At 42.7% G+C, this 130,138-nt stretch overlaps 3 protein-coding genes across 10 annotated transcripts; all 3 read left to right on the forward strand.

Moving 5' to 3' along the window:
• Window positions 1–12,719: 12,719 nt before the first annotated feature.
• LOC308516729 (guanylate-binding protein 7-like) lies at window positions 12,720–46,709 on the forward strand. 4 transcript variants are annotated; one of them, XR_013995776.1, is made up of 13 exons: window positions 12,720–12,786; window positions 26,099–26,294; window positions 29,623–29,750; window positions 32,078–32,116; window positions 32,334–32,530; window positions 33,983–34,228; window positions 35,531–35,811; window positions 37,271–37,483; window positions 38,845–38,947; window positions 39,278–39,475; window positions 40,309–40,369; window positions 43,479–43,553; window positions 44,273–46,709. XR_013995776.1 is itself a non-coding variant. In XM_081087799.1 (12 exons), the coding sequence occupies exons 2-12, from the start codon at window positions 26,292–26,294 to the stop codon at window positions 44,284–44,286; spliced, it is 1,473 nt and encodes a 490-aa protein (XP_080943925.1). In that variant the 5' UTR covers window positions 12,720–12,786; window positions 26,099–26,291; the 3' UTR covers window positions 44,287–44,569. The 4 variants fall into 4 exon arrangements, 2 of the variants coding, with proteins under 2 accessions (XP_080943925.1, XP_080943926.1); XM_081087799.1 differs by lacking the exon at window positions 43,479–43,553 and having other exon boundaries at window positions 39,278–39,465; window positions 44,273–44,569; XR_013995777.1 differs by lacking the exon at window positions 32,334–32,530 and having other exon boundaries at window positions 12,738–12,786; window positions 32,078–32,165.
• An 8,163-nt stretch (window positions 46,710–54,872) lies between these two features.
• On the forward strand, window positions 54,873–79,717 carry LOC308516723 (guanylate-binding protein 1-like). Of its 3 annotated transcripts, XM_081087783.1 has the most exons (12): window positions 54,873–55,530; window positions 57,689–57,804; window positions 61,818–62,026; window positions 63,626–63,753; window positions 64,906–65,015; window positions 65,264–65,460; window positions 66,547–66,789; window positions 68,301–68,581; window positions 76,474–76,686; window positions 77,068–77,170; window positions 77,411–77,604; window positions 78,680–79,717. In XM_081087783.1, exons 3-12 carry the CDS (start codon window positions 61,837–61,839, stop codon window positions 78,794–78,796), a joined length of 1,776 nt encoding a protein of 591 aa, XP_080943909.1. In that variant the 5' UTR covers window positions 54,873–55,530; window positions 57,689–57,804; window positions 61,818–61,836; the 3' UTR covers window positions 78,797–79,717. The 3 variants fall into 3 exon arrangements, with proteins under 3 accessions (XP_080943909.1, XP_080943908.1, XP_080943910.1); XM_081087782.1 differs by lacking the exon at window positions 54,873–55,530 and having other exon boundaries at window positions 56,453–57,804; XM_081087784.1 differs by lacking the exons at window positions 54,873–55,530; window positions 63,626–63,753 and having other exon boundaries at window positions 57,246–57,804.
• Window positions 79,718–104,581: 24,864 nt separating this feature from the next.
• On the forward strand, window positions 104,582–126,121 carry LOC308516724 (guanylate-binding protein 1-like). 3 transcript variants are annotated; one of them, XM_081087785.1, is made up of 11 exons: window positions 104,582–104,631; window positions 108,609–108,817; window positions 110,417–110,544; window positions 111,697–111,806; window positions 112,055–112,251; window positions 113,338–113,580; window positions 115,092–115,372; window positions 123,263–123,475; window positions 123,857–123,959; window positions 124,200–124,393; window positions 125,469–126,121. In XM_081087785.1, the coding sequence occupies exons 2-11, from the start codon at window positions 108,628–108,630 to the stop codon at window positions 125,583–125,585; spliced, it is 1,776 nt and encodes a 591-aa protein (XP_080943911.1). In that variant the 5' UTR covers window positions 104,582–104,631; window positions 108,609–108,627; the 3' UTR covers window positions 125,586–126,121. The 3 variants fall into 3 exon arrangements, with proteins under 3 accessions (XP_080943911.1, XP_080943912.1, XP_080943913.1); XM_081087786.1 differs by lacking the exon at window positions 110,417–110,544; XM_081087787.1 differs by lacking the exons at window positions 104,582–104,631; window positions 110,417–110,544 and having other exon boundaries at window positions 108,320–108,817.
• The last annotated feature ends 4,017 nt before the right edge of the window (window positions 126,122–130,138 follow it).

Here is a 130,138-nt window from a genome sequence, read left to right on the forward strand (position 1 = left end):
AGAATTGACATTGGGTGGTAAACATACAATATATGGATGATGTGCTAGAGAACTGTACACTTGAAAACCATATAACTTTATTAATCGATGTCATTCCAATATATTCAATAAAATTAAAAAGAAAAAGAATATACCTCAAATTTATGCTAAATTAATCCCAGTGAAACACAGAACAGTTACTCCTATAACTCTATTCCTTCTTACCTCCATTTAATGTTATTATTTTTACACTAGAGGCCCAATGCACAACATTCATGCTTCCCTCTGGCACCTGGGACCCAGACCCCCCTAGCAGCCACGGCTTCCTCTGGAAAGATGTCTGGTCTAATTAACATATTACCTTTTATTATTATAGATATATGTTACAAATTACATCTATACATGTACCAATCATAACAAAACATTTTGATAGTTATTAATTTATATGATTTTATGTCTTTTAAATTGAATGAAGGAGAAAGAATAAATGTATAGGGCTTGGTATGGTAACCTTCTTTCTTATAATTTCTGCTTCTCTATATTGCTATGAGTTCATGTGAACACCATGTGTTATATCTTTATTTCAATAGGCGGTGAAACCGCTGACCTCCTTTATTCTGCTTTGCTAAATATATTACTTTTAAGTATCAAATAGGCCCTGCAATACAATTATATACATATTGTTGTATACAATTGCTTCTTAAACCAGTTAAGAGGAGAAAGGAGAGGAAGGCTGTATTTATACTGTCTTTTATAATTACACAATTCCCTTAATGCTACTCTTTGGTTTTCTATGTGAATTCCATTACCACCTGAGGTCACTTGCTTCCTGCTTGAACACCTCCTTCTGTGTTTTTTGTAAAGTCAATTTGCTAGCAATAAAGTTTCCTCAAGTCTCCACCCTGTTTCAAATAAAATCAGTTCTTTGGGGGAGAACTTCAGAGATCTCTGTGATGATGCACTGCCTCTCTCCCTGAACAAAAATCTATTAGTCACGGCTCCTCCCTGGGCAGGGGTGGTAGCCTCTGGTCTTCCCATGTGCCTCTCCCAGCTTGGAAACTCCTTCCTACAAGTGAACCAGAGGGAGGGTGATCAGGGCAGGCAATCTCAGCCCCATCCTTCCTCCCACCTATGCATCAGCTAGAGCCTTCACTCTGAGTGGGACTGGGTGGAGGTTGATAGCCCCAGCCTCCAGGAATTTAGTCTCTGCAACTCAGTGTTGCCATGAGAAATACTGGTGGGCTTCCTCTCCCAGTGACATTCCTTACCCTGCTTGAAGAGGGAAGAGGGAGCCACATCTGTTGACCACACCCACCAGGAGCCAGCAATGGAGCTTTTGTCAAACTGAACTAGTTAAAAAATTCAGTGAAATCCAAGAACCCTCCCTGTTAGGTTGGAGAGAGCCCAGGATCAGATGCATGCAGACCTGTGATGAGATAATGGACTCTCCCTGGCATTTCTAACAGATCAGCCTGCCAGACACAGATACTGACTCCTTCCAGAATACCTTGCTGACCCCCTGCAGCTGAAACTTCCTCAGCTGAATACCTCAGCTCATGTACCCGCCCCTCACCCAACTGCAGTATAAAAAAAGCGCCCCCCTCCCTGTTGGCGTGAATCCACATGCCCTGTCTTTGGGGTAAGTGGGTCTCTCGGGGACGGGGACGCAGAAATAAACCTTTTCCTTTTCTTTCTTTTTCTGATTCACTGGACTGTCTTTATTTCCTATGCCGCCTCCTGAGCCACCTAACCTAACACTCCCCTTTGCCTAGCTTTCAGAAATTCCTTTTTGTTTGTTTGTTTGTTTTTGAGTCAGTGCTTTGTACTCAGTGCTTTCCATTTCACATTAAACCCTTCACTTCTAATTAATGGGTCTTTAGGACTTCCAGAAAGTCACATGACATTAGATAAGTAAATAAAAGCTCAACCATCCAGTCAAAGACAGAGAAGTGACAGAAACCACTCCAACCTATGCTGAGGAGAAAAAAGAGGTAAGAACTTTACTGCGAAAACTCTATACATTTTGGTCACACATCTGAGCTTTGTTTCATAGAGTGGATGACTTTGTTTAGAAGTAACCCAGGTTCTGGTTGCCAGGTGGAGGAAGGATGAGGCTGGGTGAAAATGGGGAAGGGATTACAGAGTACAAATTGGCAGTTATAAAACTGTCACAGGGATGTAAAGTACAGCCTAGGGAATGTAGTCAATAATATTGTGATAATTATGTAGGCTGCCAGGTGGGTACAAGACCTATTGAGGACTGCACTTCTTAAGTTATACAAATGTCCAATCCCTGTGTAGTATACTGAAACTCATACATATTGAATGCCAACTATAATTGAAAATAAACATTAAATAAATAACATAAAACATAGCCCAGGTTCACTAGATCCAACTTCTTAGTGCCAACTTTTTTCTTAATGGCTTACAAAGAGAATTTGGCCTCACTACTTTACTAAAAATTTTCTCCTTAAAAACCAACTGTGGTACATCACTAAATCTCTCTGTGCTCTCAAGCAGTTTTGTTCTTGCTTTCTGGAAACTCTGCCTCTCAATTCCTTGGCTTGGCATGAACTTCACTCCTCACCTACTTCTCTAACAGCAAGAAAGCAGTTGCCCTTTCAGTTATGATTTGGGTTCTAATCAACCTGACCTTCATTGCTTGGCAGTAATATCTGGCATGCTTTTCAACTTCTAAAGTGCTCACTATCTGGAGTAGCCAGAAAAGGAGGAGAGAGGGAGGGAAGAGCTAGGACAGCTGAGAACTTGTCCCCTGTCTGCAGCACCAAAGACATGGAAGTTCCCTCCTAGACTTGCTTTTCCAGGCCCATGTTTCTTAACATCAACCATAACGGATACCTAAATGCACACCCCACACTGGAAGCACAGGCTTGGCACTGGAGGGTAAGGGGGCAGCTGGAGGCTAGTACTGGGCCTGGCTACCAGCAGCTCAGGCCTTCCCTTTGGATGAGAGGCCTCTGTGAGGAAACCAGTGCTCATCCACATTGTCAACAGGATCCACTGCCCCTCTGGCACCCTCCCAGGGCTACACAATCACCACTGCATGGGGGGAGGAGGAATACATCCTTCCTCAAATGTCAAAAGGGGCTAAAGCTAAACCCTTCCTGGGATTGATGGAGTAAACCCCATCCACTTGCAGAGGCTCCTGGTCCCTCCTCATTGCTCTGTCCCTCCTCAGGACAGGGAAGAGCTAGGACAGCTGAGATATTGTCCCCTGTCAGGAGCACCAGGACCACCAGCTCCTCCCTACCTGCTCCTCTAGGCAATGGAGAAACTGAGAGAAAAGGTAGTCCTCAATCTACAGACAATTTAAATCCTGAAAGATTGACTCTGATTATTTTTGTATTTAACAATACTTAATATTCCAAAGACAATATAAAGCTGTGTGATATAGAAAAATTCAATTCATCAACAACTATTAGGAATAACTATAAAGTCTAATAGTGTTTGTTTTCCAGGCATTGTTTCTCATGTGTGGTCCATACAAGAACCATCTCAGCACACCCTGTCATCCTTGCTGAGAAGTGAAGGCTTGGGGTAGTTTTCACTATCACTTCAGATGACCAGATGATGGACTCTCCTGAGGCGTGAACTTTGGAAACCATCTAATACCATATAGGAGAACACTTTCATTTTACTTGTTTATTTTAACTTAAGAGCTCTTGAATTGGATATTTCAGTTTACTTGCATTTAAAAAAAAATTTGTCATCTACTGTTTGAAAAGCCATGGCCAGCCTGGCTTTCGGATTCAAAGGCTTGGAGAAAGAGCTAAAGCACAAATTGATATGCAAGAAATTAATTTTGAAATTATGGGGAGAGGCCAGGGCAAACTCAATTGTAGCAGTCAAGTTCCACTGAGTCTCTTTCCCCAGCTGCTTTTATTTACTAGAAGACACAATTGCCTTTTAGGAATGCAAACAGACATATCAATGGTAGTGTTTAGTCAACAGTAAGATTATCAGGTTTGGGGGAGTTTGCTTTGGCCATTGAGTCAGCAGGAGATAATAAAATGTAAATATTCACCCTGCAAATATCAAAGTAGTCCAAACTCAGCTTTCTGGTGGAGTCCTCGAATTTATATTAATTACTGTTGATCTTGGTTTTCAGCACTACTTCTACCAAATTTTAGATATTCAGTTCAAGAAAAAAACTGTAATTCCTTCTGCTTAAAACACAGCAGTAGCAGACTAATATTTACTCCCCACCTCTGCTCCCTATAACCTTTAGAAAAGAAAACATGCACACACACACACAACAGCAGCAACAGCAGCTAAACAAAACAAAGAAATTGAAATGGTACAGAGAAGATGTGTTTAAAAAGTTTATGTTACTTTCTGAGAAAAAATATTCTTAGCAATTTGAAGCTTACTGAACAGATTAACACATTTCAACACATTGCCTCTCTTGTTCATTGTTAAACACTAAATTAATCCTTGAAACGTCTGTTAATTATTGAGATCCTGTGTGTTACCACTCTGTACAGTAATGAGTCAGGCAGGAATTCTTGCTTTATCTATCACACTGATAAGAAAATGGAGGCTCACAGATGTAAGTTCTTTTTCAAGGTCTCACTAACAGGAAGTGATTTGACCCCTGGGGTTTGAACCCGGGTAGCCAATCCAGAATCTGTGTTCAGACATCCCAGGGAAGCTCTGGGTTTATTCCAACAGGATTCACACCCCCTCTGTGTCCTCCATCCCCCTCAGTGTCCTCCCTTCCAGCTGTTACAGCTGCTCCTGTTCTGCCTGAATCCTGATCAGGGATGTGTCCTCCGCGTGCTCACAACTGGATCAAGAGATGTCACTGTTCAGTCCAAAGCCAAATCTTCACTTTCATTTAGAACTTTACCTCGCTGCCCCCTAAGACACTCAATTTTTAATCAATACTAGCATAGGATTCAGTATGCAACACATGATTTTAAGAGCCTTTTAGTTAAAAAAATTTTAAATTCAGATCATCCTTTATAGTTACTTTAGGTCTCTGAGTTTGCAAGGGAGTCATGCAAGGCCTTCCCTGAGCTAGTCATGTTAGCACATAGCCCCTTTCTTCCACACATAGTTCAATACAATGGATTGCATTTTTTAGAAGTGAATTAAAATTTCCCTGATATACAACTAAAATATATATGCCAGCATTCTGGCACACACTTAAATTCAAATATGATAGAGTAGCTTAACAGAAGAAGGACACAAACTGATGAGAGAAAATGTTTGCAGTATTTGTTAGCTTTTTAAAAATATGGTTATGTGTTTTGGCTCATTTTAAGTATGCATTCTTTACTTCATATTTTTCAATTATTTGACTTGAAAGATACCATCAAGTTCTATTTGATACTCTCTACCCCCACCAAATCGGGGTACCCTAGTAGAAACAAAGACAAAAAACAAACAAAAAACCCCCTGCAAGTTTAAGCAACAAAATAATTGTAAATATGAGTGGACTATAAAATTAGGCATTTTACACACACATACACAAACACACATACATACACGCTAGAATTTATATTGATAATGAAAAAAATCACTGTTGAAGGCAAATCTATATTTGAAAAAGAGAAAAGAACAAGTTAAAAAAATAAAATAAAAATAAGCAAACCACTTTTCCTTCTGAAAAGGGGGAGGGGAGAAGGGCTGTAGGGATTGAGCAAAACAGAAAAAGAATGAAAGAGAACTCATGGACATGGACAAGAGTGTGATGATTGGGAGGGTGGGGGTGAGGGGTTAGGAGGTGTGGAGAGGGATGGGTGGAGGTGGAAGAGGTCATAGAGGTGATAAATGGTGATGGAAAAGAAAAGAGCAAAAAGGAAAAGGAAAGGGAAAAGAAAAAAGTGTCCCTGAGAGGCAGGCTGTAGACCTCAGCCAGCCTGCTGTTACTGGTTCACATTGGACCTGGGGCTCTGTGTTCACTGTGGGGTCAGGGGAAGGAGCACAAAGGAGTGAGGAGGAAGGATCAACTTGGGAATCCCAACCCCCTGTAGAACAACCCACACTTTCCTCCCACCAGGACCAGTTCCTTGCCTTGTCAGTGGGAGTGGGGGTGGCATGAAAACCTAACAGTGGAATTACCAGAAAGAAGTGTGTCCTTTCTGGGAAGAGGTCAATGGGGGGAAGGGAGACATCTGTGATACTTGGAACAATAAAGAATTTAAATTTTAAAACAAAACAAACTAAAAAATAAAAGAAAGAAAGAAAAGAAAAAAAGAAATGGTGTCCTTTCAATTTTGCTTCCCCACATCTGCACCACAAGCCTTTTGACTATAATATCTCTCTTGATGTTTTGCTTCTAAAGAGAACAGTCAGGGGAGAAACCAAGATGGCGGCATAGGTAAACACCGGAAATTGCTGCCTCCCACAACAAATTCAAAAATACAACTAAAAGACAAAATGGACATCATCCAGAACCACAGGAAGGCTGGCTGAATGGAAATTCTACAACTAGAAGGAAAGAGAAAAGCACACTGAGACTCAGAGAATGTGCGCAAGTGCAGAGGTACAGAGGCGCATGTGGCAAGGGCTGGCAACTGAGGAAGCAGCTGTCTTTTTGAATCCGGAGGGAATCACAAGCCCCCAACTGCTCTTAACTCCAGTTCTGGGTGAGTCTCTGGGGATCCAGACTCATATGGGGAGAAACTGGACTGTCTGGCATCGGGAAGAACTCGGAACTTGAGGGCAGCTTTCTCTCAAAGGTGCTTGCAGCGATTACCAGACACTGAGAAGCAGGAACATTTAGGGCAGGGCTGAGGATCAGCCATAGCTGCTTGCTCCGCCCTGTTATCCACCTGAGACCCGACCCCACCAAAGCTGCAGCAGAGGCTTTTGCATATGAATGCTCTGGCCCTTTGCAATCTGAAAATTACCTAACAAACTGCAGCTGGGCCAGACAGACCCAGAACTTCCAAGAGAAGGCCCAAGGCCCCCACAGAAGCTTGCATTGCTTCACAGATGGGCCTCATTTGGGCACCTCCAAACCCCAAACAAGGAAGGGGAATCTGCAGATCTTCTCATAGCTCCTGCTGAGTAGCCTCAGGCAGAGGCTAAATTAGCACCTCCTCAGATCCATGAGCCATTGTACCCAGTGGTCAGAGTGGGACCATCCAATTACAACTCCTCAGATCCATAAGGGACACACTCAGGGGACAGATTCAGTGAGCACCAAAGCTCCACTGAAGCAAGTCTTGCCTCATAAGGGTGTCTTCAGCACAGAAGTTCTCCCACCATAGACACAGCTGATTCTTACAGCCAGGTGGCCTGGAGGTCAATTCCTCCCAGAGATACTTATAACAATCAAGGCTTAACTACAACAAAAATGTGCACAAAGCCCACAAAGGGGTGTACCAAGAGTGTCCACCTCAGGTAATTGGGAAAGCTGAGCCACTGGACCCTATAGGACACCTAGCACACAAAGCCACTCTACCAACACAGGAAAGCATAAAAAATGCTGAGACAAAGAAACAGGTCACAAATGACAGAAATGGAGGAAAGCAAACGACTGGATATACAGTTCAAACCAACACTTTTAAGCTTTTTCAACTTTCTAGAAACCGCTGATAAATTTAGTAAGACCCTCAAAAAGACTGGTGAGACCGCCGATAAATGTAGTGAGACCCTCAAGATATCTAGTGAGACCCTTGAGGTTATGAAAAAGTACCAACTAGAAATTAAGCATACACTGACTGAAATAAAGGATATTATGCAGAGTTCCAACAGCCAACTAGAGGATCACAAGAATCAAGTCAAGGATTTGAAATACGAAGAAGCAAAAAACACCCAACCAGAAAAGCAAAATGAAAAAAGAATCCAAAAATACGAAGATAGTGTAAGGAGCCTCTGGGACAGCTTCAAGCGTACCAACATCAGAATTATAGGAGTGCCATAAGAAGAGAGAGAGCAAGATATTGAAAACCTATTTGAAGAAATCATGACAGAAAACTTCCCCTACCTGGTGAAAGAAATAGACTTACAAGTCCAGGAAGTGCAGAGAACCCCAATCAAAAGGGAATCCAAAGAGGACCACACCAAGACACATCATAATTAAAATGCCAAGAGCAAAAGACAAAGAGAGAATCCTAAAGCAGCAAGAGAAAGACAGTCAGTTACCTACAAGGGAGTACCCATAGGACTGTCAGCTGATTTCTCAACAGAAACTATGCAGGCCAGAAGAGAGTGGCAAGAAATATTCAAAGTGATGAATAGCAAGAACCTACAACCAAGATTACTTTACCCAGCAAAGCTATCATTCAGAATTGAAGGTCAGATAAAGAGCTTCACAGATAAGGAAAAGCTAAAGGAGTTCATCACCACTAAACCAGTATTATATGAAATGCTGTAAGGTATCCTTTAAGAAGAGGAAGAAGAAGAAAAAGGTAAAGATACAAATTATGAACAACAAATACACTTCTATGAACAAGTGAATCTAAAAATCAAGTGAATAAATAATCTGATGAACAGAATAAACTGGTGAATATAATAGAATCAGGGGCATAGAAAAGGAGTGGACTGACTATTCTTGCGGGGGAAAGGGGTTTGGGGGGTGCGGGAAGAGACTGGACAAAAATTGTACAACTATGGATGAGGACAGTGTGGGGGGGTGAGGGCGGAGGGTGGGGGGGAACTGGGTGGAGGGGAGCTATGGGGGGAAAAAGAGGAATAACTGTAATAATCTGAACAATAAAGATTTAATTTAAAAAAAAAAAAGAGAGAGAGCAGTCAGTATCCAGAGGAGCCAGTCAGGACCACAGGGCAGCTGAGAACTGGTGTGCAGAAGCAGGAAGCAACCACATGCTGTGAGTTGCCTGTAATTTGTCTTCTGGCCACATGTTTTTTAACAGCAACAAATGTGGAAGCCAAGGCGGGGCACTGGCAGGGGAAAGGCAGATGGCACAGGGCCAGGTGGCTTGAGGCCCACAGGGGTTTTGCTGTGGGCAGCTCAGCGACTCCATTTGGATCTAAGTGGCTGCCAGACAGGAAAAGTCAGGTGCGCACAGTGTGCCCTGGGTGCACGCTCCCCTGGCACCCACCCAGGGCTGCAGGGAGGTCCCTACACGGGAGGGGGAGCGCATCCAGCCTCAACTGCAGTGAGGGGCTAAAGTCCTCCTGGGACCAAATCCTGATCCCCTCATGGAGCCAAAGCTACTGATACCTAAGAACTGAATCAGAATAACCTGTGATGATTGCTTAGAAGACAGGTATTACAGGATGGTTAATACCTTTTAACCATCCTTTCAGATCTCTCCTGAACAGAAAACTTTGGAAACCTGGGATCACCTGACTCCATCTAATAGAACTTTTTCATTCTACTCTCACAATCCAGTAATGGTGGCTCCCAACCGCTCGCCTGCCTGCCTGCCTGATTGCCCTTAACCGTTTTTGCCTGCCAGTCTGATCACCCCTAACCACTCCCCTGCCAGGCTGATCAAAGCCTAACTGCTCCCTGATGGCCCAATAACCCCCAACTGCCCTCCCCTGCCTGCCCAATAGCCACCTAATGCTTTCCAATGCTGGCCTGGTTGCCCCCTACTGCCCTCCCTTGCTGTCCTGGTTTCCCCTAACTGCCCTCCTGCTGGACTGGTCCCCCCAACTTCCCTCCCTCCCCTGCCAGCCTGGTTGCCACCAACTGCCCTCCCCTGCAGGCCTCGATCACCCCTAACTGCCCCCCACCCCCGCTGGCCCGATCGACCCCAACTGCTCTTCTTACCGGCTCGGTTTCCCCCAAATGCCCTCCTTTGCTGCCTGGTCACCCCCAATTGCCCTCCCCTGCAGGCTTGATCCCCCCCAACTGACCTTCTCTGCCGGCAATCTAGTGGCAGCCATCTTGTGCCCACTTGGGGACGGCCATCTTTTGCGAGGGCATGACGGTCAATTTGCAGGTTACCTCTTTATTATATAGGATATATATTACAAATTACATCCATATATGTAACAACCACAGAAATAAATTTTGATAGTTATTAATTTATATGATTTTATGTCTTTTAAGAGAATAAAGGAGAAAAAATTAATGTATAGGGCTTGTTATAGTAACTTCCTTTCTTATAATTTACTAGAGGCCCGGTGCACAAAAATTTGTGCACTTGGGGGGAAGGGGGCTCCCTCAGCCCGGCCTGTGCCCTCTCGCAGTCTGGGACCCCTTGGGAGATAACGACCTGCTGGCTTAGGTCTGCTCCCAGGTGGCAGAGGACAGGCCCAATCCCTAGGTGCAGCCCCTGGTCAGGCTCAGAGCAGGGCTGATTGGGGAGTTGGGGTGCCGCACGTCATGCATAGAGCAGGGTGGATCGGGAAGTTGCGATGTCATTTTCAGTCACTCTCAGGGTAGGGCTGATTGGGGGTTTGGGGCACCGCCCCCTGTCACACTCAAGGCAGGGTCGATGGGCAGGTTGTGGTGCCACCCCCTGTCGCACACAGAGCAGGGCCAATCGGGGTTGGGGCACTGCCCCCTGTCACTCTCAGAGCAGGGCCCATCAGGTGGGTTGGGGCTCTCTACCCTGTCACGCACAGAGCAGGGCCCATCAGGGGGTTGGGGAGCTCCCCCCTGTCATGCACAGAGCAGGGCTGATCAGGGGGTTGGGGAGCTCCCTCCTGTCACTCACAGAGTAGGGCCGATAGGGGAGTTGGGGCACTGACCCCTGTCACACACAGAGCAGGGCAGATCAGGGGGTTGGGGCGCCGTACCCTGTCACACTCAGGGCAGGGCCGATGGGGAGGTTATGGCTCTACCCTGTCACACACAGAGCAGGGCCCATGGGGTGGGGGGTGTTGGGGCGCCGCACCCTGTCACAAACAGAGCAGGGCCGATCAGGGAGTTGGGGCATCGCAGCCTGTCACACACAGAGCCGCAGGGCAATCAGGGGGTTGGGGCACTACCCCTATCAGGCACAGAGCAGGGCTGATCAGGGGGTTGGGGCGCCTTCCCCTGTCACACACAGAGCCACAGCGCAATCAGGGGGTTTGGGCGCTGCCCCCTGTCATGCTGATCCCGGTGCTGGGAGGCATATTACCCTTTTACTATATAGAATAGAGGTCTTCTGTTGCGCAATGGATAGCACATTGGACTTCTAGAATAGAGGCCTGGTGCACGGGTGGGGGCTGGCTGGTTTGCCCTGAAGGGTGTCCTGGATCAGGGTGGGGGTCCCCACTGGGGTGCCTGGCTATCCTGGATGAGGGGATGATGGCTGTTTGCAGCTGGTCACACACCCTTTAGGGTGGGGGTCCCCACTGAGGTGCCTAGCCAGTCTGGGTGAGGGGCTGAGGGCTGTTTTCAGGCTGGCGGGTGACTGAAGCTCCCAACCGCTCCTTTTTTTCTTTTTTTTTTTTTTTTTATTCTGGGCCAGCTTTAGCTCTGAGGCTCCAGCTCTTAGGCCTCTGCTGCTGAAAGCAGGTTTCTGGCCATTGTTTACCTTCTGTATTTGAAACAATGTTGCAATCCTGCTGGCTGAAGCCTGGCGACTAAAGCAAATTTCTGGGGTTTTGTTTAGCTTCTATATTTGTAACATAGTTGCTTAGAGTTGCAGCTCAGAGTCCTGCAGCGGCAGGCGGGGAACGTTGGAGTCCTCCATCACTGAAGCAAGCAAGCCTCATGTTCGCTTTAAGCTGCCTGGTTGCTGGCCACCATCTTGTCTGGCAGTTAATTTGCGTATTGCCCTGATTAGCCAATGGGAAGGGTAGTGGTCATACACTAATTACCATGTTTCTCTTTTATTAGATAGGATGGTTCTATGTATTCCTATGAGTTCATGTTAACATCACATGTCATATCTTTATTTCAATAGGCTGTGTAACCACTGACCTCTTTTATTTTTCTTTGCTAAATATATTACTTTTAAGTATGAAATAGTCCCTGCAATACAATTGTATACATATTATTGTATAAATTGCTTCTTAAACCACTTAAGAGGAGAAAGGAGAGGAAGGCTGTATTTATAATGTTTTTTATAATTACACAATTCCCTTACTGCTGCTCTTTGTTTTTCTACGTGGATTTGTATTAACATCTGGGGTCACTTGCTTCCTGCCTGAAAATCTCCTTTTGTGTTTTTTCTACAGTTGATTCGCTATAAAGTTTCTTTAAGTCCCCACACTCTGTTTCAAATTAAATCAGTTCTTTTGGGGAGAAATTCAGAGATCTCTGTGATGATGCACTGCCTCTCTCCCTGAACAAATATCTCTGAGCCACTGCTCTTCCCCTGGGCAGGGGTGGTAGCCTCTGGTCTTCCCCACTTGCCTCTCCCCACTTGGAAACTCCTTCCTACAAGTCAGCCAGAGGGAGGGTGATCAGGCCAGGCAATCTCAGCCCCCATCCTTCCTCCCACCTATGCATCAGCTAGAGCCTTCACTCTGAGTGGGGCTGGATGCAGGTTGGGAACCCCAGCCTCCAGGAATTTAGTCTCTGCAACTCAGTGCTGGAGGCCATGAGAAATACTGGTAACCTGCCTCTCCAAGTGACATACCTTATCCTGCTTGAAAGAGGGAAGAGGGAGCCACATCTTGTTGACCACACCCACCAGGAACCAGGAATGGAACTTTTGTTAAACTGAACTAGTTAAGAAATTCAGTGAAATCCAAAAACCCTCCCCTTTGCTTAACTTTCAGAAATTCCTTTTTTGGTTTGTGAGTCATTGCTTTGTTCTCTCAGTTTCACATTACTCTAAATGTTTCACTTCTAGTTAATGGGTCTTTAGAAATTCCAGGAAGTCACATGTCAGAAGACTAATGAATAAAGGTCCAACCATCCAGTAAAAAATAGAGAAGTGACAGAAACCCCTCCAATCTACACTGAGGAGAAAAAAACAGGTAAGAACTTTATTTTTAAAACACCATACATTTTAGTCGCACATATAAGCTTTGTTTCAGAGAGGATTACTTGGTTTAGAAGTAACCCAGGTTCAGGTTACCAGGTGGAGGAAGGATAGGGGCTGGGTGAAAATGGGGAAGGGATTAAGGATACAAATTGGCAGTTACAAAACTGTCACAGGGATGTAAAGTACAGCCTGGGGAATGTGCTCAATAATATTGTGATAATTATGCAGGCTGCCAGGTGGGTACTAGACCTATTGGGGGTTTCACTTCTTAAGTTATAGAAATCTCTAACAGCTATGTAGTATGCTGAAACTCATACAATGTTGAATGCCAACTGTAATTTAAAATAAACTCTTAAAAATAAAACATAGCCTAGGTTCACTAGATCCAATTTCTTAGTGCCAACAGCTTTCTTAGCCCTTATAAGTAGAATTTGCCCGCACCACTTTACTAAAAATTTTCTCTTTAAAGAACACACTGTGGTGCGTCGCTAAAGCCAATATTTTGTTTATCTGACTTCTCTGTGCTCTCAAGCAGTTTTGTTCTTGCTTTCCAGAAACTCTGACTCTGAACTCCTTGGCTTGGCAATTGAATTTCACTCCTCACCTACTTTTCTTTCTAACAGCAAAAAAAAACCCCCAAAAAACAAAAAAAAAAAAACGGTGTCCTTTCAAGTTTCATTTGGTTCTAATTAACCTGACCCTTACCTGCTTAGCTGTAATACCTGTAATGTCCAGGTGGATATGGGGCGCCAAGGGAACCGCAAATACAAACTGAAAGTTGGCAAGGGACTTTCCAGCTCAATCAAACATCCTGTTTCCAGCCCAACCGCAAACTGCTACAAACATTCTGGTAGGGACAGGCAAGGGACAACAAACCTGCCTATATGATCTTCCCACTCCCCCTGTTGTGTGTGACTCCCCCGGCCTGTGCTTGCAGACCACAGGACATCTGACTTTCTAAAATAAACAGTGCATTCTGCTTTTAATTTGGACTCTGGTGCCTTCCTTTGGTCAAACGTTACAATATCTGGCAGGAATTTCAACTTTTCAAGAGAACAGCCATTATCTGGAGTAGCCAGACAAGGAGGAGTGAGGGAGGGTAGAGCTAGGACAGCTGAGAACTTGTCCCCTTTCTGCAGCATCAAAGACATGTAGGTTCCCTCCTAGACTTGCTCTTCCAGGCCCATGTTCCTTAACATCAACCACAACAGGTGCCTAAAGGCATCCCTCACCCTGGAAGCACAGGCTTGGCACTGGAGGGTAAGGGGGCAGCAGGAGGCTAGTACTGGGCCTGACTACCAGCAACTCAGGCCTTCCCTTTAGATGAGAGGCCTCTGTGAGGCAACCAGTCCTCATCCACATTTTCACAGGGATAAACTGCCCCTTTGGCACCCTCCCAGGGCTACACGAACAGCCCTGCTTTGGGAGGAGGAGGAATACATCCTCCCTCAAATGCCAAAAGGGGATAAACCCTTCCTGGGATTGATGGAGTAAACCCCACCCACTTGCAGAGGCTCCTGGTCCCTCCTCCATCGCTCTGTCCCTCCTCAGAGACAGGGACGAGCTTGGACAGTTGAGATCTTGTCCCCTGTCAGCAGCACCAAAACACCACCACCTCCTCCCAAGCCCTCCTCCAGGCAATGGAGAAGCTGAGAGAAAAGGTGGTTCTTAATTTACAGACAATTTAATTCCTGAAAGATTGACTCATTATTTTTGTACTTAACAATACTTAATATTCCAAAGACAGTACAAAGCTGTGTGATATAGAAAAATTCAATTCATCAACAACTGTTAGAAATGACTATAAGGCCTAATAGTGTTTGTTTACAAGGCGTTGTTTCTCGTGTGTGGTCCATACAAGAACTGTATAGAATACCCTGTCATCCTTGCTGAGAAGTCAAGGCTTGGGGCAGTTTTCACCATCACTTCAGATGACAGACTGTCCTGAGGAGGAACTTTGAAAACTATCTAACTCCATGCAGGAGAACTATTTCATTGTACTTTTTTATTTGAAATTAACAGCTTTTGGTTTTGGTATTTCGGTTTACTTGCATTTTTTAAAAATTTTGTTGTAATTTATTCCTACCAAAATTTTAAATGTTCTGTCCAAGAAGAAAAATCTGCAATTCCTCCTGCTTAAAACACAGCTTAGAAGACAAATATTTATTCCCCATCTCTGCTCCCAATAACCTTTAGAAAAGAAAACCCGCGCGCGCAAACACACACACACACACACACACACACACACACACACACAAAGAGAAATGGAATGGAGAATGTAGTTCAAAATTTTTATGTTACTTTCTGAGAAAAGATTCTAGACACCTTATATCTTGGCAGTTTACAGCTTACTGAACAGATTAACACATTTCAACACATTGCCTAACTTGCTCATTGTTAAACACTACATTAATCCTGGAAAAGTCTGTTAATTATGGAGACCCTGTGCGTTACCAGTCTGTACAGTAATGAGTCAGGCAGGAATTCTTGCTTTATTTGTCACACGGATAAGAAAATGGAGGCTCACAAGGTAAGATCCTTTTTCAAGGTCTCACTAACAGCAAGTGATTTGAACCCTGGGTTTTGAACCCTGGTAACCACTCCAGAATCTGTGCTCAGACATCCCAGGGCTGCTCTTGGTTCCTCCCATAGGATTCACCCCACCCCTCTCAGTGTCCTTCCTCCCAGCTGTTACTGCTGCTCTTGTCCTGCCGGAGTCCTCCTCATAGGATGTGTCCTCCACATGCTCACAACTGGATTAAGGGATATCACTGTTCAGTTCAAAGCCAAATCTTCACTTTCATTTAGAATTTAACTTCCCTGTCCTCTTAGACCCTCAATTTTTAATCAATACAAACATAGGATTCAGTATGCAACACATGATTTGAAGAGCATTATAAATGTCATCATATATTTCATCTTCCTAATCATCTATTTTTTTTTTAGGGCAAAACATTTTTATTTTTATTTTTTTATTTTATTTTTTCATTTTATTGTTTTATTGCTTAAAGTATTAAAAAGAGTATTACATATGCCTCCTTTTCTTTCCCGCCGTTGGCAACCCCCTGGCCTCCCCGACCCCCCAGTGTCTTATGTCCATTGGTTATGCTTATATGCATGCATACAAGTCCTTTGGTTGATCTCTTACCCCCCACCCTCCTGCCCCCCAACCCTCCCGGCCTTCCCGCTGCAGTTAGACAATCTGTTTGAGGCAGCTCTGCCTCTGTCTCTATTATTGTTCATAACTTTATAATGGTCTTTATTATCCATGAATGAGTGATAGCATGTGGTATTTTTCCTTCATTGACTGGCTTATTTCACTTAGCATAATGCTCTCCAGTTCCATCCATGCCATTGCAAATGGTAAGAGTTCCTTCTTTTTTACAGCAGCATAGTATTCCATCATGTAATTGTACCACAGTTTTCTAATCCATTCATCGACTGATGGGCACTTAGGCTGTTTCCAGATCTTAGCTATGGTGAATTGTGCTGCGATGAACATATGGGTGCATATATCCTTTCTGATTGGTGTTTCTGGGTTGTTGGGATATATTCCTAGAAGTGGGATCAAAGGGTCAAATGGGAGTTCCATTTTTAGTTTTTTGAGGAAACTCCATACTGTCTTCCATAGTGGCTGCACCAGTCTGCATTCCCAACAGCAGTGCACAAGTGTTCCTTTTTCTCCACATCCTCTCCAGCACTTGTCGTTTGTTGATTAGTTGATGATAGCCATCCTGACAGGTGTGAGATGGTACCTCATTGTTGTTTTGATTTGCATCTCTCGGATGATTAGTGACTTTGAGCATGTTTTCATATGTCTCTTGGCTTTCTGAATATCCTCTTTTGAAAGGTGTCTATTTAGATCCTTTGCCCAGTTTTTGATTGGATGGTTTATCTTCCTTTTGTTGAGTTGTATGAGTTCCCTATAAATTTTGGAGATTAGGCCCTTATCAGATATGACATTGGCAAATATGTTTTCCCACACAGTGGGCTTTCTTGTTGTTTTGTTGATGGTTTCTTTTGCTGCTCAGAAGCTTTTCATTTTGATGTAGTCCCATTTGTTCATTTTCTCTTTAGTTTCAAGTGCCCTAGGATCTGTATCAGTGAAGAAATTGCTTCGGCATATGTCTGAGGTTTTGTTGCCTTTGGATTCCTCTAGAATGTTTATGGTTTCCTGTCGTACATATAAGTCCTTTATCCATTTTGAGTTTATTTTTGTGTATGGTGTAAGTTGGTGGTCTAGTTTCATTTTCTTACATATATCTGTCCAATTTTCCCAACACCATTTATTGAAGAGACTGTCTTGACTTCATTGTATGCTCTTGCTTCCTTTGTCAAATATTAATTGAGCATATTGGTCTGGGCCAATTTCTGGGCTCTCTATTCTATTCCATTGATCTATATGTCTGTTCTTGTGCCAGTACCAGGCAGTTTTGAGAACAGTGGCTTTGTAATACAGCTTGATATATGGTATTGCGATCCCACCTTTTGTTCTTTCTCAGGATCGCTGAAGCTATTCGGGGTCGTTTTTTATTCCAGATGAATTTTTGGAGTGTTCGTTCTAAATCTGTGAAGTATGCCTTTGGTATTTTAATGGGAAGTGCGTTGAATTTATAGATTGCTTTGGGTAGTATGGACATTTTACTGATGTTGATTCTACCAATCCATGTACACGGTATGTTCTTCCATCTGTTTGTGTCTTCCTCTATCTCTTTTTTCAACGTCCTGTAGTTTTCTGAGTAGAGGTCTTTTACCTCTTTAGTTAAGTTTATTCCTAGGTAGCTTAATTTTTTTGGTGCGATGGTAAACGGGATTGTTTTTATAATCTCTCTTTCTGAAAGTTCACTATTGGTGTATAGAAATGCCTCAGATTTCTTGGGGTTAATTTTGTATCCTGCTACATTGCCAAATTCATGTATTAAGTCTAGTAGTTTTTTGATGGAGTCTTTAGGGTTTTGTATGTATAATATCATGTCGTCTGCAAATAAGGACAGTTTTACTTCCTCTTTTCCTATTTGGATGCCTTTTATTTCTCTTCTTGTCTAATTTCAATGGTGAATACTTCCAGTACTATGTTGAACAGCAGTGGTGAGAGTGGGCATCCCTGTCTTGTTCCTGTTCTTAGGGGAAATGGTGTTAGTCTTTGTCCATTGAGTATGATGTTGGCTGTGGGTTTGTCATATATGGCTTTTATTATGTTGAGGTATGATCCTTCTATTCCCACCTTGCTGAGAGTTTTTATCAAAAATGGGTGTTGGATTTTGTCAAATGCTTTTTCTACATCAACTGATATGACTATGTGGTTTTTTTCTTTCAATTTGTTTATGTGACGTATCACGTTTATTGATTTTCGGATATTGTACCATCCTTGCATCCCTGGGATAAATCCTCCTTGGTCATGGTGTATGATATTTCTGATGTACTGCTGGATCTGATTTGCTAAGATTTATTTGAGGATTTTGGCATCTATGTTCATGAGGGATATTGGCCTGTAATTCTCTTTCATTATGTTGCCTTTACCTGGTTTTGGTATTCGGGTGACGCTGGCTTCATAGAATGAGCTTGGAAGTGTTCCTTCATCTTGAATTTTTTGTAGTAGTCTGAGGAGGATAAGTTTAGTTCTTCCTTGAATGTTTGGTAAAACTCCCCTGTGAAGCCGTCTGGTCCTGGGCATTTCTTGCTGGAATCTTTTTGATGACTGCTCCAATTTCTTCCATAGTTATTGGCCTGTTGAGATTTTTAGATTCTTCCAGATTGAGTTTTGGAATGTTGTATTTTTCTAGGAATTTGTCCATTTCCTCCAGGTTGTCTAGTTTGTTGGAGCAGAGTTGTCCATAGTATTTTTTATCAATCATTTGTATTTCTGTGGGGTCTGTTGTTATTTCGCCTCTATCATTTCTGATTTTTTTTATTTGCATCCTCTCTCTTTGCTTCTTGGTGAGCCTGGCTAGAGGTTTGTCAATTTTCTTTATCCTTTCAAAGAACCATCTGTTGGTTTCATTGATTTTCTGTATTTATTTTTTGGTCTCTATGTCATTTATTTCTGCTCTAATCTTCATTATCTCCTTCCTTTTGCTTACTCTGGTGTTTTCTTGTTGTTCTCTTTCTAATTCTTTGAGTTGTAGAGTTAGATGATTTACTACCATTTTTTTCTTGTTTTTTTGAGGTAGGCCTGTAGAGCTATAAACTCCCCTCTCAGGACTGCTTTCATTGTGTCCCATAGGTTTTGGATTGTTGTGTTTTCATTGTCATTATTTTCCAGGATGTTTTTATTTTCTTCTTTGATCTCATTGGTAACCCAATGAATATTTAATAACATGCTATTCAGCTTCCAAGTGTTTGAGTATTTTGGGTTGTTTTTATTGTAGTTTATTTCTAATACTATGGCTTTGTGGTCTGAGAAGATGCTTGGTATGATCTCAATCTTCTTGAATTTGGGGAGAATTTGTTTGTGACCCAACATGAGGTCTCTTTTTGAATGTGTCATATGAGCACTTGAGTAGAATGTATATTCCGTGGCTTTGGGGTGAAGTGTTCTGTAGATATCAATTAAGTCCATCTGATCTAGTGAGTCATTTAGGATTTCTGTTTCTTTGCTGATTGTTTGTCTAGAGGATTTATCTAGTGATGTCTGTGGTGTATTAAAGTCCCCTACTATGATTGTATTGTTGTCGATCTCTCCTTTGATATCTTCCAGGAGTTTATTTTTTTTATGAATTTGGGTGCTACTGCATTAGGTGCATATATGTTTATCAGGGTTATATCTTCTTGTTGTATTGATCCCTTTAGTATTATGAAGTGGCCTTCCTTATCTCTTGTTATGGCCTTCACTTTGAGGTCTATTTTGTCCGATATAAGTATTGCTACCCCAGCTATCTTTTCCTTTCCATTTGCCTGAAAGATATTTTTCCATCCCTTCACTTTCAGTCTGTGTGTCTCCCTTCTAATGAGGTGGGTCTCTTGTAGACAGCAAATGTATGGGTCACGATTTTTTATCCATTCAGCCACTCAATGTCTTTTGGTTGGAGCATTTAGTCTGTTTACATTTAAAGTTATTATTGAAAGGTACTTATTTGCAGGCATTTCTTTTTTGTGTGTGGCTGCTTTACCTGTGAGCTCTTTATTTTTCTTTTTACACCAGTCCCTTTAGCATTTCTTGCATTGCTGGCTTGGTGGTGATAAACTCCCTTAGCCTTTTTTTGTCTGTGAAGCTTCTTATTTCCCCTTCTATTTTGAAAGATTGCCTTGCTGGATAGAGTATTCTTGGATTCAGTCCTTTGCTTTGCATCACTTTGTAAATTTCCATTCATTTCGGCCTGATGTGTTTCTGTTGAGAAATCATTTGATAATCTAATGGGAGATCCTTTGTATGTAACTTTCCATCTCTCTCTTGTAGCCTGTAAGATTCTCTCTTTGTCCTGAACATTTGACATGGTAATTATGATGTGTCTTGGTGTAGTTCTTTTCGGGTTCACCTTGTTTGGGACTCTCTGGGCTTGTGTGACTTTTTTCTTCCCCACCTCAGGAAAGTTTTCTGATATTATTTCTTCAAATAGGTTTTCTAATCCTTGTTCCTCTTTCTGTTTTTCTGGCACCCCTATTATTCGTATGTTGTTTCATTTCATGTTGTCCCAAAGCTCCCTTAGACTCTCCTCCTGTCTTTTAATTTTTTTCTCCAATTGCAGTACAGTTTGGGTGTGTTTTGCTTCCTTGTCTTCTAATTCACTAATTCGGTCCTCTGCTTCTCCTAGTCTACTGTTGATACTTTCAGTGGTGCTTTTTTATTGCAGCGACATCACTCTTCATTTCTTATTGGGTCTTTTCTTGCAAAAGTTGTTGATTTTTCCTTCATCCAGTTTATGCACTCTAGGACCCTTATTCTGAATTCTTTTTCTGTCATGTTGCATGCCTCTGTATCGTTTAGCTGCTTTTCTGGTGAGTCCTCCTTTTCTTTCCTTTGGGGGTTTCTTTGTCTACCCATGTTTGATCTCACAGATATATCTAGATGTTGAGTCATTCAGTAGCTGCTCCCTGGGTGGCAGTGTCTCCTCGGTCTTTGGTTGCTCCTCGGGCAGTTGTGGTAGCAGCTGCTCCTCAGTTGGCAGCAGCTCCTCTGGTGGGTGCTGTTCACAGCTGTGGTGTCTCTTCTGGCTGCTGGGGGGAGGCTTCACATACTTCTGCTGTTCCTCAGACAGAGGGTTTTGTGATTAGGAGGCTGCTGTTGCTTGGATCTGCTGAGTTGATTTAAAGGCACAAAATACAACACAACAAGGCACAACGTACCAGGCACTGAACACAAATGTATTCACGATATTATTAACCCCAAATAAAGGTGACCACCTGAGTTAAGAGAGTTAGGGGATAAGAAAGAAAGAAGTGAAAAAGTTAAACGAGGAAAATGAAAAGAAAAAAAAGAAAGAAAAGGAGTGCAAAAATGAATCTGGGGAAAAAGGAGTGGGGAAAAAAGAGTGAAAAGAGAGAATGAAGTAGAAGAGGGGAAGAGATTATTTATATGAGAAGCAAACTCCGATAGAACCACCACTAATACCAACAAATTCCAGCAACAGATCCCTGGAGATGAACGCAAACTACAAACAACCTATAATATCTGGGGCTATACGGCCTCTCTGTCCAGTAGCTAAGGTTTATTTTCTCTATTGCAATTAAAACTGGTTTGGGGAAGTCCACTGCCCAGAGCTGGTTCCTTATTTGTTACCCCGCTCTGTCCCTAATCATCTTAATGATAAAGAGGTTTTTATTTTTAGGGGAGCCATTTTATGGAAGAACAAGCTGAGACAGAAAAATTACTCTTTCTAATGCACACAGCTAGGAGAGCAGGGAACATATGAATGTTGGTTAGGATTGTCTTTGAGAAAGTGAAGGGACAGTCAAAGCACTTTAACTGCTTTCTGTCCCTTGATTGCATGAAATGCCCACTGTGATGAAAACAGTAAAGTAGGACCTCTCCCAGCTATGGGACTCTGGCAGCTCTCGGCACACCCTAAAACACCCTGGCTACACCCTCTCTTCACTGTCAGCCCAGAAACAAAAAAATGTCTTTTTATTGTGTTTTAAATAAATGAATTCCTGCATTCACAGTGGCACCTGGGTCCTATAAAGATCTGTATCATGGTGTTTTGAGAGCAAGCCTCATTTCTTGTCTTCTTTTTCCTCTGGAAGTCTCCCCTCCTCCAACTGCTACAGCTCCCAGGATTCACTACATTTCTCCTCCTCAAGGTCACAGAGCACATTTCTTTTTCTTTTTCTGAGAGGCCTATTCTGACCACCCTGTATTTAAACTCAGCCCCTGTGCTCTCTATCTCAGTTCCTGCTTTTTTTTTTCTGAACCCTTGCCATCATCTAAAATACACATACCATGCATGTTGCTTATTTGCTTTCTGTATTGTCTGTCTCCTCCCATGAGAATAAATCTCCTTGAGGCAGGAATTGGTATCTATTTTGTTCACTACTTGATACTGAGCACTTAGAACAGTGCCCAGAACATGGTAGGTGCTCAGAAAATATATGCAGTTAATGAGAAACCAAATCATTCTGGAACTCCAGTTATCTTCTATGGTCACTCCTGTCTCCTGCATGTCCCATTCTGCCTCTACCTATCCGCAATATGTTAATGTCCTCAAGGCTCCATCATCCGAGTTTTGTTTTGCTCATTCTATTCCTTTTATGCATCACACTAGTGGCCTGGTGCATGAAATGCATGCACATTAAAAGGGAATTAATTAGAGCTCCCCCCTCTGCCTGCCCTGGGGCCTCATTCTGAGAGAGGCTCTGAGAGCAAGCTGGGAGGGAGGAAAAGAAAGGGAGAAAAGTCTGTGAGCTGGTGGGCGCTGTGTGTGTCTGTGCGTGAGTGAGTGTGAGTGCTGGGCACTGCCTCTCCTGGTGCCTCAGCAGAGAGGCCTGGGCCATGGGTGCTGTGGTGACCTGGGACTCACTGTTGCCACGGCATGGAGCAGAAGAGGGACTTGGGACACTTTTGGGAGGCAGTTTGAAGATACTGGGAGTCTCCAGAGGAGAGGGCACTCTTCTCCATCCCTGCTCACCTTGGGGATAGGGCCTAAGCCGCAGTCTGACCTCCCTTTGTGGGAGGTGACCGGGATGATCAGGGGAAGGAACCAGCCCCATAACCCCGCTGCTGCAGCTACTGCCAGTCACCACAGCCAGCAAGGTTTTTTCATCAACACGGACTCGAGTCCCGCCACCATGAAAAAAATGACAACTTTTTTTAGGCATTTTCAAGATGTGTCTTTCATATAATAATAATTTCTTTATTATTTTTTTATCCTCACCTGAGGATATGTTTCCATTGATTTTTAGAGAATGTGAAAGAGAAAGGGAAAGACAGAGAGAAACATCAAAATGAGAGGAACACTTTGATTGGTTGCCACCTGCATGAGCCCTTACCTGGGCCCCGGCCAGGGAGGAGCCTGCAACCTAGGTACATGCCCTTGGTCAGAATTGAACTCAGACCCTGCCATCGGCAGGCCAAGGCATTATCCACTGATCCAAACCAGCTAGGACAGGATATGACATTTCTTAGCACTCCAGCAGGGGACCTTTGTTTTTTTCACCAGGAGTGTGGTAAAAAACCCTAGATCACCGTTTTGGATTCTTATTACCCAAGTTACTAAGAATATTACCAGTGGCATACAGGGAGCTTAACCAATGAGTGGTCAGAAAAGGTGCTTCCTCTGTAGTTCACACCAATCTGCGGCTTGGCACCCCACCCACCCCCACCCCAGGCTTGACATCTCTGGCTTCAGGCCTGGGCAGGGGAATCCCATCTCCCCCGATCACGGGCTCCACCCTTGCCCAGGCCTGACCCCTTGGCCAGAGGCGTCAACTCCCATCACCCTCTGATTGCCAGATTGGCCCCTTGCCCAGGCCTGATGCCTCCGCCAGAGGTGTAAGACCTGGGCAGGGGACCCCCATCACCCTCCCATAGCTGGCTCCACTCCCTGCCCAGGCCTGATGCCTCTGGCCCAGGTATCAGGCCTGAGCAGGGGACCCGCGCACCCCTCCGATTGACAGCTCCACCCCCCGCCCAGGCCTGACCCCCATCGCCCTCCAATCGCAGGATCGGCCCCTTGCCCAGGCCTGACACCTCTGCCAGAGGTGTCAGGCCTGGGCAGGGGACCCTCATTTCCCCCTGATCACTGGCTCTGCCCCCCTCCGATTGCCGGCTCCACCCCTGGCCCAGGCCTGATGCCTCTGGCCCAGGATTCAGGCCTGGGCAGGGAACCCCCCTCTCACCCCGATCACCGGCTCTGCCCTCGCCCAGGCCTGATGCCTTGGCCAGAGGTGTCGATCCCCATCACACTCCCATCGCCTGATCGGCCCCTTGCCCAGGCCTGACGCCTCCGCCAGAGGTGTCAGGCTTGGACAGGGGACCCCCATCTCCCCCCATCACTGGCTCTGACCCCCGCCCAGGCCTGATGCCTCTGGCCCAGGCATCAGGCCTGGGCAGGGGACCCCCATCTCCCTCTGATCACTTGCTCCACCCCCCGCCCAAGTCTGATGCCTCTGACCCAGGCTTCAGGCTTGGGCAGGGGACCCTCATATTCCCCCAATCCACGGCTCCGCCCCCCACCCAGGCCTGATGCCTCTGGCCCAGGCATCAGGCCTGGGCAGGGGACTCCCAGCCCCCTCCGATTGCTGGCTCCACCCCCCGCCCAGGCCTGATGCCTCGGCCAGAGGAGTTGACCCTCATCACCTTCCAATCGCCGGATCGGCCCCTTGCCCAAGCCTGAGGCCTCCGGCACAGGTGTCAGGCCTGGGCAGGGGACCCCCAGCTCTCACCATCCCCAGCTCCGTCCCTGCTACCCAGGATCTCTGGCACCGCCCCTGCCAAGACCTAAGGCCTCTGGTGGAGGCATTAGTCCTGGGCAGGAGACCCCCAGCTCCCCACGATCTCCTGCTCTGCCCCTGCCTACACCTAATGCCTTTGACCAAGGGTTAGGCCTGGGCAGGGGACCCCCAGCTCCCTGAGATTGCAGGCTCCGCCCCTGCCCAGGCCTAATGTCTCTGGCCAAGGCATTAGGCCTGAGCAGGGGACCCCCAGCTTCCCGCAGTTGCAGGCTCCGCCCCTTCCTAGGCCTAATGCCTCTGGCCAAGGCATTAGGCCTGGGCAGGGGACCCCCAGCTTCCCACGGTTGCAGGCTCCGCCCCTTCCCAGGCCTAATGCCTCTAGCCAAGGCATTAGGCCTGGGCAGGGGACCCCCAGCTGCTAACGATTGCTGACTCCACCCCTGCCCAGGCCTAATGCCTCTGGCCAAGGCTTTAGGCCTGGGCAAGGGACCCCTAGCTCCCCGGACTGCTGGCTCCGCTCCTGCCCAGCTCCCATTGCCGGGTCAACCCCTGCTTCCCGCTATCACTGGCAGGTGGCAAAGGCGCCGGGGTTCTCTGATCATGGCTCAGGGGCAGGGCCAGCTTTGCCCTGCCCCCGGCTCTTAGCTCCCCCCTGGGTTTCCGATCACCTCAGAGGCAGGGGGCTTCTTCCGTCCTTTCCCTTTCGCCTCCCAGCATTGTGCCTACATATGCAAATTAACCGCCATCTTTGTTGGCGGTTAACCGCCATCTTAGTTGGCAGTTAATTTGCATATCACCCTGATTAGCCAATGGGAAGGGTAGCAGATGTATGGCTAATTACCATGTTTCTCTTTTATTAGATAGGAGATATATATATATATATATATATATATATATATATATATATCCCATTCTGCCTAAACTTATCCCCAATATGTTACCTGGTGCATGTGGATTATAGAGAACAACATAGACTGATAAACAGGGACAGATCCAAAGAAAGAGAAACAGCGATCAGACTATCAATCCCCAGAGGGAATGTAGGGGAGGGAGGGGGTAAGGGGAAGAGATCAAACAAAGGACTTGTATGCATGCATATAAGCCAAACCAATGGACATGGACAACAGGGGGATGAGAACATGAGTGGGGGTGAGGGGTGGGGGTTAATGGGGGGGATAAGGACACATTTGTAATACCTTAACTAATAAAGAATTTTTTAAAAAAGGGAATTAATTAGAGTTCCACCCTCTGCCTGTCCTGGGGCCTCATTCTGAGAGAGGCTCTGAGAGTGAGCTGGGATAGAGGAAAAGAAAGGGAGAAGAGGCTGTGAGCTGGTGAGCACTGTGTGTGTCTGTGCGTGTGCAGTTGTGAGTGAGTGTGAGTGCGGGCCCCACCTCCTCCATTCCTGTCCCTGCTGCCAAGGATTAGAGATGACTTTGGGATCTTGTGTTGTACTGACTTGTTCCTCTGGGTTACAGTTCACCATGGCCTCTGGATACACCATGATGGACCCCATCTGTCTGGTGGAAAATCAGAATAATCAGCTGACAGTAAACCCAACAGCACTGGAGATTCTAGACAAGATGTCTCAGCCTGTGGTGGTGGTGGCCATCGCAGGTCTGTATCGGACAGGAAAATCCTACCTGATGAACCGCCTGGCAGGACAGAACCATGGTGAGTGTTGTTCTGGGGCAGCGCTATTTGCTTAAAGACAGTGGTAACACAGGCTGATCACACCTCCTTCAGGGTCACCTTACAAAAAGAGCGCAACTTCTTCCACTGAAAAAAGTTCTGTCACCATCAAATAGATATCTTCAATCTCGTTGTTTCACAAAGCCTCTCTCTTTGAGCATGTAACAAGGGTTTCCTCACTCTACCCAAAGATCCACCCATTAATATTGCACCCATTCACTCTTTCTGCTGAGGAGCTTGACTCCAGCAATTACTCCCTTCCTTTCTCTCCCATCACTTTTGCCTTAAACTTCAGGGCCTTTGCAACTAGTACACAAATATTGCTCAACATGTCCTGTTTTTAAAAAGGGATGGAAAGAAAAATGGACAACAGAATATTCTATATATCCCATAGCTCAATGGGTCTACCAACCAATTTTTTGCTTCATTTCTGAGTAAAACTTTACTAAATTATACCCTCTTTTCTTTATTGAGTCTTTCAATATGTGAACTATACCACAGCATAGTGCACAAAACATGCACATATACAAAGTTAATAAACATAAAGTGATCCTCTGTGTAATCACTGTCCATATCAAAAAACAAAACATCACCAGCACCCAAAAGCCCTAGATATGCCCTCTGACACCTCACTAGAGCTCACCAATGTTTTGATTTTTATGCTGCATGCTTTCACTCTTCCTTTTTAAAAATGGTTTTACAAGCTGTGTATGCATTTGTAAGAATAGCTTAAATATTATGAAATGGGTAATCCATTCAGGTATTCTTTGGAGTCTTGCTTCTTTTGTTCAACAAAAAGTTTAAGTTTTAGCTAGTTTGTGATATGTATCTATAATTTATTTATTTTCACTACTTTATAGTATTCTATTGTGAGAAGATACCATCATTTATTTATCCATTTGTTATTGATGAACAATGGTTTTGTTTCTAGTTTTTTACTTTTATGAATGATGCTGATATGAATCTTCTTGTTTATATATCCTGGTGATCATGTACTACCTTGTGTGACAAACCCAGAAATAAAATTGCTGGGTTATAGAGTATATATGTTGTCAGCCTTTCTAGATACTCTCAAACAGCTTTTTAAACATTATATGCAATGTATACATTTATTAGCAGTAATTGATAATTCTCCACATCCTCATAAAACTTTGGTAAAAGACTTTAAAATTTGATGATCTGATGACTTTATATGTGCATATATTTGCTTCATTACAAATAAGTTTGAGGATCTTTTCACATATTCATTTTCTCTTTTTCTATTTCCTATTTCCTCAGGTCATTTTTCTTTTCTATTGGGTTGCCTTTTTTTGTTCTTACTGATTTTTAGAGCAATCTGCCTATGTCCTGTAACTCATTTCTCTCTATGAAGACCACACACCATTTTTTAAAAAATGTCTTTCTTTGTGTCTCATTAGTTCAGCACCATTAGGGGTTAAACCTCAATACACTGCACTGCAATGATTAATAGCAATATCTCTAATTGTCTTCTCACTGAGTCTCTTTCTGTCTCTCTCCTTCTCTCCTTTTCCTACCTTTCTCCCTTTCTCCTTTTTGCTTCATAATCTTTCCCATTTGCTTCCAACAAAACATTTTTTCTTCGTCTTTCCTGTAGAGAAATTCTAGACCACCTATCAGGGGAGAATACTTTGCTTTGTCTGTCTTAAATTAATTAAAAGTTTTTTTTTGAGACCCCCAAGGGAGAAATATCAGTTAAAGTGTACTCAAAATAACATCAGATGGTAACAAGGTTATGTCTCATGGCTGAGAAAGTTCCACACCTTGAAATACTTTAACACACCTAGGTATAGTCAAAAATATTTTAAGAACTATGTACTGTGCCAGCTGGGTCTTTGAAATATCAGTACGAATACTTTGCAAAGTATGTGATTGCCTAACCACTACGCTGTGCAACTAAAACTATCAAAAAATAATGTTGAAAGTAAACTATAATCTAATAAACAACAATACCTAAATTGTGATTCTACCACCCAACAGAAAAAAAAAAACAAAAAAAAAGGTTCATGCCCAATCAAGGTCCTGGAGGAATACCAGGTCACTACACTTTCCCCTTGTTGATAACTTTCTTTGAGGGTTTTTAACTCATAACTGAGAATGATGATCTCCAATTACACCTACCATTTCTCCCTGGAGGCACTGGGAGTTCAGATTATTCTGTATTAATTAGCAAACAACCAAATACTATCACAATGTAGAAGAATGCAGACCATCTCAGGCTTTATACACTCACTGTAGAGACCTCAGTGGATTGCTGAGAAAGTCCCAAGCCTCAAAATTGAGTGGCTTCAACCAAGCTGAACTAACCTCTCCTACACATCCCAACATTTCCATTTCTAGTACCCATTGAAGAAAACATTGGCCTATGGTGGGTGTTAAAAATGTTAAACTGCTGGACAAGATATATCACACGGGTTGTTGGGTATGCCCCTCACAAGCTTCCCAGGTGTAGTTTTAAGACTTTTGAAAGAGTAGCAACCACAATTCATAGGTGTTTTCTGCCTTCCCTTCCATTATATCCCCACCTGAGGCAGGGGGAAAAGAAACAAGCACCTCATCATTTCATTGCAGAAGAGAGAAGAAATGAGAAAAATTCAGGAAGAAAAAGGAAGAATAAATCGAACAAAGCTGATTATCAGTCCAGTTCCTGGAAGGACACAGAAGAGCCTCTCAAAGGCTAACTAATGAGTGTTTATTAGAGGGACACATACAAGGACATATTCAGGTCACAGGGAATTAATAGGAAATGAGGAAGTACCGAGAGGGTGGCAATAATAATGGCCAGGTTACTACAGTCACTCCTATAGACTGAACAGCCAAGCAAAAACGGAAACCAGAATGTGGCAAAGACCAGCACTTTTGGATGGAGTGAAATGAAAGGGCTGTGACCCACTACTAATATACAGTAACAGAGGCACTGGGACAGGGTGGCTCACTAATCTCATGCTGGGACCTCCCACTGGTAGAACGCTACTAGAATGTGAATGAGAAGGGAGCTCTTCAGTGTCAAAAAAAAAAAAAAAAGACTTTAATGTCAAGAGAGGTTACATTAATTTTGTAATGTGACATAGCTTGAGCCATTGATTGATAGTATGGAGTGAATAGGAAACACAGCGTGTTTCTTGAGTAGGTCATTAATATGAATAATGATTGGATAGGCTGTCCTTGCTGAAACTGAAGCAACCTTCCTCCCAGCCTGGCACTCACATTCTGATAACTTTAACCAATGTAACCTATGGGCAGCCTGGACTATCTGCTGTTACTCTATATGCTTTCTCCTCTAACTTTGCAGGTTTCCGTCTGGGCTCCACAGTGCGGTCTGAAACCAAGGGCATCTGGATGTGGTGTGTACCTCACCCCTCCAAGCCCAACCACACTCTGGTCCTTCTGGACACTGAGGGCCTGGGCGATGTGGAAAAGGTAAGGCAAAGAGTCTTCTTTGTTCTTGATGATCCACTTACATTTTAATTTGCCACCTTAATTCAACCTCTATGATCTATTTCTATAAACTGCAAATCCAATTAAGAATAAGGAGCTTAAATTTTGTTTCCTTCAATTTACTTTCCTGGAAACTCAGTACTTTCCTTATTAGATATATATCTTCTTATTTCTACTCTTGGTTGAAAGTTACAAGCTAACAAATACTTATTGGGCATCTAAATTCTAAGCTATTGTCTTAAGTACTACAGATATGCATGACTGAGGAAAAGGCTCAGAGACTACTTGGGAGATATGAAATAAGCAATGTTATCAGCACAGGGTATAATGGATACAAGGAGTGACATATTTAACTGGTCTTCAGGATAAGAAAAATATTCTGGAGGAAGCTATAATTATGGGATCAGTGCACTCTATATAGTAGTCAAGGTGCCTAAGATTGATGGTCTTAAAGGTAGGAAACATAAAAATGGGGTTTTATTCAAATAAAATATTTAAATAATCTCCCCAAACACTTCAGCTACACCATCCATGTTAATTAAGGTGTTAGTCCAAGTCTCTGGGCTTTAAAGATGAATTCCTTCCTGACATCTATACATTTATGACCTAGACCCACCAGAGCATTGTAAATGCAATAATTTTAGGTATTCTGTCTTTGCTGTGTTAGCTGCAGTCAATCTTGTGTTCTTATTTGTATTAGCCAGAGTTTGAAGTGAAGGTAAGAGTTGTGGATTTTTGGCTTCCATTACCCAAAAAGGAGTAGGGGCAGAAATTTAGATACTCTGAATTTTCATATTAATTTTTAATTGAATTTATTGGAGTGTCACTGGTTAAAAAATATATACAGGTTTCAGGTGCACAATTCTACAGCATGGTATCTGTACACTATATTGTATTTACCACCAAAGTCAAGTCTCTATCCATCACCATTTATCCCCCCTATTCCCTCTCCCAACTTCTCCCACCCCTCCCTAGCAGTCACCACACTGTTGCTCTGTATATAAAATCTTTCTTTTTTTGTCTTTTTTCTCAATACCTACAACTGCATCCCCCATGCTCTCACCCACCTCCAACAGTTGTCATCCTGCTCTCTATCTATGAGTCTCCCTCTAAGTTGCTTATTGGTTCATTAGATTTCACATATGAGTGATATCATAGGATAGTTTTCTTTCTCTAAATGGCTTATTTCAGTGAGCATAATTCAGGTTTAAAGTACTCAATAATCACCTCAGTATAAGCCCAAGATGGTTTACTCATTGCTAACAACTTGTAGTTTACTAAACCTTCTTCTTTTTAGCTGATTACATTTGTAAAGGAGCCAAAACAGAACTATCAACTGATAGCAGGAGAAGTACTTGCTGTCCTTACAACTCTAGTGTCTTTAGCAGTACCCAATTCTATTGCAAAGTCACTCATTATTTACCCTGAGTGTGTTATGTTCAGCCTCATCATCTATTCCTACCACACACATAACCACTACTTCAATAAAATAAAGTAACATGTAGTACCTTTGTATTAACACACTCTCTGACAATTCTGATTGGCTTCTGTAGATTCTTCCCCAAGCCTGGTCCTTTTTGCTCCAGAATTGCACATTCTGTCCGTTCTTTAAAGCAAAGCTCAACTACTTTCAACTAATGGGATTGTATCTCATTCTGACATGATCCCTTCTTGCCCTGAAATCACAAAGTAATTTTTCTGGGTTTTGTATTCCCATTTGCCTTTTATGTTATTACATTGGCTTGCACTCCTGGCAGAGCTGATCGCCTTGGATGCATTTACATGTTACCATGTATACTGGCTCCTCCAGCAAGTCATCTTTGAAAGTGAGAGATTTCCCTATGAAACTTTATATCCCCAAACTAAATGTGGTATCTGGCATTTCTTAAATGCACAATGAGAAGTTAGTGAATGTAATTGAATAGCATTTGTGTCACTAATAAGCTCATGGTCAAGAGAAAGTTGCAAAAAATGATTACCCACTTATCATTGCATACTTCTATGTTCTTGTGACTCTTTTAAATGTTTGACACACATTTACATTGTCATTCACTTCTCTTAATTGCTAAAGAACACGAGCCATGAGAGGCGACAATGTGAATACCCAAAATGAGGTTTGAATTTACTACCATCTTCACAGTGTATGTTATTTGCCCTACTGTTCATTGTTAGTAGAGCTGACAAAGTGTATGAATAACTGAACAGTAGGATGAACTGTAGACACCTAAGTCCCCTTTTGTGCACTCAAAAAATGACTCATGGATCTTTGCCCTGGCCGTGCTTCTGAGCAGCATGTTTGTCTACAACAGCATGAACACCATCAACCACCAGGCCCTGGAGCAGCTGCAGTATCCTTCCAGGAAATGAACCACCATGTGACATGGAGTCTATGGGAATGTAACTGAGACTATTTTGTTATTGTTTATTCTTTTTTCCTCATGTCAATAATTGTGGTTGAGGAGAAAGGGACACTGGGTGAATGGGACTGTTCATAAAAATTATTCCTGGGTAAGATCTGGAAATTTTGCCAGGGAAACATTCCTCATTCCTTAGCTAAGATCTCAGCTATGTGACTGAACTAACAAAGCTAATCAGAGCAAAATCCTCTCCCAGCTCTGGTGAAGCAGGTGACTCAGACGAGTTTGTGAGTTTCTTTCCAGACTTTGTTTGGGTTGTACGGGATTTCATGCTAGAGCTGAAGTTAGAAGGTCACACCATCACTGAAGATGAATACCTGGAGAATGCCTTGAAGTTGGTTCCAGGTATCAGATAATGGTCTGGGTGGTGGAGGTATAACATTTGACTCTTTGTTTCGAATTCACATTATATTTCTGACCAGAGGACTGTAATATAAAGTTCTATACGGTGGTCTCTGACCTTCAGAGATGACTCGCTGGGGTGTAAATACACATGGCAACATGTAAATGCCTCCAAGTTGATCAACTCTGCCAGTAGTGAAACCCAATGTAGGATGTGATCAGTGAACCCTATGATACAATTCTTAAGGTCAATTTTTATTTTTTATTGCATTGAGGCCTGTGCTAATGGTGATATGAATATGACAGTGTGGGTATGGTTTCAATTATTATCAATACTGAAAAAACTCAAGTGACTAAAATTAAAGCTGGCTGAGGAAACGAACTATACAACATTGTACCTGAGATTTTAGGAAAATTGACACCATGAAACATTTGAGGATAGAAACCAGGGCTAAGATATCCAAGGGATCAAATACTTGTGTTCTGATTAAATTTGGAGCTCCTTTGCTTGTATTTGGAGAAAAATGCTCATCATCACCGAAGACGGGGTCACAAAGGTACAGATATCAAATGACTCATTTTTAAAATATATTTCATGTTGTCTATTTTAGTGGCCTCCAAAATTAACATATTCTTCTAGTAAGACGGTAAAATCATTCATCTCTCTCTCTTATAACATCACTCTCTTTAGTCTATAGCCTGTTATTATGTTAATAGAATAAATTCATTATATAGAATAGATTTAGCAGAGAGAAAAATGGGTGATACCTGCAAGCATGTCCAATTCTTCTTATTTAATATTTTATTTATTTATTGAAGAATCATTTGTTGAACAACTGATACATGCCCAGAATTACTCAATGTGACATTATCAAGTCCAATATAATCTGATATAGAGAATAGGTGAGGTATTTAAGTGGCATTATATTAAGCTCATATATTTATATTGTCTCTATTTGTTACTTTAATTTTTAGAAATTTTTCTTTCTGCTCTGAGTATTGTCTGTCCTGGCAATATCATAAAGTGCCATATATCTATCAGGAAATATTTGACTCTGACTTTAGAACCCACATTATATTTTTGACTTGAGGACTATAATATCAAAAGTATTTTGACAATTTTGGGTTAATGTATCATTCAAAAATATCTAGTTAATAGTCAAAACTTTGGACACCATAGAAGGTCTAAAGGAAACAATCACAACTTTCTTCAGATGCTATGAATGCCTCCATGCCTCCTCTTCTTCCTCAGAATTATTTTTTTTATTCCTGGCTTTGCACAAAAATAAAAATAAATCGGTTTGGGGGAGATTAGCATTGCATTCATTTTCATGATTTAATAGAAGGATATATGATAGCAGAGAAACAATGATGCAAAAACCCCTAGAAATGTATGCCCTTTCCTGAAGACTGTCTCACCAATCACTGCTCTTTTTAATTTTTTTTCCTCTACAGGCGAGAATCCCAAAATCCAGAATTCCAACATGCCTAGAGAGTATATCAGGAAGTTCTTTCCCAAGAGAAAGTGCTTTATTTTTGAACGCCCTACAAATAACATAAACTTATTACAACATATGGAAGAGGTGTCAGAAAACCAACTGGAGCGCAGTTTCCAGGTTCAAACCAAAAATTTCTGTAACTACATCTTCACAGCTGCAAAAACCAAGACCCTCAGAGAGGGAATCATTGTCACTGGAAATCGTGAGTCTCCTTTGTTACAGCATGTCCTGCATTTTTCTTCATGTGATGAAGCTGTGACTGTGCTCAGGATTTGTCAGTAGTTCTGTTTCCTCCTCGATGGGATATGGAAAAGCAGAGATTCAGGCCACACATAGACATGCATGTTTTTCATTAAAGTTTCCTTATCTGAGGGATTATTGAAGCCTAATGTATCTCATGAAACTAATACACGAATGACATAAGCACAAGTTGCTCTTAAGGAGAGGAATCTGCATGATGATGACATGAACAATGAGATGAGTGTATCCTGGTGAGGATATAGAAGATATTTTGTGAATTTAAACCAGTTAGAAAAAATATATAGCAGAACATAAGCCACTGAACGTTCATTAGAGCTTGAGAAGAAAATATAACTATAGCCTTATGTACAGGACAAGATTCATAGATCTAAACCACTAGAGCATACCTATAGTGTCCTGGGCTGAGATGTACCCAAGCTTGGTTTAATATTTTAGTCACCATCCTGAAATGTTTCATTATTTTTTTTATATGGGCCCACACTTTCATTGGAAAATTTGTTCACAAAATTATATACTTTACCTATCTGTAAAATAAACTCTATTAAAATTTATTTCTATTGGAAAATAGTTCTAGGAAACTCTTGGATATATTGGTGGAAATAATTAAGTTTAAATTATCATTGGATGAATTTGAGAACCATAAAAGAGAGAGTGTATAGGAGATACAATGATGTTATTACAAGGAAGTGAATTTATCTTATATAATAAAAGATTAATATGTAAATCAACCAAACTGCAGAACGACTGGTCGCTATGACATGCACTGACCACCAGGGAGGAAATACTCAGTGCAGGAGATGCCCCTTGGTGGTCAGTGCGCTCCCACAGGAGGATAACTGCTCAGCCATAAACCGGGCTCATGGCTGGAGAGCACAGCAGTGGTGGCAGGAGCCTCTCCAGCCTCCAAGGCAGCACTAAGGAGCAGGGAGCTGAGCAGTAAGGAGTTGCAAGCAGGTGGGCAGTAAGGAGTGAGGGGTCCCAGACTGCAAGAGGGTACATGCCAGGCTGAGGGACCCCCCGCCCCCGCAGTGCACGAATCTCAGGCACCAGGCCTCTAGTATAGTATATAAAGGAGGAGGAGACAAGAATGAGGACAAGTGGAAGATGGGAAGTAAAGAAAAAAAAGAGAAAACTGAAATCTTCATTTCAATAAAATTGTTATTTTTAGAATGCTGATCTCTAAAGCTTGTGAAACAGGAAGTAAGAACTTCCTGCCATTCCTTAAATATCATGTCTCATTCAGGGCTGGGGACCTTGGCAAAGGCCTATGTGGATACCATCAACAATGGAGCAGTGCCTTGTTTGGAAAATGCAGTGATAACTCTGGCTGAGCATGAGAACTCAGTGGCCATGCAGAAGGCAGCTGACCACTACAGGCAGCAGATGGCCCAGAGAGTGAGCTTCCCCACAGACACGCTGCAGGAGCTGCTGGGCCTGCATGCAGATTGTGAGAAGGAAGCCATTGCAATCTTCATGGAGAACTCCTTCAAAGATGACAACCAGACATTCCAGAAGAAGCTTGAGGTAATAGGTCTTTGCATATATCCTTCCAAATTCCTGTTCTTTTAGATTGATGCCTACACATCCCCTTTTTTACCCATAGTCCATATGTTTCTCATTTTAAAAAGTTTGGATTCATATGAGTGAATGGGCTCTATAGATTACTATTATTCATCCTTTTTCTGAATGATTGGTTCTTTATTTTCATTATGGCAAAGCTAACTAACATGTGCTTATTAACAGTTACAGAAACACTCAAGTTTTTACATCAAAATTCTTCAGGAGAGTTCCTAGCACAATATATATGGGTGCTCTGCTCTGTTTACCAAGAGCTGAAAACAAGATTTAGATGTTGTACACCTGAAACTAATATAATATCATTAGGAGGGTCATGGGGACGCCTCCCCATCTTCAAGGCAGCAATGCTGAATTGTATCCTTGTCTTGTTTCTAATATCTTTGACTACCTCTCTGCTACCAACTAGAGAAAACTGCTTTTAAAGGCTCATGTGTTTAGATGTGCCCACTTGAGTAATCTCCATTTCTTAAAGTTAGCCAGTGACATATAAAAAATCTAATCCGATGATCAATATCTAGCATATGTACAGACCTAGAGACTGTCATGTATGGATGCCAGGAGAGAGAACTCTTGAGGACAATATAATTCTGCCTAATAAAAACACCTTCACCTGTTTTTGAGCCTGTCATTGACCATCCTATGAGTTACAAAACTCTCACTTCAATACAGAAGAAAATCAATAAAATTATAATTTTTCAAGTATAGCAAAACATTTCTTTCCCTATATTTCTGTACAATCTAGCCCTCATTAATATAATTCATGAGGACTTCAAAACTCTGTTTGGTGAACACTTACCTCATTAGTGAACAATTGGTCTACTTTGTACATATTTTTATCCATAGTAATCCAAGTTTGCAGAGGAAAGTCTACTTCCAGTCATATTGAACTTTCCATTGCTCATTGCTGGGCCACTGTTAATCTTATAACTGATAAAGGAATCTTGATAATACTGGGTTGCATATTTGATATTTGCTAACAGAGTTGAATATAAAGGTTCCCATCAAAGAAAAAACAATGTTTATGACTATGTAAGGTGACTACAATAATTACACATTGTGTTGACCATTTTGCAATGTATACAAATATCAAACCATTCATTGGACACCTGAAGCCAATATAATGTAATATCTCAATTGAAAAAATAAAGAAACCCTGGACTTCATGTCTACCAAAACCATCATTTCACAAATGTTGAGCCTGAACCCAAGAGAACTGAGGAACTTTCCACAGGTCACAAAATGAATTGGTCTAAACTGTGACTAAAATGAGCTTCTTAACCATGGTCTATGGTTCCATGCTCCAGTCCAACTTGATGCCATCAAACTGCTTCTTCCAAGAGGATCACACTTGGCTCTTCCTTCTAACAGCCTCTTTCCTTTGTATTTCTCCACAATTCTGTGGCAGGGCATCATAAAGAAAAAGAAGGAAAATTTCTTGCTGAAGAATGAAGAGGAATCTCTCAAATATTGCCAGGCTCAGCTTACACAGCTTTCAGAGCCACTGACGGAAGGCATTTCTAAAGGAACTTTCTTTATACCTGGAGGATACATTCTCTACTCAGAGGAAATGAACAAGGTTGAACAGTCCTATAAATTGTTGCCCAGGAAAGGAGTGAAGGTGAGGAATAAAATGAGGCGGCAGTCTAGCCAATAGGGTCAGAGAGTTCGTGTGGGTTCGTTTGAAAATTTAAGACAATAGAACCATTTGGAAAGACATAGCAAAGCATAGCGATATATGTACATTTTTACCTTTTACATCTACAATTAGTTAAATACTCTTAAATAAGCCAGAATTTTCCCCCTAAATATAGAATTTATTATCAGGAATGTAGATGAAAGAGAACATGTCTTTCATTTAGGCAACAATGCAATAGTTTATCACTCTGTATAAGGGATACATAATTAAAGAAACAATGTTCTCAACAAGCTTATTATTTTACCTAAAAAGGAAATATAAATAGTCAAGTGGATTGGTAGGATAATGATTATTATGTAAGTATAAACTACTAGTGATGATGATAATGATGGAATGATGGTGATGGTTGATCTATATTGAGCACACACTTCCTAAATCAAGTATATTTTTCGGTTGCTCATTTAAATTGATTATCACTTTAATCTTTAGAATAATATGACTTTAGGTACCAATGTCATCCGCATAATACAGTTGAGAAATGAGATGCACAGAGAAGCTCATAAGTTACCTAAGAGCATACAGCCAGCAAGTGGTATAGCTAGTGGGCAGGTCTGTGTACCTGCCATGCAGTCAAATCTCAGAAGGAAGTTTAGCACAGCTTCTTAGAAGAGGAGGTAGAAGCTATAAATTGAAGTATTGATAAGTAGTATCTGAGTAAAAGTAAGGGTAGATGAACATCCACTCAGCAGAAAAAGAATGTGCAGAGATTTCATACAATTGAGGTGGAGTGTTTGTAGAACTGCCATAAGTGGCATCATTAAGAAGAAGCTAGAGTTTCCAAATAAGGTGTTTTTTTTTGTCCCAACTAAAGATGTTGGATTTTTAATTGTGGCCCTGGAAAGAAGGGAACCAATGTTGGATAAGAAGGATGAAGCATTTACAGAGTCAAATTTGTTGTTTTATTGGACAACTAGAGTCCTGCTGCCTGAAATTCATGCACTTGGGAGTGGAGGGGGAGCCCCTCAGCCTGGCCTGCACCCTCTCGCAGTCCAGGACCCCTCTCTCCTTACCTCCCATCTACAGCAGAGGTGGAAGAGGCTCCTGCCACCACCACTGTGCTAGCCAGCACTCCTGGCTTCTGGCTGAGTGATGTTCCCCCTGTGGGGGCACACTGACCACCAGGGAGCAGCTCCTGCATTGAGCATCTGCCCCCTGGTGGTCAGTGTGAATTATAACAACCGGCCGTTCTGTGGGTCATTCTGCTTGGTCGATTTGCATATTAGGGTTCTATTATAGAGGATGACTTTCCCAGCAAGAAGAGTCTTTGCTCCTTGTTTCCTCAGGCAATGGAGGTCCTCCAGAACTTCAAGCAGTCACAGGCTGCAATAAAGGAATGCATCCTGCAGGCTGACAAGGCCCTCATTGCTTGGGAGAAGGATCTAAAAGGTACAGGGCAGGGATGTGATCATGGAGGGCAGGAGAGGGTCCTGCAGTGCCCCTCAGTGTGTGAGAACAAGTCCTCCTTGAAACAAGGTTTTTCCACAAAATGATTAGAACAACTTGGTTAAATCAAAATATAGTTTTAATTGCTGCTTCAGGCAACCAGTGCCTTTCCATCATGTTCTGAAACATGTTTTGCTGGTATTGTTAGTAAAAATATTCAGAGATTCCTCTCTGCCATTATAAAAGCATTTTAGACTCTTACCTTTGAAGGGTACAGCTATTTGAAGGGTATAACTATTATTTTCTTGACTCTGTAAAACCACTGTGAAACAGCTGAAAAAGCCAAGACAGAGGCATCTGAAAGAGAACAGGAGCTGCTAAGAAAGAAACTGAATGACAAACAGCAACAAATGGAGGCTCAAGAGACAAGCTTTCGGGAAACAATTGCCCAGATGAACAAGAAGATGAGACAGACAAGAAAACGACTGAGAGAGCAGGAAGAAGATCTAAAGGAGAAACGGGTACATCTTGGTGAGAAAAACCTGAAGGACAGTCACCTAGTTTCTCATGAAGGGAAGACCAAAAACTAAAGTCAATCCCTGAGCAAATTCCAAAGGCATATGATTCAGTGAAATGTCATTCCAAAGCCCTATGTCTTTAAAACTCAGCAACTTCTATGGTATTAGAATTAGGGAGGTTTCAAATTGCGTGATCCAGAATCATGAGTTGCTGTTTGTGGTGATTATAGGGTCCTATTGTGTCCCCAAATGAATAGGACTTCAGTTCTTAGGATGTTTGGTATAACCATAAAAGAGACCTGACATAGAGCCATCTGGTCTCAAAGTATCAGATTGTATGTGATATGAAATATGGGATAATGAAAGCTCTAAAATGTGCTACATTGGTTTGCACATCTGCCTGCTTCATTCTACACATCCAGAGTAAATGCAGTTTTTGTCCCTACCTGGAGTTTGATAGCTCGTGTTGTCTAGACAGTCAACAGTTCCCATTATGTGTAATGGCTGTCGTCATCCTACTTCAGTGGAATCAAGAACTAAACCTCTATAATTCCCAGGAACATCCTTAGGACTGAAACACATAGCTGGTCTAGGTGTCAGACCTGAGCCAGCCCCAAGTCTTCCTATCACCAGTGAGATCCTACTAAGGGAACTTAGGAAGGTATAAACCAAGGGTACTCCTGCTACCAGATCTAGAGGTTTGGAAATATTAGACAAAGAGCTATTTTAATTCTATAATGGTTGTTATAAGGTCATAAAATTAAATTGAATTAATGCATGTATTGCTGTCTTTTGCTTAAACCCATAGTCTTTATTTCTTAATTATAACTTCCTCTGCATCTCTAGGAAGAAGAGATAAAGAAGAAATACAGAAAGGAAGAGAAAAACATGGAAAAAGAGGTGGAAGGTGAGAACAGCTAAATACATTCCAGATATCAAAATAATAAATTGTACTTCAAAATTAGGAACTCCGCTATTTGAAAAAGCACACTTTTCATTCTTTTAGTAGAATGAAAAGACCAGTCACAGATTGGAAGTAACTATTTGCAAACGACACATTGGATTTAGGACTTGAATATTTCAAGAACTCTTAAACTCAACAAATATTTTACTACTTGGAAAAGCAAACATCCCAATTAAAAGGAAGAATATAATTTAAACAGACACTTCATCAAAAAATATATTTAGGTGGCAATACGCGCAGTATACATCATTAGTTATTAACAACATCATTACTTATTAGAAAAGTGGAAATTCAAGCCACAATGAGATATCACTGTGCATCTATTAGAATGGCTAAAATTAAAAGGACTGAACATCTCAAATATTGGCAGGGATGTGGAGCAACTGGAACCCTGATACTAGTATACCGCTGGTGGGAATGTAAAATGATAAATCACTGGAAAAAAGTTTCTCAGTTTTTTAAAAAGTTAAACAAATACCTACCATGCAGAGTAATAATTTTTCTTCTATATCTATCCCCAAGAAAAATGGAAGTTTGTGTGCATATGATATCTTTGTTGCTAATAGCCATTAACTGAAAACAATGTCCATCTGTTGTATTGTCCATCAGTAAGCTAGACAAGATGCCTTAATGAGCCAATTAGTTAGGACTCGTTTTTATTGCGTGCAGGTTCAGAGCAGAATACCTCTGTCAAATTCTGAACACCCAAAGGAGGAAGCATTCTTTTTAAATATCTTTTCAGGTCTTTGTGTAAGTTATTTTTACAGATAATTTGTAACCTTGAGTACATATCATACCTAAGAAACACCTGTCATATCTATACAGACAACTTGTAACCTTGAGTACATATCATATTTATATAGATACCTGTAACCTTGGATGAAAAAACACTTGGCATGAGAATATAGAAATATTATCAGTATCAGCTTATTAGCTTCTTAAGTTAGATGTCTAGCTTGCAAGGTCAGAGAGTTAAGTTTATCTTTTCTATTATTTAAGCCAAAAAGCAAAGTTATTTTCTAAAAATAACAGAGTTGACTTATGGAACAAGGGACTAGCAAAAACAGCAGAGAATTTCAAACAGCAGTTTTACCAAATAGAGATTACTATGCTTCACACCCATAAGTGAATGATGAATGAATTTTAACATCCTATCTAATAAAAGACAAAAAGGGTAATTGACCGTACCTTTGCTATGCTTCCCATTGGCTAATCAGGGTGATATGCAAATTAACTGCCAAGAAAGATGGCAGTTAACCGCCAATAAAGATGGCGGTTAATTTGCATACATAGGCACCAAGCAACGGAGCGAAGCCGGCTGGCCCCGGGCAGGAGCAGCGAGTGAAGGCCGGCGTGGCAAGCGAAGAGCAAAGAGGGAAGCCTGCCACACTGGCCTCCGCCATGCCCCTGGGGCCCGTACGCGGTGAGCAGCCTGGGGCTTAATTCCTCGCCTGCCGCGCCGGCCCCTCCCGGCGAAGAGCGAAGGCCTGGGTTCCAAGCACTGGAGGAAAACTGGTGCCAGCAGCCAGGGGAAGGGGCCTCTCAGGGGCCCCAGACTGCGAGAGGGCACAGGCCGGGCTGAGGGACCCACCCGAGTGCACAGATTTTTGTGCACTGGCCTCTAGTATTCATACAAGAGAATACTACTGAACAATAAAAAGGAATACACTATCAATCCATACAAGAATGTTATGAATCTGAGAAAATAATATGTTGAGTGAAAGTAGGCAAACAAAAATGTCTATATACTGTATGATCCTTTTATGTAAAATGATAGAAAGTGCAAGCTATTCTATAGTGACAGAGAGCTGGGCAGTGGTTTTGCCTAGGGATGAGGGTTTATGTTCAGGAGGGAGGAATGTCCTAAGGGCATGTGAAGATGAAGATATTTCTGAATGATGGGCATGCTCCTAACTTAATTGTGTTGGTGATATAACAGGTGTATACTTGTATCATAGGTAGATAAAAACTAAATGTGACAGCATATTGTATTACTACTATACTGCAATAAAGCTTTTCCAAAAAAAAACCAACAACACAACAAAAACACTCCAGGTAATGGGAAGCCCTAGAATTGTTAATGTTAACCATATCAGTGCACCTAAAATTAAAGAATACTAAGTATAGTTCACAGTTCTAGGGGATTTTTTAAACTGTTATTGTGGGAACCATGCCAGGTCCTGGATAATCAAGGCCGTTGGGAGCACAAAGGCCTTTTTATCAATATACCAGAATAACCTAAGGCCGCTCTGGGCATGTGCCTGAATGGAATGTTCAAGGACTCTGAGCCTGGGAATCCTAAGCAGGACACCATACCATGAGTGGGTGCGAGGACACAAGGCACACTGTGCCCTTCTTAGCAAATATGATTGATGTCACTGTTGGCACAAAGCCTTCATTGTCTAAATAGTGTAAAAGTAGGTTACTGACCAGCTAGCTAGTTAGCTGGAGTAGGCTGAGGTGGGAGTGAGAAGAAGTCTGCTGGAGTATGGAGAGAGAGAACCTAGGATGGAGTGTGTGAAGAAGTCTGCTAAAGAGAGAAGATGAGCAGGAGAGACAGGAGAAGCTGCTGAGCCAGAGGGCTCAGATACTGCTATGATGTGAGGCGGTGAGTCTAGGAGGCAGCATGTGACTGCTCAGATAATAGGTGTTGGTACAGAGACTGATGCTGCTTTCTGGGAAATATATATGTTCACCAGCCAGTGTCTGGCTGCCTGCCTGTATGGCCTTTGCTGTGAGGACTATTCTTATCTGATGGTTATATGATCACTGGATTATTCAATAAAGATGTATTCTTATACACCCACTTCTCCATCTTCCAAGACCCTCTGCCAAGCTCTGCCCAGAGCCAGTCAGACCATCAGAGCTGTGAGCTGCTCTTGCTACCGGCTCTAAGAGTTATTTATAGTCATCTTTTGCTTACTTGGTGCAAAAATTACCACAAGAAGTTTTTTCTATGAAATAAGAATAAAACAAAAAGGATGGCTTGAAAGGTCACCTAAAGCTATAACAATTTAATCCTCATGTTTCTCTGCTTCTTTTGCTTTCTCAGAAGTTATAAGAAAAATGTTGGCTGAAATGGAAAGAGAACTCAGCAGATCATTGAAAGAATTAGAAGAGTTATCAGGTACAGATGAAACAGTTGATTGAGAAGATGGAGATGGAGAGGGACCAGACAATGGCAGAGCAAGACAGGATTCTAAATATTAAATTTCTGGCATTCAACTGTATCATCACCATTTTATCATCCACTGCACTGAATCAAAAACATGCTTAGAAGTTAGAGCATTATGTCAGATTAAGGATTTTTCTGACCCAAACACTAGTAGACATTTCATGATCATATACACAATTAATCATGTAATTACATACCCAGACTTTCTGCATTGTCCTGTTCTTCAGGCTCAACTATGAGTCATTGTTGACTCCAGATATTCACCCAGAAATACAGTGTGGACTGGCACAGGCCCTGATCTCCTCAACCTATTACTGTTATCTTGCTTCCAAGTTTCAGAAAGTTGTACTAAGTTCACTGATGAGACATCTGCCATGACTCTGAATCATATAGTAACCTTCCCTATAGAATTCATTCATCATCCTCACATTCGTAGACAGATATTTGAGAGGCCACACTACATAGATCAGAGATGAAGGAAAAAATGATATAGTTTCCAGGAAGACTGTGGTGCATATGGGTGAAGAGGAAGTAAGTTTTTAAAATTTATTCACAAATAAGTTTCAAAAACTCATGAAGGATTAACATAGGTATTGAAAAGGGAAGTAATCTGGCAAATGTGGGAAATGTTTTACATTGTGTAATTTCAATCTTCATTTTTTTCCTCTCAGAATTATTTATGTAAGAAATATCAAGGAGAAATACCAGAAAGAGATCAAGAGAACTTAAAATGAGTTAAAGATTTTACACCAGAAAATAAAAGATGAAAAATGTACCATACTCTGAAAATCCCAGGAACATAACTTCTTAAACAGATCTTTCCCTTCCACAGGGAACACCTTGACTGAGCAACTTCTGAATGTCACACAGTTGCCACTAAACTAAAATTAGAATCATGATGTTTGCACTTTTGTTGAACCAAAAAGTTTGCAAAGACGAAATAAACTGCAAAGACAGTGTTTCCCTACAGAGTGATTCAATTCCTGCTGAATGTAGTAATAATGATGAGTATGATTCTTACATGGATTCTTTATTTGAAAGCATGGTTACTGAGTCTAGAGACACATTAAATTATATAATGAGATGGATTTTACAATGAGGAGATATCAGGTGGGTTCTGTTCAGGGTAGATCTGCTCTCCCTCACATCCATCACCCTTCTAGACATCCCAAGCTCCATGGTATTGCTCAAGGGTTTGCTTTGGTTTTGGGATAGGGTTGGAGTGTTGTGGATTTAAGGCAAAGCTGATGGAAGTGAACAAAGCCATGGGACACATTGATCATCATTCCTGCCAAGTAGTCTATGGCTCATGGGCTGGCTGCAAATCAGGGAAACCTGGGACAATTGACTTCAAGGTGCAGACAGAGCACAGTTCTTGGTTGGGTGGTGGCTACATGGTCTGTGGGCACAGATGGGACTCTGGGATACTGGTAGAAGAAGACCTTGCCTCTGTGCAAAATGGGTTTATGTGTGGATGCTTCACCCTCCCTGACTACAAAATTCTTCTGGGTAATTACTGTCCATCCACAGGCCACCCGCCTCTCTGTCTTTTTTTCTCTTTAGTCTGTTTCTTCCCACAATTCAGAAAGTGAATTCTACAGTCTAGAAAGGGAATTTTTAACTCAAATTTGAAAAAAAAAATTTCATTCCTCTGTGAACTATCAGTATAATCCTGCAAAACTTAAACTAGACTTTATTGTTCTCTCTGCCTTTCTGCTTTTGTGTAGGAACAATATTTTGAAGAAACAAGTGATAGTTGACCCTAAAATCATACCATATGCAAAAATAAATTTGAGATGAATCACAATCTTAAATATTAAAGTGAATATTTAAAAGAAAGCTTTTATAAAAGATAATGTGGAAGAAATTTTTATAATCTTGGTGTGAAAGGGAATTCTTGTGCACTGATGATGAGACTGAAATTGATGTCACCACCATGAAAAAGGTTATGGAGATTGCTCAAAAATAAAAATAAAATTACCATATGATTCAGCAATTCTACTTCTAGGTATTTATCTGGAAAAAAAAGACAACACTTAATTGAGAAGGATATGTGTAGTCCTATAATCATTGCAGCTCTATTTATAATAACCAGGATATAAAAACACTCTCAGGATTCATCAACAATGGAATGGATCAAGAAAATGTGACATACATAATGGAATATTACTCAGCCATAACAAAAACGGAAACCTTGCCATTTTCAACAACATGAATAGACCTTGAGATCATATACTAAGTGAAATAAATCAGAACAGAGAAAGTCGAATACCATATGATCTCATATGTGGACTCAAAAAAACAAGCCCATTTATAAACCTCGTTACAATTGCCATAGCATCCTGATATCGCTGCTGCATATTTCTGGTACTACCCTCAGAAGATGATGGAAGTATTTTCATTTTACCAATCAGCACATTGTCATTTTCAGATCTACATTTGAGATAATCCATCAAACCACTATATTTTTCAACTCTCAACTTAGATTGGTTTGCTTTGATGAAATTGGGGTTTGAAAAAGGCAGGGGATAGGAAGTAGCAGAAATGGGTAAAGGAAATGAAAAGGTACAGCCTTACAGGTATAAAATAAATAAATCACTAGGATGTAACGTACAGCATTGCAACTGTAGCTAAGTATGCTGTATTGCATATTTTAAAGTTGCTAAGACAGTAAATCTTAAAAGTTCTGATCACAAGAAAAATATTCCATAACCATGTATGGTGATGAATGTTAACTAGATTTACTATGGTGATCATTTTGCAATATATACAAACTAGTATTCCTGGTGCATGAAATTTGCGCACATTGAAAGGGAATTAATTAGAAGAAAGTAATTTGGACTCACTATCTAATATCAATAATATGTGAGCGTGAGGCAGTCCGCATTTCTGAAATTCAATGACGTGAATTTTAGCTATTACTTTGCCAAATAAATGGAATTTACAGATATCATTTAAAAGAGCATTCAGCTTAATATTAAAAACTCTGGCTACCAAGTCAGGTCTGTTTTCAACTTTTTGCCCGTGTTGTAAGTTGTTTGCAATATCTGCCCATTGGGGGTTGCATGTCATGCTTATGAATAAATAGGCCTTGCCATATCTTGTTACAATTGCCATAGCATCCTGATATCACTGCTGCATATTTCTGGGACTACCCTCAGAAGACGATGGAAGTATTATCATTTTACCAATCAGCACATTGTCATTTTCAGATCTATATTTGAGATAATCCATCAAACCACTATATTTTTCAACTCTCAACTTAGATTGGTTTGCTTTGATGAAATTTATCCGATTGGCCTCCATTTTTGAATAAAAATCCATGACAAACTGTTGAGTTAATTTTCCTGCATTTAAAATAGGATTGAACGTGTCCCTCACAGAGAGATGAAATCCATAATACTGCATTTGGGTGACTCATGTCCTTAAATTTTGTCTAGCATTATTGTCGATTACACTGTTGTCTCTGAGTCTCAATACAATATCTGTTCCCCAGCCTTGTTCACCATGTGGAAAAGAATAGGATATGTCATTGCATCTAATGTAGGAAACAGGATATTGATTTGTTTCATTTTAGTGGCATTTGGATTATTGGGATCTGGTTTACAATGAATGAGCAAGTCTCTTTCAAAAGGAGGTTTTGTTACCTCTGTGGGAGCAATACCTTTTGCTGCTGCTTCAGACTGGGCTTCCTTTTCTACCTCATGTAGAATCTTGTACAATTTTGTTAATTTATTTATTTCATCCATGAGGTTGTTGATGCTGATCATGAGTCTTTCTGAGCAGCCCTGGCATTGCTAATCTTTTACTTGTAGCTTCGGCTGTATCCAAAATATAGAGTTGAGCAAACTTCCGAGAAACACCATCCGAAGGATGTAAAGTTCCAGTACGGTGATAAACTTGTTCGTGTATTTTAAAACAGTTTGGCCCATATCTTGATGGCGATGCAATATTATCACCTATGGAAGCAAAAGCAAAAGAACTATGGAACGAATATTTTCCATGAAATCTTTACTGTCAGAATATCTGTTTGTCATTAATCTTTTTAAATATGCCGGGTAATCTGGAAAATGTATATCATTTGGACAGACTTTCCCTTTGCTACAACATTGAGTAAATTTCCCATTGGATTGTTTTCATCCGAGAAATTTAGTGATAGGCAAAATTCACATCAAACAGTCATTCCACCACAACTATGTTCAAGGATTGCATCCTCATGTACTCCATTTTCGCTGAGAAGGCAGTTCCTACCGGTATTGGTAGTACTTGTTGATGACTGTTCTCTCGACATGTTCTGTCGTCGCCACCACCTTCTTTCAACTTCAAAGGCATGTTGGTCTTTAGACATTTTCTGTCAATAACACCGGTGTTTTTTGGCATCAGAGCGACATTTTCCCAGTAGCTGGTGTTCAGATACATCTTGTCTCAGGCGCTGCCTTCTTTCAAGATCAGACACACGTTGCTCTGCAGACACTTTCTGTTGACACTTTCTGTTGATAACGCCGGCATCTTTTGGCTTCAGAGCTACGTTGTATCAACAACTGTTCTTTAGACATGTCCCACCTCTCTACTGTCATGGTCTGAGATGCAGGTGAATAAGAGTCCTAGCTATCAGGCTGCTGAGAGCTGTCTGACCAATGGCTGATTCTGTGGGGGTGGGACTTCCTCCGCCCTTCTGTCAGTTTCCATAGCTGTGATGAGGAAGCTGGGGTGACAGAGGAAGCCGCGCCCTCCAAGCTGCCCTCTCTCTCGCTCTGCTCTATGTCCAGCGGCCTCCTGCTCTTCCATGTCCTCCAAACCTCCTGCTCTCTGCCGGCAAGGTCCCAGGAGTCCGCAGGCGTGGGTAGGTGCAGGCGGATGCACCTCTCCAGCTGGCGAAAGTCCCGGGAGCCTGTGGGCACAGCTGCCATTGCCTCCTGGGGTGCTTGACACCTGTGTATGCAAATTAACAGCCATCTTTGTCAGATAATTTGCATAGTCACTCAGATTGGCTGGTGGGTGTGGCTGGTGGGCGTGGCTTCAGCATAGCAGAGGGATGGCTAATTTGCATGTTTCTCTTTTATTATATAGAATATCAAATCACTATGTTGTACACCTAAAACTAGCATGTTATATGGTAACTAGAGGCCTGGTGCACAAATTTGTGCACAGGTGGGGACCCTCGGCCTGGCTGGTGATCAGGGCCTATTGGGGATGGGCGGGCAAGGGAAGGGACCACAAGAGGTTGGCTGTGGGAGTGCACTGACCACCAGGGGGCAGCCCCTGTGTTCAGCATCTGCTTCCTAGTGGTCAGTGGACATTGTAGCAACCAGTTGACTGGTTGTTTGGTAGACCAGTCTTAATGGTAGCATAGGCTTTGATATATATAGATTATAGCAATAAAAAGGAATTAAAATATTTCACTTATTAAAATGTCATAATAAAAGTGATTTAAAAAAACTTTTTGGTGAGCATGGTGCAAGAGTGATTCCTTTCCTGGGTTCTTGTCCAGATGGATTTGAAGAATGAAGCCATGGGCAAAAGTGGTAGGTGAGAAGTACAAAAACTTTAGTGCAAACAGACACTATCTCTAAAGCTCCTAATTCTAAGTTTCTATTCCTAAGACTCTGTCTCTCCTGGTTAAGATAAGAGAGATAGAAGGGTCACCTAAAGAGGGTGGCCACTGCTCTCTTTGTCTTGAGGTATTATATATTCCAGAGAACCTTCCCTTAATCTAGGACCCCAGTACTTTCCTCTTTGGACATTTAAGCTACATTGTATTTGTTTCAAAGCTCAAAGCCCAGGTGGTTGCCCCCTCTTTCTTTTCCTTTATTTTGCACCATTCCTCTATCTTCCTTGGAAATATGTTTCCTTTCCCCTCCCCTTCATATCCTGCAACTTTTCTTTATCCTCTGTGAATGTATGTCTTTCTCCTCCCTTATCCTGTGGCATTTCTCTGTCCTTCACATATCCATCTTGTCTGTTCAGGTTGGAGTTGCTTTTGCTCTACCTAGTGGTTGCTTTAACACCTAGCAACCATATCTTGCCAAGCCTTGAGAATAAAACCGTTGGCTTCTCTGCTCAAAGAGTAAAACAGCATCTTTTTTCCTGGCCAGGGGTGTTTTATTAGCCCTATGGCTATTGTAGCTGCACAGGCCAGGGCTGCTTTTGATCTAAATTATGGCTGCTTTAATTGTTCAGGCCAAGATGTCTCTATTCTCTCTGGACCTCTTCCCTTCCTGTCTGCCTAATTAAGCTAGCTAGCTACCTAGTTTATCAAGAGCAAAAATCAAGAAACCAACTAGGATAAAATAATTACAATGCAAATATCAATCAAAGAACTCTTATGCAGATTATATAAATAACCCCCTTGCCTGGCTGCTGTGGATCAGTGGTTGAGCATCAACCAATGAACCCAGAGGTTGTAGTTTGATACCAGTGAGGGCACATGCCCAGGTTCCAGGCTTGATCCTAGGTGAGTGGCATTCAGGAGACAGCCAATCAATGATTTTCTCTCATCATTGATGTTATTTTTCTCTTTCTGCCTTCCACTCTGAAATCAATAAAAATATTTTTTAAGATTAAAAAAAATTCCCTTAATTCATCAATTTTCAACCTTCTTTTCTCAAGGCACACATAAAGTAATTACTAAGGCTGCTCTTTAAGAATTAGTTTATGTGTACCATGAAATAAAAAAAAAAGGTTGAAAATCACTGCCTTAAGTCAATCTCACATGCTGAAAAGTTATACCCTTAAAAAATACCTCCTTGTCAATAAGCATATACATATACACTAATGAATTTTAATGTAATGATACTAACATGCAAATTAATTTTATTTGAAGCTATCTTTTATTTTATTTTTTTATTTAATTGTTTTATTGCTTTAAGTATTACAAAGAATATTATATATGTCTCCTTTTTTTTCTCCCCTTGACCTTCCCCTATCCTCTCCTACCCCGCCAGTGTCTTGTGTCCATTGGTTATGTTTATATGCATGCATACAAGTCCTTCAGTTGATCTCTTACCCACCCCTCCAACTCACCCCAGCCTTCACGCTGTAGTTTAACAGTCTGTTCGATGTTGCTCTGCCTCTGTATCTATTTTTGCTCATCAGTTTATAATGGTCTTAATTATCCATAAATGAGTGGTATCATGTGGTATCTTTCTTTCATTGACTGGCTTATTTCACTTAGCATAATGTTCTCCAGTTTCATCCATGCTGTTGCAAATGGTAAGAATTCCTTCTTCTTTACAGCAGCATAGTATTCCATTGTGTAGATGTACCACAGTTTTCTAATCCATTCATCTGTTGATGAGCACTTAGGCTGTTTCCAGATCTTAACTATGGTAAATTGTGCCGCTATGAACATAGGGGTACATATATCCTTTCTGATTGGTGTTTCTGTTTTCTTGGGATATATTCCTAGAAGTGGGAACACTGGTCAAATGGGAGTTCCATTTTTAACTTCTTGAGGAAACTCCGTACTGTCTTCCATAGTGGCTGCACCAGTCTGCATTCCCACTAGCAGTGCATGAGTGTTCCTTTTTCTCCACATCCTCTCCAGCACTTGTCGTTTGTTGATTTGTTGATGATAGCCATTCTGACAGGTGTGAGATGGTACCTCATTGTTGTTTATGCTATCTTTTAGAATAATACAAGTATTCTAGAGACTGCAACTCCAAGTACACTGGGAAGAGAGGAAATACACCTTTCTCCTATCCAGCATTTCAAAGAAAATGTCCCTAGAAAGTTTTTCAAACAGCCTCACGTGAAACCAAAAAGCAGAGAAACCGCACAGAATTCATAATACTAGACAGAAAGGAGCTGTTTTCTCAATATCTAATCTATTCCTGAGGAACTAAGAGCTTGTTCCTGTTTCCACTTACAAAGAACATGTGTTCAATACAAATACTTTCCATTTGTCCTTAATTGACACAGGAAATTCCTCACTCGTGAGAAAAACATGAGCCAAAGACTTTGAATTGATAAAAGGGCTGATCATAATGTCCTAGCCAGTGAGGAAAAAGGCAGACTGCAACCACCAGTATTTCAGTCCTCATTTGCAAACACAGAGCCATGGATGAACCTAATTTGATCTTCCTCTTAACACACTGACTCATCATTGGAGGAAATCCCACATCAATCACCAGAGCCTTGTGACTCAATTAACTGCTATTAACAAACCATTAGCCCTGACCACTGTTGTTTAGTTGGTCAGGTATTGTTCCCTGTAGCCAAAGGTTGCAGGTTTAATTCCAGGTCAGGACTTTTGCTCAGAATTTGTGCTTGATCCCTGCGGGACATGTGAAGGGCTGTTTTGCTCTCATGTTGGTGTTTCTTTCATTCTTCCCCTCCCTTCCTCTCTTTCTAAAAATCAAAAGAAAGTAAACAAACAAAAACATAAAATATCTTTAAACTGTATTTACTGGTGTGTGAAATGCAAATCATAAAAGCTACATTATATGCATGTGCTGAAGAATAAATTGAATTTAGTTAATAACACCTGTAAGGCATTTAGAACCACAACAGTGGTTGCATTTACTACCTGTTTGGTGATTGTGACACTAGGGACCCAGCACATATGTGATTGGGAGCCACACGATGCACAGCAGAAGGAGGTGCTAACCATTGCTGAATTTTCCTATTCTTTTTATCCCTCTCTTCCTTTTTCATTTTACAGAGCCGAATAAAATGAAATTAATGATTTTATGCAAGTATTCAAGAAGAAACTGACCACGCATCAAAACACGACATGCTGATAACAATCAGTGACTAGAATGCACAAGTAGGAAATAAAGCAGAATCAAATGTCACTGGAAATTTTGGACTGGGGATCAGAAACAAAGCAGGAAAATAGCTCATGAAGTTCTGTGAGACAAACAACTTGTCCATCACAAACACCTGCTTGACACAGATAAACAGATAACTGTCTACATAGACATCAGTGGAGGCCTAATATAGAAGTAAATGGGCTATGTAATTGGAAGCAGAAGATATATTTCCTTAAAAAATTATACTTCCAGGTAATTTTTTAAAGAAATATACAATGGATTATTGAGGCATTCTGTCTGTAACTAACTCTCAAGTAGTTCAGAGAGAGAAAGAATGTATGTGGTAAAATAACATTAAGGGAATTTTGTACTTTTGGCCAAGTTTGTGACGAATGGATATCAATTCTTCTTTGAAAGTTTGGTAGAAATCACCAGTGAAGCCATTTGGGCCTGAGCTTTTCATGGTGGTAGTTTTCAACCTCTTTACTTGTTACAAGTCTATTCAGATGAGTGATTCCTTCTTGAGAGAGTTTCTGTAGTTTGCTTCTTTCTAGGAATTTGTCCATTTTTAATCTAATTTGCTGCCATACAGTTGTTCATAGTATTGCCCTATAATCTTTCTTTTGCTGTCAATAGTAATGTCCTCTTTTTCATTCCTGATTTTAGTAATTTGAGTCTCCTTTCTTTTCTTCTTGGCCAATTTAGCTATAAGTTTGTCAAAATTGATGATCTTTTCAAAGAACCAGCTTTTGCTGTCACTGATTTTTTTCTATATTTTCCATTATCAATTTCATTAATATCCTACATAATAAAGAAGTATTATGCAAATTGACCATCACTCCAACACATAAGATGGCCTACCCCATGTGGTAAAAGATGGCCGGCCCCATGTGGCCACAAAATGGCCTGCTGGGGAGGACAGTTGTGGGCGATCAGGCCTGCAGGAGAGGGCAGTTGGGAGGGGCCAGGCCTGCAGGGGAGGCGAGGCAATTGGGGGCGACCAGGCCTGCAGTGGAGGGTAGTTGAGAGGGACCAGGCCTCCAGGGGAGGGCAGTCAGGAACAACCGGGCCAGCAGGGAGGGCAGTTGTGGGTGACCGGGCCGGCAGAGGAGGGCATTTGGTGGCGTTCAGACCAGCAGGGGAGCCTTTAGACATCGATCAGGCTGGCAGGGAGTGGTTAGGGGGTGATCAGGTTGGCAGGCAGAAGCAGTTAGGAGCAATCAGGCAGGCAGGCAGGTGAGTAGTTGGGAGCCAGCAGTCCTGGATTGTGAGATGGATGTCCGACTGCCCATTTAGGCCACAGGGATCAGGCCCATAGGGATCAGTCTTAAATGGGCAATCGGACAAGGTTCCTAGATTGGAGAGTGAGCAGGCTGGACTGAAGAACACCTCTCCCTCAGTGCACAAATTTTGTGCACTGGGCCTCTAGTCATTTACATAAGTCTTTATTTTTTGCTTCTGCTTGCTTTGGGTTTAGTTTGCCTTTATTTTACAGTGTCCTAAGGTGAAAGGATATTGATTAAGATATGCTGTTTTGTTAGTAATTCTCCAGGGCGCATATAAATATATATATTTCTCAAAATGTACTTCAGTCTGTTCTCTGCATCTCTGAGTATTTCTATTTTATTGGTTAGTTTATTTTGTTCATTAGATTCCACATATAAGTAAAATCATATGGTATTTGTCTTCCTCTGACTGGCTTACTTACTTAGCATAATACTCTCCAGAACCTCAGAGGAGAAGGGGGATTGAGAGATTGGGTGAAAAATGTGAAGAGTTTAAGAAAAAAAAAACCCTCACATATATAGACAACAGTATGATGATTCCTAGAGGCAAAAGGTGGTGGAAAGGTAGAAGGGAAAAAAGGGGGGATAAATGGTGATGGAAGAACATTTGACTCTGTGTGGTAAACATACAATATACTGATGATGTATTATAGAATTTTATACTTGTAACCCATATTACTTTACTAATCAATATCACTCCAATAAATTCAATAAAATTAAAAAGAATATACCTCAAATTTGTGCTAAATTAGTTCCAGTGAAATATAGAACAGTTACTCCTATAACTCTATTCCCCCTTTCATTCATTTAGTGCTATTATTTTTACATCTATAGTACAAATTACATCTATATATGTAACAACCCCAACAATACATTTTGATAATTATTAACTCATGATTTTATGTCTTTTAAAAAGACTGAAACAGAAAGAATAAATGTATAGTGCTTGTTATAGTAACTTTCTTTCTTATAATCTCTGATTCTCTGTATTCCTATGAGTTCACATTAATATCACCGGTCATATCTTTATTTCAATAGGCTGTGCAACCACTTACCTTCTTTTTTTCTGCTTTGCTAAATAGATTACTTTTAAGTATGAAATAGACCCTACAATACAATTATATTCATACTAGAGGCCTGGTACACGAAATTATTGCACTGGGGGGTGGGGGTCCCTCAGCCCAGCCTGCCCCCTCTCACAGTCTGGGAGCCCTCAGGGGATGTCCTACTGATGCCGTGGAGGCTTGGAGCAGGCGCCCCGTGTCTGTGTGTGTATGTCTGTGTGTGTATGTCTGTGTGTGTGTCCACTGGGGGCATCGGAGGCTCAGAGCAGGTGCCGTGTGTGTGTGTGTGTGTGTGTGTGTGTGTGTGTGTGTGTCCACTGGGCAGGGCGGCAGTGTGGCCAGGCTGGGCCCTGAGTAGTACCACTGCTGCTGCCACTGTCATTTGCGTCTGGGATGCAGGCATGGGTTGAAAAGACTGAACCATACCCCAGGCCTCTCTGACCCTGAGTTTGTTCATCTGGAAGTTGAAGCAGGAGGGGCCAGGCCCTGCACTCTAGTCCCTTCACAGAGTCATCGTTTTTGCTCTCAGTCATCTTCCCCTTTCCAGGCCTGAACACAGCAGAGTTCTTCTTGTGTTTTTTTTTTGTGTGTGTGTGTGTTTGTTTGTTTGTTTGTTTTACCTTTTTTTCTTTTTCTTTTTAAAAGAAGGTGGAGATTTCTAGAAAAGACAAAATTCCAGAGACAGAAAGCAGACCTGTGGTTTCCTGGGGCTGGAGTGAGGTTGACTGCAGATGGGCAAACAGCGTGATGGAAGTTTGTTACAAGGTCTGTGTCAGTGGCTGAGCTGCTGTGGAAATTCACACATCAAACAGTGTACCAGCAGTGGGTGAGTTGTATGGCATGTAAGTGCCTCTTTGAGAAAGCTGTGTAAAGCTGTGTACACATCTAAAAGGGAACCCTCTTAAAACCACAGTTGGTGAGGGATTACCACCTCCTAGGAACTTGATAGAAAGTGTTCAGTCAATGGTTGTGAACTTGAAGAAGAGTGGAGAAGGTGCTGAATTGGACGCCTTTATGTGACCTGGGCCGGTCTAAACTCTGTCTGGGTCTGCTTCCCCGTCTGTGACCTCCAGAGTCGATGCCCTTGGAGGGGTGAGAGGTGCCTGGGACAGCCCCTGAGGTGGCTGCCCTGCCCGGTGCTCTGTGCTGCAGACCCTCAGGCTGTCCCAGGGCTGCTGTGCCTTCCCCTTTGCCACAGAGCACCTCTACATTCCTGCTGTTTGTGCGGAGAACTTCCTCCCACCAGCCCCTGGAGCAAACACACAGCTGGGAACAATTGGAAACCAAGAACAATTGGAAAATCCGGATTGGCCTGGCCTCATTTCACCCCACCCCTGGCTCCTTGTCTTGACGGGGACCAGAAAAGCAACCAGGAGACTGACCCGGAGAAAACCCCTCAGACCAAGGGGCCCAAGCACCTCATGGGCACTGGTACAGGTGGCAGGCTAGCCTTCCCTCTTCCCTTGCAGCCCTGACAGGTGACCTCAGCTGCATAGGCTCGGAGCAGGCACCGTGTGTGTGTGTGTGTGTGTGTGTGTGTGTGTGTGTGTGTGTGTGTGTGTCTGCTGGGGGCCTGCCCCCGGCCACATCTGAGGCTCTGAGCAGGCGTCCCTCTGTGTTGATCTCTAAGGCTCTGGGCTTTGCCTGCATGTTGTTCTCTCAGAGCCCAGCGCCCTCCTCCTGAACTGGTTGTGACCATTATGGAGTCTCAACCTCATTTGCATTTTACTGCTAGATAGATAGATGATAGATAAATAGATAGATAGATAGATAGATTGTTGTATACAATTGTTTCTTAAATCAGTTAAGAGAAGAAAGAAGAGGGAATCTGCATTTATACTGTCTTTTATAATTACAAAATTCCCTTACTGGTTCTCTTTGTTTTTCTATATGGATTTGTATTACCACCTGGGGTCACCTGCTTCCTTCCTGAAAATCTCCTGTTGTGTTTTTTCTAAAGACAATTTGCTAGCAATATAGTTTCTCCATGTCCCCAAACTGTTTTAAACAATATCAGTTCTTTTGGGGAGAACTTCAGAGATGCACTGCCTCTCTCCCTGGACAAATATCTCTGAGCCACTGCTCCTCCCTGAGCAGGGGTGGTAGCCTGTGGTCTTCCCCACTTGCCTCTCCCAGCTTGGAAACTCCTTCATACAAGTGAGCCAGAGGGAGGGTGATCAGGCCAGGCAATCTCAGCCTGCTGTGCATCAGCTGGAGCCTTCACTCTGTGAGTGGGGCTGGGTGCTGTTTAGGAACCCCAGCCTCCAGTGTCTGCAACTCAATGTTGGAGGGGATGAGAAATACTGGTGCCTGCCTCTCCCAGAGACATACCTAACCCTGCTTGAAAGAGGGAAGAGGGAGCCACATCTTGTCAACTACACGCACCAGGAACCAGCTATGGAGCTTTTGTCAAACTGAACTGTAAGATTAGAGTCACTCAAGGAATTAGGCTGACACAGCAAGCAAGGAGGAGGCAAGTTTATCAGAGGGAAATGGGGGGATGGAGCCACAACCAGGGAAGGTTAGCACGCAGTCTCCACTGTCCTCAGGGTTGAATTTTATGTGCAAAACTGCAAAGGCGGAGGCTGGGGGATATGTGTTCTAGTCTGATTACATGGAGTCCATTGTCCTTCAACCCGATTAGTGCTGGTCCTTGAGGCTGTGGGCTGTAAGATGCCTTCATTATTTTTTGGCCTGCTGTCTCGCCCTCGGTGGGACTCCCTCCTGTTGAGCCAGATAGGGTGACTGCACGTAGTTCCATGAAATGAGGCTGCGGCCACTTTCTCCTTTGGGATTTCTAGTTAGTCGGCCTGAGCCAAATGTCCTCTGCTGGCCTGTCATGAACTAGTTACGAAATCCTGTAAAATCCATGTACCCTCCCGTTTGCATAGCTTGCAGAGGTTCCTATCATGGTTGTTGAGTCACTGCTTTTTACTCAATGCTTTCAGTTACACATTCCTATAAATCATTCATTTCTAACAAAGTACTTTAGGAGGTCAGGACAGCCACGTCACATCGGAGTTTAAATAAAAGCCCAACCATCCAGTGAAAGGCAGAGAAGTAACAATCCACTCCAACCTACACTGAGGGGAAAAAACAGGTAAGAACTTTATTTTCTCATCAAAGCAGCTTTCTCTCTACCTCTAAAGGACTGTACTCTGAGGAATGGAGTCCAGGGTAAGGTTGGGGCAGGTGCGAGGGGTTTATAAGGATCAGTTCATTTTCCAAAGAACAATGAGCATGAGGATAGGTTGCAGCAGAGACCACGTGGGACAGGCAGTGAGGTGCATCCCGGTGATATCAGGTGGCAGCACATTCCTAACTGTCACTACTGTGCTTGGAGTAATTAGGCAGCAGCAGACAGGGGGCTAAGCTCAGAGTTCGAAATGCATTTCAATTGTCTTTTTCTTTGCCAACACTGTGTTGGCTGTAGACACAGTTAAATTACCATTGTCTTGATGGAACTTGGACAATTCTGATCTGACTGCAGCTGACATACTGAAAGGGCTACAGATATGCTATTTTCATGAGAAAGAAGCATAGAAAATGAGATGCAGCATAAACAGCCACCTGACAATGTTAAAAAAGAAGAAAAAAATACCTGAAACTCAGAGTGAAAAATGAAGATTCACAAAAACACCATACATTTTAGTCATATAGATGAGCTTGGTTTCAAAATGGATTACTCACTTAAAAGTAACTCATTTTCTGGTTGCCGGATGTGAGGAAGGATGGGGGGCTGGTGAAAATGGGGAAGGGATTAAGAAATACAAATTGGCAGTTATAACAGTCACAGGGATGTAAAGTAACACCTAGGGAATATAGTCAATAATCGTATATAATAAAGAGGGAATATGCAAATTGATCATCATGCCATCACAAAGATAGGGGGTGCCCACAGCGAAGGCAGGGTTTCTGTAACACAAGATGACTGTACCCACAGTGGAGGCTGCATTCCCGTAACGGATCTGAGGCTGCGCCCCCCGCCCGGCAGGACTTGACAGGGGGACCTGAGGCTGTGCCCCCACCCAGCAGGGCTTTGATGGGGGACCTGAGGTTGTGCCCCCTCCCACGGCAGGGCTTGACAGGGGAACCTGAGGCTGTGCCCCCCGCCCGGCAGGGCTTTGACAGGAGGACCTGAGGCTGTGCCCCCCGCCTGGCAGAGCTTGACAGGGGACATCAGGCCGTGGCTCCCACCCCATGGGGCTTGACAGGGGACCTCAAGGTGTGCCCTCCGCCCCGGCACCAAGCCTGGGGACCTAAGGTCGTGTCCCCACCCTGGTGCTAGGCCAGGGACCTCAGGCCATGCCCCCCCACCCCAAGGGGCTTCACGGGCGACCTCAGGCTGTGCCTTCCTCCCTGGCAACAGGCCAAGGGATCTCATGCTACCCTCCCCACCCCAGCACCACGCCGGGGGAACTGAGGGTGTGCTGGAGGACCTGAGGCTGCTCCACCTGCCCAGCAGGGCTTGATGGGGGACTTGAGGATGTATTTCCTGCCCCCAGGGGACCTGAGGCTGCATCCCCCGCCCAGCTTTGACAAGGGTGGGGCCAGCCGTGTCTGGATCTTGCCCAATGGATGTGGGGCTGGCTGGGCCTTTTTCTTACACCATTTTAAGGTGCTGCTGATTGGTGGAGACTTGGCTCTGGGTCTGGTGGTGTGCCCCAGACTCTGATAGAGGGAAGATTTTCATATACATTTTACTAATTTTCTTTCATCTCTGACAATTCTATTATAGAGAAAGGGAAAATAGCAATATTAAAATATTTCCTCTAATTAAACCCCTTTTTTTATGTGCACTAACTTCATGCACCTGGCCAGTAGTCCACATAATAAAAGCCTAAGCAACCATTACAGCAGAACAAGTAAAACAACTGGTTGCTATGACATGCTATGACCACCAGGGGGCAGAGGCAAAATTCAGGAGCTGCCCCCTGGTGGTCAGTGTGCTTCCCCAGCCAACCTCCTGCAGCTTACCAACCTCCTGTTCACCCTCCCCTGGCTGGGTGGCCAACCCCTTACAGCCCTGCCCCCCACAACCAGCCAACCTCCCATGACCCATCCCCTAACCAGCCAACCTCCTGCAGCTCCTCCACCCCAATCCAGCCAACCTCCTAGGCCCCTACCTGGACGAGCTGGCCACAATTGGCCCCAATTGGGACTGGGCGATACTCTCCGATTGGTCCCTATTGCCTGCAAGGCTGAGGGACCCCACCCATGCACAAATTGGTGCACCGGGCTTCAGATATTGTTATAATTATGTATGCTGACATGTAGACCCATAGAAGAGATCCTTTTAAGGTATACAAATGTCTAACAACTATGTAGTACACTGAAATTCATATAATATCAATTATCAACTATAATTTTAAAATGACAATTTTTTAAAAATAAAATAAAATAAAAAATAGTTCCAATCAACCAGATCCAATTTCTTAGGGCCAACTTCTTTCTTACCCCTTACAAGTAGAATTTGGCCCCACTACTGTACTAAAAAGCTTTCTCTTTAAGAAACCTGCATTGCTGAAGCCGACATTTTGTATACCTGACCTGTCTATGCTCTCAAGCAAGTTTGTTCTTGCTTTCTGGAAACTGCTTCTGAATTCCTTGGCTTGGCATGAACTTTACTCATCACCTGCTTCTCAGACAACCCTCCCTCTCTCTCCTTACAGCTCTTCCTCTCCCTCTCTCTCCCTAGTTTCCTCCCCTCCTGTCTTCTTCCTGCTTCTCCTTCTACTCAACCTAATGAAAAACAGAACAAAACAGAATGCCTACAAGTGTATGATGGGAAATATATTTTCACCGAACAACCTAGGCTCCCCTGATCTGCCTCCTGATCTTTTAATCCATATTTCATAGTCTTTTGTTCCTTACAACACACACATGTATACACAAACATGGTTTTTGGCAATATTCAGTATTTGTAGTTGTGCACTCTTACCCCCTTTTAGTTGGAGGCTAATTTTTTGTGAAGCTAATGAAGTTGAAGTATAGGGCCCCTTGCTTGCACAAGCCCATATCAAGGCTGTGGGCAGGTCTCTAGTCCTGTTTTTCCTATAGTCATACATTTTTATAAAATTTGCAAATGTCAGTTATATTGGTTCCGCTTCCAGAATAACAGTATAAACAGTTCTGTGAACCCTCACTTCTGCAAAATAAGCACAATTAGTAGAAAAAACACATTTCAAATCTGTGAAAAATGCCCTGTCTGTTTTTGCACAGCAGTTAGAGTGTCGACCCTTGGATTGAAGGGTGGATTGAATGATTGCGATGGGGGCAAGTGCAGGAGCAACCAATCCAAGTGTCTGTTTCACATAGATGTTTCTCTCTCTGTCTCACCTCCCACCCCCCCACGACCACTCTCCCAAAAAATCAATGGAAAATATCCTCCAGTGAGGATTAACAAACAAAAAAAACAACTATGAAAATCATCCAAAGAGCATACATCTAATGATGAAACATTTATTCCCCAAAGTCGGTATTCATAATAGAATTAATTACCAAATAAATATTAAATTTCTTACACGTGGCTGGATGTAAACTACTCTCTAAACCCTATTCTATTTTATACTAATGTCCAGCAAATAAATCTTTTTATATATTTTCATTGATTTTTAGAGAGAGGAGGGAGACGGAGAGACGGTAACATCAATAATGAGAGAGAAACATTGATTGGCTGCCTCCTATGCATCCCCTACTGGGGACAAGCCTGCAATCCAGGCATGTACCCTGACCTGGAATTGAGCCCTGACCTCCCGGTTCATAGGCCCACGCTCAATCACTGAGTCACACCAGTCAGGTTCTCGTCTGAAAATTTTAATGACAATCTAAAAGGAAGTTTTCTATGGTAAATTAAAAATTTTGTTCATGAAAGTGGTTAAATGTTGATGTCCTTGTCATACCAATTTTTTTTTTAATGGACTACTTCAATTGCACTTCTGTAACTTGCTAAAAGAATACAAATCTTCCCCTCATCCATCTCACTGTTGACACAGAACTTTTGGCCATGTTGGGGAATTTTATGACTCTACATTCTGGATCAAAATAACCTGGTGAAAGTTCTTGATCTACTTAGAATGGAAATTCTAATCCATCCCATCCCCTTGCTTACAGATAAGGAGACACCCTGGACATGGCCTCACACATCCAGATGCCAGGCCCGGTGTGCCTCATTGAGAACACTAACACCCAACTAGTGGTTAATCCAGAAGCTTTGAAGATCCTGTCTGCCATTACACAGCCTGTTGTGGTGGTGTCCATTGTGGGTCGCTATCGCACAGGCAAATCCTACCTGATGAACAAGCTGGCTGGGAAGAAAAAAGGTGAGGGGCACCAGCTAAGCTCTACTAGATCCCTTCTGACTACCCAAACTCCCAGCTGTGTGTACGGTGCTACAGGAAGAGCAAGGTAGACATGGGGAGGATTTTTGAAAGCGAGCTTTTAATCTACCATTGTGCTCTTATTTTACTGTGGTCTCAAAGAGTCAACTTACTGTCTCTTCCCACTTTCCTTAATTTCCCTTTTATAAGCATAATTTTTATTCTTTTCCTAGAATTCTATGTTTAATTTTTTAAAGAATCGCCACATCATGTCCCACAGCAACTCTACCATTTTCCAGTATTCTAATTTCTCCACATTCTTGCCAATACCTTTAATTTTGTTGTGTGTATGGTGGTTTTTGTTGTTGTTTGTCTGTCTTTATTGATTTCAGACAGGGAGAGAGAGAGAGAGAGAGAAAGAGAAAGAAACATTAATAATGTGAGAGAATCATTGATTGTCTGCCTCCTGCACACCCCACACTGGGGATCAAGCTCACAGCAAACACAGGCTGGGAATTGAACCGTGACTTCCTGGTTCATAGGTCAGTACTCAACCACCAGTCACACTGGCCAGGCTGTTATTTTGTTTTTTTGATAGTGATCATCCTAATGGGTGTGAAATAGTATATCACTGTGCTTTTGATTTGTATTTACTGGATAGCTAATGCTGTTAATTATCTTGTTATGTGTTTATTGGTTATTCGCATATTTTCTTTAAGGAAATGTCTATTGTAGTCCTTGGCTCAATTTTTACTAGTAATTGGGTTTTTTGTATTCTGGTGTTTCATTGCAGGACTTGTTTATATATTCTGGATATCAATCCCTTAACTGAGAAATATTTTCCCCCATTCCATAGGATTCCTATGAAACTCTGTTGATAGTATCCTTTGACCCACAAAAGTTTTAATTTTGAATCCAACTTATCTATTTTTCTTTCATTGTTCATGCTTTTGGTGTCATATCCAAGAAATCATTCCAAAGTCAATATTATGAAACTTTCCCCCTATGTTTTCTTCTATGAATTTTATAGTTTTAGCTCTTACATGTAGGTCTTTGAACTCATTTGGGTAATTTTGTAGAAGGAAAGCTTTCTATCTTGCACCATTGAGTGTGATGCTGGCTGAAGGATTTTCATATATGGCTTTTATTACGTTGAGTTAGTTTACTTCCAGTACTACTTTGTTAATGTTTTTATAGTAAAAGGTGTTGGATATTTTTATGTATTGGATATTGGAATTTCCCTGTTTCTCTGTAAAATCAATACTGATTGTAGTTGGGGTTTTTTAAAATGTATTTTTATTGATTTAAGAGAGGAAGGCAGAGGAAAAGAGTGTTGGAAACATCAGTGATAAGAGAGAATCATCGATTGGCTGCCTCCTGCACATTCCACACTGGGGATGGAGCCCATAACCAGGGCATGTGTCCTGCCCCGTACTCGAACCATGATCTCCTGGTTCTTAGGTCGATGCTCAACCTCTGAGCCTTGCGAGCCAAGCTACTGGATGTGGTTTCTCATAACTTTGATTATGTTCATGTTTATCTCCATTTTAAGACACATATGCTATGAAAACTCCACTCCCTCTCTCTCCTCTCCCCCTGAAGGCTTCTCTATGGGCTATACGGTTCAGTCTCACACCAAAGGCATCTGGATGTGGTGTGTGCGTCACCCTAAGAAACCAAACTACACTTTAGTTCTGCTTGACACTGAAGGGCTGGGAGATGTAGAGAAGGTAAGCATTAAATATTCAATTTAGAGACAATCCCTTCACTTCTGGGTATTGTCTACACTATTTAATACTTTTTCTTTTCTTTTTTTAAAATTTTATTATTAATATTTTAATTTTTATTCAATTAAGAGCTGACAGTAAACCTTATGTGATTTTTTCATTTCTGATTATGTGCTAAGAGACCAAGTTTTGCAATCAGGAATGATGAAAATATAAGGAAGAGTCCTAGAAGAGCATAGTGCCCATTAGGTAGTATTCTAATTATTAACAAGAGTCTATAACTAAGCCAGTTAACACTGATGCATAAAGGTACCACCAACAAAATCAGTCATGAGTCCTATCCTTCAAAGAACTTTAATTAAGGATTAGCCGAAACCGGTTTGGCTCAGTGGATAGAGCGTCAGCCTGTGGACTGAGAGGTCCCGGGTTCGATTCCGGTTAAGGGCATGTACCTGGGTTGCGGGCACATCCCCGGTGGGGGATATGCAGGAGGCAGCTGATCGATGTTTCTCTCTCATTGATGTTTCTGACTCTCTCTATCTCTCTCCCTTCCTCTCTGTGAAAAATCAATAAAATATATTTTTTAAAAGGATTAATGTTCAGAATTCTTAACCTGAAGTTTAAATTTAAACCCTGTTATTAACACAGTGGCCTTAGAAAATTATTTCACTTCTTTTAACCTCAGCTTTCAGAACTGTATAACCAATGCAAAAGGTCAATATTTGCCTCATAGTGTTGTTTTAACTATTTAATAAGAACAGAAAGTGTTAGGTGAATAATAATGACTTGATAAAATAGCTATAAGTATTATTACTGTTACATAAGTCAATTTTTCTGTGAAAACAGAGAGAAAATTAAATTACATTGAAGGCTTTAGAGTGCCCACCAATCTGGACTCTTTGTTTTGCAATTATCTATCAATCATCATAAGAGGACCTAGTGAGAATCAGTATAACCAAGAATACTAATCAGAAGACTAGTCAAAGTATAAGTCTTACTAACAAGCATTTTCATTTGGATTTGTTTTCCTCTTATAAGACATTAATATAAAAAAAAAAGCCACTCCACTAAGTGAGCATCCGTTTACTACTGCTGATCTGGAAAGTGCCATGAGAACAAAACATAATCCTGGCCCAAATGTGTTCTGATTTCCAGGGTGACAACCAAAATGACTCCTGGATCTTTGCCCTGGCAATACTGCTGAGCAGCACCTTTGTGTACAATAGCATGGGGACCATAGACCAGCAGGCCATGGACCAACTGCAGTATCCTTTCTGTGGTCCAGAACAGCATCAAAATCAGAGGGGCGACTAGCATTTAAATACCAGCTCCCTGAAGGTGAATCCTGGCGAATCAAGTGCAAAAAGAGAAAGTATGAAAAATAATTCAAGGACAGGAAGAATTAACACTTGGGTTAGAAGCAAAGCCAAAACAAAGGTTTGGAATATGTGGGCCTAATATGGGATGAGAGGCACTGTACTTTTACACCATTTTTCCTTAGTTTGCTACTCAGCTATGTGACAGAGCTGACAGATAAAATAAGGGCAAAATCTTCACCTCCTGCAAATGGGGTTGAGGATTCAGCTGACTTTGTGAGATTCTTTCCAGATTTTGTGTGGACACTGAGGGATTTTTCCCTAGAATTGGAAGTAAATGGGCAACCCATCTCAGCAGATGAGTACCTGGAGAATTCACTTAAACTCAAGCAAGGTAAAGGGGACTGAGAACTGATTATTGGGAATCACAAGCTATTAGAAACGATCATCTTTTATTTTTCTACTAGTGGCCCGATGCACAAAATTCATGCACAGGGTGTGGAGGGGTGGAGGGGTGCCCCTCAGCCCGGCCTGCATGCTCTCTAATCTAGGACCCCTCAGGGGATGTTCGACTGCCAGTTTAGGCTCTGTTTGATCGGGCCTAAACTGGCAGTTGGACATCCCTCTCACAATCTGGGACTGCTGGCTCCTAACCGCTCACCTGCCTGCCTACTGATTGCACCTAACCACTCTACATGCCGGCCTGTTTGCCCCCAAATGCACCCCCACACTGGCCTACTTGCACCCCCTATGCCCATCTGCCAGCCTACTCGCCTCCAACTGCCCTTCTCTGCTGGCCTTATGGCCCCCAACTACCCTCCCCTGCTGACCTCATTGCTCCCAAATGCCTTCCCCTGCTGGCCTCATGGCTCTCTAGTGCCCTTCCTGGCCAGTCTCTGGGAAGGTCTCCCGGTCTAATTAGCATATTACTCTTTTATTAGTAAAGATTTAGTGTTTTTACATGTATACTTTTCTACTTCTTCTCAGCTGCCTAGTTCTAAGAATTAATGCTTGTTTAATATCTAAGTTCATAGATTTGATTTTGAATTATCTTCCCCCCTCTTCCAAGAAAAAGTTTCTGTTTCTTTCACCTTTCCCTGCACTGTTATCTGATTGATTTTTATCTCCCTGGTTAGGGCTTGTGATGCTGTAATTAGCCAAAGAAAATGGAGTACAATGGGCATTTATTTAAAGAAAATAGGTTAAAGCTTAACAATGCACTAGCCAGGGGTTTTCAAACTATGGCCCACAGGCAAATGATGGCCAATGCAGCCTGCCAGCTATCCTACAAATAGGTTTTACTGGATGAATACTATGTAGACTGTCCATGGCTGCTTTCATGCTATAATAGCAGAATTGAATACTTGGAAAAGAAACCACCTGACCTGCAAAGCTCAATATACTTACCAATTGACCATTTACATAAAAAGTTTCCAAGCCCCTATATTAAGCAAAGCCATTTTTTATTATCTTTCTCCAGGTACCACTCCTAAAGATAAAAATTTTAACCAGCTCCGAAGTTGTATCCGACAGTTCTTCCCAAAGAAGAAATGCTTTATCTTTCATCAGCCCACTCATTGGAAGAAGCTATGCCAACTGGAGACAATTCATGATGATGAGCTGGAACCCGAATTCGTGGAAGAAGCTGCTGATTTCTGTTCCTACATCTTTAGCAATTCCAAAGTCAAAACTCTTTCAGGAGGCATCCAGGTCAATGGACCTGGTGAGTCCACTTCCCGGTCATTACTCTCACTGTCAAGACTAAAGAAAGGTGGACTAGCATCCACCTAGTTTCATCTCTAAAAAGTGCAAATCTACTATTACTATGGTATATTCCAGATGACACAACATTTCTAACAGACTTTATTAACCAGATTTTGTGGATGAGAAAAGATAGAAAAGACAAATTAAAAAGCTCCATTGGTTAAAATTTCCCTAATAAGCTGGACCTGTACTAATAAAAGAGTAGGTACATCATGCTCTTGTGTGACATCATCACAAGATGGCCACCAACATGTCATCACAATATGGCCACCACAAGATATTTACCACAAGGTATGTGCTAAAGATGGCTGCCACAAGATAGCTGCCAGATGATGGCCAGCAGGGGAGGGTAGTTGGGTGTTACCAGGACTGCAGAGGAGGGCAGGAACGGGCAATCAGGCTAGCAAGGGAGCAGTTAAGCATCAATCAGGCCAGCACAGGAGAGGTTAGGGGGCAATCAGGCTGGCAGGTAGGCAGGCAAGCAGTTAGGAGCCAGCAGTCCTGGATTGTAAGAAGGATATCCAACTGCCAGTTTAGTCCCGATCCCACAAGGTTGGAGAGGGTGCAGGCTGGGCTAAGGGACACCCCTCCAACCACCCCCTGTGCACAAATTTCATTCACTAGGCTTCTAGTCCCATATAATAGCTACTAGACAAATGTAGTACCTACATTTAACTAAAATTACATGTAGATTAATTAGAATTAAAGAAAATTAACAATTCTGATTACATGGCTAGTGGTTCCAATATTGGATAGCACATATAGCACATGACCATCATCACAGAAAGTTCTCTTGGACAGTGTTCGGCTAGAATAAATTAAATGGAGGACTCCTTTTAAAATTTATTTCTAATTTTTAATCCTCACCCAAGGATGTTTTTCCATGAATTTGAGAGGGAGAGAGAAACATCGATGTGAGAGAGAAACATTACTCAATTGCCTCCTGCATGCACCCCAACTGGGTATTGAATCCACAACCTACGTGTGTGCCCTGACCAGGAATCAAACCCACAACTTTTTGGTGCATGCAACGATGCTCTAACCAACAGAGACACCTGGCCAGGGCAGAGGTCTTCTTTTTAATTGTTTCACAAATATTGATTTTATAAATGCTTACCACGGATCAGAACTGATGATAGAGACATAAATGAGAGGGACCTTTCCTATACTAATGGTGCTTAGGGGTAAACACATGCACTCAATAAACACAGGTCTATGGTGCCTACAACAGAGGTTCTCACTGTTTGATATGTATCCATATAACTCAAGGATCTCGCCAGAGAAGAATTTAATTCAGTTGATCTGGAGCAGAGGTTGAGAGTCTGCATTTCTAGCAAACTTCCAGGTGATGTTAAGGACACAGATTCTGTGAGCCAAAAGAGTGTTGAGAGATATCATCAGATTTATAGAGGATGGACTTTTTCCTCACCTCACCTACAACAAACATTATCTTTTGTTCTCTATTTGTAGGGCTGGAGACTCTGGTGCTGACCTATGTCAATGCCATCAGCAGTGGGGACCTGCCCTGCATGGAGAACGCAGTCCTGGCTTTGGCCCAGATAGAGAACTCAGCTGCAGTGAAAAAGGCCATGGCCCACTATGACCAGCAGATGGCCAAGAAGGTTCAGCTGCCCACAGAAACCCTCCAAGAGCTCCTGGACCTGCACATGGCCAGTGAGAAAGAGGCCATTGAAGTCTTCATGAAGAATTCCTTCAAGGATGTAGACCATGTATTTCAAAATGAATTATCGGTAATTTTTTTTCATATGTGTATATGGATTAGGGTCACAGAAAGCAAACTACTACTAGAAAATAAAATGGGTACTTATCATGAGAGAAGGAATTATTACTAGATTTCAAAATGACAAAAACCACTATTTGTCATTATTATTGTAAGAAGAACCAATTTTGTTATGATTGACTTAAAGTTTGAATATTTTTTTCCTTTCATGCATAAACTAATACTATTTCTCATAATTTAATTAAATGAATGCAGGTAACAATCGAAGCTTTTCATCAAGTTACATGCTTGCTGTTATCAGACAAATTTCATATTATAGCCAAACACAAAGAAAGATGTAGTCTTAGTGATCTTTTTTTTTTATTGCTTAAAGTATTACAAAGGGTATTACATATGTGTCCACCCCCCCCCCAACCCCGCAATAGACAGTCCCCTAGCCTCCCCTATCCCCCAGTATCTTATGTCCATTGGTTATGCTTATATGCATGCATACAAGTCCTTTGGTTGATCTCTTACCCCCCTACCTCCTGCCCCCCAACCCTCCCCAGACTTCCCGCTGCAGTTTGACAATCTGTTTGAGGCAGCTCTGCCTCTGTATCTATTATTGTTCAAAAGTTTATAATGGTCTCTATTATCCATGAATGAGTGAGATCATGTGGTATTTTTCCTTCATTGACTGGCTTATTTCACTTAGCATAATGCTCTCCAGTTCCATCCATGCCGTTGCAAATGGTAAGAGTTCCTTCCTTTTGAGAGCAGCATAGTATTCCATCGTGTAGATGTACCACAGTTTTCTAATCCATTCATCTACTGATGGGCAATTAGGCTGTTTCCAGATCTTAGCTATGGTGAATTGTGCTGCTATGAACATAGGGGTGCATATATCCTTTCTGATTGGTGTTTCTGGTTTCTTGGGATATATTCCTAGAAGTGGGATCACAGGGTCAAATGGGAGTTCCATTTTCAGTTTTTTGAGGAAACTCCATACTGTCTTCCATAGTGGCTACACCAGTCTGCATTCCCATCAGCAGTGCACAAGTGTTGCTTTTTCTCCACATCCTCTGCAGCACTTGTTTGTTGATTTGTTGATGATAGCCAGTCTGACAGGTGTGAGATGGTACCTCATTGTTGTTTTGATTTGCATCTCTCAGATGATTAGTGACTTTGAGCATGTTTTCATATGTCTCTTGGCTTTCTGAATGTCCTCTTTTGAAAGGTGTCTATTTAGGTCCTTTGCCCATTTTTTGATTGGATTGTTTATCTTCCTTTTGTTAAGTTGTTTGAGTTCCCTATAAATTTTGGATATTAGGCCCTTATCAGATATGACATTGGCGAATATTTTTTCCCACACAGTGGGTTTTCTCGTTGTTTTGTTGATGGTTTCTTTTGCTGTGCAGAAGCTTTTAATTTTGATGTAGTCCCATTTGTTCATTTTCTCTTTAGTTTCAAGTGTCCCAGGAGCTGTATCAGTGAAGAAATTGCTTCGGCATATGTCTGAGATTTTGTTGCCTTTGGATTCTTCTAGAATTTTTATGGTTTCCTGTCGTACATTTAAGTCCTTTATCCATTTTGAGTTTATTTTTGTGTATGGTGTAAGTTGGTGGTCTAGTTTCATTTTCTTGCATATATCTGTCCAATTTTCCCAACACCATTTATTGAAGAGGTTATCTTGGCTCCATTGTATGTTCTTGCCTCCTTTGTCAAATATTAAATGAACATATTGGTTCGGGCCAATTTCTGGGCTCTCTATTCTATTCCATTGATCTATATGCCTATTCTTGTGCCAGTACCAGGCAGTTTTGAGAACAGTGGCTTTGTAATACATCTTGATATCTGGTATTGAGATCCCACCTACTTTGTTCTTTTTCAGGATTGCTGCAGTTATTCGGGGTCTTTTTTTATTCCAGATGAATTTTTGGAGAGTTCGTTCTAGATCTATGAAGTATGCCGTTGGTATTTTAATGGGAAGTGCGTTGAATTTATAAATTGCTTTGGGTAGTATGGACATTTTAATGATGTTGATTCTACCAATCCATGAACACGGTATGTTCTTCCATCTATTTATGTCTTCCTCTATATCTTTTTTCAACGTCCTGTAGTTTTCTGAGTAGAGGTCTTTTACCTCTTTAGTTAAGTTTATTCCTAGGTAGCTTAATTTTTTTGGTGCGATGGTAAACGGGATTGTTTTTATAATCTCCCTTTCTGAAAGTTCACTATTGGTGTATAGAAATGCCTCAGATTTCTTGGGGTTAATTTTGTATCCTGCTACATTGCCAAATTCATGTATTAAGTCTAGTAGCTATTTGATGGAGTCTCTAGGGTTTTGTATGTATAATATCATGTCGTCTGCAAATAAGGACAGTTTTACTTCCTCTTTTCCAATTTGGATGCCTTTTCTTTCTTCTTCTTGCCTAATTGCAATGGCTAACACTTCCAGTACTATGTTGAACAGGAGTAGTGAGAGGGGGCATCCCTGTCTTGTTCCTGTTCTTAGGGGATATGGTGTTAGTTTTTGTCCATTGAGTATGATGCTGGCTGTGGGCCTGTCATAAATGGCTTTTATTATGTTGAGGTATGATCCTTCTACTCCCGCCTTACTGAGAGTTTTTATCAAAAATGGGTGTTGAATTTTGTCAAATGCTTTTTCTGCATCAATTGATATGACCATGTGTTTTTTTTCTTTCATTTTCTTTATGTGATGTATCACGTTTATTGATTTGCAGATATTGTACCATCCTTGCATCCCTGGGATTAATCCTACTTGGTCATGGTGTATGATCTTTCTGATGTACTTCTGGATCTGATTTGCTAAGATTTTGTTGAGGATTTTGGCATCTATGTTCATGAGGGATATTGGCCTGTAATTCTCTTTGATTGTGTTGTCTTTACCTGGTTTTGGTATTAGGGTGATGCTGGCTTCATAGAATGAGCTTGGAAGTGTTCCTTCCTCTTGAATTTTTTGTAGTAGTCTGAGGAGGATAAGTTTTAGTTCTTCCTTGAATGTTTGGTAAAACTCCCCTATGAAGCCATCTGGTCCTGGGCTTTTGTTTGATGGAAGCTTTTTGATGACTGCTTCAATTTTTTCCATAGTTATTGGCCTGTTGAGATTTTTAGATTCTTCCTGATTGAGTTTTGGAATGTTGTGTTTTTCTAGGAATTTGTCCATTTCCTCCAGGTTGTCTAGTTTGTTGGAGTAGAGCTGTCCATAGTATTTTTTAACAATCCTTTGTATTTCTGTCTTATCTGTTGTTATTTTTCCTCTTTCATTTCTGATTTTGTTTATTTGGGTCATCTCTCTTTGCTTCTTGGTGAGTCTAACTAGAGGTTTGGCAATCTTATTTATCCTTTCAAAGAAACAGCTCTTGGTTTCATTGATTTTCTGTATTTTTTTTTTGTCTCTATGTCATTTATTTCTGCTCTAATCTTTATTATCTCCTTCCTTCTGCTCACTCTGGTGTTTTCTTGTTGCTCTCTTTCTAATTCTTTGAGTTGTAGAGTTAGATGATTTACTACCATTGTTTCTTGTTTTTTGATATAGGCCTGTAGAGCTATAAACTTCCCTCTCAGGACTGCTTTCATTGTGTCCCATAGGTTTTGGATTATTGTGTTTTAATTGTCATTAGTTTCCAGGACGTCTTTAATTTCTTCTTTGATCTCATTGGTAACCCAATCAATATTTAATAGCATGCTATTCAGCTTCTAGGTGTTTGAGTATTTTGGGTTGTTTTTATTGTAGTTTATTTCTAATATTATGCCATCGTGGTCTGTGAAGATGCTTTTTATGATTTCAATCTTCTTGAATTTGGGGATACTTTGCTTGTGACCCAATATGTTGTCTATTTTTGAAGATGTCCCATGAGCACTTGAGAAGAACGTATATTCCCTGGCTTTGGGGTGAAGTGTTCTGAAGATGTCTATTAAGTCCATCTGATCTAGTGAGTCATTTAGGATTGCTGTATCTTTGCTGATTGTTTGTCTATAGGACTTATACAGTGTTGTCAGTGGTGTATTAAAGTCCCCTACTATGATTGCATTGTTGTCGATCTTTCCTTTGATATCTTCCAGGAGTTTTTTTATGAATTTGGGTGCTCCTGCATTGGGTGCATATATGTTTACCAGGGTTATAACTTCTTGTTGTATTGATCCCTTTAGTATTATGAAGTGGCCTTCCTTATCTCTTGTTATGGCCTTCACTTTGAAGTCTATTTTGTCCGATATAAGTATTGCTACCCCAGCTTTCTTTTCCTTTCCATTTGCCTGAAAGATATTTTTCCATCCTTTCACTTTCAGTCTGTGTGAGTCCCTTCTAATGAGGTGGGTTTCTTGTAGACAGCAGATGTATGGGTCATGTTTTTTTTTTTATCCATTCAGCCACTCGATGTCTTTTGGTTGGAGCATTTAGTCTGTTTACGTTTAAAGTTATTATTGAAAGGTACTTGTTTGTAGCCATTTCTTTTTTTGTGTGGCTGTTTTCTTTCTGAGCTTTTTATTTCTTCTTTTTATACCAGACCCTTTAGCATTCCTTGCATTGCTGGCTTGGTGGTGATAAACTCCCTTAGCCTTTTTTTGTCTGTGAAGCTTCTTATTTCCCCTTCAAGTTTGAATGATAGCCTTGCTGGATAGAATATTCTTGGATTCAGTCCTTTGCTTTGCATCACTTTGTAAATTTCCATCCATTCTTTTCTGGCCTGATGTGTTTCTGTTGAGAAATCATTTGATAACTAATGGGAGATCCCTTGTATGTGACTTTCCGTCTCTCTCTTGCAGCCTGTAAGATTTTCTCTTTGTCCTGAACATTTGCCATGGTAATTATGTGTCTTGGTGTGGGTCTTTTTGGATTCACCTTGTTTGGGACTCTCTGGGCTTGTGTGACTTTTTTCTTCCCCACCTCAGGGAAGTTTTCTGATATTATTTCTTCAAATAGGTTTTCTAATCCTTGTTCACCTTTCTGTTGTTCTGGTACCCCTATTATTCGTATGTTGTTTTGTTTCATGTTGTCCCAAAGCTCCCTTAGGCTCTCCTCCTGTCTTTTCATTTTTTTCTCCAATTGCAGTACATTTTGGGTGTGTTTTGCTTCCTTGTCTTCTAATTCACTAATTCGGTCCTCCGCTTCTCCTAGTCTACTGTTGATACTTTCAATGGTGTTTTTTATTGCAGCTATATCACTCTTCATTTCTTCCTGGGTCTTACTTAAGTTGTTGATTTTTTCATCTGTTTCTTCTTGCTTCTTGCAGAGGTTGTCGATTTTTTCCTCCATCCGGTTTATGCACTCTAGGACCCTTATTCTGAATTCTTTTTCTGTCATGTTGCATGCCTCTGTATCGTTTAGCTGCTTGTCTGGCTAGCCCTCCTTTTCTTTCCTTTGGGGGTTTCTTTGTCTACCCATGTTTGATATCCCTGACATATCTAGACGTTGAGTCATTCAGTGGCTGCTCCCTGGGTGGCAGTGACTTCTTGGGCTGTGTTTGCTCTTCGGGCGGTTGTGGTAGCAGCTGCTCTTCAGTTCAGTTGGCAGCAGCTCCTCTGGTGGGTGCTGTTCACAGCTTTGGTGGCTCTTCTGGCTGGTGGGGCGAGGTTTCACATACAGCTGCTGTTCCTCAGCAGAGGGTGTGGTGCTCAGGAGGCTGCTGTTGCTTAGATCTGCTGCGTTGATTTAAGGGCACAAAATACAACACAACAAGGCACCACGTACCAGGCATTATACACAAATATATTCACGATATTAATAACCCCAAATAAAGGTGACCAACCAAATTAGGATAATTAGGGGATAAGGAAGAAGGAAGAGAAAAAGAAAAATTAGAAAAAAGAATAGAAAAGTAGGTACCAAAAAAAGGAGTGCAAAAATGAAATTGGGAAAAGGAAGGGGGGAATATAAAAGTGAGAAAAGAAAAGAAAAAAAAAAGAGCGAAAAGAGAGAATGAATTGGAAGAGGGGAAGAGACTTTTTATATGAGGAGAATACTCCTATAGAACCGCCACTAATCTCATCAAATTCCAGCAACAGCTCCCTGGAGATGGATGCAAACTAGAAACAACCAATAATATAACGATGAAAATAGAATGGAGAACACTAATCCCAAAATAAAATAAAGAGAAAATAAAATGGCACTTTATAAGATGGTAAAATGGTAGCAGTAATAATACTGGTTAAAAATAAGAAGGTAGTATTAAAAGGGTAAAATCAGGTGATGGAAAAAGAAGAAAAAAAAAAGAAGAAGAAAAAAAAGGAAAAAAAGGAAAAAAAAATTGGTTTCTTAGTTAAAAGGTGCAAAGAGAAAAAAAAAATTGCAGTAGTGAAGGTCCTTCGATTCTTCTATTCTTCAGTCTGGTTCGCCTTTAGTCCTGCCAGGTATTCAGGAGAGTGTTGAGTTTCCCTGCGATACACTGTTCCTCTGTGTTGTAAACCACAGTCCTTATTTTAAAGCAGGCCGTATTTGTTTCCCAGACTGCCTTATTTTGTGTTTAGCAAAGAGTCAGTTTGTGGCTCAGCCTCTGGGTGGCAGTGTTCTGGGGTTGGCCTCTGAGGCTATAGGGCTTCTCAATCGGAGCTAAAACTGATTTAGAGAGGTCAACTATCCAGACCTCTGTGTTGTTGGTTCCTTAATAGTTCCCTCCTCTGTGTTGTTGCTGGGATTGAAAATCCCTCTATAGGCCAGACCCTGTTAACTCCCAGGGACTGATCAGATTATTTTAATCCTTGATCTTGTTCAGGGTGGAATCTGGGTGTGGCTGTGCTCCTTGCCTGGGGGCTGGGGGGAGGAGTCTCACTCTCTGGAGAGAATGGCTACCCCATTCCTGGGCTCAGGGGTGTCTCAGCACTCAAGTCGCTGCCACCTCTCCTGGCCCCCCTTCTCTCCTCAGGCTCTCCCCAGATTCCACTCCTCCGCACCCTCTCCCTCTCTTCAGCATAGGTGAGTGTCTGTATCCGAAATGTCCCATGAACAGGATTCAGTGAAAACAAACAAACACCGGCCGCGGAAATGGGGAAGGCTGAGTCTCTGTATGCTCCTCTCTTACCGGCACTGCATGGTCTGGTCAGCTCTTCAGGCTGCCCCCTTTAGGCTCAGTCCTCCGTGATCATAGAACCCAGCTCTCAAATCCCCCGGTGGCGCCAGGAATCCCACAGATCTCCTTTCCCCCGTCAGGGGCTGTGCCTGTCCCAAGGGACGTGGCTGTCTGCCACGCGGTCTCCCTCCGACCCTCTGGGCTCAGAGGTCTGGCAAACTTTCCTGCCCAAATCCCTGGTGTTTTTTTTTTAAATTTCCAGGGGAGTTCTGCCCTTCCCGGCTGCAAACCGTCTCACCAGCTGAGCAATTTCGACAATTCGGGGTGGGTGTTATTAGTTTCAGCTGCTCACTCCATTTGCTCCGGGACACGACCCGGTACACGTCTGCCTATATCGCCGCCATCTTCTTTCTCTAGTCTTAGTGATCTTGAGCAAGCTTACATTGAGCCACCTTTCTTCCATATGCAATCGCTGGTCCAATGTGAAAAGCAGAAGTTTCTTTCTAAAGGTGTATTTGTTGGACTAGAGAACCTAGTCCTGACCTATGTCAATGCCATCAGCAGTGGGGACCTGCCCTGCATGGAGAATGCAGTCCTGGCCTCGGCCCAGAGAGAGAATTTGGCTGCAGTGCAAAAGGCCATGGCCCACTATGACCAGCAGAAAGGTAGCATCAATGCTAACATAAAGCCAGCAATCTCTGCCATGAACTTCACCTCCAAGGAGAAAGGGTCTCCAATAGAAAGACAGGATCAGCAGGAAGGATGTGGTCTTGCTGAGGTGCCTGTAAGTTTTTACAGGGTCACAGACTGGTTTTTGAGAAGCCTTTCCAAAAATCCTGAGCTCAAGCTAACATTTTTCTCTGTACTCTTTCTACTTCCTATTTTCACATTAAAGGACCAGCTACAAAAAAGGAGAGATGACTTTTGTAAAGAGAATGTAAAAGCATCATCGGATCGCTGCTCAGCTTTACTTAAGCGTATCTTCCATTCTTTAGAAGAACATATAAAGCAGGGGGTTTATAATAAACCCGGAGGATATCATCTCTTAATGCAGACTGTGAATGAGTTGAAGATAAAGTATCTTCAGGAACCCAGGAAGGGAATACAGGTAACCAGAATTTATCTGTCTATCTGTTGCTCCCCTCAACCCCACACTTCCCTTCCTCCCGGTCTCCCTCCACCTCCTTTCCTTGGATCTGCTCTCTCCACGATGGCTTCATTCCTCACCCCACAGCTCCAAAAGTAGAGCCCTCATCGGAGAACAGAGACTCTGAATCTATATTTATATCAATCTCTTACAAAGGTTTCTGCTTCATAGGGTGCCAGGCTTGGTCGACCTGCAGCAAGTGCCCACCCTGTGACAGGGACCCCTTGACCAGCGCAAGGACCAGGGAAAGCAAACAATTCCTACAGGAAAAGATGGGGGTCAAATAGGAATAAGTGCTTCCTGTGATTTCCTAATACTAATGCCATGTTCTCTGGGTCCTAGAGTGAAGAAGTTCTTCAGACATACCTGAGCTCCAAGGAGTCTGTGATTGATGCAATTCTACAGACAGACCAGACTCTCACAGAAAAGGAAAAGGAGATTGAAGGTGAGGAGTAAGTCAAGAGACTGGATAGCCTCAACAGCTTTTAAAAGTTTAAATAATTTGGCTTGGGGAACCGGGGGGTCCTTAAACAAGAGCCAGATGAGCAAAGATGCCTATTACTCTCCAAAGTCAGTCTCACGGGGGCATAGGCAGTCAGCAGCAACAATGGCAGGTAAGTTCACAAAGAAAAAAAAGCAAGGTGGTCACCCACATGAATTTGTCTTCTTCCTTTCCTCCTGGCAGTGCAACGTGTGAAAGCTGAATCTGCAGAGGCTACAGCAAAAATGCTGGAGGAAATGCAAAAGAAGAATCAGCAGATGATGGAGGAGAGAGAAAAGAGTTACCAGGAACATGTGAAACAATTGACTCAGAAGATGGAGCAGGAGAGGGCCCAATTAATGGCAGAGCATGAGAGGGTTCTGGCTCTTAAACTTCAGGTATTAAATGGCATCACCTTGAGGTTTCTCTTTTTCTGATTACTGTCCACTCTCCCTGACCTCTTTGTGTGTCTGTTAGAAAACGAAACCTGGAAGGACCTTGCTTGCCCCCTTGTACCTTTCAATCCCTGTCTGTTTGCCTGATTGGAGCCTGCCTATGTTGGGTTATTTAAAAAAAATTATATTCCTTTATCTCACATCCAGTCCTTCATCAGTACATTCTTCAATCGATGGTAGCTATTATCTTCCAGGCATTGCAAATATGTCTTATCTGTATCTCTTGCTTAATATTATATGGAGCAAGAATTGCTGTGTACCTATACCTTAGGAGAAGAAACAGAGGTTCAGAAAAGATGAGCTTTTATAAGGTCACACAGATCGGTAAGATATCTGAACCTCCTTCAAACTTAGAGGAATCTACAATCACTGTTTTTCTGTGACACCTGGTATGACTTTGGTTCTAAGAGAACCTTTATGAGCAGAAAGACTCCTTGCCTCTCACACCTGTGTCTTCCACTCCTGATTGCTATGCCCTACTCCTAGTTTGTGTATTGAGTTATGTGCAGAAATCCTGTGTGGACAGTTAGGGGCCTTGATGTCTTTAATTATATCCTGCTACTCTTGCCCCCAAGCTGTGGAAGCTTAAATCAAATTCCCTGATCTAAGATTCAGGCACTTCCTTAGATTTTGAAATTTTTTTTATTTCTGTCATGTTTATGTATATAAAAGTCTGAGTATAGTTGTGTGTGTGTGTGTGTGTGTGTGTGTGTGTGTGTGTAAAAGAGTCGATAAGATTTGAAAACAACCATATGACTAAGATTGCCCACATATGTTGTGCAGAAGTAATGGGACTTATTTTATCACTATATAAGAAGGTATAAGCCAAAATCTATCTCAGCTAAAGGAAGCTCAAGAAAAGCAATCATGCAACTAGGATGTCCAAGAGAAAGTATAATGAATATTTATGGTAGAGAAAATTTCAAGAAGAAATTAAATACTAAGAATGTGGATACTAGCTAGAAGTTGAAATTTGCTTACTGCTGTACTTTATTTACTCTTATTTGTCCCTTTTTAGGAACTGGAAAAGTTAAAAAAGGAAGGATTACAAAATGAGACCAAACAACTTCAGAGAGTAGTTGACAATCTCAAGGAGGCCATGGCAGGACTCAAGAAGCCTTGTACATTAATCTAAAGACCTAATTCAAAGAGCTTCCCTGGTCACTCTACCCAAGGCATAACTCAAGCAGTTTTAGAATCTGGAAAAATGTCACAACTTGAGAAAAAGTGAGCTTCTTTAAGCTGATAAAAGAAATCTACAAAAAACCCTTCACCTAACACACTTAATGATAAAAAATGGAAAGCTTTGCCCCTAACACAGTAATAAAGCAAGGATGTGCAGTCTCCCAGCTCCTGTTAAACAGTATAATCAAAGGTTTCCTACAATATGGCAAAAGAAAGAAAGAAAGAAAGAAAGAAAGAAAGAAAGAAAGAAAGAAAGGAAATTGCCTTTATTCTCACACACTTTGATTATCCACATAGAAAAATCCCAGGGAATCTGCAACAAAAACAAAAAACAGCAACAACAAAAACTCTTGGGACAAATACGTGAGTTTAACAAGGTCATAAGATTCAAGGTCAATTCAGAAAAATCCACTTTCAACTGTATTTTCATATAAAAGCAATGGACTATTGCAAACCAAAAATTAAAAAACAATACCACTTACAATAGCTGTTGTTTTTTTTTTTTTTTTTAAAAAAAAAGATGCAATACTTCTGTAGAAATATAACTAAACATGCACACAATCTTCTATGCTGAAAAACATTCTAAGACCAAGAGATTATGGGATCGATCATGATGTATGAATTTCCTTAGATTCCAACTCCCCTGTTGTTTTTGTGATGTTCCTTTTACTCATTGTAGAGAAGAAGGTTCAAGACCCTTATTATTAGAGCTATCCCTGTCAAAAGCATATGCCTAGTATTTGTTACGTTTCCCTGAGCACTAAAAATATGGCAATTGTGGGGGGCAGAGGTGGTATGGAGGGGGTCAATGGGAAAACGGAGGGATAGCTGTAATACTATTCTATATAATAAAAGCCTAATATGCAAATCGACCAGAACGACCAGTTGGTGTGGGGCAGGGCTGGCGAGCAGGCAGCACCAGGCCAGCCAAGGCAAGTGCCAGTGGGCAGAGGGAGGGGACAGCGATTGTGGGGAGATGGGCAGGGGGCGGTGGTGGCGGGGGGCAATGGGGGGGGTGAGGCTGGCCACTCCCAGCACCATGCCCCGATCGGCCCGTAAGGGAGGCCAGACTATGGCTCAGGCCCATTCCATGGGGGAGCAGGCCTAAGCCATCAGTTGGATATCCCCCGAGGGCTCCTAGTCTGCAAGAGGACGCGGGCTGGGCTGAGGGACCCCCCAAGCGCACGGATTTTCTTGCATCAGGCCTCTAGTCAACAGTAAAGGTAAATTAAATATGTATATCCATGGTGTGTTAGGTTTTTATCCAAAAAGAAAGAGGAAAAAATATGGCTCAGAACTCAGTGCCACATAATATGACTACTACACACACACACACACACACACACATGCACACACACATGCACACACACAGACACACTCTACCCTTCCCACTCACCATGAGTTCTTTAACAGACAGGATTTCATAGAACACAAGACAGGAAAACTTACTCAGAGTTTTTTCCCCCAAAACTATGTTCAAAACAGAGTCCCCAGGGAGTTAGGTGTGGCTTCATGAAAAGCAGCCATTGCTTAGGCTACAGGGATCATTCATTCAAAAAACTTTGGTTGAATACCTATCACATTCTGCCAAGGAGTGGGAATAGAGTTGTAGTTCTTCTCTTAAGGAGCTCATAGTCTAGTGGTGAAGACAGAGATTAAATAATACAGAAAACTAATGCCCAAGAAATTGAGTGGAGAGGATTTCTGATTTAGGAAGGAGTTTCTCTAATCCCTCTACCCCAATATATCTGAGATGGCTCCTTAGTTTGTCTTAACCATATTTCCCTTTTCAGTCAATTAGTGGAAAAAAGAAATCCAATTTGGGAGGGAGAGATAAAAGAGACAGTGCCTATCAACTGGCCCCAGAAAATCTATTTAATGAACAGTGCGTCATGCTCACAGTGTCTCTCTTGGAGTTGATCCTTAAAGAAATGAAATGAAGAAAGCAATGGGTTTCATCTAGTGGCCAATATTATTATTACTCTTCACAGAACTTCACTACCTTTTATCACCAGTTTATTGTTTGTCTTCCCCACTAGAATACAAGTGGGCAGGAACATTACCTATTTTGCATATCATGGGCTCAGCCATCTAGAAGGGCTCCTGGAATGCACAATAAAAAATTTTTAAACACACGAATAAACAACTTAATGAAGAGTTTATCATCCCACCACCATTCCTCATGCTTCTCCCTGAAAGTTTAACATTTGATTGTTTAATATCATATTGAATATTACAGGAATTGGATACTTATCTAAGTTCTTGTACTATTTAGAGTACAGCCTTCTCTCTCTCCCTGTCTGTCTCCATAAAGGATGTCTTCATTATTCCTTCTTTATAGACCTACAGAACCTAGTGTTGATTTACGTTCCTGCCATTGCTCTGGGGATCCAGCTGACAGAAAGCATGTTGTGCCGCCAGCAGCAGTGCTAAAAGGACACTGCACACTAGGACAAATTGAAGGAGCAAAGGGCAGTCCCCACTGAAACCCTCCAGGAGCTGAGAGCCTGCAGAAAGCCTTAGGAGAGAGGCCTCTAAAAGCTTTAGAGCTCCGTCCTGCATGTGAACCAGGAATTCCGGAGGCGAAGCCACACTGAGAGAGGAAATATACCCTTCCTGAGAAGGCCAATTCCTACCAGGTTCTAACAGGGATTCTCACTCGTGCAGTGCCATATTCAAACTCTATTAGCCGGACCCACACACCGAGTCCATGCCCTTTTAAAAATTGTTCAGGGTCTATGAAAAATTTCTCACTGATTCAAGTAACCACTGCTAATATTACATTGCTGTCAATTCACTCAAATGCACATGTGGATAGACAGACAGGAAGGCAGCCAGATAGATAAATAGATACATAGTTACCCTGGGCAGCCTTTCTGTGGCTAAATGTACACTGTCTATTACAATATTTGAAATATGTAATGTTTGTACAGTTATTATTACCTGGCTGGAAAGCATCAATTTACTTTCATAATTCATACAAAAAAATGTTTCATTCAAAATAACAATATGCAATTGAAAAATGGGTATAACTCTTTTTTGATAAACATAATTGTATATATTTATTATGTGAAATATGATTTTATCTCTTTACTAGAAACCCAGTACATGAAATTCATGCAGGGAGAGGGGGTTCCTTCAGCCCAGCCTGCACCCTCTCCAATTGGGGACCCCTTCTGGGACGTCTGACTGCCGGTTTAGGCCTGATACCTGTGGGATCAGGCCTAAACCAGCAATCAGAGATGCCTCTTACAACTCCTGGCTCCTAACCGCCTACCTGCCTGACTGCCTGATCACCCCTAACTACCTGTGCCTGTCTTCCTGAGTACCCCTAACTACCTGTGCCTGCCTGCCTGATTGTCCCTAACCCCTCTGCCTGGCAGCCTGCCTGTCTAATTGCCCCTAACTGCCTGCCTGATCACCCCTAACTGCCCTCCCCTGCCGGCCTGATCTCGCCCCCAACTGCCCTTCCCTGCCAGCCTGATCTCACCCCCAACTACCTTCCTCTGTCAGCCTGATCTAGCCCCCAACTACCTTCCTCTGTCAGCCTGATCTAGCCCCCAAGTACCCTCCCCAGCTGGCCTGGTCTTGCCTCCAACTGCCTTCCCCTGCTGGCCTGGTTGCCCACAACTGCCCTCCCCTTCCAGCCTTATCTCAGCCCCAATGGCCCTCCCATACCAGCCTGATCACCCCTAACTGCACTTCCCTGTAGGACTGATCTCTCCCCCAACTGCCCTCCCCTGCAGGTCTTATATCTCCCCCAACTATCCTTCCCTGCTGGCCAATTTGGTTCCAATTGGTCAGTTTGTATGCCAGCAGTGTCAAAAGCTCCAGCTCCTAAGCAGCCATTGGCTCTTCAAAGGTCACCCAGATTTGGTTCTGATTGGTCAGTTTCTATGCCAGTCAGTGTCAAAAGCTCTGCCTTCTTGGCACCCATTGGCCCCTCACAGGTCACCCAGTTTTGGTTCTGATTGGTTGGTTTCTATGCCAGTCAGCATGTCCGGGCCTATCTCTGAGCTTTATCAGAGAGGCAGAGGTGATCACCAGCCACCCCAGAGGACTGGAGAGAAACAGAGGCACAGCTGCTGGCAAAGCCCAGAGAGAAAGAGAGAGGCAATGGCTGATCAACAGCTGCCACGGAGGTTGAGGATCAGACTCTGCCTCTCTCTGGGTTTCTCTCCGGGCCTCTCTCTGGTGGTCCAGCAACCCAGCACTGACTGCAGGACTGACTTCCAGTGTTCAGTGGAGCCTTCGGTCGTTCATTATGGACCCTGGGTTTTTATATTTTAGGATAATTTTTTAAATGTTTTTATTGATTTTTAGCGAGAGAAGAAGAGGAAGGGATAGAGAGATAGAAACATCAGTGATAGAGATACATGGATTAGCTGCCTACTGGGGATCCAGCCCACAACACAGACATGTGGCTTCATCAGGAATCAATCTGATGACCTCTTGTTTCATGGGTTGTTTTTTGGTGGAGTTGATGGAGTGATGAAAATTTCTTCTTGATTATAGCGATGGTTACACAAATATATATAAAACCATTACATTGTACCTTTTGAATTTGTGAATTGTATGGCATATAATCTATATCCCAATAAACCAGTCTGGTTGAGTTTTTTTTTTATTTTTTTTTTAAGAAGATTATATAGCCTGCACTCATGTGCTGGTGGTGATTTAATCAATCTTGTCATCTTCTGAGGACTCCCTTTTTCTCTCTAAGACTTTTTCTTTTCAATCTATCTCCAATTTCTAACTACTATTCATTATTATGTACAGCAGTATAGGTGACCAGGTTTCTGTCCTATCTTTGCATAATTCAACAACCCTTTAATATATTTGCTGAACAAAGGTCATCTTCTAGGTGTCATCACTACAGAAAACCTTCCCAAATTAGCACATCCCTGCATGCATAGTGTTAAGTCTCATCCATGAAGTCCATGGAGGATTCGATCAGAATCTATGGTGAACTGAGCAAAAGGAATGGGATTGGTGTTGTATGTAAATTTTATTCACCTGTGAAAACCCCTTGCAGTCCTGTGTCTGTTCTAATAGAAACAGTGTACCTACTTAATCAGGTACATTACTTTTCCTACAAAGCCAAGGGATTAAGAGATGACTTATTTACTATAAGAAATTATCTTTCTTACCTTCATTCCTTTTTTTTTACTTCAGATTATTCTGTCTACCTGCATTTGATAATGAGACTTTAAATTATGGCAGGCTAGAGATAAGGGAAACCTTCCCCCTACATAACACCTATAAATGCCAAAAGAAATATTACTACCATTTTGAAATATATCAGTGTGTTTGCAAGAACATAAAGTTGAAAGAATCAAATATAAAAAAGTGGAAGAAAATCATGGTAGTACCTGGAAGCTGAACCTGTGACCATTCTGAAGCATGTGCCCATCTTTGACTCTTAATGACCATAAGAAGAGCAGAGGAGCAAGTCTTAGTGCTGAGATTGGTAGGCTTTACTAATTGGAAACTTAGAATGAATTGGATATCCTCCCAGGGAAGGATAGGCTAATAAGTATCTGTTTACAGCAGAGGAAAAATTACCTGATTGACCTGCATTAGAATTTAAAAATAAAACCTTTCTCTTACCTGAGCATTGGATTGAACTTACCTACATTACAGGTGTGGTTTCAGAAACTACATAAAATGGGCTGGTGTGGATAGGGCCCCAGGCACCTGGCAGCAGCAAGTCCTTTTTGTAAGGCTGTGTTCAACTCGGACTCAGAGGATTCCCACAGAACAGTCCAGAGAAACATGGGGCCAAAACACAAACTCAGAAAAGGGTGCAGCCCCACACAAGCAAGAGGTAGAAAGTAACAAACAAATGTCAGAAAGACCCACTAGGATCAGACACTGTAATTTTGAGCTCAGGTTATAAAACTAAATGTTTACACTGTTTAATAATATAAGAAAGAATACTTCAAGAGACAAGATGTCATAAAACACTATAAAGCAGAGTTTGGAAAGAAAAATTTTTAAGCACAAAAGGTTTTCTTGAATGGATAATATAATTAACCTTTACAATATGACAATAACTTTCATTGTGATAGTTGTCATGTTAATTGTTGACTGTTCACTATCACATACACACCTAAGTAAAAGAAGTATGTGTCCATCATTTTACTTTTTATCCAATCCCAGAAGTTTCCCCACTTTGCTTTCTCCCGCCTCCCTAATCTATCACCAGTGCATTTCATGTAACCCACTTATGTCTCCACCTTTAATTGTAATGTTTAAAACAAGGTGAAAAACTGCCATTCTCTTTAGCTCTATCCCAATACATTCTGCTTCCCAGCAGTTGTCAACAGTTTGACTCAAATAAACTCACAAAATTCTCTACAGGCTTGAATGTTTATAAGTTAACAAAATCCCAAGCCTTTAATACAGTTCAAAACTCACTGGTGACCTGGCTGGCGTGGCTCAATGGTTGAATATCAACCTATGAACCAGGAGGTTGCAGTTCAATTCCCAGTCAGGGCACTTGCCTGGGTTGCCAGCTTGATCCCTAATAGGGGGCAAGCAGGAGGCAGCTGATCAATGATTATCTCTCATCAGTGATGTTTTTATCTCTCTCTCCCTCTCCATTCCTATCTGAAACCAATAAAAATATATTTAAAAAAGCAACAACTCACTAGTGGAGATCCATCATTAAATTATCAAAAATGTCTGTTTATTTTTTTAAACTTGAATGCATAGGTATCTTACCTAATAATAGACAAACATTTAAATTGACCGTACCTTCACTATGCTAACCAGCCAATCAAGAGAGTATGCAAATTAACCCCCAGTTAATTTGCATAGGTAGGCTCCAAGCCAAGGAGCAAAGCCTGATGGCTCCGGGTGAAGCAGTGAAGCCCGATGGAAGCCCTGTGTGTTTATGTCTCCCGTCAGGCCCCAGCAGCCCCAAGCCCTGCCACCTGGGTGCTGGGGCTGCTGGGGGCCAGATTGGAGACACAAACACGCAGGGGAGCCTGTCACCCAGCAGCCCCAAGCCACTCTAGCAGGCCTATCATGGACCCGGCCTGGAGCCGCGGGGCAGAGCAGCAAGGCAAAACCCACCCACCCCATTGTGGGACGATTGCGGCAGTGTCTGGGACTGTGGACCAGGCCAGGCCCCAGGGGGCGAGCAGGAAGGCATGACCCGCCCACTCCAGCAGGCTGATGCAGCTTAGCCTCTCTGCCGCCGCAGCCTTTGCAGTTACAGTGTTCAGACCCAGGCCCCCAGCCTGCCCTGGGCTCTGCTCAAGGAGGGGCTTGGGGCCTGGGGTCTATTAAACTTTACTGGAGCTGCTCCCCACACCCCCAGCCCCTGTCCCAGAACCACAATGCCTGCAGCAAGGTGCTCCAGCAGAGTACTGACAGGTGGGCGGCTGGAGAGCCATGGAAGGGTGGGGCCACCAGAGCCAAGCTCCCCTGGGCCTGAGAAGAGAGCCTGTAGGAAGAGGAAGCTCAGGCAAAGAGCCAGCCAGGAGCCATGGCCATGGGGTCTGCAGGCATCCTGGGCAAGCGCCAGGGCTTCAGCAAAGTGGCTGGCCAGGAGGTGGGCAGCCCAAGGGGCGCAGAGCAGCGCCAAAGTGGGGTGCACTGGAGGGGGCTCAGGCCTGGACAGGGTGCTGGTAGGCGGGGACTGCCTCACCTGTGGAGAGCAATGGCCCCAAGATGCAGGAAACTAGAGGCAATGACTGCCTGCATGGAAGGACGCCCGGGCGAAGGGCGCTGACTCACAGCCCTGAGGCTGGGGTGGAGGGGCGGTGCCACCTCAGTGGAGGAGCGCGCAATGCTGAGTACCCCACTGCAGCGGTTTGATGAAGCTCCCAGCCTAACTGGGCTTCACCGAGGCCTGCGCACTTGAGAGGCCAGGACTCCTGCTCCCGCCTTGGCTCAAAAGCAAGCCTGCACCCACCCTGCACCCAGTTCCCACTCCGCCCCCAGTTCTCGCCCTGCCCCATGGGGGGTGCACACCTGCATGGTGAGTGCAAGCCTACCACCTGATCCCCAGAAGGGAGAGCTGTAAAGAAGGGGTGAGGCCGGGGGTGAGGAAAGAATGCGGAGCATTCAGGATGAAGAGGTGCTTGAGAAGAAGGCTTAGAAGCCTGATGGGGAGGTTTGTTCTGTTTGTCCCACAGCTGCCCCTTAGGAAGGGCAGAGGTAACACGGCTGTAAGGGCTCCCTGCTTGCTGAGTCCAGTTCCGCAGCCAACTGGAATTGGCCTCAGTTTCCTGGTCTGTAAAATGGATTAAGCGTGTCCCAGTGCCTTTGCTGAGCTTTGAGGGCCAATTGAGATACTATATACAGAAAATGAGGGAAGATGTGAGAAAGAAAAGGAAGGGCAAGCAACACAAAAGAAAGATTGGAAGGAACCTGTAAACCTATTGTCACTTAAATAGGGAATATAGTCAATAGTGTTGTAATGACGGAATGAAGCCAGGTGGGTACTGGAAATATCAGGGAACACTTTGTAAAGGATATGATTGCCTAACCACTATTCTGTAACTAATATAAAACCTGAAAATAATACAAAATAATATTGAATGTAAATAAATGAAAATAGGAGTGAACTTTTTCTAAATTTCAAAGTTTAAATAAAGCCTGTAAAGGAAGTAAGGGGGAGAATAAAAATAGTGTCTTTTATTATACCACTTTATTGTCTTTTCAGTAAATGAAAAAGACAGTTGTCTTTATATGGTGCTTTTATACTTTTCTAAGTCATTATCTCATTTGATGTTCAGGGCAGCTTAAAGACAAGATAATTATTCCCTCCACTATTCAAAGAAAGGAAATCTTGGTGCCTGGCCCCAATGATTCAATCGTCAAGCCCTTATTGTAAAGCAGGGTTAGTGAAATTTTCTGTGAAGTGTCATATCTATACTAATAAAAGCCTTGGGGGTGATCCAGCCAGCAGGGGAGGGCAGTTGGGGATAATCAGGCTGGCAAGGGAGTAGTTAGGGGGCAATCAGGCTGGCAGGCTGAAGCAGTTAGGGGCAATCAGGCAGGCAGGCAGGCCAGTGGTTAGGAGACAGCAGTCCAGGATTGTGAGAGGGATGTTCAACTGCCGGTTTAGGCCCGAGCCCAGCAGTCAGACATCCTGGGATCAGGTCTGCGGGACATCCAGGACCATCCTGTGATCAGGCTTAAACCAGCAGTCGACATCCCCCAAAGGGTCCGAGAATGGAAAGGGTGCAGGACCGGCTGAGGGTCACCCTCCCTCCAGTGCACGAATTTTGTGCACCAGGCCACTAGTCCTATATAATAAAAGCCTAATATGCTAAGTGTCTGGTCATCGAGTTGTCCATTCAACCAATCAAAGCGTAATATGCTAATGATATACTAAGGCTGCTCAACCGCTTGGTGTGACGTGTACTGACCACCAAGGGGCAGATGCTCCAACCGATAGGTTGGCTTGCTGCTGAGGTCCGTCCAATAGGGACTGAGCCAGATGGGCCGGACATGCCCTGGAGCCCTCCAATGGTCCCTTCCAGGCTGGCCAACCTCCCACATCTCTCCTTGGCCCTGATCATGCATTGGTGGTGTCCCTCAGCCTGGCTGGCACTCTCTTGTAATCTGGAACCCCTTGGGGGATGTCGGAGAGCCAGTTCCAGCCCGATCCTGCAGGCCAGGCCAAGGGACCCCACTGGTGCACGAATTCATGCACCTGGCCTCTAGTGTTTATTTAAAAGTTGTTGACTGCACATTCTAGTGTCCTTGTTTTTTGTTTTGTTTTTGCATTAAGGGGCTACAATGAAGGGAACACTAGGAATGCTGACAATGAAAGAATAATTGGCTCTCTGGGAGATAAAGGATAAATCAATATTATATAACAGATCAGCAGACTTAGGACAGACCAGATGTCTCCTGGTTGGAATATTTACATATTTAAAGAAAAAAGGGGCCACACAGAAGAGGCATCAGTTAACCACGAAGATGCAAGAAGAGAAGGCATATCCTGGGCAAATGATAACAATTATGAATTAAAAAGGGGACCCTAGTCTTTGGACTGGAAGTTATTGATGTCCCACTGGAAAGGCTGACCCTTAGCTTTGGTGTCAGGGAGCCCTCAAGTCTTCTGATCTGAATGGAGAGTCCAACTCTATTGTGACAATGAACAATAACTATGCTCACCTGTAGCCATCAAACATTCAGCTCATCTAACTCCCTTGTTTTGATTTCATGCTCACCAAGAAATCTGTTTCCTTTTCTGTATTTGGTCCTTGTTGCTGTAATATTTGACAATTAATCCATAAAACAAATTTTGATTATCTTTACTGCATGGCCACATAGTTTGGTCACTGGGAGCCAATGAGCCAAACCTGTTGACTCAAATCTTCACAATTTGTGTGAAAGTTGTATTTCTTAGTGCATATAAATAAACTAGAGGCCTGGTACATGAAAATTTGTGCGCTGGGTGGGGGAGTGGGGAGTCCGTCAACCCGGCCTGCCCCCTCTCACAGTCTGGGAGTCCTCAGGGGATGTCCTACTGACGGCTTAGGCCCGCTCCTCTGTGAGAGGTGACGGGCCCATCAGGTGAAGGCGCCCATCACCCCCTCGCTACCGCTGCCTCTGGCCTCTCTCTGCAGGAGTCAACTGGGCCTATCAGGGGAAGGCGACTCCCCCATCACGCCTCTGCTGCTGCCACTGCTGGCTGACACGGCTGCCTGAGCCTTAGCCCTCACAGACACCACAGCTTGCCTGAGCCTCGGGCTGGCCCTGGGCTGCAGCAGCCGCCATCCCCAGCTTGCCTGAGCATCAGGCAGCTGCTGCAGCTTTGTCAGGAAGGACCTCTGAAGGACATCTGCTCTAATTAGCATATTACCCTTTTATTAGTATATATTGATCCTTTTGGTATATATAAAAAAGTAAATATAAAGTAAAAAAGGGCCGTAACTGGTTTGGCTCAGTGGATAGAGCATCAGCCTGTAGACTGAAAGGTCCCAGGTTCGATTCCAGCCAAGGGCATTTACCTTGGCTGTGGGTACATCCCCAGTGGGAGGTGTGCAGGTGGCAGCTGATCAATGTTTCTTTCTCATTGATTTTCTAACTCTCTATCCCTCTACCTTCCTCTTTGTAAAAAATCAATAAAACATATTTTTTAAAAAAGTAAAAAAGGTTTTTCTTGAATGGATAATATAATTAACCTTGACAGTTAAGTCAGAAAATAACATAATCCTGGAAAAAGTAATTGTGAAGATAGTTCTGAATAAGGTATCAAATATCCTATCTAATAAAAGAGAAACATGCAAATTGACCATAACCCCGACACCCTTCCCATTGGTTAATCAGCAGGATATATGCAAATTAACTGCCAACCAAGATGGCGGCTGGCAGCCAGGCAGCTGAAGTGAATAGGAGGCTTGCTTGCTCAAGTGACGGAGAAAGCCAAGGTTCCCCGCCTTTCGCTGCTGGCCTCTGAGCTGCAACTCTAAGAAACAATGTTGCAAATATAGAAGCTAAACATTCCCCAGAAACCTGCCTTCAGCCAGCTGGGCTTCAGCCAGCAGGATCGCAACAGTGTTTCAATTATAGAACCCAAACAAACCCAGATCCCAGCTTTCAGCAGCAGAGGTCTCAGAGCTGGAGCCGGGCCTAAGAGCTAAAGCCGGCTCTCAGCTCCAGTGACAGCCATCGAAGGTAAATAAATCCCAGAATTAAAAAAAAAAGAAAAAAAGGAGAGGTTGGGAGCCTCAGTTGCCCACCAGCCTGAAAACGACCCTCAGCCCCTCACACAGACTGGCCAGGCACCCCAGTGGGGACCCTCACCCTGAAGCAACAAGATGGCAGCTAATTTGCATACTGAAGGCAGGCGGCAGCGGGCAAGGCTGTCCACGGTCCGGTACCAGATCTGTGACCCCGCCGGGTGGGGGGCAATGCTTGAGGCTGTCCGAGGTCCGGGACCCGGATCTGTGACCCTGCCGGGTGGGGGGCAGTGCTAGAGGCTGTCCGCAGTCTGGGATCCTGATCTGTGACCTGGCGGGCGGGGGGCAGTGCTTGAGGCTCTCTACACTCTGGACCCAGATCTGTGACCTGGCGGGAGGGGGGCAGTACTTGAGGCTGTCTGCGGTCCGGACCTGGATCCATGACCTGGCTTGTGGGGGGGAGTGCTTGAGGCTGTCCGTGGTCCCGGGACCCGGATCTGTGACCCTGCCGGGCGGGGGGCAATGCTTGAGGCTGTCCATGTGACCAAGACACGAATCTGTGACCCTGCCGTGCAGGGGGCAGCGCTTGAGGCTGTCCACGGGACCAAGACATGGATCCGTGACCCTGCCGGGCTGGGGGCAGCACTTGAGACTGTCCACGGTCCCGGAACCCGGATCCGTGACCCTTCCCAGTGGGGCAGCAGCTCACACAGGGGTGGATCGGCTGGGGTTGGGCAGGGCAGGACACCTGGCTTCCGCCCAGCCCCAGTCACTCTGGGCAGGTAGCAGCGCAGAGAGCCTCTGGACAGGGGAGGCAGGCCAGCAGAGGGCGGCCTGTACTCCCCACATGGCGGTGGTGACAGCTGTGAGCGCACCAAGTGGAGCCTCAGGCAGAGCTGAAGTAGCTCCTGCAGGCCATCAGCGTCCAGGAGTGGCTGCGCAAGATCTGCCTCCCGGCCCAGAAGGTGCAGGATCACAGGGACAGCCACCATGGTGGGCCAGACTGACGTCCTCCTGGCCGCACCACGGGGGTTTGCAGATCTGCAAAGCCAAAGGACTCTGGTGTGCACATCCCCCCCTCCCCCCGCCCCCGGCATGTGAACATCCCCCAGCACACTGTCACCCTCCCACGCCTGCAACAGTTGCAAACCAAGGGGTGCACAAGTTCCCCCCGCCTCTCCACCGCACTTCCATCAACCTGGCATGCCTAACACCCCCACAGGATGTGCACACATCCCCTCTGATGCACTCACATCCTTTGGAGAGTGTCTGGGTATTCCAGGTGCTGAGGGTGGGCGCCTGTGAGATGACAATGGGAGGGCAGAGTGGTGATGCCCTGTTCCCACGGAGGCCATTGCAGCTACGAGACCACTTCTGGGGGGTTAATGCAGGTGCTGAGGCAGGAGCAGGTGCAGACAGACACACCTGGTGGGCACAGGCGGCCCTCGCTGAGGTGCCTTTGGTCAGCGTTCAAGATCAAGAACCCAGAGGCAGAGAGGAATTCTGTCCTTTCAGTGAAACAGTGGGATAGTCAGGGCGACTGTAGAGCAGGAATGTGCACTTTGGGTGCCAGCACCCAAGAGCGAAGGCTGCCCTGACTGAGCCTCGCTTGCTTGGGGCCTAGCGCACTCCTGCCGGGCAGTGGGAGACAGGATGTGCTTTTCCAAATTAATGAGAGAAAACGTTGATTCTCCTGCTGCCCACGAAGGTGGAAAGTGAAGTGGGGAGACATGTGGGGAGTGAGCGAGGTTCCCTGTCTGGGGGTTCCAAATCTGCTGTTGGTTTCTTTCACTGCTGACTAGAGATATACAGGGTGTCCCCCCAAAATGTATACACACTTTGAATACCTACTAATTCCAATGGTTTTAAGCATAAGAAAGAAACAACAATGGAGCTGTTATCTGTTAAAAGTGTGGGCACAAACAGGTAGTTGGACATTCCTTGAGGAGTTTCAGATTGGAGAGGGTGAAGGCCAGTCTGAGGGGCCCCTTTCCTCCCCACCCCCACCCCAGTGCACGAATTTCGTGCACCGGGTTACTAGTCCTATCTAATAATAGAGAAGCATGGTAATTAACCGTAACTTCGTTACCCTTCCCATTGGCTTTTCAGCGAGATATGCAAATGAACTGCCAGCCAAAATGGCGGCCGACAGCCAGGCAGCTGAAGCGAACATGAGGCTTGCTTACTCCAGTGACGGAGGAAGCCAAGGTTCCCCGCCTGCCGCAGCCCAGCTCTGAGCTCCGGATGCAACAATGTGGCAATTATAGAACCTAAACTAACCCCAGGTACCTACTTTCAGCCAGCGCGACCTGAGATCTTAGAGCGGCCAGTGATGGCAACAGAGTTTCAATTATAGAATCCAAACAAACCAAGATACCTGCTTTCAGCCGGCAACAGCCTCAGAGCTGGAGCCAGCTCTCAGCTCCAGTGACAGCTATAGAAGGTAAATAAATCCCAGAATTAAAAAAAAAAAAAAAGAAAAAAGGAGAGGCTGGAGCTTCTGTTGCCCACCAGCTTAAAAACAGCCCTTAGCCCTTCACCCAGACTGGCCAGGCACCCCAGTGGGGACCCCCACCCTGAAGGGGGTGTGACCAGCTGCAAACAGCCATCATCCCCCTCATCCAGTTGGGCCAGGCACCCAAGCAGGACCCCCACCCTGATCCGGGACACCATTCAGGGCAAACCAGCTGGCCCCCACCCATGCACCAGGCCTCTCTCCTATATAGTAAACGGGTAATATGCAAACTGACCCTAACAGCAGAAGGACTGGGAATGACTGGTCACTATGACACACACTGACCACCAGGGGGCAGACGCTCAATGCAGAAGCTGCCTCCTGGTGGTCAGTGTGCTCTCACATGGGGGAGCTCTGCTCAACCACAAGCCAGGCTGATGGCTGCCAGTACAGCGGTGGTGGTGGGAGCCTCTCCTGCCTCCTCAGCAGCGCTTAGGGTGTCCGACTGAAGTTTAGGCCTGCTCCCTACTGGCAAGTGGACATCCCCCGAGGGCTGCCAGGCTGCCAGAGGGATGTCTGATTGCCATCTTAGGCCCAATCTCTTGGGGAGCGGGCCTAAGCGAGCAGGTGGTCATCCCCTGAGGGGTCCCAGACTGTGAGAGGGCACAGGCCGGGCTGAAGGACCCCCCCGCCCCCTCGCGAGTGCACACATTTTTGTGCACTGAACCTCTAGTATAGAATAACAAGTCAAAGATATGGTAACTAAGAAAAAGCATTCCAAAGAGGAGGGAGGTACAGTATTCAAGGAAATAATACCTGGAACATTCCAGAATTGACAAATGTTATGGTTTTTCAGCTTAAAAAGTTACTGTGAATCCTGAGCAAAACAAATGAAAAGAAATTTATTTCTAGATACATCATAGTGAAACAAAGACAACGATATGATGTCAAAAGAAGCCAAAAACAAGTGATACATTCTTTAAAAAGCAGTAAATCATAATTCATGAGGTTTACAACAATATAAGGTCAGAATATTTTTGAAATATTGGGAAAAATAGCTGTCAACCTAGATTTTATACCCCAAATAAACCATTATGAAATAATGGTTAGGGTAAAATAAAGACATTTGGGGTAAAATAAAGACATTTTCAGATATGCAAACACAGAGGCAGTTATTTAAACAAGAAATTCCCAGGAAAGGTGCTTTTAAAAAGCAAATTTTAATATCACATAGATGATTCCAGAAGGAAAGCTTGGGTGCAGTAAGTAACAAAGAAGAAAGATTACAACAAATATATGGGTTCATGTAAACATATATAATAGAACTGCAAGTGCATGTTTTTTTCATTTTCTAGGATTTTTATCAGAGGGAGTTTCCAAGGAGTATAAACCATAGATGCAATACTACTATGCTTACATTACTAAGATTGTGAAACTTTTTTTGTACATTTTAGACCAAAATAAAACTCTGGGGGAGATAGGTTTGAAGATGGCTGCCAACAGGAAGATAGTGCGTGAGTGAGAGAAAGAAGGGAAAGTGTGTGGTCACAGAGGGAGTGTTTGTTTGTGAGTTGAGGGGCAGCTATACTCCAGGGGACTGTGGGGGATTGCTGGACAGGGTTTCCCTGCTCCTGGGATCCTCCCGAAGCGACCAGCTCTGATGTGGAGACTGAGCCATCTTGAAGGAGAGAGTGGATGTTGTTGGAAGCCTGAAAATCCCAGGAATCTACAACAATGGCACCCAGCAAACAGTTGCGAACCCGGGAACACCGGTCCCCAAAGGGCACAGTCACAGGGATTCAGAGGAGCTTTATACCCCCTCACTGACGGGTAAGATTTCTCCTGGGATAAGGTGAGGCCTGTGTCGAGCAGGAGACAGAAATGTGCATGGTGGGAGCTGGAGGATCCAGGGAAGTCTGTGCCCAGAGTCTGCAGCCACTGGGGCTGGCATGATCAGGGAAAGTGGAAGGGGATCTGCAGGGCTGCTAACACAGGGAACACTAAAAAGCAACCTGTAGCTGAACTGGGTGCAAAAGGGCAGCCTAAAATTTTTAACAGTGTGCCTGCTGCTTAGACCCAAGGGAAAAAGAAGACTGCACAGACTTCCTCCACAGAGCCGGAGTTCGCGCACTTACTCTGGCACTTCTCTCTCTCTCTCTCTCTCTCTCTCTCTCTCTCTCTCTCTCTGTCTCTCTCTCTCTCTCTCTCTCTCTCTCTCTCTCTCTCTCTCTTCCTCTTTAAATCCTTACTTTTGATTACTAAGCCCAATACATAGGATCACCCAATTGCGGACACTCTAAGAAACTGCAGGGGATAGTTGTTTTTCTAGAACCTGGGGATCAGAGCGGGGAATAATCATAAGAGAACCAGCTCTCCAGCAGCCCATTCCCCCAAACCAGTATTAAGTGCCACAGGGAAAACAAAATCTAAACACCAGGAGGTCAATCCAGAAACCTATAGACACGGAGGTCAATCCAGAAACACTGCCACCCAGGGGTTGAATCACAAATTGACTCTTGTGTAACCACAAATAAAGGAGCATAAGAAACAAAGAAGTACTGCCTGCATGAAAATCAGGACTGTGGCCTACAACACTGAGGAGCAGTGGAATGCAGGGAAGCTCAATACTGTCCTGACTAGGAAACAGATGTGCCAAGCAGAACAGTAGAGGAAGTGAATGACCTTCACTACTGCACATTTTTATGTTTATTTTCATCGTTTACTTAAGAAAGTAAATTTGTTTTTCTTTTTTCCTCACTTGATTTTACCTTTTTAATTATTACATTTTTATTTTTAACCTGTATTATTATTACCACTACTATTTTACTGGTGTTTTTTTTTATGTGTATTTTATTTTCTCTTCATTTTACTTTGGGACTAGTGTTCTACATTCTATTTTCATCTTGCCTCTAGCATCATTTTACTCTATGTCAACTTTACCTTTATGCCAACACTCTCTTCCTCACTTTTCCCCTTTTGTTGTCCTGTTTCTCTTACCGTATTCCTGCTTTAGAGTTTCCTTATTCCTTCTTTTTAACCCTGTTAAAATTTCACCCTACTTATGTATTTAATTTCCAATCCCCTGTTCTAAGTCCATATACACCTCTCTCTTCTCCCTCTTCACTATCCAATTTTTTCTCTCTCTGTCATTTTGTTGTTGTTTGCTTGATTGTTGCTTATATTGGCTTTTTTTATGCTTGTTTGTGACATTGTTTCGCTTTTTGTTTTTGTTTTTTTGTTTAGTTTTTGTTTATTTTATGCTTCTGTTTTCCCTAGACACACTTGATATTAGTTGTTGCTTGTAGTTTTCATTCATCTCTAGGTATTTGTTGCTGGCATTTGTTGGGAATAGTGGCTGCTTTATTGGAGTTTTCTCCCCATATATATAGTTTTTTCCCCTCTTCTATTTCATTCTTTTTCTATTCTCTCTTATTTTTTTTTCCTTTTCCAAATTTTATTTTTGCAGTCCTTTCATTTTCTTTTTTCTTTTCTTTTTCTTTTCTTTTTCTTTCTTTCTTATCCCCTGATTCTCTTTTCTCTGGTGATCATCTTCATTTGGGGTTATTAGTATCGTGAATATATTTGTGTTAAGTGCGTGGTGTGTTGTGCCTGGTTGTGCTGTATTTTGTGCCTTTAAATGTACAGAGAGATGGTGACACACACAGAGTGATGGTGAAGGGATGGCAAAAGTTTTTTCAGGTGAATGGAAATAAGAAAAAAGCTGGAGTAGCAATACATATATCTGACGAATTAGATCTCAACGTGAAGGATATAAAAAGAGATAAGGAAGGCCATTTCATAATACTAAAGGGAGCAATCCAACAAGAAGAAATAACTCTGGTAAATATATATGCACCTAATACAAGAACACCCAAATACATAAAAAAAAAAAAACTTCTGGAGGATATCAAGGGAGAGCTTGACAGCAATACAATCATAGTAGGGGACTTTAATACCCCACTAACACCATTGGAAAAATCCTATAAACAAAAAATTAGCAAAGAAACATCAATCATATATGACTCACTAGATCAGATGGAATTAATTGACATCTTCAGAACATTGCACCCCAAAGCCAAAGAATATATATTCTTCTCAAGTGCACATGGGTCATTTTCAAAGATAGACCATATATTGGGTCACAGGAAAAGTCTCTTCAAATTCAAGAAGATAGAAATCATATCAAGCATCTTTTCAGATCACAATGGCATAAAACTGGAAATCAACTACAATAAAAACAATCCAAACAATCAAACACATGGAGACTAAATATAATGCTATTAAACAATGCCTGGGTTACCAGAGAGATCAAAGAAGAAATTAAAAACATCATGGCAACAAATGGCAATGAAAACACAAAAATCCAAAACCTATGGGACACAGTGAAAGCAGTCTTGAGAGGGAAGTTCATAGCTCTACAGGCCTGCCTCAAAAAACAAGAAACAATGGTAATAAATTACCTAACCCTACAACTCAAAGAGTTAGAAAGAGAGCACCAAAAAAAAAACCAGTGTAAGTAGAAGGGAGGAAATAATAAAGATCATAGTGGAGATAAACAACATAGAGAGAAAAAAAAACAATACAAAAGATCAACAAAACCAAGAGTTGGTTCTTTGAAAGGATAAACAAGATTGATGAACCTCTAGCCAGGCTTACCAAGAAGCAAAGAGAGAGGACCCAAATAAACAAAATCAGAAATGAAAGAGGAAAAATAACAACAGATAAGACAGAAATACAAAGGATTGTTAAAAAATACTGTAACCAACACTATTCCAACAAACTGAACAACCTGAAGGAAATGGCAATATTCCTAGAAAAACACAACCTTCCAAAACTCAATCAGGAAGAATCTAATAATCTCAATAGGCCAATAACTATGGAAGAAATTGAAGCAGTCATCAAAAAGCTTCCAGCAAACAAAAGCCAGGGGCCAGATGGCTTCACAGGGAAGTTTTACCAAACATTCAAGGAGGAACTAAAACTTATCCTCCTCAGACTATTCCAAAAACTTCAAGAGGAAGGAACACTTCGAAGCTCATTCTATGAAGCCAGCATCACCCTGATACCAAAACCAGAAAAAGACAACACAATGAAAGAGAATTATAGGCCAATATCCCTCATGAACATCGATGCCAAAATTCTCAACAAAATCCTAGCCAATCGGATCCAGCAGTACATCAGAAAGACCATGCATCATGACCAATTAGGATTTATCCCAGGGATGTAAGGATGGTACAATATCCACAAATCAATAAATGTGAAACCAAAAAGCAGGGAAACTGCACAGAATTCATAATACTAGACAGAAAGGAGCTGTTTTCTCAATATCTAGTCTATTCCTGAGGAATTAAGAGCTTGTTCCTGTTTCCATTTACAAAGAACATGTGTTCAGTACAAATACTTTGCATTTGTCCTTAATTGACACAGGAAATTCCTCACTCGTGAGAAAAACATGAGCCAAAGACTTTGAATTGATAAAAGGGCTGATCATAATGTCCTAGCCAGTGAGGAAAAAGGGAGACTCCAAGCACCAGTATTTCAGTCCACATTTGCAAACACAGAGCCATGGATGAACCTAATTTGATCTTCCTCTTAACACACTGACTCATCATTGGAGGAAATCCCACATCAATCACCAGAGCCTTGTGACTCAATTAACTGCTATTAACAAACCATTAGCCCTGACCACTGTGGTTTAGTTGGTCAGGTATTGTTCCCTGCAGCCAAAGGTTACAGGTTTAATGCCAGGTCAGGACTTTTGCCCAGAATGTGTGCTTGATCCCCGCGGGACATGTGAGGGGCTTTTCTGCTCTCACGTTGGTGTTTCTTTCATTCTTCCCCTCCCTTCCTCTCTTTCTAAAAATCAAAGAAAGTAAACAAACATAAACATAAAATATCTTTAAACTGTATTTACTGGTGTGTGAAATGCAAATCGTAAAAGCTAAATTATATGCATGTGCTGAAGAATAAATTGAATTTAGTTAATAACACCTCTAAGGAGTTTAGAACCACAACAGTGTTTGCATTTACTTGCTGTTTGGTGATTGTGACACTAGGGACCCAGCACATATGTGATTGGGAGCCACACGATGCACAGCAGAAGGAGGTGCTAACCATTGCTGAATTTTCCTATTCTTTTTATCCCTCTCTTCCTTTTTCATTTTACAGAGCCGAATAAAATGAAATTGAATGATTTTATGCAAGTATTCAAGAAGAAACTGACCACGCATCAAAACACGACATGCTGATAACAATCAGTGACTAGAATGCACAAGTAGGAAATAAAGCAGTATCAAATGTCACTGGAAATTTTGGACTGGGGATCAGAAACAAAGCAGGAAAATAGCTCACGAAGTTCTGTGAGATAAACAACTTGTCCATCACAAACAGGTGCTTGACACAGATAAACAGATAACTGTCTACACAGACATCAGCGGAGGCCTAATATAGAAGTAAATAGACTATGTAATTGGAAGCAGAAGATATATTTCCTTAAAAAATTACTCTTCCAGGTAATTTTTTAAAGAAATATACAGTGGATTTTTGAGGCATTCTGTCTATAACTAACCCTCAAGTAGTTCAGAGAGAGAAAGAAGGTATGTGGTAAAATAACATTAAGGGAATTTTGTACTTTTGGCCAAGTTTGTGAGGAATGGATATCAATTCTTCTTTGAAAGCTTGGTAGAAATCACCAGTGAAGCCATTTGGGCCTGAGCTTCTCTTGGTGGTAGTTTTCAACCTCTTTACTTGTTACAAGTCTATTCAGATGAGTGATTTCTTCTTGAGAGAGTTTCAGTAGTTTGCTTCTTTCTAGGAATTTGTCCATTTTTAATCTAATTTGCTGCCATACAGTTGTTCATAGTATTGCCCTATAATCTTTCTTTTGCTGTCAATAGTAATGTCCTCTTTTTCATTCCTGATTTTAGTAATTTGAGTCTCCTTTCTTTTCTTCTTGGCCAATTTAGCTATAAGTTTGTCAAAACTGATGATCTTTTCAAAGAACCAGCTTTTGCTGTCACTGATTTTTTTCTATATTTTCCCATTATCTATTTCATTACTATCCTATATAATAAAGCGGTATTATGCAAATTGACCATCACTCCAACACACAAGATGGCCAACCCCATGTTGTCAAAGATGGCCACCCCCATGTGGCCACAAAATGACCTGCTGGGGAGGACAGTTGTGGGCGATCAGGCCTGCAGGGGAGGGCAGTTGGGAGGGACCAGGCCTGCAGAGTCGGGAAGACATTTGGGGGTGACCAGGCCTGCAGTGGAGGGTAGTTGAGAGGGACCAGCCCTACAGGGGAGGGCAGTTTGGAACAACCGGGTCAGCAGGGAGGGCAGTTGTGGGTGACAGTGCAGGAAGAGGTGGGTATTTGGCGGCGTTCAGAACAGCAGGGGAGCCATTAGACGTCGATCAGGCTGGCAGGGAGTGGTTAGGGGGTCATCAGGTTGGCAGGCAGAAGCAGTTAGGAGCAATCAGGCAGGCAGGCAGGTGAGCAGTTGGGAGCCAGCAGTCCAGGGTTGTGAGATTGATGTCCGACTTCCCATTTAGGCCACAGGGATCGGGCCCATAGGGATCAGGCCTAAATGGGCAGTCAGACAAGGGGTCCTAGATTGGAGAGTGTGCAGGCTGGGCTGAAGAACACCTCTCTCCCTCAGTGCACAAATTTTGTGCACTGGGCCTCTAGTCATTTCCATAAATCTTTATTTTTTGCTTCTGCTTGCTTTGGGTTTAGTTTGCTTTTATTTTACAGTGTCCTAAGGTGAAAGGATATTGATTAAGATATGCTGTTTTGTTAATAGTTCTCCAGGGCGCATATAAATATATATATTTCTCAAAATGTACTTCAGTCTGTTCTCTGCATCTCTGAGTATTTCTATTTTATTGGTTAGTTTATTTTGTTCATTAGATTCCACATATAAGTAAAATCATATGGTATTTGTCTTCCTCTGACTGGCTTACTTACTTAGCACAATACTCTCCCAAACCTCAGAGGGGAAGGGGGATTGAGAGATTGGGTGAAAAATGTGAAGAGTTTAAGAAAAAAAAACCCTCACATATATAGACAATAGTATGATGATTCCTAGAGGCAAAAGGTGGTGGAAAGGTAGAAGAGAAAAAAGGGGGGATAAACGGTGATGGAAGGAGATTTGACACTGGGTGGTAAACATACAATATACTGATGATGTATTATAGAATTTTATACTTGTAACCCATATTACTTTACTAATCAATATCACTCCAATAAATTCAATAAAAGTAAAAAGAATATACCTCAAATTTATGCTAAATTAATTCCAGTGAAATATAGAACAGTTATTCCTATAACTCTATTCCCACTTTCATTCATTTAGTGCTATTATTTTTACATCTATAGTACAAATTACATCTATATATGTAACAACCTCAACAATACATTTTGATAATTATTAACTCATCTGATTTTCTGTCTTTTAAAAAGGCTGAAACAGAAAGAATAAATGTATAGTGCGTGTTATAATAACTTTCTTTCTTATAATCTCTGATTCTCTGTATTCCTATGAGTTCACATTAATATCACCGGTCATATCTTTAATTCAATAGGCTGTGCAACCACTTACCTTCTTTTTTACTGCTTTGCTAAATAGATTACTTTTAAGTATGAAATAGACCCTACAATACAATTATATTCATACTAGAGGCCTGGTACATGAAATTAGTTCACAGGGGCGTGGGGGTCCCTCAGCCCAGCCTGCCCCCTCTCACAGACTTGGAGCCTTCAGGGGATGTGCTACTGATGCCGTGGAGGCTCAGAGCAGGCGCTCCATGTCTGTGTGTGTATGTCTGTGTGTGTGTGTGTCCACTGGGAGCGTCGGAGGCTCAGAGCAGGTGCCCCGTGTGTGTGTGTGTGTGTGTGTGTGTGTGTGTGTGTGTCCACTGGGCAGGGCAGCAGTGTGGCCAGGCTGGGCCCTGAGTAGTACTACTGCTGCTGCCACTGTCATTAGCGTCTGGGATGCAGGCATGGGTTGAAAAGACTGAACCATACCCCAGGCCTCTCTGACCCTGAGTTTGTTCATCTGGAAGTTGAAGCAGGAGGGGCCAGGCCCTGCACTCTAGGCCCTTCACAGAGTCATCTTTTTTGCTCTCAGTCATCTTCCCCTTTCCAGGCCTGAGCACAGCAGAGTTCTTTCTGTTTTGTTTGTTTGTTTTACCTTTTTTTTCTTTTTCTTTTTAAAAGAAGGTGGAGATTTCTAGAAAAAACAAAATTCCAGAGACAGAAAGCGGACCTGTGGTTTCCTGGGGCTGGAGTGAGTTTGACTGCAGATGGGCAAACAGCGTGATGGAAGTTTGTTACAAGGTCTGTGTCAGTGGCTGAGCTGCTGTGGAAATTCACACATCAAACAGTGTACCAGCAGTGGGTGAGTTGTATGGCATGTAAGTGCCTCTTTGAGAAAGCTGTGTAAAGCTGTGTACACATCTAAAAGGGAACCCTCTTAAAACCACAGTTGGTGAGGGATTACCACCTCCTAGGAACTTGATAGAAAGTGTTCAGTCAATGGTTGTGAACTTGAAGAAGAGTGGAGAAGGTGCTGAATTGGACGCCTTTATGTGACCTGGGCCGGTCTAAACTCTGTCTGGGTCTGCTTCCCCGTCTGTGACCTCCAGAGTCGATGCCCTTGGAGGGGTGAGAGATGCCTGGGACAGCCCCTGAGGTGGCTGCCCTGCCCGGTGCTCTGTGCTGCAGACCCTCAGGCTGTCCCAGGGCTGCTGTGCCTTCCCCTTTGCCACAGAGCACCTCTACATTCCTGCTGTTTGTGCGGAGAACTTCCTCCCACCAGCCCCTGGAGCAAACACACAGCTGGGAACAATTGGAAACCAGGAACAATTGGAAAATCCGGATTGGCCTGGCCTCATTTCACCCCACCCCTGGCTCCTTGTCTTGACGGGGACCAGAAAAGCAACCAGGAGACTGACCCGGAGAAAACCCCTCAGACCAAGGGGCCCAAGCACCTCATGGGCACTGGTACAGGTGGCAGGCTAGCCTTCCCTCTTCCCTTGCAGCCCTGACAGGTGACCTCAGCTGCATAGGCTCCGAGCAGGCACCGTGTGTGTGTGTGTGTGTGTGTGTGTGTGTGTGTGTGTGTGTGTGACTGTGTGTGTGTGTGTGTGTCTGCTGGGGGCCTGCCCCCGGCCACATCTGAGGCTCTGAGCAGGCGTCCCTCTGTGTTGATCTCTAAGGCTCTGGGCTTTGCCTGCATGTTGTTCTCTCAGAGCCCAGCGCCCTCCTCCTGAACTGGTTGTGACCATTATGGAGTCTCAACCTCATTTGCATATTACTGCTAGATAGATGATAGATAGATAGATAGATAGATTGTTGTATACAATTGTTTCTTAAATCAGTTAAGAGAAGAAAGAAGAGGGAATCTGCATTTATACTGTCCATTATAATTACACAGTTTCCTTACTGGTTCTCTTTGTTTTTCTATATGGATTTGTATTACCATCTGGGGTCACCTGCTTCCTTCCTGAAAATCTCCTGTTGTGTGTTTTCTAAAGACAATTTGCTAGCAATATAGTTTCTCCAAGTCCCTACACTGTTTCAAATAAAATCAGTTCTTTGTGGGAGAACTTCAGAGATGCACTGCCTCTCTCCCTGGACAAATATCTCTGAGTCATTGCTCCTCTTCTGGGCAAGGGTGGTAGCCTCTGGTCTTCCCCATGTGCCTCTCCCAGCTGAGAAACTCCTTCCTACAAGTGAGCCAGAGGGAGGGTGAGCAGGCCAGGCAATCTCAGCCCACTGTGCATCAGCTAGAGCCTTCACTCTGTGAGTGGGTCTGGGTGCAGGTTGGGAGCCCCAGGCTCCAGTGTTTGCAACTCAATGTTGGAGGGGATGAGAAATATGGTGGCCTGCCTCTCCCAGAGACATACCTAACCCTGCTTGAAAGAGGGAAGAGGGAGCCAGATGTTGTCAACTCCACGCACCAGGAACCAGCAATGGAGCGTTTGTCAAACTGAACTGTAAGATTAGAGTCACTCAAGGAATTAGGCCGACATAGCAAGCAAGCAGGAGGCAAGTTTATCAGAAGGAATGGGAGGATTGAGCCAGGGAAGGTTAGCACTCAGTCTCCGCTATCCTCAGGGTTGAATTTTATGTGCAAAACTGCAAGGGCGGAGGCTGGGGGACATAAGTGTTCTAGTCTGATTACATGGAGGCCATCGTCCTTCAACTCTATTAGTGCTGGTCTTTGAGGCTGTGGGCTGTAAGCTGCCTTTGTTATTTTTTGTCCTGCTGTCTCGCCCTCGGTGGGACTCCCTCCTGTTGAGCCAGATAGGGTGACTGCATGTAGTTCCATGAAATGAGGCTGGGGCCACTTTCTCCTTTGGGACTTTCTAGTTAGTCCGCCTGAGCCAAATGTCCTCTGCTGGCCTGTCATGAACTAGTTATGAAATCCTGTAAAATCCATGTACCCTCCCGTTTGCATAGCTTGCAGAGGTTCCTATCATGGTTGTTGAGTCACTGCTTTTTACTCAATGCTTTCAGTTACACATTCCTATAAATCATTCATTTCTAACAAAGTACTTTAGGAGGTCAGGACAGCCACGTCACATCTGAGTTTAAATAAAAGCCCAACCATCCAGTGAAAGGCAGAGAAGTAACAAACCACTGCAACCAACACTGAGGGGAAAAAACAGGTAAGAACTTTATTTTCTCATCAAATCAGCTTTCTCTCCACCTCTAAAGGACTGTACTCTGAGAAATGGAGTCCAGGGTAAGGTTGGGGCAGGTGGGAGGTATGTATAAGGGTCAGTTCATTTTCCAAAGAACGATGAGCATGAGGATAAGTTGCAGCAGAGCCCGCGTGGCACAGGCAGCGAGATGCAATCCCAGTGATATCAGGTGGCAGCACATCCCTAAGTGTCACTACTGTGCTTGGAGTAATTAGGCAGCAGCAGACAGGGGGCTAAGCTCAGAGTTTGAAATGCATTGCAATTGTCTTTCTCTTTGCCAAAACTGTATTGGCTTTAGACACAGTTAAATTACCATTGTCTTGATGGAACTTGGTCAATTCTGGTCTGACTGCAGCTGAAACTCTGAAAGGGCTACAGATATGTTATTTTCATGAGAAATCAGCATAGAAAACGAGATGCAGCATAAACAGCCACCTGACAATGTTAAAAAAGAAGAAAGAAAAACCTGAAACTCAGAGTGAAAAATGAAGATTCACAAAAACATCATACATTTTAGTCAAATAGATGAGCTTGGTTTTCAAAGCGGATGACTCACTTAAAAGTAACTCAGGTTCTGTTTGCCGGATGTGAGGAAGGATGGGGGGCTGGTGAAAATGGGGAAGGGATTAAGAAATACAAATTGGCAGTTACAACAGTCACAGGGATGTAAAGTAAAGCCTAGGGAATATAGTCAATAATCCTATGTAATAAAGAGGGAATATGCAAATTGACCATCATGCCATCACAAAGACGTGGGTGCCCACAGCGAAGGCAGGGTTTCTGTAACACAAGATGGCTATACTCACAGTGGAGGCTGCATTCCCATAACGGATCTGATGCTGCACCCTCTGTCCAGTGAAGCATGACAGGGGACCTCAGGCCATGATCCCTGACCCAGCGACAGGCCGGGGGACCTGAGGCCATGCCCCCTGCCCAGCAGGGCTTGACAGGAGGACCTGAGGCTGTGCCCCCCGCCCAGCAGGGCTTGACAGGACCTGCGGTTGTGCCCCCCCACCCGGCAGGGCTTGACAGGGGACCTCAGGCCATGGCCCCCACCCAGTGGGGCTTGACGGGGGAACTCAAGGTGTGCCCTCTGCCGTGGCACCAAGCCTGTGGACCTAAGGTAGTACCCCCACCAAGAGGCTTCGCGGGAGACCTCAGGCTGTGCCTCCCTTGCTGGCAACAGGCCAAGGGACCTCATGCTACCCTCCCTACCCCAGTACCAGGCCAGGGGGCCGGAGGGTGTGCTGGAGGATCTGAGGCTGCTCCTCCTGCCAAGCAGGGCTTGATGGGGGACTTGAGGATGCATTTCCTGCCTCCAGCACCAAGTCAGGGGACCTGACGCTGCACCCCCCACCTAGCTTTGACAAGGGTGGGGCCAGCCGTGTCTGGATCTTGCCCAATGGGTGTGGGGCCGTCTGGGTCTTTTTCTCACACCATTTTAAGGTGCCGCTGATTGGCAGGGACTTGGCTCTGGGTCTGGTGGTGTGCCCCAGACTCTGATAGAGGGAAGATTTTCATATACATTTTACTAATTTTCTTTCATCTCTGACAATTCTATTATAGAGAAAGGGAAAATAGCAATATTAAAATATTTCCTCTAATTAAACCCCTTTTTTATGTGCACTAACTTCATGCACCTGGCCAGTAGTCCACATAATAAAAGCCTAAGCAACCATTACAGCAGAACAAGTAAAACAACTGGTTGCTATGACATGCTATGACCACCAGGGGGCAGAGGCAAAATTCAGGAGCTGCCCCCTGGTGGTCAGTGTGCTTCCCCAGCCAACCTCCTGCAGCTTACCAACCTCCTGTTCACCCTCCCCTGGCTGGGTGGCCAACCCCTTACAGCCCTGCCCCCCACAACCAGCCAACCTCCCATGACCCATCCCCTAACCAGCCAACCTCCTGCAGCTCCTCCACCCCAATCCAGCCAACCTCCTAGGCCCCTACCTGGACGAGCTGGCCACAATTGGCCCCAATTGGGACTGGGCGATACTCTCCGATTGGTCCCTATTGCCTGCAAGGCTGAGGGACCCCACCCATGCACAAATTGGTGCACCGGGCTTCAGATATTGTTATAATTATGTATGCTGACATGTAGACCCATAGAAGAGATCCTTTTAAGGTATACAAATGTCTAACAACTATGTAGTACACTGAAATTCATATAATATCAATTATCAACTATAATTTTAAAATGACAATTTTTTAAAAATAAAATAAAATAAAAAATAGTTCCAATCAACCAGATCCAATTTCTTAGGGCCAACTTCTTTCTTACCCCTTACAAGTAGAATTTGGCCCCACTACTGTACTAAAAAGCTTTCTCTTTAAGAAACCTGCATTGCTGAAGCCGACATTTTGTATACCTGACCTGTCTATGCTCTCAAGCAAGTTTGTTCTTGCTTTCTGGAAACTGCTTCTGAATTCCTTGGCTTGGCATGAACTTTACTCATCACCTGCTTCTCAGACAACCCTCCCTCTCTCTCCTTACAGCTCTTCCTCTCCCTCTCTCTCCCTAGTTTCCTCCCCTCCTGTCTTCTTCCTGCTTCTCCTTCTACTCAACCTAATGAAAAACAGAACAAAACAGAATGCCTACAAGTGTATGATGGGAAATATATTTTCACCGAACAACCTAGGCTCCCCTGATCTGCCTCCTGATCTTTTAATCCATATTTCATAGTCTTTTGTTCCTTACAACACACACATGTATACACAAACATGGTTTTTGGCAATATTCAGTATTTGTAGTTGTGCACTCTTACCCCCTTTTAGTTGGAGGCTAATTTTTTGTGAAGCTAATGAAGTTGAAGTATAGGGCCCCTTGCTTGCACAAGCCCATATCAAGGCTGTGGGCAGGTCTCTAGTCCTGTTTTTCCTATAGTCATACATTTTTATAAAATTTGCAAATGTCAGTTATATTGGTTCCGCTTCCAGAATAACAGTATAAACAGTTCTGTGAACCCTCACTTCTGCAAAATAAGCACAATTAGTAGAAAAAACACATTTCAAATCTGTGAAAAATGCCCTGTCTGTTTTTGCACAGCAGTTAGAGTGTCGACCCTTGGATTGAAGGGTGGATTGAATGATTGCGGTGGGGGCAAGTGCAGGAGCAACCAATCCAAGTGTCTGTTTCACATAGATGTTTCTCTCTCTGTCTCACCTCCCACCCCCCCCACGACCACTCTCCCAAAAAATCAATGGAAAATATCCTCCAGTGAGGATTAACAAACAAAAAAAACAACTATGAAAATCATCCAAAGAGCATACATCTAATGATGAAACATTTATTCCCCAAAGTCGGTATTCATAATAGAATTAATTACCAAATAAATATTAAATTTCTTACACGTGGCTGGATGTAAACTACTCTCTAAACCCTATTCTATTTTATACTAATGTCCAGCAAATAAATCTTTTTATATATTTTCATTGATTTTTAGAGAGAGGAGGGAGACGGAGAGACAGTAACATCAATAATGAGAGAGAAACATTGATTGGCTGCCTCCTATGCATCCCCTACTGGGGACAAGCCTGCAATCCAGGCATGTACCCTGACCTGGAATTGAGCCCTGACCTCCCGGTTCATAGGCCCACGCTCAATCACTGAGTCACACCAGTCAGGTTCTCGTCTGAAAATTTTAATGACAATCTAAAAGGAAGTTTTCTATGGTAAATTAAAAATTTTGTTCATGAAAGTGGTTAAATGTTGATGTCCTTGTCATACCAATTTTTTTTTTAATGGACTACTTCAATTGCACTTCTGTAACTTGCTAAAAGAATACAAATCTTCCCCTCATCCATCTCACTGTTGACACAGAACTTTTGGCCATGTTGGGGAATTTTATGACTCTACATTCTGGATCAAAATAACCTGGTGAAAGTTCTTGATCTACTTAGAATGGAAATTCTAATCCATCCCATCCCCTTGCTTACAGATAAGGAGACACCCTGGACATGGCCTCACACATCCAGATGCCAGGCCCGGTGTGCCTCATTGAGAACACTAACACCCAACTAGTGGTTAATCCAGAAGCTTTGAAGATCCTGTCTGCCATTACACAGCCTGTTGTGGTGGTGTCCATTGTGGGTCGCTATCGCACAGGCAAATCCTACCTGATGAACAAGCTGGCTGGGAAGAAAAAAGGTGAGGGGCACCAGCTAAGCTCTACTAGATCCCTTCTGACTACCCAAACTCCCAGCTGTGTGTACGGTGCTACAGGAAGAGCAAGGTAGACATGGGGAGGATTTTTGAAAGCGAGCTTTTAATCTACCATTGTGCTCTTATTTTACTGTGGTCTCAAAGAGTCAACTTACTGTCTCTTCCCACTTTCCTTAATTTCCCTTTTATAAGCATAATTTTTATTCTTTTCCTAGAATTCTATGTTTAATTTTTTAAAGAATCGCCACATCATGTCCCACAGCAACTCTACCATTTTCCAGTATTCTAATTTCTCCACATTCTTGCCAATACCTTTAATTTTGTTGTGTGTATGGTGGTTTTTGTTGTTGTTTGTCTGTCTTTATTGATTTCAGACAGGGAGAGAGAGAGAGAGAGAGAAAGAGAAAGAAACATTAATAATGTGAGAGAATCATTGATTGTCTGCCTCCTGCACACCCCACACTGGGGATCAAGCTCACAGCAAACACAGGCTGGGAATTGAACCGTGACTTCCTGGTTCATAGGTCAGTACTCAACCACCAGTCACACTGGCCAGGCTGTTATTTTGTTTTTTTGATAGTGATCATCCTAATGGGTGTGAAATAGTATATCACTGTGCTTTTGATTTGTATTTACTGGATAGCTAATGCTGTTAATTATCTTGTTATGTGTTTATTGGTTATTCGCATATTTTCTTTAAGGAAATGTCTATTGTAGTCCTTGGCTCAATTTTTACTAGTAATTGGGTTTTTTGTATTCTGGTGTTTCATTGCAGGACTTGTTTATATATTCTGGATATCAATCCCTTAACTGAGAAATATTTTCCCCCATTCCATAGGATTCCTATGAAACTCTGTTGATAGTATCCTTTGACCCACAAAAGTTTTAATTTTGAATCCAACTTATCTATTTTTCTTTCATTGTTCATGCTTTTGGTGTCATATCCAAGAAATCATTCCAAAGTCAATATTATGAAACTTTCCCCCTATGTTTTCTTCTATGAATTTTATAGTTTTAGCTCTTACATGTAGGTCTTTGAACTCATTTGGGTAATTTTGTAGAAGGAAAGCTTTCTATCTTGCACCATTGAGTGTGATGCTGGCTGAAGGATTTTCATATATGGCTTTTATTACGTTGAGTTAGTTTACTTCCAGTACTACTTTGTTAATGTTTTTATAGTAAAAGGTGTTGGATATTTTTATGTATTGGATATTGGAATTTCCCTGTTTCTCTGTAAAATCAATACTGATTGTAGTTGGGGTTTTTTAAAATGTATTTTTATTGATTTAAGAGAGGAAGGCAGAGGAAAAGAGTGTTGGAAACATCAGTGATAAGAGAGAATCATCGATTGGCTGCCTCCTGCACATTCCACACTGGGGATGGAGCCCATAACCAGGGCATGTGTCCTGCCCCGTACTCGAACCATGATCTCCTGGTTCTTAGGTCGATGCTCAACCTCTGAGCCTTGCGAGCCAAGCTACTGGATGTGGTTTCTCATAACTTTGATTATGTTCATGTTTATCTCCATTTTAAGACACATATGCTATGAAAACTCCACTCCCTCTCTCTCCTCTCCCCCTGAAGGCTTCTCTATGGGCTATACGGTTCAGTCTCACACCAAAGGCATCTGGATGTGGTGTGTGCGTCACCCTAAGAAACCAAACTACACTTTAGTTCTGCTTGACACTGAAGGGCTGGGAGATGTAGAGAAGGTAAGCATTAAATATTCAATTTAGAGACAATCCCTTCACTTCTGGGTATTGTCTACACTATTTAATACTTTTTCTTTTCTTTTTTTAAAATTTTATTATTAATATTTTAATTTTTATTCAATTAAGAGCTGACAGTAAACCTTATGTGATTTTTTCATTTCTGATTATGTGCTAAGAGACCAAGTTTTGCAATCAGGAATGATGAAAATATAAGGAAGAGTCCTAGAAGAGCATAGTGCCCATTAGGTAGTATTCTAATTATTAACAAGAGTCTATAACTAAGCCAGTTAACACTGATGCATAAAGGTACCACCAACAAAATCAGTCATGAGTCCTATCCTTCAAAGAACTTTAATTAAGGATTAGCCGAAACCGGTTTGGCTCAGTGGATAGAGCGTCAGCCTGTGGACTGAGAGGTCCCGGGTTCGATTCCGGTTAAGGGCATGTACCTGGGTTGCGGGCACATCCCCGGTGGGGGATATGCAGGAGGCAGCTGATCGATGTTTCTCTCTCATTGATGTTTCTGACTCTCTCTATCTCTCTCCCTTCCTCTCTGTGAAAAATCAATAAAATATATTTTTTAAAAGGATTAATGTTCAGAATTCTTAACCTGAAGTTTAAATTTAAACCCTGTTATTAACACAGTGGCCTTAGAAAATTATTTCACTTCTTTTAACCTCAGCTTTCAGAACTGTATAACCAATGCAAAAGGTCAATATTTGCCTCATAGTGTTGTTTTAACTATTTAATAAGAACAGAAAGTGTTAGGTGAATAATAATGACTTGATAAAATAGCTATAAGTATTATTACTGTTACATAAGTCAATTTTTCTGTGAAAACAGAGAGAAAATTAAATTACATTGAAGGCTTTAGAGTGCCCACCAATCTGGACTCTTTGTTTTGCAATTATCTATCAATCATCATAAGAGGACCTAGTGAGAATCAGTATAACCAAGAATACTAATCAGAAGACTAGTCAAAGTATAAGTCTTACTAACAAGCATTTTCATTTGGATTTGTTTTCCTCTTATAAGACATTAATATAAAAAAAAAAGCCACTCCACTAAGTGAGCATCCGTTTACTACTGCTGATCTGGAAAGTGCCATGAGAACAAAACATAATCCTGGCCCAAATGTGTTCTGATTTCCAGGGTGACAACCAAAATGACTCCTGGATCTTTGCCCTGGCAATACTGCTGAGCAGCACCTTTGTGTACAATAGCATGGGGACCATAGACCAGCAGGCCATGGACCAACTGCAGTATCCTTTCTGTGGTCCAGAACAGCATCAAAATCAGAGGGGTGACTAGCATTTAAATACCAGCTCCCTGAAGGTGAATCCTGGCGAATCAAGTGCAAAAAGAGAAAGTATGAAAAATAATTCAAGGACAGGAAGAATTAACACTTGGGTTAGAAGCAAAGCCAAAACAAAGGTTTGGAATATGTGGGCCTAATATGGGATGAGAGGCACTGTACTTTTACACCATTTTTCCTTAGTTTGCTACTCAGCTATGTGACAGAGCTGACAGATAAAATAAGGGCAAAATCTTCACCTCCTGCAAATGGGGTTGAGGATTCAGCTGACTTTGTGAGATTCTTTCCAGATTTTGTGTGGACACTGAGGGATTTTTCCCTAGAATTGGAAGTAAATGGGCAACCCATCTCAGCAGATGAGTACCTGGAGAATTCACTTAAACTCAAGCAAGGTAAAGGGGACTGAGAACTGATTATTGGGAATCACAAGCTATTAGAAACGATCATCTTTTATTTTTCTACTAGTGGCCCGATGCACAAAATTCATGCACAGGGTGTGGAGGGGTGGAGGGGTGCCCCTCAGCCCGGCCTGCATGCTCTCTAATCTAGGACCCCTCAGGGGATGTTCGACTGCCAGTTTAGGCTCTGTTTGATCGGGCCTAAACTGGCAGTTGGACATCCCTCTCACAATCTGGGACTGCTGGCTCCTAACCGCTCACCTGCCTGCCTACTGATTGCACCTAACCACTCTACATGCCGGCCTGTTTGCCCCCAAATGCACCCCCACACTGGCCTACTTGCACCCCCTATGCCCATCTGCCAGCCTACTCGCCTCCAACTGCCCTTCTCTGCTGGCCTTATGGCCCCCAACTACCCTCCCCTGCTGACCTCATTGCTCCCAAATGCCTTCCCCTGCTGGCCTCATGGCTCTCTAGTGCCCTTCCTGGCCAGTCTCTGGGAAGGTCTCCCGGTCTAATTAGCATATTACTCTTTTATTAGTAAAGATTTAGTGTTTTTACATGTATACTTTTCTACTTCTTCTCAGCTGCCTAGTTCTAAGAATTAATGCTTGTTTAATATCTAAGTTCATAGATTTGATTTTGAATTATCTTCCCCCCTCTTCCAAGAAAAAGTTTCTGTTTCTTTCACCTTTCCCTGCACTGTTATCTGATTGATTTTTATCTCCCTGGTTAGGGCTTGTGGTGCTGTAATTAGCCAAAGAAAATGGAGTACAATGGGCATTTATTTAAAGAAAATAGGTTAAAGCTTAACAATGCACTAGCCAGGGGTTTTCAAACTATGGCCCACAGGCAAATGATGGCCAATGCAGCCTGCCAGCTATCCTACAAATAGGTTTTACTGGATGAATACTATGTAGACTGTCCATGGCTGCTTTCATGCTATAATAGCAGAATTGAATACTTGGAAAAGAAACCACCTGACCTGCAAAGCTCAATATACTTACCAATTGACCATTTACATAAAAAGTTTCCAAGCCCCTATATTAAGCAAAGCCATTTTTTATTATCTTTCTCCAGGTACCACTCCTAAAGATAAAAATTTTAACCAGCTCCGAAGTTGTATCCGACAGTTCTTCCCAAAGAAGAAATGCTTTATCTTTCATCAGCCCACTCATTGGAAGAAGCTATGCCAACTGGAGACAATTCATGATGATGAGCTGGAACCCGAATTCGTGGAAGAAGCTGCTGATTTCTGTTCCTACATCTTTAGCAATTCCAAAGTCAAAACTCTTTCAGGAGGCATCCAGGTCAATGGACCTGGTGAGTCCACTTCCCGGTCATTACTCTCACTGTCAAGACTAAAGAAAGGTGGACTAGCATCCACCTAGTTTCATCTCTAAAAAGTGCAAATCTACTATTACTATGGTATATTCCAGATGACACAACATTTCTAACAGACTTTATTAACCAGATTTTGTGGATGAGAAAAGATAGAAAAGACAAATTAAAAAGCTCCATTGGTTAAAATTTCCCTAATAAGCTGGACCTGTACTAATAAAAGAGTAGGTACATCATGCTCTTGTGTGACATCATCACAAGATGGCCACCAACATGTCATCACAATATGGCCACCACAAGATATTTACCACAAGGTATGTGCTAAAGATGGCTGCCACAAGATAGCTGCCAGATGATGGCCAGCAGGGGAGGGTAGTTGGGTGTTACCAGGACTGCAGAGGAGGGCAGGAACGGGCAATCAGGCTAGCAAGGGAGCAGTTAAGCATCAATCAGGCCAGCACAGGAGAGGTTAGGGGGCAATCAGGCTGGCAGGTAGGCAGGCAAGCAGTTAGGAGCCAGCAGTCCTGGATTGTAAGAAGGATATCCAACTGCCAGTTTAGTCCCGATCCCACAAGGTTGGAGAGGGTGCAGGCTGGGCTAAGGGACACCCCTCCAACCACCCCCTGTGCACAAATTTCATTCACTAGGCTTCTAGTCCCATATAATAGCTACTAGACAAATGTAGTACCTACATTTAACTAAAATTACATGTAGATTAATTAGAATTAAAGAAAATTAACAATTCTGATTACATGGCTAGTGGTTCCAATATTGGATAGCACATATAGCACATGACCATCATCACAGAAAGTTCTCTTGGACAGTGTTCGGCTAGAATAAATTAAATGGAGGACTCCTTTTAAAATTTATTTCTAATTTTTAATCCTCACCCAAGGATGTTTTTCCATGAATTTGAGAGGGAGAGAGAAACATCGATGTGAGAGAGAAACATTACTCAATTGCCTCCTGCATGCACCCCAACTGGGTATTGAATCCACAACCTACGTGTGTGCCCTGACCAGGAATCAAACCCACAACTTTTTGGTGCATGCAACGATGCTCTAACCAACAGAGACACCTGGCCAGGGCAGAGGTCTTCTTTTTAATTGTTTCACAAATATTGATTTTATAAATGCTTACCACGGATCAGAACTGATGATAGAGACATAAATGAGAGGGACCTTTCCTATACTAATGGTGCTTAGGGGTAAACACATGCACTCAATAAACACAGGTCTATGGTGCCTACAACAGAGGTTCTCACTGTTTGATATGTATCCATATAACTCAAGGATCTCGCCAGAGAAGAATTTAATTCAGTTGATCTGGAGCAGAGGTTGAGAGTCTGCATTTCTAGCAAACTTCCAGGTGATGTTAAGGACACAGATTCTGTGAGCCAAAAGAGTGTTGAGAGATATCATCAGATTTATAGAGGATGGACTTTTTCCTCACCTCACCTACAACAAACATTATCTTTTGTTCTCTATTTGTAGGGCTGGAGACTCTGGTGCTGACCTATGTCAATGCCATCAGCAGTGGGGACCTGCCCTGCATGGAGAACGCAGTCCTGGCTTTGGCCCAGATAGAGAACTCAGCTGCAGTGAAAAAGGCCATGGCCCACTATGACCAGCAGATGGCCAAGAAGGTTCAGCTGCCCACAGAAACCCTCCAAGAGCTCCTGGACCTGCACATGGCCAGTGAGAAAGAGGCCATTGAAGTCTTCATGAAGAATTCCTTCAAGGATGTAGACCATGTATTTCAAAATGAATTATCGGTAATTTTTTTTCATATGTGTATATGGATTAGGGTCACAGAAAGCAAACTACTACTAGAAAATAAAATGGGTACTTATCATGAGAGAAGGAATTATTACTAGATTTCAAAATGACAAAAACCACTATTTGTCATTATTATTGTAAGAAGAACCAATTTTGTTATGATTGACTTAAAGTTTGAATATTTTTTTCCTTTCATGCATAAACTAATACTATTTCTCATAATTTAATTAAATGAATGCAGGTAACAATCGAAGCTTTTCATCAAGTTACATGCTTGCTGTTATCAGACAAATTTCATATTATAGCCAAACACAAAGAAAGATGTAGTCTTAGTGATCTTTTTTTTTTATTGCTTAAAGTATTACAAAGGGTATTACATATGTGTCCACCCCCCCCCCAACCCCGCAATAGACAGTCCCCTAGCCTCCCCTATCCCCCAGTATCTTATGTCCATTGGTTATGCTTATATGCATGCATACAAGTCCTTTGGTTGATCTCTTACCCCCCTACCTCCTGCCCCCCAACCCTCCCCAGACTTCCCGCTGCAGTTTGACAATCTGTTTGAGGCAGCTCTGCCTCTGTATCTATTATTGTTCAAAAGTTTATAATGGTCTCTATTATCCATGAATGAGTGAGATCATGTGGTATTTTTCCTTCATTGACTGGCTTATTTCACTTAGCATAATGCTCTCCAGTTCCATCCATGCCGTTGCAAATGGTAAGAGTTCCTTCCTTTTGAGAGCAGCATAGTATTCCATCGTGTAGATGTACCACAGTTTTCTAATCCATTCATCTACTGATGGGCAATTAGGCTGTTTCCAGATCTTAGCTATGGTGAATTGTGCTGCTATGAACATAGGGGTGCATATATCCTTTCTGATTGGTGTTTCTGGTTTCTTGGGATATATTCCTAGAAGTGGGATCACAGGGTCAAATGGGAGTTCCATTTTCAGTTTTTTGAGGAAACTCCATACTGTCTTCCATAGTGGCTACACCAGTCTGCATTCCCATCAGCAGTGCACAAGTGTTGCTTTTTCTCCACATCCTCTGCAGCACTTGTTTGTTGATTTGTTGATGATAGCCAGTCTGACAGGTGTGAGATGGTACCTCATTGTTGTTTTGATTTGCATCTCTCAGATGATTAGTGACTTTGAGCATGTTTTCATATGTCTCTTGGCTTTCTGAATGTCCTCTTTTGAAAGGTGTCTATTTAGGTCCTTTGCCCATTTTTTGATTGGATTGTTTATCTTCCTTTTGTTAAGTTGTTTGAGTTCCCTATAAATTTTGGATATTAGGCCCTTATCAGATATGACATTGGCGAATATTTTTTCCCACACAGTGGGTTTTCTCGTTGTTTTGTTGATGGTTTCTTTTGCTGTGCAGAAGCTTTTAATTTTGATGTAGTCCCATTTGTTCATTTTCTCTTTAGTTTCAAGTGTCCCAGGAGCTGTATCAGTGAAGAAATTGCTTCGGCATATGTCTGAGATTTTGTTGCCTTTGGATTCTTCTAGAATTTTTATGGTTTCCTGTCGTACATTTAAGTCCTTTATCCATTTTGAGTTTATTTTTGTGTATGGTGTAAGTTGGTGGTCTAGTTTCATTTTCTTGCATATATCTGTCCAATTTTCCCAACACCATTTATTGAAGAGGTTATCTTGGCTCCATTGTATGTTCTTGCCTCCTTTGTCAAATATTAAATGAACATATTGGTTCGGGCCAATTTCTGGGCTCTCTATTCTATTCCATTGATCTATATGCCTATTCTTGTGCCAGTACCAGGCAGTTTTGAGAACAGTGGCTTTGTAATACATCTTGATATCTGGTATTGAGATCCCACCTACTTTGTTCTTTTTCAGGATTGCTGCAGTTATTCGGGGTCTTTTTTTATTCCAGATGAATTTTTGGAGAGTTCGTTCTAGATCTATGAAGTATGCCGTTGGTATTTTAATGGGAAGTGCGTTGAATTTATAAATTGCTTTGGGTAGTATGGACATTTTAATGATGTTGATTCTACCAATCCATGAACACGGTATGTTCTTCCATCTATTTATGTCTTCCTCTATATCTTTTTTCAACGTCCTGTAGTTTTCTGAGTAGAGGTCTTTTACCTCTTTAGTTAAGTTTATTCCTAGGTAGCTTAATTTTTTTGGTGCGATGGTAAACGGGATTGTTTTTATAATCTCCCTTTCTGAAAGTTCACTATTGGTGTATAGAAATGCCTCAGATTTCTTGGGGTTAATTTTGTATCCTGCTACATTGCCAAATTCATGTATTAAGTCTAGTAGCTATTTGATGGAGTCTCTAGGGTTTTGTATGTATAATATCATGTCGTCTGCAAATAAGGACAGTTTTACTTCCTCTTTTCCAATTTGGATGCCTTTTCTTTCTTCTTCTTGCCTAATTGCAATGGCTAACACTTCCAGTACTATGTTGAACAGGAGTAGTGAGAGGGGGCATCCCTGTCTTGTTCCTGTTCTTAGGGGATATGGTGTTAGTTTTTGTCCATTGAGTATGATGCTGGCTGTGGGCCTGTCATAAATGGCTTTTATTATGTTGAGGTATGATCCTTCTACTCCCGCCTTACTGAGAGTTTTTATCAAAAATGGGTGTTGAATTTTGTCAAATGCTTTTTCTGCATCAATTGATATGACCATGTGTTTTTTTTCTTTCATTTTCTTTATGTGATGTATCACGTTTATTGATTTGCAGATATTGTACCATCCTTGCATCCCTGGGATTAATCCTACTTGGTCATGGTGTATGATCTTTCTGATGTACTTCTGGATCTGATTTGCTAAGATTTTGTTGAGGATTTTGGCATCTATGTTCATGAGGGATATTGGCCTGTAATTCTCTTTGATTGTGTTGTCTTTACCTGGTTTTGGTATTAGGGTGATGCTGGCTTCATAGAATGAGCTTGGAAGTGTTCCTTCCTCTTGAATTTTTTGTAGTAGTCTGAGGAGGATAAGTTTTAGTTCTTCCTTGAATGTTTGGTAAAACTCCCCTATGAAGCCATCTGGTCCTGGGCTTTTGTTTGATGGAAGCTTTTTGATGACTGCTTCAATTTTTTCCATAGTTATTGGCCTGTTGAGATTTTTAGATTCTTCCTGATTGAGTTTTGGAATGTTGTGTTTTTCTAGGAATTTGTCCATTTCCTCCAGGTTGTCTAGTTTGTTGGAGTAGAGCTGTCCATAGTATTTTTTAACAATCCTTTGTATTTCTGTCTTATCTGTTGTTATTTTTCCTCTTTCATTTCTGATTTTGTTTATTTGGGTCATCTCTCTTTGCTTCTTGGTGAGTCTAACTAGAGGTTTGGCAATCTTATTTATCCTTTCAAAGAAACAGCTCTTGGTTTCATTGATTTTCTGTATTTTTTTTTGTCTCTATGTCATTTATTTCTGCTCTAATCTTTATTATCTCCTTCCTTCTGCTCACTCTGGTGTTTTCTTGTTGCTCTCTTTCTAATTCTTTGAGTTGTAGAGTTAGATGATTTACTACCATTATTTCTTGTTTTTTGATATAGGCCTGTAGAGCTATAAACTTCCCTCTCAGGACTGCTTTCATTGTGTCCCATAGGTTTTGGATTATTGTGTTTTAATTGTCATTAGTTTCCAGGACGTCTTTAATTTCTTCTTTGATCTCATTGGTAACCCAATCAATATTTAATAGCATGCTATTCAGCTTCTAGGTGTTTGAGTATTTTGGGTTGTTTTTATTGTAGTTTATTTCTAATATTATGCCATCGTGGTCTGTGAAGATGCTTTTTATGATTTCAATCTTCTTGAATTTGGGGATACTTTGCTTGTGACCCAATATGTTGTCTATTTTTGAAGATGTCCCATGAGCACTTGAGAAGAACGTATATTCCCTGGCTTTGGGGTGAAGTGTTCTGAAGATGTCTATTAAGTCCATCTGATCTAGTGAGTCATTTAGGATTGCTGTATCTTTGCTGATTGTTTGTCTATAGGACTTATACAGTGTTGTCAGTGGTGTATTAAAGTCCCCTACTATGATTGCATTGTTGTCGATCTTTCCTTTGATATCTTCCAGGAGTTTTTTTATGAATTTGGGTGCTCCTGCATTGGGTGCATATATGTTTACCAGGGTTATAACTTCTTGTTGTATTGATCCCTTTAGTATTATGAAGTGGCCTTCCTTATCTCTTGTTATGGCCTTCACTTTGAGGTCTATTTTGTCCGATATAAGTATTGCTACCCCAGCTTTCTTTTCCTTTCCATTTGCCTGAAAGATATTTTTCCATCCTTTCACTTTCAGTCTGTGTGAGTCCCTTCTAATGAGGTGGGTTTCTTGTAGACAGCAGATGTATGGGTCATGTTTTTTTTTTTATCCATTCAGCCACTCGATGTCTTTTGGTTGGAGCATTTAGTCTGTTTACGTTTAAAGTTATTATTGAAAGGTACTTGTTTGTAGCCATTTCTTTTTTTGTGTGGCTGTTTTCTTTCTGAGCTTTTTATTTCTTCTTTTTATACCAGACCCTTTAGCATTCCTTGCATTGCTGGCTTGGTGGTGATAAACTCCCTTAGCCTTTTTTTGTCTGTGAAGCTTCTTATTTCCCCTTCAAGTTTGAATGATAGCCTTGCTGGATAGAATATTCTTGGATTCAGTCCTTTGCTTTGCATCACTTTGTAAATTTCCATCCATTCTTTTCTGGCCTGATGTGTTTCTGTTGAGAAATCATTTGATAACTAATGGGAGATCCCTTGTATGTGACTTTCCGTCTCTCTCTTGCAGCCTGTAAGATTTTCTCTTTGTCCTGAACATTTGCCATGGTAATTATGTGTCTTGGTGTGGGTCTTTTTGGATTCACCTTGTTTGGGACTCTCTGGGCTTGTGTGACTTTTTTCTTCCCCACCTCAGGGAAGTTTTCTGATATTATTTCTTCAAATAGGTTTTCTAATCCTTGTTCACCTTTCTGTTGTTCTGGTACCCCTATTATTCGTATGTTGTTTTGTTTCATGTTGTCCCAAAGCTCCCTTAGGCTCTCCTCCTGTCTTTTCATTTTTTTCTCCAATTGCAGTACATTTTGGGTGTGTTTTGCTTCCTTGTCTTCTAATTCACTAATTCGGTCCTCCGCTTCTCCTAGTCTACTGTTGATACTTTCAATGGTGTTTTTTATTGCAGCTATATCACTCTTCATTTCTTCCTGGGTCTTACTTAAGTTGTTGATTTTTTCATCTGTTTCTTCTTGCTTCTTGCAGAGGTTGTCGATTTTTTCCTCCATCCGGTTTATGCACTCTAGGACCCTTATTCTGAATTCTTTTTCTGTCATGTTGCATGCCTCTGTATCGTTTAGCTGCTTGTCTGGCTAGCCCTCCTTTTCTTTCCTTTGGGGGTTTCTTTGTCTACCCATGTTTGATATCCCTGACATATCTAGACGTTGAGTCATTCAGTGGCTGCTCCCTGGGTGGCAGTGACTTCTTGGGCTGTGTTTGCTCTTCGGGCGGTTGTGGTAGCAGCTGCTCTTCAGTTCAGTTGGCAGCAGCTCCTCTGGTGGGTGCTGTTCACAGCTTTGGTGGCTCTTCTGGCTGGTGGGGCGAGGTTTCACATACAGCTGCTGTTCCTCAGCAGAGGGTGTGGTGCTCAGGAGGCTGCTGTTGCTTAGATCTGCTGCGTTGATTTAAGGGCACAAAATACAACACAACAAGGCACCACGTACCAGGCATTATACACAAATATATTCACGATATTAATAACCCCAAATAAAGGTGACCAACCAAATTAGGATAATTAGGGGATAAGGAAGAAGGAAGAGAAAAAGAAAAATTAGAAAAAAGAATAGAAAAGTAGGTACCAAAAAAAGGAGTGCAAAAATGAAATTGGGAAAAGGAAGGGGGGAATATAAAAGTGAGAAAAGAAAAGAAAAAAAAAAGAGCGAAAAGAGAGAATGAATTGGAAGAGGGGAAGAGACTTTTTATATGAGGAGAATACTCCTATAGAACCGCCACTAATCTCATCAAATTCCAGCAACAGCTCCCTGGAGATGGATGCAAACTAGAAACAACCAATAATATAACGATGAAAATAGAATGGAGAACACTAATCCCAAAATAAAATAAAGAGAAAATAAAATGGCACTTTAAAAGATGGTAAAATGGTAGCAGTAATAATACTGGTTAAAAATAAGAAGGTAGTATTAAAAGGGTAAAATCAGGTGATGGAAAAAGAAGAAAAAAAAAGAAGAAGAAAAAAAAGGAAAAAAAGGAAAAAAAAATTGGTTTCTTAGTTAAAAGGTGCAAAGAGAAAAAAAAAATTGCAGTAGTGAAGGTCCTTCGATTCTTCTATTCTTCAGTCTGGTTCGCCTTTAGTCCTGCCAGGTATTCAGGAGAGTGTTGAGTTTCCCTGCGATACACTGTTCCTCTGTGTTGTAAACCACAGTCCTTATTTTAAAGCAGGCCGTATTTGTTTCCCAGACTGCCTTATTTTGTGTTTAGCAAAGAGTCAGTTTGTGGCTCAGCCTCTGGGTGGCAGTGTTCTGGGGTTGGCCTCTGAGGCTATAGGGCTTCTCAATCGGAGCTAAAACTGATTTAGAGAGGTCAACTATCCAGACCTCTGTGTTGTTGGTTCCTTAATAGTTCCCTCCTCTGTGTTGTTGCTGGGATTGAAAATCCCTCTATAGGCCAGACCCTGTTAACTCCCAGGGACTGATCAGATTATTTTAATCCTTGATCTTGTTCAGGGTGGAATCTGGGTGTGGCTGTGCTCCTTGCCTGGGGGCTGGGGGGAGGAGTCTCACTCTCTGGAGAGAATGGCTACCCCATTCCTGGGCTCAGGGGTGTCTCAGCACTCAAGTCGCTGCCACCTCTCCTGGCCCCCCTTCTCTCCTCAGGCTCTCCCCAGATTCCACTCCTCCGCACCCTCTCCCTCTCTTCAGCATAGGTGAGTGTCTGTATCCGAAATGTCCCATGAACAGGATTCAGTGAAAACAAACAAACACCGGCCGCGGAAATGGGGAAGGCTGAGTCTCTGTATGCTCCTCTCTTACCGGCACTGCATGGTCTGGTCAGCTCTTCAGGCTGCCCCCTTTAGGCTCAGTCCTCCGTGATCATAGAACCCAGCTCTCAAATCCCCCGGTGGCGCCAGGAATCCCACAGATCTCCTTTCCCCCGTCAGGGGCTGTGCCTGTCCCAAGGGACGTGGCTGTCTGCCACGCGGTCTCCCTCCGACCCTCTGGGCTCAGAGGTCTGGCAAACTTTCCTGCCCAAATCCCTGGTGTTTTTTTTTTAAATTTCCAGGGGAGTTCTGCCCTTCCCGGCTGCAAACCGTCTCACCAGCTGAGCAATTTCGACAATTCGGGGTGGGTGTTATTAGTTTCAGCTGCTCACTCCATTTGCTCCGGGACACGACCCGGTACACGTCTGCCTATATCGCCGCCATCTTCTTTCTCTAGTCTTAGTGATCTTGAGCAAGCTTACATTGAGCCACCTTTCTTCCATATGCAATCGCTGGTCCAATGTGAAAAGCAGAAGTTTCTTTCTAAAGGTGTATTTGTTGGACTAGAGAACCTAGTCCTGACCTATGTCAATGCCATCAGCAGTGGGGACCTGCCCTGCATGGAGAATGCAGTCCTGGCCTCGGCCCAGAGAGAGAATTTGGCTGCAGTGCAAAAGGCCATGGCCCACTATGACCAGCAGAAAGGTAGCATCAATGCTAACATAAAGCCAGCAATCTCTGCCATGAACTTCACCTCCAAGGAGAAAGGGTCTCCAATAGAAAGACAGGATCAGCAGGAAGGATGTGGTCTTGCTGAGGTGCCTGTAAGTTTTTACAGGGTCACAGACTGGTTTTTGAGAAGCCTTTCCAAAAATCCTGAGCTCAAGCTAACATTTTTCTCTGTACTCTTTCTACTTCCTATTTTCACATTAAAGGACCAGCTACAAAAAAGGAGAGATGACTTTTGTAAAGAGAATGTAAAAGCATCATCGGATCGCTGCTCAGCTTTACTTAAGCGTATCTTCCATTCTTTAGAAGAACATATAAAGCAGGGGGTTTATAATAAACCCGGAGGATATCATCTCTTAATGCAGACTGTGAATGAGTTGAAGATAAAGTATCTTCAGGAACCCAGGAAGGGAATACAGGTAACCAGAATTTATCTGTCTATCTGTTGCTCCCCTCAACCCCACACTTCCCTTCCTCCCGGTCTCCCTCCACCTCCTTTCCTTGGATCTGCTCTCTCCACGATGGCTTCATTCCTCACCCCACAGCTCCAAAAGTAGAGCCCTCATCGGAGAACAGAGACTCTGAATCTATATTTATATCAATCTCTTACAAAGGTTTCTGCTTCATAGGGTGCCAGGCTTGGTCGACCTGCAGCAAGTGCCCACCCTGTGACAGGGACCCCTTGACCAGCGCAAGGACCAGGGAAAGCAAACAATTCCTACAGGAAAAGATGGGGGTCAAATAGGAATAAGTGCTTCCTGTGATTTCCTAATACTAATGCCATGTTCTCTGGGTCCTAGAGTGAAGAAGTTCTTCAGACATACCTGAGCTCCAAGGAGTCTGTGATTGATGCAATTCTACAGACAGACCAGACTCTCACAGAAAAGGAAAAGGAGATTGAAGGTGAGGAGTAAGTCAAGAGACTGGATAGCCTCAACAGCTTTTAAAAGTTTAAATAATTTGGCTTGGGGAACCGGGGGGTCCTTAAACAAGAGCCAGATGAGCAAAGATGCCTATTACTCTCCAAAGTCAGTCTCACGGGGGCATAGGCAGTCAGCAGCAACAATGGCAGGTAAGTTCACAAAGAAAAAAAAGCAAGGTGGTCACCCACATGAATTTGTCTTCTTCCTTTCCTCCTGGCAGTGCAACGTGTGAAAGCTGAATCTGCAGAGGCTACAGCAAAAATGCTGGAGGAAATGCAAAAGAAGAATCAGCAGATGATGGAGGAGAGAGAAAAGAGTTACCAGGAACATGTGAAACAATTGACTCAGAAGATGGAGCAGGAGAGGGCCCAATTAATGGCAGAGCATGAGAGGGTTCTGGCTCTTAAACTTCAGGTATTAAATGGCATCACCTTGAGGTTTCTCTTTTTCTGATTACTGTCCACTCTCCCTGACCTCTTTGTGTGTCTGTTAGAAAACGAAACCTGGAAGGACCTTGCTTGCCCCCTTGTACCTTTCAATCCCTGTCTGTTTGCCTGATTGGAGCCTGCCTATGTTGGGTTATTTAAAAAAAATTATATTCCTTTATCTCACATCCAGTCCTTCATCAGTACATTCTTCAATCGATGGTAGCTATTATCTTCCAGGCATTGCAAATATGTCTTATCTGTATCTCTTGCTTAATATTATATGGAGCAAGAATTGCTGTGTACCTATACCTTAGGAGAAGAAACAGAGGTTCAGAAAAGATGAGCTTTTATAAGGTCACACAGATCGGTAAGATATCTGAACCTCCTTCAAACTTAGAGGAATCTACAATCACTGTTTTTCTGTGACACCTGGTATGACTTTGGTTCTAAGAGAACCTTTATGAGCAGAAAGACTCCTTGCCTCTCACACCTGTGTCTTCCACTCCTGATTGCTATGCCCTACTCCTAGTTTGTGTATTGAGTTATGTGCAGAAATCCTGTGTGGACAGTTAGGGGCCTTGATGTCTTTAATTATATCCTGCTACTCTTGCCCCCAAGCTGTGGAAGCTTAAATCAAATTCCCTGATCTAAGATTCAGGCACTTCCTTAGATTTTGAAATTTTTTTTATTTCTGTCATGTTTATGTATATAAAAGTCTGAGTATAGTTGTGTGTGTGTGTGTGTGTGTGTGTGTGTGTGTGTGTAAAAGAGTCGATAAGATTTGAAAACAACCATATGACTAAGATTGCCCACATATGTTGTGCAGAAGTAATGGGACTTATTTTATCACTATATAAGAAGGTATAAGCCAAAATCTATCTCAGCTAAAGGAAGCTCAAGAAAAGCAATCATGCAACTAGGATGTCCAAGAGAAAGTATAATGAATATTTATGGTAGAGAAAATTTCAAGAAGAAATTAAATACTAAGAATGTGGATACTAGCTAGAAGTTGAGATTTGCTTACTGCTGTACTTTATTTACTCTTATTTGTCCCTTTTTAGGAACTGGAAAAGTTAAAAAAGGAAGGATTACAAAATGAGACCAAACAACTTCAGAGAGTAGTTGACAATCTCAAGGAGGCCATGGCAGGACTCAAGAAGCCTTGTACATTAATCTAAAGACCTAATTCAAAGAGCTTCCCTGGTCACTCTACCCAAGGCATAACTCAAGCAGTTTTAGAATCTGGAAAAATGTCACAACTTGAGAAAAAGTGAGCTTCTTTAAGCTGATAAAAGAAATCTACAAAAAACCCTTCACCTAACACACTTAATGATAAAAAATGGAAAGCTTTGCCCCTAACACAGTAATAAAGCAAGGATGTGCAGTCTCCCAGCTCCTGTTAAACAGTATAATCAAAGGTTTCCTACAATATGGCAAAAGAAAGAAAGAAAGAAAGAAAGAAAGAAAGAAAGAAAGAAAGAAAGAAAGGAAATTGCCTTTATTCTCACACACTTTGATTATCCACATAGAAAAATCCCAGGGAATCTGCAACAAAAACAAAAAACAGCAACAACAAAAACTCTTGGGACAAATACGTGAGTTTAACAAGGTCATAAGATTCAAGGTCAATTCAGAAAAATCCACTTTCAACTGTATTTTCATATAAAAGCAATGGACTATTGCAAACCAAAAATTAAAAAACAATACCACTTACAATAGCTGTTGTTTTTTTTTTTTTTTTTAAAAAAAAGATGCAATACTTCTGTAGAAATATAACTAAACATGCACACAATCTTCTATGCTGAAAAACATTCTAAGACCAAGAGATTATGGGATCGATCATGATGTATGAATTTCCTTAGATTCCAACTCCCCTGTTGTTTTTGTGATGTTCCTTTTACTCATTGTAGAGAAGAAGGTTCAAGACCCTTATTATTAGAGCTATCCCTGTCAAAAGCATATGCCTAGTATTTGTTACGTTTCCCTGAGCACTAAAAATATGGCAATTGTGGGGGGCAGAGGTGGTATGGAGGGGGTCAATGGGAAAACGGAGGGATAGCTGTAATACTATTCTATATAATAAAAGCCTAATATGCAAATCGACCAGAACGACCAGTTGGTGTGGGGCAGGGCTGGCGAGCAGGCAGCACCAGGCCAGCCAAGGCAAGTGCCAGTGGGCAGAGGGAGGGGACAGCGATTGTGGGGAGATGGGCAGGGGGCGGTGGTGGCGGGGGGCAATGGGGGGGGTGAGGCTGGCCACTCCCAGCACCATGCCCCGATCGGCCCGTAAGGGAGGCCAGACTATGGCTAAGGCCCATTCCATGGGGGAGCAGGCCTAAGCCATCAGTTGGATATCCCCCGAGGGCTCCTAGTCTGCAAGAGGACGCGGGCTGGGCTGAGGGACCCCCCAAGCGCACGGATTTTCTTGCATCAGGCCTCTAGTCAACAGTAAAGGTAAATTAAATATGTATATCCATGGTGTGTTAGGTTTTTATCCAAAAAGAAAGAGGAAAAAATATGGCTCAGAACTCAGTGCCACATAATATGACTACTACACACACACACACACACACACACACATGCACACACACATGCACACACACAGACACACTCTACCCTTCCCACTCACCATGAGTTCTTTAACAGACAGGATTTCATAGAACACAAGACAGGAAAACTTACTCAGAGTTTTTTCCCCCAAAACTATGTTCAAAACAGAGTCCCCAGGGAGTTAGGTGTGGCTTCATGAAAAGCAGCCATTGCTTAGGCTACAGGGATCATTCATTCAAAAAACTTTGGTTGAATACCTATCACATTCTGCCAAGGAGTGGGAATAGAGTTGTAGTTCTTCTCTTAAGGAGCTCATAGTCTAGTGGTGAAGACAGAGATTAAATAATACAGAAAACTAATGCCCAAGAAATTGAGTGGAGAGGATTTCTGATTTAGGAAGGAGTTTCTCTAATCCCTCTACCCCAATATATCTGAGATGGCTCCTTAGTTTGTCTTAACCATATTTCCCTTTTCAGTCAATTAGTGGAAAAAAGAAATCCAATTTGGGAGGGAGAGATAAAAGAGACAGTGCCTATCAACTGGCCCCAGAAAATCTATTTAATGAACAGTGCGTCATGCTCACAGTGTCTCTCTTGGAGTTGATCCTTAAAGAAATGAAATGAAGAAAGCAATGGGTTTCATCTAGTGGCCAATATTATTATTACTCTTCACAGAACTTCACTACCTTTTATCACCAGTTTATTGTTTGTCTTCCCCACTAGAATACAAGTGGGCAGGAACATTACCTATTTTGCATATCATGGGCTCAGCCATCTAGAAGGGCTCCTGGAATGCACAATAAAAAATTTTTAAACACACGAATAAACAACTTAATGAAGAGTTTATCATCCCACCACCATTCCTCATGCTTCTCCCTGAAAGTTTAACATTTGATTGTTTAATATCATATTGAATATTACAGGAATTGGATACTTATCTAAGTTCTTGTACTATTTAGAGTACAGCCTTCTCTCTCTCCCTGTCTGTCTCCATAAAGGATGTCTTCATTATTCCTTCTTTATAGACCTACAGAACCTAGTGTTGATTTACGTTCCTGCCATTGCTCTGGGGATCCAGCTGACAGAAAGCATGTTGTGCCGCCAGCAGCAGTGCTAAAAGGACATTGCACACTAGGACAAATTGAAGGAGCAAAGGGCAGTCCCCACTGAAACCCTCCAGGAGCTGAGAGCCTGCAGAAAGCCTTAGGAGAGAGGCCTCTAAAAGCTTTAGAGCTCCGTCCTGCATGTGAACCAGGAATTCCGGAGGCGAAGCCACACTGAGAGAGGAAATATACCCTTCCTGAGAAGGCCAATTCCTACCAGGTTCTAACAGGGATTCTCACTCGTGCAGTGCCATATTCAAACTCTATTAGCCGGACCCACACACCGAGTCCATGCCCTTTTAAAAATTGTTCAGGGTCTATGAAAAATTTCTCACTGATTCAAGTAACCACTGCTAATATTACATTGCTGTCAATCCACTCAAATGCACATGTGGATAGACAGACAGGAAGGCAGCCAGATAGATAAATAGATACATAGTTACCCTGGGCAGCCTTTCTGTGGCTAAATGTACAATGTCTATTACAATATTTGAAATATGTAATGTTTGTACAGTTATTATTACCTGGCTGGAAAGCATCAATTTACTTTCATAATTCATACAAAAAAATGTTTCATTCAAAATAACAATATGCAATTGAAAAATGGGTATAACTCTTTTTTGATAAACATAATTGTATATATTTATTATGTGAAATATGATTTTATCTCTTTACTAGAAACCCAGTACATGAAATTCATGCAGGGAGAGGGGGTTCCTTCAGCCCAGCCTGCACCCTCTCCAATTGGGGACCCCTTCTGGGACGTCTGACTGCCGGTTTAGGCCTGATACCTGTGGGATCAGGCCTAAACCAGCAATCAGAGATGCCTCTTACAACTCCTGGCTCCTAACCGCCTACCTGCCTGACTGCCTGATCACCCCTAACTACCTGTGCCTGTCTTCCTGAGTACCCCTAACTACCTGTGCCTGCCTGCCTGATTGTCCCTAACCCCTCTGCCTGGCAGCCTGCCTGTCTAATTGCCCCTAACTGCCTGCCTGATCACCCCTAACTGCCCTCCCCTGCCGGCCTGATCTCGCCCCCAACTGCCCTTCCCTGCCAGCCTGATCTCACCCCCAACTACCTTCCTCTGTCAGCCTGATCTAGCCCCCAACTACCTTCCTCTGTCAGCCTGATCTAGCCCCCAAGTACCCTCCCCAGCTGGCCTGGTCTTGCCTCCAACTGCCTTCCCCTGCTGGCCTGGTTGCCCACAACTGCCCTCCCCTTCCAGCCTTATCTCAGCCCCAATGGCCCTCCCATACCAGCCTGATCACCCCTAACTGCACTTCCCTGTAGGACTGATCTCTCCCCCAACTGCCCTCCCCTGCAGGTCTTATATCTCCCCCAACTATCCTTCCCTGCTGGCCAATTTGGTTCCAATTGGTCAGTTTGTATGCCAGCAGTGTCAAAAGCTCCAGCTCCTAAGCAGCCATTGGCTCTTCAAAGGTCACCCAGATTTGGTTCTGATTGGTCAGTTTCTATGCCAGTCAGTGTCAAAAGCTCTGCCTTCTTGGCACCCATTGGCCCCTCACAGGTCACCCAGTTTTGGTTCTGATTGGTTGGTTTCTATGCCAGTCAGCATGTCCGGGCCTATCTCTGAGCTTTATCAGAGAGGCAGAGGTGATCACCAGCCACCCCAGAGGACTGGAGAGAAACAGAGGCACAGCTGCTGGCAAAGCCCAGAGAGAAAGAGAGAGGCAATGGCTGATCAACAGCTGCCACGGAGGTTGAGGATCAGACTCTGCCTCTCTCTGGGTTTCTCTCCGGGCCTCTCTCTGGTGGTCCAGCAACCCAGCACTGACTGCAGGACTGACTTCCAGTGTTCAGTGGAGCCTTCGGTCGTTCATTATGGACCCTGGGTTTTTATATTTTAGGATAATTTTTTAAATGTTTTTATTGATTTTTAGCGAGAGAAGAAGAGGAAGGGATAGAGAGATAGAAACATCAGTGATAGAGATACATGGATTAGCTGCCTACTGGGGATCCAGCCCACAACACAGACATGTGGCTTCATCAGGAATCAATCTGATGACCTCTTGTTTCATGGGTTGTTTTTTGGTGGAGTTGATGGAGTGATGAAAA

This window comes from Myotis nattereri (genome assembly GCF_964212035.1).
Source record: "Myotis nattereri genome assembly, chromosome: 3".
NCBI lineage: Eukaryota > Metazoa > Chordata > Mammalia > Chiroptera > Vespertilionidae > Myotis > Myotis nattereri.

What these genes read in the sequence shown, in the direction of transcription:
- LOC308516724 (XM_081087785.1), top strand. Translation starts at nt 108,628, where the DNA reads ATGGCCTCACACATCCAGATGCCAGGCCCGGTGTGCCTCATTGAGAAC. An exon ending in GCTGGCTGGGAAGAAAAAAG is followed by an intron (nt 108,818 to 110,416) that starts GTGAGGGGCACC and finishes CTCCCCCTGAAG; the next exon opens with GCTTCTCTATGGGCTATACG. An exon ending in GGCTGGGAGATGTAGAGAAG is followed by an intron (nt 110,545 to 111,696) that starts GTAAGCATTAAA and finishes TCTGATTTCCAG; the next exon opens with GGTGACAACCAAAATGACTC.
- LOC308516729 (XM_081087800.1), top strand. Translation starts at nt 26,105, where the DNA reads ATGGCCTCTGGATACACCATGATGGACCCCATCTGTCTGGTGGAAAAT. An exon ending in GCCTGGGCGATGTGGAAAAG is followed by an intron (nt 29,751 to 31,988) that starts GTAAGGCAAAGA and finishes GATGAACTGTAG; the next exon opens with ACACCTAAGTCCCCTTTTGT. An exon ending in GGAGAAACGGGTACATCTTG is followed by an intron (nt 39,476 to 40,312) that starts GTGAGAAAAACC and finishes ATCTCTAGGAAG; the next exon opens with AAGAGATAAAGAAGAAATAC.
- LOC308516723 (XM_081087783.1), top strand. Translation starts at nt 61,837, where the DNA reads ATGGCCTCACACATCCAGATGCCAGGCCCGGTGTGCCTCATTGAGAAC. An exon ending in CATCCAGGTCAATGGACCTG is followed by an intron (nt 66,790 to 68,300) that starts GTGAGTCCACTT and finishes CTCTATTTGTAG; the next exon opens with GGCTGGAGACTCTGGTGCTG. An exon ending in TATTTCAAAATGAATTATCG is followed by an intron (nt 68,582 to 76,473) that starts GTAATTTTTTTT and finishes TTCACATTAAAG; the next exon opens with GACCAGCTACAAAAAAGGAG.